General features: G+C 42.1%; 6 protein-coding genes across 12 annotated transcripts; 2 read left to right on the forward strand and 4 right to left on the reverse strand.

Annotated features, from left to right (window-relative positions):
- Positions 1 to 10,070: 10,070 nt before the first annotated feature.
- On the reverse strand, positions 10,071 to 22,859 carry mrps31 (mitochondrial ribosomal protein S31). Of its 2 annotated transcripts, none has more exons than XM_042334599.1 (7): positions 22,707 to 22,859; positions 21,299 to 21,595; positions 19,933 to 20,091; positions 12,449 to 12,595; positions 11,814 to 11,887; positions 10,698 to 10,841; positions 10,071 to 10,552 (listed from the first exon to the last, which is right to left on the reverse strand). In XM_042334599.1, exons 1-7 carry the CDS (start codon positions 22,820 to 22,822, stop codon positions 10,320 to 10,322), a joined length of 1,170 nt encoding a protein of 389 aa, XP_042190533.1. In that variant the 5' UTR covers positions 22,823 to 22,859; the 3' UTR covers positions 10,071 to 10,319. The 2 variants fall into 2 exon arrangements, with proteins under 2 accessions (XP_042190533.1, XP_007889417.2); XM_007891226.2 differs by having other exon boundaries at positions 11,814 to 11,890.
- A 10,686-nt stretch (positions 22,860 to 33,545) lies between these two features.
- Positions 33,546 to 48,723, forward strand: slc25a15a (solute carrier family 25 member 15a). 6 transcript variants are annotated; one of them, XM_007891221.2, is made up of 7 exons: positions 33,546 to 33,780; positions 40,840 to 40,948; positions 41,591 to 41,849; positions 42,565 to 42,705; positions 43,744 to 43,916; positions 46,039 to 46,197; positions 48,274 to 48,723. In XM_007891221.2, the coding sequence occupies exons 2-7, from the start codon at positions 40,882 to 40,884 to the stop codon at positions 48,393 to 48,395; spliced, it is 921 nt and encodes a 306-aa protein (XP_007889412.1). In that variant the 5' UTR covers positions 33,546 to 33,780; positions 40,840 to 40,881; the 3' UTR covers positions 48,396 to 48,723.
- Positions 48,724 to 50,730: 2,007 nt separating this feature from the next.
- On the reverse strand, positions 50,731 to 76,528 carry tpte (transmembrane phosphatase with tensin homology). The gene is made up of 18 exons (XM_007891219.2): positions 76,479 to 76,528; positions 71,174 to 71,251; positions 68,384 to 68,431; positions 67,008 to 67,169; positions 66,013 to 66,132; positions 64,282 to 64,381; positions 61,991 to 62,054; positions 61,274 to 61,338; positions 60,577 to 60,637; positions 59,733 to 59,814; positions 58,644 to 58,732; positions 57,562 to 57,623; positions 57,259 to 57,339; positions 55,877 to 55,982; positions 54,619 to 54,716; positions 53,291 to 53,386; positions 52,886 to 52,956; positions 50,731 to 51,722 (listed from the first exon to the last, which is right to left on the reverse strand). Exons 1-18 carry the CDS (start codon positions 76,523 to 76,525, stop codon positions 51,611 to 51,613), a joined length of 1,542 nt encoding a protein of 513 aa, XP_007889410.2. The 5' UTR covers positions 76,526 to 76,528; the 3' UTR covers positions 50,731 to 51,610.
- Positions 76,529 to 90,622: 14,094 nt separating this feature from the next.
- On the forward strand, positions 90,623 to 102,039 carry fgl1b (fibrinogen like 1B). Its single transcript, XM_007891218.2, has 8 exons — positions 90,623 to 90,681; positions 93,891 to 93,957; positions 95,734 to 95,932; positions 97,328 to 97,487; positions 99,061 to 99,158; positions 99,296 to 99,384; positions 99,966 to 100,156; positions 101,231 to 102,039. Exons 2-8 carry the CDS (start codon positions 93,901 to 93,903, stop codon positions 101,418 to 101,420), a joined length of 984 nt encoding a protein of 327 aa, XP_007889409.1. The 5' UTR covers positions 90,623 to 90,681; positions 93,891 to 93,900; the 3' UTR covers positions 101,421 to 102,039.
- A 7,188-nt stretch (positions 102,040 to 109,227) lies between these two features.
- LOC103177235 (thrombospondin type-1 domain-containing protein 1) lies at positions 109,228 to 119,353 on the reverse strand. The gene is made up of 4 exons (XM_042334429.1): positions 119,281 to 119,353; positions 115,109 to 116,056; positions 111,388 to 111,546; positions 109,228 to 110,687 (listed from the first exon to the last, which is right to left on the reverse strand). The coding sequence occupies exons 1-4, from the start codon at positions 119,351 to 119,353 to the stop codon at positions 109,228 to 109,230; spliced, it is 2,640 nt and encodes an 879-aa protein (XP_042190363.1).
- Positions 119,354 to 123,720: 4,367 nt separating this feature from the next.
- Positions 123,721 to 142,682, reverse strand: vps36 (vacuolar protein sorting 36 homolog; the record flags this gene model as incomplete). Its single annotated transcript, XM_007891216.2, is given in 13 exon segments — positions 123,721 to 124,938; positions 125,627 to 125,703; positions 126,204 to 126,288; positions 127,737 to 127,801; positions 128,472 to 128,537; positions 130,316 to 130,450; positions 132,458 to 132,535; positions 133,765 to 133,797; positions 138,374 to 138,457; positions 139,180 to 139,269; positions 139,929 to 140,043; positions 142,021 to 142,091; positions 142,614 to 142,682. Coding segments are annotated over 13 exon segments (1,074 nt in total), but the record flags the coding sequence as incomplete, so codon positions are not given.
- Positions 142,683 to 144,179: the final 1,497 nt, after the last annotated feature.

Raw genomic sequence — 144,179 nt, forward strand, 5'->3', positions numbered from 1 at the left:
CACATTAAACTTCATCTGCCACATGTCTGCCCATTTTATCAATCTGTCTACGTCCATTTGCAATCTACTTCTATCCTCCTCACTGTTTACTACTTTTCCTAGCTTAGTATCATCTGCAAACTCAGAAATTGTACTCCCTATACCCAAGTCCAAGTCATTTATATTGATCAAAAACAGCAGTGGTCCCAATACTGATCCCTGGGGGACACCACTGCACCACTTCCCTCCAGTCAGAAAAATAAATAGGGGAGTAACATTTGCAGTCCTCTGGCACCACCCTGGTGTCTAAGGAAGATTGAAAGATTGTGGCTACAGTCTCCATTATTTCCACCCTTACTTCCCTCAGTAACCTAGGATGCATCATTTATATTATTATCTTATCCAATTTCTTTACCCTACAGACTCCATTATTTCCACCCTTACTTCCCTCAGTAACCTAGGATGCATCACTTATATTATTATCTTATCCAATTTCTTTACCCTCTCCTCTGATACTGTGGCATTGGCTGCATCCTCTTCTTTTGTGAAGGCAGATGCAACTTATTCATTCAGTACGTCAGTTATGTCCTCTGCCTCCACAAGAAGATTTCCTCTTTGGTCCCTAATTGGCCCCACCCTACCTTTGATTAACCTTTTCTTCTTTATATGCTTATAAAATACCTTAGGGTTCCCTTTTATGTTACCTACTAATCTTTTCTCGTAGAATCTCTTTGCTCATCTTATTTCTTTTTTCAGTTCTCCTCTGTACTTTTTATATTCTATTTGATTAGCTTCTGTATTTTAGACCTGACATTTATCATAAACCTCCTTTGTTTTATTTTAATCCCAATTTCCTTATTCATTCAGGGAAGTTTGGATGCCCTACTTTTCCCCTTTGTGGGAATGTATTAGTTCTGTCCCCGAACTATCTTCTCCTTGAAGGCTTCCCATTGCTCGTTAGCTGTTTTACCTGCCAATCTTTCTTTCTAGTCCACCCTGGTTAAGCCCCTTTTTAAACTCACTATAATTAGCTCTCTTCTGGTTGAGAATCTTCACCCTTGATTGTTCCTTGTCCCTTTCCATAAGTACTGTAAACCTAATGATGTTGTCATGACTTCATCTCCCTTAACTTCTCAATCCCTCTCCCCACCGCCACCCATCCCACCTCATCTTATGCCACCCCTGGAACCACCCTCCCCACCCCACTCCCTCTTGGCTGCCTTGGAATCATCTGAACTCCTTCCCCTCTGGGAATCCTCCTGTAATACCTATCCTCCTCACTCACTCTTCTCCACAGCTCCTTCTCCTCCACTCTTGATTCCCTCGCTCCCCTGTCTTCCCGAACCGTCTCCTACGCACACAAATCACCTTGGTACACCAGCCACCTCCGCTCCCTTGAACCCCAGGAGCTGAGTACATCTGGCTTAAATCAAACCTAACTGTCCACCGGCAGAGTTGGCTGGACCATGTCAAATCATACCGCTCCGCCCTCGCCTCCACTAATTTGTTGTTCTACTCCAAGACAATCTTGGAGGCTAAGGACAACCCCAGGCTCCTCTCCTCCATCACAAACCGACGTCTCCGCCCACCCTCTCACGCCTCACCCATCCTCACCTCAAATGCCAACTGCAAGGCGATGCTGGACTTCCTAGAATCCAAAGTCAAGGGAATACACTCAGCTGCCCCTGCAACTGCTAACCCCTCCCTATTTCCTCCTCCCACCCCATCCCGTATTCACTCCTCCCTCCACACCTTTGAACTGGACCCCCCCCCCCCCCCCCTCATCACTATCATAACCTGTATGAAACCCACCACCTGCTCTCTCAACCCCTTCTCTACCCCCTCCCCTCTTCTTACCTTCCAGCTCCACCTCCTTGTACCTCTACTCACTGATATTGTTAACCTCTCCCTGTCCTCTGGTACTGTTCCCACCTCTTTAAAAACTGCTGTCATCACTCCTATCCTTAAAAAACCCTCCCTGGACCCTTCTCTATGCCCCATCTCCAACCTCTCCTTCCTCTCCAAGGTCCTGGAATGAGATGTTGCTTCTCAGCTTCACTCCTTCCTCTCCCGCCACTCCCTTCTCAAACCCTTCCAATCGGGCTTCCGTGCCGCCCACAGCACAGAAACTGCCCTGGTCAAAGTGACAAATGACATTCTGTCCATCTGCGACCAGGACTCCCTCTGCCTCCTCCTTGACCTCTCTGCTGCTTTCAACACTGTCGACCACTCTATCCTCATCCACCGCCTCTCCTCTCACCTCACCTCAACCTCCACGGCGCTGTCCTTGATTGGTTCAGGTTGTACCTCTCACACTGTCTGCGCTTCATCTCTGCAAACGGCTTTTTCTCTAGCCCCAGGACCGTCTCATGCAGCGTTCCTCAGGGCTCTGTCCTTGGTCCCCTCCTCTTCAACATATAAATGCTCCCTCTTGGTGACATCATCTGCAGACATGGGGTCAACTTCCACATGTATGCGGATGAAACCCAACACTACCTCTCTGCCTCCACCCTGGACTCCAGGACCCACTGCTGTGCTGACAGAATGTCTGTCAGACATCAAGTCCTAGATGAGAGTTAACTTTCTTCAGTTGAACGTCAACAAGACAGAGGCTCTCCTGATTGACTCCCGTCAGCGCCTCCTCACCTCAGGCGCTGATAGCATCACCATCCATGGTTGCACACTCCACCGTGCTAAGCCAGTCCGGAACCTCGGGGTCTTGTTTGACCCTCAACTATCCTTTCTACCCCACATCTACATCATGACCCACTCTGCCATCCCCCACCTCCACAACATCGTCCGGCTCTGCCACTCTCTCAAACCACAGACCACCGGAACCCTCGTACACGCCTTCATTACATCGAGGCTCGACTATACAAACTCACTGCTTGTCGACCTCCCCAACTCCTCCCTCCACAGGCTGCAGATCATCCAGAACTCTGCAGCCCGTTTCCTCTCCCGCATCAGGCTCTGCGACCCTATCACCCCCATCCTTGCCCAATTCCACAAACTTCCCATCAAGGGGATACAGTTCAAGATCCTGGTCCTCATCTTCAAAGCCCTCCACAGTTTTGCTCCCCCCTACCTCTCCGACCTCCTAATCCCCTACCGCCCTGTTCATTTCCTCCGCTCAGCGGGCTCCAGCCTGCTTCACGTCTCCTGCCTTGCTTGCACCACTATTGGCAGGCGGACCTTCTGCCACTCTGCACCCACCCTCCATCCCGCAGTCCCTCCATCTCACCCCCTCCCTCGCTGCCTTCAAGACCCACCTCAAGACCCTCCTCTTCGACCGTGCCTTCGACCTCCCTGCTTGGCCCCCCGCCCTCCCCCACCTTGAACATTCAAGGAGATAAAATTCATCACTCACTTCATGGCTGTTTACGGGATACTGCTGTGCAAATTGCAAACTTTATAACAGGTAAAGCTCTACTGTAGTCAGTTGTATGCTGTCATATACTCAATAAAATGGATCTCTGATCATCCTTGAAAGATTCTAGTAATATCTGACAGCATTTTGCTCAAGAACATTTTCCTAAATTTGCAGCGCTGTTTCTCTCGCCTCAATTTCTGATAGGCATTTATGACAATTGCTCTTTTGATTGAAATATTGTCCACAAAAAGAAGCAACCTAAAGTCTCTGTACCGTGGATGATTATGTTTTTGGGTTACCATACTGCTCTGGAGCTGTGGAATACACCAGCCAGACTTCTTCAATAAGGCTATTATTACTGTATCTGCAGTACATAGCATTCCAACTGACAGCTGCTGATTAGTCTTGGTTCTCTGTAACAAAATGTTCTGTCTGACCGGGAAATGCCTAGAGCAGTGATACATTGTAAGCGGGTACTGAGCTTCTCTGCCCCCATCCTTTGCAACTCAATCCCACAGTCCCTTCGCCTTGCCCCCTCCACGGACTGTCTCAAGACCCTCCTCTTCGACCGCACCTTCAGTCACTTTTCTACCCCTAACCTCTCTGTCCTCCACTCCTACTGATCCCAACCCTCAGCTCGGATCCAAATCCCTGATCGACCAATGTCTTAGGACACCCCCCCCCGATGTGAACGGTGCTATACAAATGTAATTAGTTGTTGTTGTTGAATTTAATTGGGTTGACAAATCTGAAATATTGGTCACACATACTTTCTACCTTATTTGGATTAGGCTACGTTCAAACTGCAGGGCATGTACTCTGACTATGTTTGATTGCCGCGATTTTTTTTATTGAAGAATTTTAAATTAACCTAGCATTTACCTACCTTTACGCCCTTCACTTAAAAGTCTTGGAGTGGTTTGTACAGACAGGGCTGGATCCCAAGACTTTTGACGACAGATAGAGTGTGGGACGGAGGTATTGGGAGAGGGAGGTCCAGGAGATGGATGGAGGCAATAGTGATTGAAGGCTCGGCTGCCAACGATGGGGCAGGGGACTTGCGACAGGCCTGAGTTTGCCAAGCCAGTGGGGTGGGGTGGAAGGGCGGATAAGGGAGGCTGGAGAAATTCAGCCAAGCACTCGTTTTTTGGTGAGCTTAAGTAAATTTGGAAACTGGAGATCGAAGTCTGTAAATGAATGCTGCAAGTGTTTTAAATCAGTCTTACAGAACATTTTGAAATCAACAGAAAGAAATCACATACTCATGTGTGACTGTTACCAGAATCAGCCAACAATGTGACAGGTGCAATAAATCTGACTGAACTTGATCAGAGCAATCTGAGATCCAGTTAGCCGTGATGATCTGCCTACCCCTCCACCACACACTGTCTTTTTCAGAATAGGTAGAGATTGGCTGGAACAATTTAGTACTTTGACAAATGTAATTGAATTCCCATCATAGGAGCAGGCCTACCACACAAATGGTGGCTTGTTACTCTGTTGGGAACAATAAAGCAATTTTTTTCAAATCTCAGTAGGTTCATGCTCAATTTCATAAGAACATAAGAATTAGGAGCAGGAGTAGGCCATTCGGCCCCTCGAGCCTGTCCCGCCATTCAATAAGATCATGGTTGATCTATCCTAACTCCACCTACCCACCTTATCCCCATATCCCTTAATTCCTTTATCCACAAGAAATCTATCAATCTCAGTCTTGAATATGTTCAAGGACTGAGCATCCACAGCCCTTTGGGGTAGAGAATTCCATAAATTCACTACCCTCTGAGTGAAGATGTTTTTCCTCAACTCAGTGCGAAAGGGCTTACCCCTAATTTTAAGATTGTGACCCCTGGTTATAGTTTCTCCAACCAGGGGAAAAAGTCTCCCGCTATCTATTCTGTCGTGCCCCTTTATAATCTTATAGGTTTCTATAAGATCACCACTAATTCTTCTATATTCTAGAGAATATAGGCCTAAATTGCTCAACCTATCCTCATAACTCATCCCCCTTATCCCAGGTACCAACCTAGTGAATCTACCCCCTCCAAGGCGAGTACATCCTTTCTTAAATAAGGAAACCAAAACTGCCACAATACTCTAGATGCGGTCTCACTAGGGCCCTATACAGTTGCAGCAAGACTTCCCTCCTCTTATATTCTGACCCTTTTGTACCAAATGCCAACATACCATTAGCCTTCCTTATTGCTTGCTGTACCTGCAAACTAACTTTTTGTGACTGGTGTACAAGGACACCCAAATCCCTCTGAACGCTAACACTACCTAGTCTCTTTCCTTCTAAAAAAAAATCTGCTCTACTGTTTTTGCCACCTTGGTGGATGACTTCACACTTCCCTACATTATACTTCATCTGCCACCTATTTGCCCACTCACTTTGCCTATCTATATCTCGTTGCATTTTTTTAATGTCATCCTCAATGTTTACTTTCCCTCCTAGTTTAATGTCATCCATGAATTTGGATATATTAAGTTCGATGTCCTTATCTAGATCGTTGATGTAGATTGTAAATAGTTGAGGCCCACGTTGAGGCCCCATGTGGCACTCCACTAGTCACATCCTGCCAATCTGAGAAGGACTCGTTTATCCCTACTCTTTGTTTTCTTCTCGTTAGCCATTCTTCAATCCATGCTAATATATTCCCCTTAATTCCATGGGCCCTAATCTTGTGGATCAACCTTTTATGCTGCATCTTATCGAATACCTTTTGGAAATCTAAATACACTACATCCACTGATTCCCCCCCTATCTAATCTACTTGATATGTGCTCAAAAAAATCTAAAAGATTTGTTAAGCATGACTTCCCTTTTGTAAAGCTATGTTGACTCTGTCTAATCATATTGTGATCCTCTAAGTATCCCACTACGACATCCTTAATTAAGGCTTCCAGAATTTTCCCTACCACCGATGTCAGACTAATTGGTCTATAGTTCCCCATCTTCTCTCTACCACCCTTCTTAGTGATGTGACGTTTGCGATCTTCCAATCAATGGGAACCGTTCCAGAATCCAAAGAATTTTGGAAGATCAGACACAAGGCCTTCACTATCTCATGAGCTGCCTCTTTTAAAACCCTAGGATGCAAACCATCAGGTCCTGGGGACTTGTCACTTTTTAATGCCAACAATTTCCCTCGCACCAATTCTTTGCTAATGTAAATTTCCCTAAGTTGCTCCCTATCATCAGCCCCTTGATTCATTTCTATTTCTGGTAAACTTCTTGTGTCTTCTAACGTGAAGACAGAAGCAAACTATTTATTTAGGGACTCTGCCATATCCTTATCCCCCGTTATGATTCCTCCTGTTTCTGCCTGTAATGGACCCACATTTACTTTTGTTAGCCTTTTCCAATTAATATATTTATAAAAACTCTTACAATCTGTCTTAATGTTCCTAGCTAGCTTGCCCTCATAATCCATTTTCTCACTCTTAATGAGCTTTTTGGTTTTCCTTTGTTGGTCCCTAAAACACTCCCAGTCCTCAGGTTTGCTACTCTTTTTGGCAGTTTTATAGGCCTTTTCTTTTAGTTTTATACTTTCTCTAACTGCTAACTGATAAACTGCTTTCCCTGTGGTACTCTTATTCCTCAAGGGAATATGTGACTGCTGAGGATTATGCACTACATCTTTAAACGTTTGCCATTGCTAATCTGTTGTCATATCCATTAATCTAATTCCACAGTCTATTTTAGCTAATTCTTCCCTCAGACCTGCAAAGTTAGCTTTATTTAAATTTAAGACCCTTGCTTCGGATTTGCTCTCTAACTTAATACTAAATTCTATCATGTTATGATCACTCTGCCCTAGAGGAGCCTTAATATCTATATTACCAACTAGGTCTGTTTCATTAACACAAAACAAGGTCTAGGATGGCTTGTCCCCTCGTTGGTTCCTCAGCTACTGCTCCAGAAAGCTCTCTCTCATATATTCTATAAACTCTTCCTCTACCCTACTTTTGCCGATTTGGTTTTCCCAATCTATGTGAAGATTGAAATCACCCATTATTACTGTATTACCTTTGCTACACGCTCCTCTAATTTCTTGATTAATACCCTGCGTTATGCTGTGATCACTGTTTGGGGGTCTATAAACTACTTCTACTAATGTTTTCTGCCCCTTGTTATTTCGTAATTCTACCCATACCGTCTCTACATCCTGGTTATCTGATTTGAAATCCTTCCTCTCTACTGTTTTTATTCTATCCTTTATTAACAAGGCTACCCCCCACCCCACCTTGTTTTCCACATTGTCTATCCTTCCTATAAGCTGAAAACTCCAGAATATTTAATTCCCACCCTAGATCTCCCTGTAACCATGTCTCAGTAATGACTACTGGATCATACCTGTTTGTATCTATCTGTGCCTTTAATTCATCTATCTTATTCCGAATGCTTTGTGCATTCAGATATAGCAATTTTAATTTCTTACCATTTCCCCTACTCTCTGCTGCCCTATCTTCTTTACTGAGCTTCTTACCCCTCTTTGACCTATTCTGTTTATCTCTCTCGCTATTCTGTTCTACCACCTTGAAATGCTGACTGAAAAATCAACAGTTTTATGAAATTAAGGTGCAAATTTAGCCTCAGTTCCCTTGGTCACATCAGGTCATACTCGTATGCCTGCGTAGCTTTCCTGCTCTTGATCGGCAATGCAAACTTAAGGAGGATTTCTCAAATCTCTTTATGGGATTAAGTGTAACTGCGTATCTTGCAGTGAACACGGCAGCCAATTTACACACAACAATGTCTCATAAACAGCCATGAAGTGAATGACTAATTTTATTTGGGGGATTGTTGGCCAGAACTCCAGCAGAAATTCCTGGCCTTGATGTCTGCCAGACAAGCTGACAGAACATCAGCGAAACTGAAGTTGGTACTGGAGGAGGCAAAGTCGATTTGTGTGTCATCCGCATACATGTAGAAGTTTGCCCCATGTCTGTGGATGACATCGTCCAGAGGGAGTATATAGATAAGGATTTGGCATAAATCAGAAGTATTCAATCAAGAGAATGTATTTTGTTGGCTGGCCATAAAGGTTGGCCACCACTGGTATGGATTAACTCCTCAAGGAAACCCAATGCGACCAGTGTAGTGACAAAAGCAGGAGCACCAATGCTCAGCATCACAAAGTGAATTGACATGAGTCTGTGCTTATGGTTCTCCCACTTGCACGTGGAGTTAGAGCACTTGCCTCACAAGCGAGAGGACCTGGGTTCGATTCCCAAGCAGGGCAAAACATTGGGCAAGTTTCCTTACTCCACACGCTTGTTTACTTCGGATTAAGTAGGAACCCGGTTATTAGTCGCTTGGCAGATCGCTTTTTTGGGGGTAATAATCCCTTCAAAATAAATTAATAATAATAATTTGGCCACTCAATCCACGACTGTTTGTGGGACACTGCTGTGCGTAATTGGCTGCCGTGTTTCGCCCACAAAATATACAGTCAATTCACTTTACAGTATATTCTGTGAAGCGCTTTGAGGCATCTCAAAGACATTATAAGGCTCTATCAAATGTAAGGATTATTATCTTATAATTTCCCTGCTAATTCAATGTTACAGTCTATGTGGAGCAGGTAGGAGAGTGGGACTATAACAGCCGTAGCAAAGTTCGATTGGAATGCCAACCACAAAGGTCTGATTAGAGACCAGTACCTATTCCAAGTAACGCTTCTGGTTGCAATCTTAGCAAATTAGGAAGCCTTCTGTTATATGAATTTAAAGGTTCAAATGGAGGTTAGAATATTTTTTGAAGAACTAAATTCAGGCACCCATTCAGCAATAGATAACTCTCAGGATTCAATTTCCACCAAGGTTTCTAAATATTTACAGAGTTTGACTCAAGGTTATTTGATAGGACATGGATGAAGCATCCAGCCTCTTTATTAACTTATATAAATAAATCCTTACATAGCACTTTTCCTGTCAGGACATCCCAAAGCACTTCACAGGATACACTGCAAAGTGTTGTAACTGTATGTATTTTGCAGGCTAATGTAGCAGCCAATTTGCGTACAACAATATTCCACAAACAAATAGCCATGATGTGAATTATCAGTTTTACTTGGGGGACTGTTGGCCAAATTCCTGATCTTTGAACAGAAATAGAATTGTTGGTTAAACTGTGATGTGAAGAGGCCTATAATTGCTGCACACACCAACAAGAGAACCTTTAAAATATAATTTTAAACTTTCACCAAATTATTTAAAGCAGGTCCATTCCTTCTCCTTAGAGAAGAAGCCTTAGAAATTCACAGTGGTTGGCTGATGACCAAGGAAGCAAGGGGATCAAAGAAAGTTTTACGGTGGGATTTAAAGACAGAGAGGAGTCAAAGGATAGAGAGGTAGGGAGTTCCAGAGGATAGGGGCATAGTGACTGAACTTGTATAAATTAATGTACTATAAATATATTAATAAAAAATATTAATTTATAATAGAAATTGCATAAATTTGCTTAAACCTCTGAAAATACATAATAGTCTCATTTGATGTAGCGCCTTTTCATGTTGGGTGCGAGGGAGAAGAGACATGTCTCTAAGACCTTCACACATACACTGTAAAGTGTACTGACTTTTTTTATATAGGTGATCGTGGCAGCCACTCTGCATATAGCAATGTCCCGCAAACAGCCACAAAGTGAATATGCCACAATAGTGTAGTTTTTAGAAACAATTTGTAGTGAAATTAAAAAAAAGCAAACGCAACAAAACAATGTTAACAATTTAAGATTAATTTCCCGGAAGTACATTATGAACGTTTCATGTACATATCCCCAGATGAGATTTTAAAAACATGGGGAAGAGCAGAGTTCTGAAAATCAGCTTACAGTAGATCAGGTAATTATGACAAGAGCTTAAACCTGTGGCTTTTCTGCATAACTGAAAGTGGAAACACTATTCCTGGTGTGAAGCTCGGTTGTCTCAAACTCTCTGAAGCTTTGAATGTTGAACAAATAACTTCAATTAATAGATGCTTCACTTTCTTTCAAAATCTCTTCTTTGTCTTGGAAGTACTGAGAGAACCATTCTATGTGTTCCACCTTCTGCTGAACTGTTATATATGGATTCTTAGACAGCCCGTTGATGACTAGTTCCATAAAATGTCGGATCGCTCCTCGATCTGGGAATCCCCCTAAATGTTTCTCCAGGAAAACATGCTCATGGAATTCCACGCGTTCCTCTTGCTCTAGACCTGAAAAGTTATTGCAGATTCAAAAAGTTAAACTCACAATGTGGACGAAAACTATTTGCCACTCAAATGAGTTGCCACATTGAACGAATGAGAAATTTGTGAGCTACGCTCTACCACCCCATTTTGCAATGCTTTGAACACGTACCAGCCTCATTGTTAATTGGAAACTGCCAGAGTTTTCCTTCCTTTGTCCACTGGATCATCTCTTCAAACCCATTTCGTGGCAATTGTTCTGTAGCAGCTGCTAACCGGTTAGCTAGCTCAATATCCCACAGTGAGGGAGGAGACACTGTCAATTGTGAAGATAAAAACGTAAGATGCAGTTTCATCAAAATATTAAAATATACACACGCTTCATTCACAAAGTAGCAGAATGAATAACGGGGTGGGGGAACAAATGTAAAAATATTTACATGTCCTACAACAACAACTTGCATTTATATAGTGCCCTTCACACGGGGTAACATGTTGGAGCACTTAACAATGGCATAGTTTGATGCTAAGGCGGGGAGAAAAGGGAGGTGACCGTAGGCACGGTCAAAGAGGAAAGTTTTCAGGTGCGATCTGAAGATGGGTAAAGAGGGGGCAAGGCGGAGGGACTGAGGCAGGGAATTTCAAAGGATTGAGGCGAGTTTTAAACTGAAGCATTGTATTAACTGCGCGTTCACCTCAGCACATTCTCAAACCCAGCAAACAGAAGTCAGCCGGAGCCTAGCAGTTATAGGATCATGTGCAATTGTAACTTTTGCACATCGCCCAGGCTTTATTTGGTCAGGAAATGGGGGCAAGGATCTAGTCCTCTGAAACCAATTCCAAGTGGCCAACCAGGGATGAAATGTAAGATTTCTTTTTTTAGTTAACTTGTGTTTTTTTTCCTCCTCTCCCCCACTTCCATAAAAAATATAACACGTCTTTCTAGAACTACTGGTTTGCTTGCTCATTAGTCCCTACAATAAATTATATTACATTACCGCATTAAAAATTTAATTTCGTACAATTTATAATGCAGATGGTCCTAAAATTATTTTCCTGTGAATTTACAGTTAGCATGAATTGCTTTTACACTAGGAGTCTGTGCCTCTGAACACAGCAGTATCCATGTACGTACATTAGGAGTCTCACTCCTGTCAGTGAATACAAGGCAACCCTGTTTGAAGGCCCCCCCACACCCCCCGTAAGCTTCTGGCACAGATCAGCTGACTTCCTTCACGTTAAAAAATGGGTTTGATCAGCATTGACAAATAAGAGAGTTGCAACAAACCTATTTGTGGTAGAGTTTCTGGTTCACCAGTGGATACAGGAAAAATATTTATCCTCTTTCCTGTAAACAGATTCCTGCTAAATAGAAACAACACATTGCATTTGTATAGCACCTTGAGTAAAGAAAATACAGGAAATTTTAAATACCACGCTTTTCAACAAATATTTAGAACCATTTACAGCACAGGAGGAGGCCATTTGGCCCATTGTATCTTCCCTGGCTCTTTCAAAGAGCAATCCTTTCAGTCCCATTTACCTGTCTTTTCCCCACAGCCCTTTCAATCCAGTACCTTATACAAAATGTATACACATAGACCAAGTTTCTGAAGGCAGAGAGGAAGGGGGCAAGTAGGAAGGACTTTGGGAAAGAGTTCCGACTCTATTGAATATTTTGTTCCGGCCTTACGATGCGATTCCCACAGAATAAAAGATTATTGCCTAACAGTATGTTAAACCCCAACAACAGCAACCTGAAATTTGAACGAAACACTTTGCTCAGAAACATTTGTGGGGAAAAAGAGAGTTCTGCTTGTTGAGGTGAATGGTCTTTTCCTGCAACTTAATACCATGTTATATTAAATAATACAAATATTATAAATAATAATCCTAGCATTTGATAATAACAATAACATTTACCTCTTCCTGACTGCATCAAACTCACTCGCGACGCCTTTGTCAGCAACATATCCTTGTCCATCTTCATCAAAGCAGATTTGATTAGTGGACCTTGATCCCGCCCGTGAAGTGTGGCGTCTCCCAACCTTCATACTCGAAATAATGTCACTGAAATCACAAATCATCAAAGACTTGCAATCTGGATCATGTCATCACCGAATACAGAGTAGGTGGGATTACATTTCTTCATTGTAAATGCAGTTTTGTCAGTTCTGGTTTTATGAAAGCAAGCTCATGCATTCATTGTAAACAAGCAATGTCCCGACTATTGGATAGAGATAAGCTTATGTTTTACACTAACCTCAGGAAATTGACTTACTTTTTACAGTATTCCTTGAGCTCTCAAACTTTAAAAATTGAACAGAAAAATCAAACAAGATATTCTTTTATTTTGTTCAACTGGGTCTCTGACGCGTGTGGAAACCCATCATCATGTTTAACAGAGTTACACATATGGCTGCCGTCTTGACCTGCTCTGAAAGCTGGATTGAATTTCAGTACACATTCTTAAACTGCGTACCACCACACAAAGTGGCTGTAAACCTTGTTTGTACCAATCGACTGAATGTGTTTCAAAAGGAGTGGACTATAGACCATACCAACTGAGCCAGCCTGACACACATAAGAATGATTTGAAACCACAAGATCAATTTGGGGGATCGGGAGAGAGAGAATTGTTGGAACAACCAAAAATGTAATTCCTGATTTAGTCTCTAACAGTTTTAGGTGATTTTTGCTGCTGAGGATGTTGGAAGGTTGGGGTCTCTAACAGCAGCTCGAGTCACTAGATTCTGTTTTATCCGAGATCGATTGTGTTTGTTGTGTTTGTTGAGATCTACAGTGAGATGGACTTTGTGAGCTGAAAGGATTTTTTGCCTTTAACTTAATACTAAATTACATCCTGAGCCATATGTTCTCACTAGAACACATTAAGTGCGGCGTCTCCCAATCTTCACGCTTGAAATGATGTGGCATGACATTGGCAGTCGAGAGGCTTCTAAGATGGATAGTTATCAAAGTAGAAAGACATTTGGTATTGCAATCAAATCGCAACACATTTGCGGAAAACAGTTACAATGCGGTATCTTATAATAATAAATAATCCTTGCATTTGATATAGCGCTTTTCACGTCAGGAGGACGTCCCAAAGCGTTTCACAGAACACACTGTAAAGTGAATTGACTGTATATTTGTGGGCGAACGCGGCAGCCAATTGCGCACAGCAATGTCCCACAAACAGTCGTAGATTGAAAATGACCAATTTATTATAGTTTTGGGTTTTTGGAGGGATTATTATTAGGCTCTGTGTGGAGTAAGGAAACTTGCCCAAGGTTTCGCCCTCTGCCGGGAATTGAACTCAGGTCTCTCGCTTGCAAAGCGAGTGCTCTAACCACTGAGCTAGAGGACTCTTCTTTAGTAGCCAGGCGCATCTAACACATCCAATATATATGGTGATTTCTAGTTTGGTGTTGTTAATGGACCATGATCAATGACCTCAACGTTCTGACCATTAAGGCTTAGCTCTTTTCACTAGCAAGAGTCCCCACGTTATCGCAACCTTCCATCATCCTCAGCAACAAAAATCACCTGAAACAGATACTTCATATCACAGTTCAAATGAAACTCTACAGTTATCTATTACCTCTACAAACCATGCAGGCAGAAAATTGGTAGCAATTTGAAATAACAAAAAAAGGGCAGAAAAATTGTCAAACTGTATTGTGGCTATTCGTTTGTGCTGTCCTCCATTTCTTTCTGCTGCTGGATGTTCACAGATTGTTAACCCAAACTGTGGCAGACAGCAAACCATTCCCAAGCTATGGTTGCTAATCTCGCCTACATCCCCTCCAAACCACCCTATGATAACCCCCTACTTTGCAGGCTGATAACCGCTGTACATAAGAAACGGATAACTCCCTCATACACAACATACTGCTGATACTCACCTCTCCATATGCAAACTCTACAGGTAACCCCATGCACAATCTATAGTCGATAGCACTCCCACTCCCACCCATACACAAGCTAAAGCTGACAACGCAAGCTGATAAACCATCTACACAACTCCCAATAGTCTAGGAATTTGAGGTTACTGCCTAGGCTGATACTGTGAGCAATGCTGTCCTTCGGGGGAGACATTAAACCGAGGTCCTGTCTGCCTGATCAGGTTCACGTTAAAAATCCCAAGACATTAGTCGAAAAGAGAAGGGAGTTTCTCACAGTGTCCTGGACAACTATCCCCCAGATAAAACTGGTCGGGGTCAGACTCCACATTGATGCTACTCCACGTGAAGGGTGTTATATAAATGCAAGTTGTTGTTGCACAAGTGCCCGAACGAGCCTGGACCAATTCCAAACTAACGGTCCATTGGCAGATCTGGCTTCACCACACAAGATCTACCGCTGCACTCTTGCCTCCGCCAAATCCTCCTTCTACTCCTTCTACTATCTTGGAGGCAAAGGACAAACCCCGGCTTCTCTTTTCCACCACAAGCCGTCTCCTCCGTCCACCTTGCCACGCCACACCCATCCTCTCCTCAAACTACAACTGTGAGGAGATGCTGGATTTCCTCGAAACCAAAATCGAGGGGATACGTTCAGCCACCTCTGTCCCGTCCACAGCCACCCCCATATCACCTCTCCCTCATGACCCAACCCCCACCCATCCCCCCCATACTCCTTCGACCCTATCTCTCCCTTCCTCTCCCCGATTGTTCGCAAACTCAAACCCACCACTTGCTCCCTCGATCCCATCCCCACCTCTCTCCTCATCTCCCCCATTCTCGCCCGACTCCAATGGCTCCCTATCCTTCAGAGGATCCAGTTCAAAATCCCGGTCCTCACCTACAAAGCCCTCAATGGTCTCGCCGTGACCTCCTAACCCCCTACCAACTCGCCTGCTCCATCCGCTCAGCCGGCCTGCTCCACGTCCCCTGACCCACCCGCCCACCCCACCACTGACGGGAGAGCCTTCAGCCTCAACCTCTGGAATTCCATCCCACAATCACTCCGCCTCGCCCCCTCCTTAGCCTCCTTCAAATCCCGCCTCAAAACATCTTCGACCATGCCATTGGTCACCCCCCTTCCCTTCCCTTCTCCCCTCTGACCCCAGCTCAGGTCTGAAATGCTGTACAATGTCCAGCGCCTTGCGACGTCCTCCCGACATGAAAGGCACTATACAAATATAATCTTGTTGTTGTGGTATCATGGAGGTTTGTGGGATCTGCTGTGTATAAATTGGCTGCCGTGACTGCCCACAAATACACAGTGAGACAATAATTGTAGAACTTAATTTAAAATAACATTCTGGAGATGTTCAGATATCTTCTTCAGTTACTTAGTTAGTTTCTTAAGGGCCAGCTGGCTAGAGTAGAAGTTTTAATGGATTTGTTTTTAACCAAGGTCTCAGTGAGTTTTCTAAAAATAAACTATCTTGAAAGCTCCGTAACTAAACACGCATCTCGTGATCTGTCCAGTATTAACAGCAATGCTGTGTCAAGGAAGCACAGCAAGAAATGCTGTGTTATAATTACCATCATCTCAATCAATTATTTTACAAACATCAACAAGGTCTATTTTTTTATCCGAATTTTCTCCTCAAATTAACAGTGGTCACATTGAACTTTAGGAACTTTTAGAAATGGCGAGGTAAGAAATTTGTCTATTTATATTTTCTGTAGGGTAAATATAAATAGAAAAATATAAATAACCACCATATAAATATGCCCCATCTTTTTGTAAAAATAAGAGACTGGCCGAATTACTAAAAATATCACCTGAGTAGGATTATAGATAGCTGACTTCGAAGAATAAATTCTACTCTTTAGAAGTTGTTGATGAGCGTTTAAAGCACCCATTCAGGTTTATTAGAACAAATTGAATTGAAAAATAGCCAACAATCCCCCAAATTTCGTTAACTTCATGGCTGCTTGTGTAATGCGTAAATTGTCTGAGCTTTCACCCGCAAGGCACACAGTCACTACACTTTGCAATGCATCCTGTTCAGCGCTTTGAAAGGTGCTACACCAAATGCAAGGATTATTATTATTATAGCACCTATCACCTTGGAAATTCAATGGGACTTGGGCAGATGCACAATTTAGGTGATTGTACGATTTGTACAGATCAGATTTATGTGAGTTTTACTTAGCCTTGACCTCCATCAGTTTTCAGACAAACAAGTTCACTTTTTTCAGCCAAGCTGATTCAAGGGGGTAACAACTTGCTTGAGTTAATGATTGAACCAGATCCAGCTGTGAAATTAAAACATTCAATACCCCTTTTGTGATTGGGGATTTCGCTTTTGAAAAGCAAAACGTTTGCAAAAATTTTGAGGCTGTTATTCAAGGTAACATCAGAACTTTCAGTTCATCACAGTGGCAGCTTCCTATCTGCTGACATCCATAGTTAAAATAAAATCCATGCAGACTGTCACCTGTTCTGCTAACTTCACTACAGAGTACAGAGGTCTAGTTACAGAATGCTTAGCTGATTTCTTGAAACAACTTGAACTTGTATAGTGCCTTTCACATTGGATAATGTCTCACAAAAGACATAAGGAATCATGGAGCAGGGTGAAGCAGAGGATGAGATAAGCAGGGTGGGAAGGAGGTAGGAGTTTGAGATGATGACCACAAGCGGTGTCAAGGTCAGGGAGAAAAGGTCCAAGGATTTTGAGAGAGGTTTCGAGAATGACCATTGGTTTAAAGCCCGATTACTGGTGGTGGGATAGAGGGAGTGTGATGAGAGCAGCAAAACAACTTTTTTATGATGTGTAATTTGAACCACGTTCACCTACTTAAAGATCTCAGTATGAAAGTAAAAATAGGTTTAATGTGGAACAGTGTGGAGGAGGTATAAAAGGTTCTGTACATCAATCCCATATTTTAGCACTGTCATCTGCGCTGCCTAACAACAATTGCATTTATATAACGCCCCTCACACAGGGTAGCATGCCCAACAATTTTCACTCTGCTGTAATTCTGGAGTCCTGTAGCTTAGTGGTTAGAGCACTTGTCTCGCAAACGAGAGGACTTTGTTTTGATTCCCGGCAGGGCAAAACGTTGGGCAAGTTTCCTTAGTCCACACGCCTCTGTTTACCTAGCTGTAAGTAGGATGTTAGTCAATTGGTGGATTGCTTTTCTGAGGGTAATAAACCCTTCAAAAAAAATTGTGTCATTCAATTCACGACTGTTTTGTGGGACACTGCTATGCGCAATTGGTTGGCACGTTTCGCCCACAAAATATACAGTCAATTCACTTTGCAGTATATTCTATGAAGCGCTTTGAGGCATCTCGAAGACATGATAAGGCGCTATATCAAACGCAAGGATTACTATTATTATTAATTCAACCATCCATTATTGCTGTTACTAAAATGTAGCCGTGCCTAATATCAGAGTGGAAACACGTTCAATGGATATCACGAATGCATATAGGTGGATGATAGATTTGAAACTGTAGTCAGACTGTAAACTTTGAGCTGCTAAACAAAATGAAATATTTATACACAGTGGTTCAGGGACAATATATTAACATCGTTAAAAAAATCAATGCAAGATCATCATTTACTTTAATTTTTCTTTTACTTTCATTTTTAATTTTGCATTTCTGAATCGTCCTGTGTATCTCCATGAATCTCAGAAGCATTTCTGACCTGTTAACTCCCCACTCCAACACCCCCTGTTTCTGCTCAGCTGGCTCCGGCCTCCTGAATGCCCCTCATCCGCTCTGCGCTATCATAGGCGGCCATGCCTTCAGCCACTACATCCCGAAACTTTGGAACTGTCTCCCTCAATCCCTCCACCTTGCCTCTTCCTTCCCCTTTTTCATATCAGGCCTAAAGACCTTCCTCTTCGACCATGCTTACAGTCACGTCCTCCCTACCCCCGGCTCAGCGTTGGGCTCCGCCACTGTTAAGCGCTACCATGTGAAACTCTACCCTGCATGAAGGGCGCTATATAAGTGCAACTTGGTGTCGTTGAATCATGGACTGCAAGTTTCTAAACAGTATCTGGTATCAGCTGTGCTATGTACTTTGTCACATAGAAGAGATTTAATTTACAGAAAAGCCCTCCAACAATTCTCACACACCATCTGGTGGCCAGTTCACGTGAGTTCACTGAAATTTAGGAGCAGATCCTCAGTTTCACCCTTGGTATTCGGAGATGGAAAGGAAAATAAATAAAAACCCAGAATTAAAAATAAACTCTACACAGGACATTTACACTTTTTTTGGCCAGCCAGCTGTCTGACACAGAAACCTATCACAGTGCTTAAGAAGATTCAAAAAACAGAATTCCATGCCTCCCACCTAAACATGGAAATTCCAGAGATATTTATAGGAATAGAATGCAAACTCTTCCTGAAGGGATGGATTCTGCTTACCTAATTCTGGAAAGTATTAGGCACAGGTTGGAAAGAGCCAAGGCTTGGAGTCTAACCAGCTAAAACCACATAACTTGCCATCCTTCAAGCTTTCCTGCTGCTTGTCCAACTAGAACTACCCTACCCTTTAGGACTATGGCTTGCAGTGTTACTGGGAACTGAGTGGGAAGAAATTTAAGTCCGAAATTCTCTGCTGGTTTAGCCTGATCCGTCCTTTGGATGATTAGACTATTCAAAAAGAGAAGGGAGTTTCTCCCAGTGTCCTAGCCAACAATCCCCAAATAATAAAATTGTTCACTCACTCCATGGCTATTTGTGGGACATTGTTGTGCACAACTGGCTGTTGCATTTCATCCACAGAATGCAGACAATCCACTTTACAATGTATCCCGTGAAGCGCTTTGAGATGACTCAACGATCCAATAAGTCTTAAAATGTAAGAATGTACAGAATCTTGAAAAAATAATCTTTAATTCACACTAAATTCTGAAACTGACTTTTCACAATTCTTCTTAAAAGCTGCGGTAAATCAGCTTCCAAATTAAGACTGAATTTTAGATTTTTTCAAAATTCTGCACCCTGCGTGTTCTGGATATCATGACCAGTTGCAGGCGCCAGGTGAGGAGTGGTTGTCAGCTGTAGTCAAATACCCTGCTAACACTTACATTTCAGCTCAGATACAAAGAACAGCCACCTATGCAAGGTGGCACACTAGCGTGAGTCAAATCTTTTTAGAAAGGGAAAAAACTGGGGTGAAGGGACACATAAAACATTTATTTAGAACAATATATATTCTATATGATCTATACACAAAATCCTCCAGGACTGGAAGCCATTTGGCTCATCATGTCTGTACTGGCTCTTTGAAAGTGCTATCCAATTAGTCCCACTCCCCTGCTCTTTCCCCATAGCCTTACAAAGTTTTCCTTTTCAAAGTATATACCCAATTCCCTTTTGAAAGTTATTATTGAATATGCCTTTACCACCCTTTCAGACAGTGCATTCCAGATGAAACCAATATCAGTCTGATATTATCTCACCACCTCACCATGACTTACCCAATGTTGCTGGTATCTCCACTTCTCTGGGCTTCAGTCACTGATTCGTGCTTCCTGAGCTGTGTAAGCAGTTCTGACTCAATCTGATTCTTATTAAACGGCATTGAAGATGCAACTGCTGAGGCAGCTGCAACAAGGTCTGGATTTAGTGTCTCCTCGCTATCAAAAAAAAAGGAGACTTTCAGTTAAAAGTTGTTTAGTGAAAATATATTTGTTTTTTTTAAAAAGGTTGGGAGGTGGGGGAGAGAGACTTCCAGCATCAATAATACATGAAAGGATTTAGTTTGGGGCTCTTGTATTGAATATGCACATATTTTAAATTAAACATTTGGATATTTTAGGCGAGCCAAAAATATTTAACATCTTGAATTATCTAATATCTCCTCCATTTCGCCCACAGAATATACAGTCAGTTCACTTTACAGTATATTCTGTGAAGCACTTTGAGACGTCTAGAAGACATGTTGTTCTAAGGAGGAAATTATTCATCTTAATTTAATATGTAATATTAAATTTAAAACTCCAGGCAGGGCGAAACCTTGGGCAAGTTTCCTTACTCCACACGCCTAATAGTAATCCCTCCAAAAAAACAATAATAAATTGGTCATTTTCAATCATGACTGTTTGTAGGACATTGCTGTGCGCAATTGGCTGCCACGTTTTGCCCACAAATATACGGTCAATTCACTTTACAGTATATTCTGTGAAGCGCTTTGAGACGTCTAGAAGACATGAAAAGCGCAAGGATTATTATTACTATTTATCTATCTTTAAATCCCTTCTTAAGACTTATCTTGCACCGCGTATTTGGTCACCTCCTCACCTTTCCCTCACTCGGTACTCTACCCCATCCGCCACAATGCAGACCTCCAAAACACTATCCTGCATATAAATGTAAAAATTAACTTGAGGCTAGAAGATTCAGGCTTTGAATCCCAGTTGGTCCACTCAGCCAATCTTTCTCTTTCAGATGCTGATTAAAGGGAGTTTCTCCGGGTGTCCTGGTCAACAGTCTAAACAATGCGATAAGGCACCGTATTAAGTGCAAGGATTATATGATTATTAAACTGAGGTAGATCTCCATTCTGAATGTGCAGAACTTACCGTTCCCTTTAATTTCTTCAGACATATAAACATGTTTCATTTGCTCCACTGTTATTTATATACAACAAACATTTCTAAAATTTTAACATTGGCCGAAATTGTCCAAAGAGAAGAGCACATGATTCCTGCTGAGAGATAACTGAACACACAAAATCCAGCCCTGACGCAGTCACACCCATTTGCTCATATATTAACGTGCTTGGATTTACGAGGTTTTGCTTGTAGTGAAGTTCTGACTCTCAGGTAAACAAACAACCTGTACCTTTGACTTCTGATTTCCTCAGTTGCTTTCTGAAACATGCTGGTTGCACTCTCCATGCTCCCTGCCCGATTTTTCGTTTGCTCTTTTTCTTTTTGCATTCTGAGGGCCTGGAACCTTTTCTTGGTGCTCATTTCCACTTTCATGCCGCTGATTAGGTTCAACAAATTGGCCTTCCCCGATGCTGACTTTTTCTTCTCCTCTTCCGTCTCTGTCTGCAGTGAGGGGGCAGCGGGAGATTTGGATTCATCACCATCCTTGAGCACAGCAGAGCCAGTGAAGATGCATCTCTGGCAAGTCCTGCAACACAGAATATAACCGTGACAGCATTAGCTAATTAAGAGCATTATTTCCTCCTTTTCTCAAGTGTTCTCCTTTCCCTGGGCATAACTACAATCTTTTTTAAACAAAGTACAAATGGAACTGCTTTAATTAGCTTTCGTTTCAAAGGTACAGGGTTTAGGAGTAAAGAAAGGGGGGGGTGGGGAAGCTCCTAGATTTCATAGGATACTATGAAATACTATATTTTAGCTGGAAAATGGAGGAAAGTGGATGTTCAAAATCTTTCTAAAAATTGACTCCCGCAGCCATCTCCTTCCCATCCCTGTTGTTTTTTAACCTGGTTGGTCCCTGGGAAGTGCTTTCAGATGTGAAAGGAGCTGTATGTGTTACTCTTATTTAATGAAATACAATAATAATCTTTGCAAATAATGGAAGGAAATGTTGGGAAAAAGCTCTAATCACTGAGCCGCAGGACTCCACTGAGCTACAATACACACATATATATATATATATAAAATATGAATCTCTGTATTAGTGTGGACTTAGTGATAGCTCAGCTCGGCTCAGTGATAGCACTCTCACCCCAAAGTCAGAAGGTTGTGGGTTGAAGCCCCACATCAGGGACTGGGAGTCACACTGTCCAGATTTGACACTCTAATGCAGCGCTGGGGGTGACCTTCTGACTCCCTCCCGACCTGTCCGCTCCCTCCGCTCATCGGGGCTCCGGTCTGCTCCAAGTCTCCCGCCCGACCCGCCCGACCGTCGGCGGCGGCCGGGCCTTCAGCCCCTCTGCCCCCACACTCTGCAACTCCACCCCACGGTCCCTTGGCCTCGCTGCCTCCCGCGAGGGCCTCCTTCAAGGCCGGTCTCAAGACCCTCCTCTTCGGTCGTGCCGTTGGGTCTCCCTCCCTCCCACCCTCTCTCCCCTCCCCCCCACCCCTCCCCCACGCTCGGGGCCCTGACCCCCTGACTGTCCAGCGCTTTGGGACGTCCTCCCGACGTGAAGGGCGCTCTATAAAATATAATTTTGTTGTTGTTGTCGCACTGCTCGGTTGGAGGTACCGTGTGTGTATATATATGTGTATATGTGTTGTATATAACGCTGTGTGTGTGTGTGTGTATCTCTCACCTGTTGCCGGGCCCGGGCCCGGGCCGGGGCCTGGCAGTGGTTGGCAGGCGGTGTGCGGCGGCCTGGAGGGCGGCGGCGGCCCCGCGCTGAGCCCGGGACCCCGCGGCCCTGAGCATCTTTCCCGCGCGCACCACCCGGAGCCGCACTCCGGCTGCACACGGGGGGGGGGGGGGGGGAGGAGGGGGGAGAGCGCGTCCGCCCCGGAACACCTTCCCCCCGGGAAGCACCAGCCGCGGGGTGAGGTTCCGCCTGTGACCCCACTGCCCGGGTGTCACCTCCTCACCTTTCACCTCTTGTCAGGCTGTTCCCAACTGCTGCTCACGGGCGAGGCCTTCATTTGTTTGGGGCCCCACTCGACCTCCGGTTGGCCTCCGCTCCCTCACCCCCGGGCCCGCGGGGCCGGTGCCCGCCCCCTCTCGCCCAGAAAACCCGCCGCCCGTTCACTTCGCGGCGCACCTGTTCCCGCGAAAGCGCCTCCACACGTCCGGAAGACGCGCCTGAGGCGCTGCGTCAAGTTCGGCCACTGCCTCGACGACACCGGGATGTGCGGTCACCCAACTTTCCTCAAATACAGGACAAACATTTACGTCTCGTGCCCTCAGTACCTTGAGACCTTCTGCAGGGCTGCGGTAGCGCCCGTGGGTGCCAGTCCGGCTCGGTCGGGAGCACTCCCGAGTCCTCGCCAAGATCGTGGGTTCAACAACAACAACAACAACAAGTTTCCATTTATAGAGCGCCTTTCACGTCAGGAGGACGTCCCGAGGCGCTGTACGGTTGGGTCGGGACCCGAGCATTGGGGGGAAATGGTCAGGGTGAGGGGAGGGAAGGGAGGGAGCGAGGAGGGGGTAGAGAGTCGAGAGGGGAGCTGAAGGCACGGTCAAGGAGAAAGGTCTTGAGACCGGCCTTGAAGGAAGAAAGGGAGGAGGCGGCGAAGGCACTGGGGGATGGAGTTCCAGAGCCAAAGTCCCACATCGGGACTTTGAGCTCACAGTCTCTCGGCTGACGTTCCAGTGCAGTGCTGCGGGGAGATGGAGGCTCTCCGGGACCCTGCCCTGCGCGATGGCAGCTATATAAATGCAAATTGTTGTTGCTATCCTTCGCGTGATGTTAGCCAGTGGTCCCTCGTGCCTTTTCAGTGCAACGGTCATGACAGCATCATTGGATGACATCAGTGGGTACTGGCCCTTGGAATTGGTGTTGGATCAAATCTATAGCTAGTTGCAGGGGAATAGCGTGAGTTGGAGACACGCCGTCGGGGAATTGTAGGTGTAACCATGTGTAGAAACATAGGAACAGCCATTCAGCCCCTCAAGCCTTTCCACCATTCTATTAGATCATGGCTGATCTGTACCTCAATCCAATTACTATTCTATTCGTGGTGCAGCTGAGGCATTCATAATCTTTCAAGATAAAGAAGACATTTGGACAGAAGTTAATGTTTCATGGTGAGAGATAAGAAAGGATAAGAGGAATGAACAGCATTTCATTGGATACCTATGCTTTAAGATTTAAAAATGTAAGTGTCGACATGCGGATATCATGAATTTGCTCTTTCAATTTGCTCTTTGCTCTGTTCTTTCAAAATGTGTTTTGAAAAGGGATGCTTGAAAACGAAGAATATTAAAGTTCAGGAGTGAGCAGGAGAGTGGGAATAGATTGCGCGAATATACTGGGATCGAAGGTATAGCCAGTAGTGGAGTTAACCACTCTGTTGAAGTCTGGTACAAAAGGCGAAGCCACAAAAGACCAGCTTATTCTGTTTAGCCAAAAAAAATTAATTCAGAACCTGTGAACAGAGGATCCAAAGTCACTTGTATTTTATGTCCAACAGTTTGTGTACTTAATAAGGCAGTAAAGACAAATATATTTATTAGTATAAACATTTATTTCACTTTCCTCATGAAAAACTACACCCATGACAGAAAAAGAAAATACGCTAAAACTGCTTTAGAAAGGCAAACATCTCTTGCTTTTCATTTCTCTTGTCTCTGGAACGCTGATAATAGCAGGCGTTGGATCTCTTGCAGTTGTGCGGCAGTTGTATTGTCGTATTTTGTAGTCTGTTCATCCCTTTTTATTTTCTTCCGATGTTACTGGAACCTTGAACAGTCGAGGTCAGTCACATGACGTAAATCAGGAAGAAAACTGAAAAATCATTACCGATGGAACACGGACTTACCCGGACTCACTTGAATGTTTGGGGAGAGGAGGGGGCACTTTCGGCCCACAGGCCACAGGTTGGCCACCACTGGCTTTGCTGCACCTCTTTTATCGTTGTCCTTTTTTTTTAACACTGAAACAGTCCGTGCAAATCTGTATGTTCTCACCCACCTGAGAGCTGTTAAACAGCTGGGCCATCCTTCGGTACCCATGGAATGATTCTGAATAAAATAATACAGGATGGTTTTATCAACAATTAACAAGACAGCGGGAGCTGCAATAAATTCACTTCTTTCTTCTGAACCAATTTAACTCTTCAAGCCCAACATACTGATATTTTCCCATGACATTTCAACTAGACTTATACCAACTACCCCGTAACATACTTTACTGACGCTTAGATATACAGTCTACAGTTCAGCTCAATTTAATTAGGCTTATAGTTCTAAGTCACTTTGATATTGACTACCAAGCATAAGTAACCTTCACCTGATCAAAACAACCAATTAATAATAATAATCAACCTTACATTTGATATAGCGCCTTATCATATTGAGAAGTCTCAAAAGCACTTCACAGAATATGCTGTAAAGTGAATTGACTGTATTTTGTGGGTGAAACATGGCAGTAATTACGCACAGAAGTGTCCCAAAAACAGTTGTGGATTGAGTGACCAAATCATTGTCATTCCGGGTCAGGTAACAAGCATAACCATTCTAACTTAACTAAAACAATATTTTAAACAATAATCTATCTCCGAACACAACTCAACAGGAAAAAAACACCACTTTGATGGGCCTCTCCCCATCAGCTTTCTTCAGTGCCAGTAAATGCCAGTACCGGCATTGTATTTATTTGAATCCCAAGAGCAGAAGATAGAAAATAAAGCTACCTCCTGCTCACAGGTTTCAAACTGAGTCAAAGTTAATATCCCTGGCCACTGAAAGCCAGCCAGGATGGTGAGGCGGGGAGAGTTGGGCCAGCGGGAGTCTATATGCGGAATTTTAAAAAAATCTATTCAGCCCAATCCGCTACAACAACAATTTTTTATGACAAATTGCACTTTTTTTACACCAATGAGAAAGTTGTTATATAAATGCAATTTGTTGTTGTTGAAGGGTTACCCAACTTTGTAAACTCAAAATCACGCAAAACCCTCTGACCCTGACCCAAGAGTTCGGTCAACTAGGCCAAGCTGTTTCAGTGTTGTTGTTATTGTTCTGGCGTCACGTCAGGAGGACGTCCCAAGGTGTTGGATAGTCAACCCGAGCTGGGGGTCAGGATCTGGGAGGGTGGAGGCTGCAGTGGGGAAGCAAGGTGATCGAAATCACGGTCGGAGACAAGGGTCTTGAGATGGGTCTTGAATGAGGCAGGGGAGGGGGCGAGGCAGAGGGACTGCAGGATGGAGTTTCAGAGGGTGGGGGCAGAATGGAAGAAGGCCCACCCGCCAATGGTGGGGCAAGCGAGGCAGGGGATGTGAAGCAGGCCGGAGCCTGCTGAGTGAAGGGAGGGCGCAGGATGGTAGGGGGTTAGGAGGTCGCAGAGCTAGGGGGTAACAAGACCATGGAGGGCTTTGAAGGTGAGGACCAGGATCTTGAACTATATCCTCTGTGTGATGGGAAGCCAGTGGAGTCGGGTGAGGATGGAGGTGATAGGGTCACGGAACCTGGAGTGGGAGAGGACACGAGCTGCAGAGTTCTGGATAATCTGCAGCCTATGGAGGTAGGAGTTGGTGAGGCTGACAAGCATAGTCAAGCCTCAATGTAAAGAAAGCGTGTATGAGAGCATACGTAGTTCTTCCCTGTCAAACATTGTGTCACACCAAGGTTACGTTAACTGGTCAGAAAATATTGACCTCCTATCACAGACCATGAACAGGAGAAATCCTTTACAAACTGTAGCTCTGCTTTGCTGGCGAGTCATAGGGATCCACATAGAAAGCATATCAAAATCAATGTGACTGGATAGAAACAAATAAAGAGGCTCAACACAAACAGCAGCATATTGGAAAAGTTAAGTGAAGAAGCAAAACAACATGAAAACTCTCTAATTTACTTTTCATCCACAAAGTTTACGATACGGAGCCTCGTAACGTAGCGGTTAGCGTACTCACAAGCAAGAGGATCCCAGGTTTGATTCCCAGGCGGGGGTAAAACCTTTAGGCATGTTTCCTTTCTCCACATGCCGCTGTTTACCTCGCTGTAAGTAGGAACCTGGTTGTTCGTCGATTAGTGGATCACTTTCTGAGGGTAATAATCCCTCAAAATAAATAAATAAATTTTAAAATTTGGTCATTCAAACCAGTACAGTGTGTGGGACATCGCTGTGGAAAATTGGCTGCTGATTTCTCTCGCAGTCACTCCACTATGCAATATATCTTGTGAAGGGCTTTGAGATGTCTCGACAAAGTGATAAGGCATTATATCAAATGCAAGGATTATTGTTATATATAATGGAATTAGGAGGTGTAGTCAATAGTGAGGAGAATGTCAAGAAACTGCAGAAGAACTTAAATAGATTAACACAATGGGAAGCTCCTGTTAACCCAGTAAGCTGGAGCCCTAGGATGGGTCTCATTGGACAAACATGCAGGATAGCCTCAGAGCGCTTAAGAGCGCTCAATGGCAAGTTATGTGGCTTTAGCTGATTAAATTGCAGGAGAACCAAGGTGCACACTGAACAGACCCCCATCATCATGCTTAAGGGTATCCAAATCAATGTAAAATAAATATCAATCTTACTTGTCTAAATTCAAAAAATTTATAAACCAAAATAACACCTCCTTTGCCTCCAATCCCCTGCTCTTCTACCACATCTTCGATCACCACTCTGCCACCCCCCAGCCCTCCTGAACCTAACGCCCAGTGGATTGATTCCTGGGGGTAATCATCCTTCAAAATAACTGAACACAAAATGTGGTCACTCAATCCACGACTGTTTGTGGAGCATTACTGTAAGCAATTGCCTGCTCCGTTTCGCCCACAAAGTACAATCAATTCACCTTACAATATATTCTGTGAACATTTTAAGGTGCTATATCAAATGCAAGGATTATTATTCTTATTATTAAAACATGACCTTGAGTACAGCTCACCTCGTGAATGAAATCACATCCATTTAGTTGTAAAATTGATTGAAACCTCCTGGAACTTTCACATTTACGTCAAGCAGGGCATGAAAGCAAACATTGGGAATTCACGTTCTTGCTGTGGAGTCTGCTAAATATTAACCTCAAACTATTTCAAATTTTCGCTCGTTATCTATGCTGCGTACTTGTGAAATACCCTAATTTGTAACATCACACATCCAAGATAACATACTGCAACAACGGCAATTTATATTTATATAGCGCCTTTCGCGTTGAGAGGACATATCAAAGCACTTCACACAGTTGAATGGGCACCAATGCAGGGGGGAGTGGGGAGGGGTGGTGGAGGATACGGGGAAGTTAGTGGGGTGGAAGGGTGACCGAAAGCAAAGTCGGAAAGACAGGTCTTAAGGCAGGCTTTAAAGGTGGGGAAAGATGGGAGGCATGGCAGAGGGTCTTCGGGTGAAGTTCAAGAGATAGCGGTATGGATCAGGAAGGGGACATAAGACCAGTGTTGACTGAGTGGAGCGAGCGGCCGGGGAGATAGATCACAGAGTGAAACCAAGGAGGGAATTGAACTTGATGATACACTCTACTATTCACAAGTGACATATAAAACAGTAAAACATCACCATCCAAAGTGCTTTGATCATGATTAACAATAACCCTGTGGGTAACAAATACATTTATGTTTTCATATCAGACTCTGCGTCTTTTCATCATCAAGCTCCACCATTGTCAAGTTCTCTGAGACGCTACCCAACGTGAAGGACGCAATATAAATGCAAGTTGTTGTTGTTGGTCATCCTTTCACACATCACACACCATCTTTACCTAAGACAATCGAGCTTCTTATTCCTAGAATAACTATATTTATTAAAATGAATCAACAGCCAACAGGCTAACAGAATGGGTAGACAGGTGGCAGATGAAATTTAGTATAGGGAAATGTGAAGTAATTCACTGGGATAGGAATCTGAGGGGTAGAAGAGCAAAGAGATCTAGGGATTCAGATTCACAGGACTCTGAAAGTAATAGCACAGGTGGACAAAGCCATGAAGAAACCAAATAGAGTCCTTGGTTTTATGTCCAGGGGAATAGAGTATAAAAGTAGGGAAGTAATGCTAAATTTATATAAAACCTCTCGCCCATAAAATACGTAATCAATCCACTTTACAGTATATCCTGTGAAGCGTTTTGAGAAGTCTTGAAGACATGATATGGCGCTAAATCAAATGCAAGTATTATTATTATTATACCACAGTTGGAATACTGTGTACAGTTCTGGTCACCACATTACAGGAAACAATAACAACTTGCATTTATATAGCCCATCATGCAGGGTAGCGTCCCAGAGAGCTTGAGGGTGGCTGAGCACCACACTGAGCCGGGGGGAGGTGACTGTAGGGACAGCTGAAGAGGAACGTCTTTAGGCTTGAGCTGAAGATGGGGAAGGAAGGGGCAAGGTGGAAGGATAGAGAAAGAGTTTTCCGGAGTTTCGGGGCGTAGTGACTGGAAGTGCGGCAACCGACTGTAGAACGGAAGACATGAGAGATAAGCAGGAGGCTGGAGCCAGTCGAGCGGAGTCAGTGGGTAGTGGGTTGGGGGGTAAGCAGGTTGGAGAAGTAGCTAAGTGCCAGGTCATGAAGAGATTTGAAGATGACTGAGGATCTTGAAATCGATCCGTTTGGTGAAAGGGAGCCAGTAGAGCCTGGCTAGAACCGGTGTGGTGACGGTATAGGGTCTAGTGTGGGTGAGTATGCAAGTATAGCATCAGTGTATTTAAGAGAAAACACAGCGAATAAAGGAGAACAGAAGAGAGAGGAATAAGGGGGGGCTTGTATGGAGCATAAACATTAGCAGGGACTAGTAGGGCCAAATGGCTTGTTTCCATGCCACATCACTCTACACCACTTTAGGTTTAAGTAGAAAACAACAGAACAGAAATCTGTCACCGTCCTGTGACAATTACTTGCTGTTTAAAATTACAACCCCAAATGATTTGATCTTTCAGGCCAGATTATCTTCTAATTTGTGCAGACTCTTCGATCTTCAAAAAGATATTAACAGCAGTTAACTGTTACAAAGTTAAGATGTTTGCTCTCAGGTTAACAAAGTAATTGTGTTTGACTGATTAAATAACCCCTGTTGTTTGGGACTGGTTGCAAATATTTTATTTGGCTAAAGAAATTAAAGACACTAAGCATCTGAAAATCAGGAAAAGAATAAACATAATTGAACAATCCTATTCAGAACATGTTTTTTTTATTCCCACTTTACATTTGCCCTCAACATACACAGTCACTACACTTTCCAGTAAATTCCGTGAAGTCCTCCGCAATGTGAAATTATAAAATACAAAATTACATTTGTATCGCGCCTTTCACGTTGGGAGGACGTTCCAAGGCGTTTATATTCAAATCTAAGGAATATTATTATTTATTATTATTGAAATTTGTTTGAAACAACAACTTTCTTATTTGTTATACACAGATTAGATAGTTTTTAGGAAATAACATTATGGGATATAGTACATAGGTAGTTCGGGACATATGTGCAAGCGACCACCAGTATGGTGGAAGGTGAACTTGATGGACCTTGGTCTTTTTTTTGTCTAGCATTTCGTAAGTTATTATGTTGTGTTTCAAAGTGCATTAAAATAACCTTCTTGGGACAGCAGCGAATGTGAGACAGGGTACACTAAAACAGCATAGCTCGTCATTGAGAACACTTTCTGGCAAGCTTTCCCATTGCTTGTCCAGCTAAGGCCATCCTACCAATTAAGGCTTTAGTTTCAGGGTTAAGAGGAGCTACGTAGTGGGCAAAGCCTGAATTTAAGGGACAAAGCCCTCCAGTGTCAAAGGGGCTATCTGCATTAGTAATAGCAGTAATAATATGTACTACGAATCCAACAAAATTATGTAATACAGAGAAACTGAGGCAAGCATGAGTTACTAGAGTCACTCCAGATTACAGTAAATCTTATGAAGCATTTTGAGACATGCTCCTGATGTGAAAGAGGCTATATCAAATGCAAGGATTATTATCATTATTATTGTGACCTGTCTCTGTGACCTGCTAATGCCATATCAACTTGTCCACTCCCTCCGCTCAGCAGGCTCCACTCTCCACATGACCTGCCTGGCCCGACCTCACCATCGGTGGACGGACCTTCAGCCTCTCTGCCCCCATCCTTTGGAACTCCATCCCACAATCCCTTCGCCTCACTCCTTCCCTTACCTCCGTCAAGGCACGTCTCAAGACCCTCCTCTTCGACCGCGCCTTCAGCCACCATCCTAACCCTACCCTCCCTGCACTCCACCCCTCCTGATCCAGGTCAGCCTGGCTCAGTTGGTAGTACTCTCACCTCTTGAATCAAAAGGTTGTGAGTTCAAGCCCCATGTCGGGACTCAAAACCCATATAATCTATCATGACACATCAACAACAACAACTTGCATTTACATGGCACCCTTCACACAGTACTTCATGATCGCTTAACTGTGACGCAGAGCCTGAGGGAGGTAAATCGTAGGCACATAAGTCAAAGAGGAAGGTCTTCAAGTATGACATGAAGGCAGAGAAGAAGAAGAGAGTTCTCTAGTTTTGGGGCGTCGTGGCTGAAAGCACGGAGGGGACAAAAGATGTGCAGGAAGCCGGAGCCAGCTGAGAATATTGTGCAGCTTTACTGCTTTGTCAGAGGTGCCATCCTTCAGTGAAATGATAAACCAAGTTCAGGTGGACGTTAAAGATCCCATGACACTATTTGAAAAGAGACAGGAGTTTCTTCCGGTGTCCTGGCTAACAATCCCCCAAATAAAATTGGTCAATCACTTCATGGTGTTTATGGGACATTGCTGTTTGCAAATTGGTTACCACATTCACCCACAGAATACAACAACAACAAGATTATATTTGTATAGTGTCTTCCACGTCGGGAGGACGTCCCAAGGCGCTGGACAGAGAACAGCATTTCAGACCCGAGCTGGGGTTGGGGGGGGTAAGGGAGGGGAGGGGAAGGTGGGTGGCCGATGGCATGGTCGAAGAGGAGGGTCTTGAGGCGGGACTTGAAGGAGGCTAAGGAGGGGGTGAGGCGAAGTGATTGGGGGATGGAATTCCAGAGACTGGGGGCAGAGTGGCTGAAGGCTCTCTGCCAATGGTGGGGCGGGTGGGTCGGGGGACGCGGAGCAGGCCAGAGCCGGCTGAGCGGAGGGAACGGGCGGGTTGGTAGGAGGTTAGGAGGTCGCAGAGGAAGGGTGGGGTGAGGCCATGGAGGGCTTTGTATGTTGAGGACCAGGATCTTGAACTGGATCCTCTGAAGGATGGGGAGTTAGTGAAGTTGGGCAAGAGTGGGGGAGAAGGGGTCATGGAGTTTGGTGCGGGAGAGGACACTGGCTGCAGAGTTCTGGATTATCTGCAGCTGTGGAGGGAGAAGTTGGGAAAGCCGAGAAGCAAAGCGTTTGCATAGTCGAGCCTGGAGATGATGAAGGCATGAACAAGTTTCAGTGGCCTGAAGGGTGAGGGTAGTGGCAGTCGGGTGATGTTACGGAAGTGAGGGAAGGCAGAGCAGGTCACGGCTTGAATGTGGGGGAGAAAAGACAGTTGAGGGTCGAACAAGACACCAAGGTTCTGAAATATACACTGCAACACACATCACTCTACAGTTTTTCTTGTTAAGTGCTTTGAGACATTTCAATGACATGATAAATGCAAGAGCTAGTATTATGATAACAAATTTGCCTCTTGAATTGTAACAGCAAATGTAATTCTTCAGAGTTTCTGGACATTGAAACAAAGATACTTTATGAAAATAAATAGTTTTTTTAAAAAAAACAGTGGTCAGGAAGGCATAACCACTTGGTGAATTGGTAACTAGTAAATATAAATTTACAAACTTTATCACAAAAAACAAGGAGTTTTTTTTAACACACAAAAGGGGTTTAAGGACATTGAATGAAATAGTAATAATAATAATCTTTGCAATTGATACAGAGCTTTATCACGTTGTTGAGACGCCCGAAAACGCTTCACAGTATATACTGTAAAGTGGTTTGACTGTGTATTTTGTAAGCAAAATTCTTGGTATTGATTATAGAATTCCTTATACCAAAAATCAGTGGTTGAAGCAGGAAGCATAACAGATTTCAAAAGGGAATAAGGCAAATATTTAAAGAAAAATATTAAATATGGGTGGGTGGTGGGGTGGGAGCGGGGAAAGGGTATAAGATTAAAGGGACACACAGCTCCTTCAGAGAACAGGCACACGCAATGAATAATAATTATAATTCTTGCATTTGACATAGCGCCATATCATGCTGTTGAGACATTGCAAAGAATATACTGTAAAATTAATTGTATATTTTATGGGCGAAACATGGCAGCCAATTGCGCACAGCAGAGTCCCATAAACAGTCGTGGGGGGATTATTATCCCCGGAAAGCCATCTGCCAATCGACTAATAACCGGGTTCCTACTTACTGCTAGGTAAACAGAGGTTTTTTAAAAGAAAACTATTTTGGTGCTGTAACAATTCTGCCCTTGTATAAGTTCTCTCAGTACTTGTGTGTAAGAGAGGTGATCTCATGGTGGAGTTTAATTTGGGTTGCAACCTGTAAACAAGAGAGTTTCTCAATCTCCAAAAGGGTGAAATAGGCAGTGATGCTGGGTTAGCTGAGTTATGTGATAGGTTTACAAAGCCTGGACCCTCCTTCTCAGCACCCAGGGGAAGCACAAAATGATCTGGGAAGCCATTCCTTCTTTTTCAGCTCTTAACTACAGGAAAAGCAATCTGGAGGCAGAGCTCTGAAGCAGCTGAAAGGAGAATAACTGTAAGTGCATTGCTCCTTTTCCTCTCCTAGACCTCTCTTCTTCTTAATCCATGTGTGTGTGTGAGAGAGATGCTGCATTAACCAGGTCACCTTAAGCCAAACTCCATACAGCATTGGTTTCAATGGAGATTCAGGGCTTTTCTGTTAAAGGTTCCCTGTTCATTTTGAAGTGGGACAGGGAGGGTTTTGCTCTGACAAGATGAACTCCCTGCATTCACTCCTGCTTGCAGACATCAATATGAGGTTCATTGACTATAAATTATCTATAAATAAACCAAACCTTACAGTGTCAGCTGCAGAAACTTGAGCCACAGCACAACCTGAGATGCTTAGCGCTAATGCTTTTCTCTCCATAAATGCTCCTAATTGTCAGCTACTCAAGAAAGTCTTTACATCATAAGGAAAGGAACCTATATGCTTTCGAGAAACACAATGGATTTGTTTGTAGGTTAACTCCCCACCTATTCTGGAGATTCCCTTTGCAATTTATGCTTGAACCTGATAAATAATGAGAATAATATTAATAATAATCCTTGGTGTTTGGTATAATAATAATCCTTGTATTTGATAGAGCAATTTATCACACTATCGAGACCTCTCAAAGCAATTCTTAGGGTATACTGGAAAGTCACTGTGTTTTGAGGCCAAAATATACTGCTTGATTCAGTGCCTTATTGTGTCGGAAGGATGTCCCAAAGTGCTTCGTAGAACTTACTTTGAAATTAAGTGACTGTGTGTTTGGAGGCAGACGGTAAGGAGTGTAACAATCCACAATTGGGACATTCTCTCCCCCAACCCTGTTGGTAACCAATAACAGATAAATGTCATAGTTTGTGTTAAATTTGAAATTAATTGATTTTAAACTACATTTAAAAACAACAAATTGACATTTTTTTTTCTTGTTAGAGCAAAGTGTAGCCTTGCAAACGACACACAAATTACTCACTGCATTGTTCTTGTAATTTGTCTATTGGAATGAGTTAAACCGAGGTCCCACCTGCCTGTTCAGGTGGATGTTAAAGATCTTGTGACACTATTTGAAACGAGAAGTGAGTTTTTCCTGGTGTCCTGACTTCCTGATAAAATTGCTCATTTACTTCATAGCTGTGCCTTGTGCAAATTAACTTCTGCGTTTGCCTAGATTAGTAAATCCTGTAAAGTGTTTTGAGACATGATAAGGTGCTCTATCAAATCAGCTGTTATATAATTTCCTTGCACATAATTGCATAGAGTCAGAGAATAGATTCCCGGCAGGGCAAAACCTTGGGCAAGTTTCCTTACTCCACACGCCTAATAATAATCCCTCAAGAAAAAAACAATAATAAAATTGGTCACTTCAATCCACGATTGTTTGTGGGACACTGCTGTGCGCACTTGGCTGCCGATTTAGCCCACAAAATATATACAGTCAATTCACTTTAACAACAACGACGAAAACTTGAACTTTACAGCATAACGTGTGAAGCCCTTTGAAACGTCTCGGAAGACGTGAAAAGCGCTATAATCAAATGCAAGGATTATCATTAATAGTAGCATGTTTTGCCCACAAATGCACACAGTCAATCCACTTTACAATATATACTTGATAAGGCGCTGTATCAAAGACGAGGATTATTATTATTATTTTGCGGTTGCTGCTGTGGTTGAAATTTAACCTCCAGTAGAGGGCTGGCAGCAGGACCCGGTGAAGGAGGGTGAGCAGAAGCATCAGGGGGGGTGGCTTCCATGACAAGCACCAAATGCTGGGCTGCCTTTACAATCACTGAATGGGTGAGCAAGTAACGGTGATGCAAGAGGCGGAAGTCAGAGGAGGCGGGAGCTTTGACAGGTCTGTATTGTGGCTGGATGCAGACAGCAGAGGCTAACACTGTAGTAGAGCGAAGGAGGAGAGAGTGTCCTGGTCCTGGTGTAAGGTGCTGGAACCCTGGAGTCAGCAGTTGTCTGTCTGTTACTGTATCAGCTGATGATCACAGCTGACTGAGTGAGTGCACGCGTCAGACACAACCTGTGCCGAAATTGCATCAGTCAATTTGCAAAGGGATCCTCATTGCTTTTTCATCGCTTCTCGTCCGGCAAGAAAACACAAGGGTAAACAGCTTTCGTTTACAGCGTTTAAATTGGCTGCACAGATGATAGTGATGATAATAATCCTTGCATTTGATACAGTGCCTCATCACGTCGTTGAGTCCTCCCAAATCGCCTTCACAGGATATACTGTAAAGTGGATTGACTGTATTTTTGTGGGTGAAAATTGGCTGCCGCGTTTCGCCCACAAATATACGGTCAATTTACTTTACAGCGTATTCTGTGAAGCGCTTCGAGATGTCTAGAAGATGCGAAAAGCGCTCTATCAAATGCAAGGATTATTATAAATGATATAAAGGAGCTTTGTGATTTGGAAGTTAGTCATTTTAAGGTGCGTTGTTAGTGAGGGTTAGCAAAGAAAGTTTTTAGATTGGGATTGTTTCATCTGATTGGGAACTTTGAGGTGGGGGGGGGAGAAGAGGAAGGAAGGATGTAATACTTCTAAAGCAGAAATCTCTTACTTTGAAAACCAAGGTTAAAGTCTGCCAGGTTAATCATTGAGGCAAGTTTGCTTTTTATACTGCAAACATTTGCTTCGTAATTCTCCAGGGTCAGACTTGCTCTTTAAGGGGTTTGTTTTGCTCCCTTTTTGCCCCCAACCCATACATATTTGTGGAGTCCTGTAGCTCAGTGGTTAATAGTGATAAGATGCTATATCAAAGGTTATAATGACTGTCCTTTCTACTTCTGGTTCAACATCTTCTTTGTTGTAAACAACAGGTAAGTCCTGTAGCTCAGTGGTTAGAGCACTCGCTTTGCAAGCGAGAGACCTAAGTTCAATTCCAGGCAGAGGGCAAAACCTTGGGCAAGTTTCCTTACTCCACATCCCTAATAATAATCCCTCCAAAACCAAAAACAATATTAAATTGGTCATTTTCAATCTACGACTGTTTGTGGGACATTGCTGTGCGCAATTGGCTGCCGCGTTCTCCCACAAATATACAGTCAATTCACTTTACAGTGTGTTCTGTGAAGCGCTTTGGGACGTCCTCCCGACGTGAAAAGCGCTATATCAAATGCAAGGATTATTATTATATTTAGCGGGAGGGGCTAAACGCCAAAATCTCTGCAATTAAGTCATTTGTTCCTAGTGTTTCCCTCCTGGTGGGAAGATATCGGGGCCTCTATGCCTTCCCACTATTGGTAAGCTTCTTGCTGCTTGTTTAGCTCGGATGATCCGACCTATTAGGCCTTTGACTGCAGGGTTAACAGGAGCTGAGTGGGCAGAATCTGATTCCACAAGTTAGCCATTTTAGCTTTCTAATGCTAAAATTGCCCGATTTTCAAGTCACCGTCAGTGTTGCTTCTGCTTTGCACGTTTGACACTAACAGATGAACGAGAGTTAATTAGATGAGGAAGAAATAGTTAAATGGAAGAAAAGCAATTACAACACAGTTGCACTCTAGACATCATTCACTGTGCTTGTGTGCAGCCAGCCCGCTGACTTCCAGGAGTGGAGTCCTGTAGCTCAGTGGTTAGAGCACTCGCTTTGCAAGCGAGAGACCTGAGTTCAATTCCAGGCAGAGGGCGAAACCTTGGGCAAGTTTCCTTACTCCACACAGAGCCTAATAATAATCCCTCCAAAACCAAAAACAATAATAAATTGGTCATTTTCAATCTACGACTGTTTGTGGGACATTGCTGTGCGCAATTGGCTGCCGCGTTCGCCCACAAATATACAGTCAATTCACTTTACAGTGTGTTCTGTGAAGCGCTTTGGGACGTCCTCCCAACGTGAAAAGCGCTATATCAAATGCAAGGATTATTATTATTATTATTCTAGTTGCGATGGCCAGCCGTAGGCCTGAGATGGCACAGTTCTCGGTCATTAAATTGCCACCAACATCACTTCCTGTGCCCGATTCTCAAGATACCGTCAATATTGCTTCTGCTTTGCATGTGGGTGGAACGCAGAAAGTATGACAGAGATGAGACATTTGCTACGTTAAATCCAAAGACGTTAATTGCTAAATTGTAGACAACCCAAACTCCGTTAGGCCATGTGTGTCCTGCCCATACAGATGTCAGTCCAGCCGGTGAGCAATGAGAAGAAAGGTGTTTGAGGATGCTGGCAAACTACCGTGTTTTCTTCCTTTATCGTAGGAAGGGGAGAAGGACATCCTGCCCATTAAGCCTGTTCGCACACCTGAGGTCTTGTTACCTAGTTTGCTGTCTCTCACTGCCTTCACAGAATTGGACTGTGGTGCACAAATTCAGACAGTGAACCCATCTTCATTAGTAGGCTTTGCACACATACTACGTGGAGGCCTGTAGCTTAGTGGTTAGAGCACTTGCCTCGCATCCGAGAGGACCTGGTTTGATTCCTGGGCAGGGAGAAACGTTGGGCAAGTTTCCTTACTCCACACGCCTCTGTTTACCTACCAGTAAGTAGAAACACAGTTGTTAGTTGATTGGCGGATCACTTTTCTGGGGGTAATAATCCTTTAAAAAAAATTATTTGGTCACTCAATCCGCGACTGCGTGTTGCAGGCAATTGGCCACAAAATATACAGTCAATTAACTTACTGTATATTCTGTGATGCGCTTTGAGTCGTCTCGAATACGTGATATGGCACTAAATCAATTGCAAGGATTATTATTATTATAGTTGGCTTGGGAGGTTTTGAAATTATGGGAATATCCACAAATGACAATCCACAAAATGACATTTCTTTTTCTGTTGGATTTGGGAATGTAGTTACAGGAGTAGACAGTTCGTCTCATTGAGGATGATCTGTCATTTTCTTAGATTATTTTTGATCTGTAACTCAGGACTTTTTCTCCATGCCCACTGATACCCTTACTAGCCCAAGTATTTAACCACTTCTCTTAAACATTGACTATCTTTTGCAGAAGTGAATTCTATAATTCCATGACTCTTTGAGTAAAGAGAGCCAGACAGACATTCTCTGTGGAGATTTTTCTTCTTGGCGTTTCTCTCACTCTTCTCTCTTCTCCCTATTTCCTCTGATCACCTAAGTTCGGCGAAACCATTGGAACACAACTGTGATGAACTTCAGAAATGTACATTGATCCTGGAAAATGTACTCTCAGAAGAACAGGAGGAAAAGGACAACAATTTGTCCTTGTATAGTGTTTGTTTACATAGTTACACATCTCAAAATACTTCAATGGGACTGAGTCAGTATAGAGTTGATAATAATATAATAATCCTTGCATTCGGTATAACCTTTCATGTCAGGAGTACATCTCAACGTGTTTCACACGATGTACTGTGAAGTGGAGTGCCCAATTGCACAGGTTTTATTTTAGGAGATTGTTCACCAGGACAATGGGAGAAATGCCCTTCTCTTTTTGAGTAGTGCCATGGCATTTTTAACATCGACCTCCCAGAGTCTTGACCAACAATCCTCCAAATAAAATTGGCCACTCACTCCGTGGCTGTTTGTGGGGTACAGTTTCAAAGTGCTTCAGAAGATTTCAGGTAAAGTGCAGAGACTGTATTTTGGAGTTAAATGTTGACAACTGCGGCAGCCAAGTTGGGCACTGCAGTGCTCCACACACAGCCATGAGTGAATGACTGATTTTATCTGGCGAATCACTGCAGGAAGTTTGGTGTTAAAATTTCGAAATGCTACAAATCTGGGTGGGTGGGGGTGTTGGTACTAAAGAAGATTGCAGGAAGCCACACATGGTCTTGCGGACATGGGCAGATATTGAAATTTGGAAGAAAGACGGATGACTGTAGAAGTCAAACACTGCTCATTCCATTCTCCCAACCTTTTGCCTGTAGTGGATAAATTGCCCCCACTCAGAGCACAGAAGCTGATTATGTAACATTGATTCCTGGTACGTTATCTGCTTTTGCAAATCATTATCTTATGAACTTAGTTGCACAAAACGGCCAAAGTTCCTTTAGTTTCTATTCTAAATACATTATTTCTTAAAACAAAAGAATGAATTCCATGTGGCTATCTTTTGAGTTTCTTTCCTCCAAAGATCTTTCAGCCTTCTCTTGAAGACGAATGTTTAAGTATATTAAGAATGATCTGCTTATTCTTGGATAATTCAGTGGTAATCTAACCTTTGTATCTTTGTGTTTAAATAACGCTGTTATTCTTTGGGCAGTGTTCACTGTAATGTGACATAGGCCAAGGGCAGTGCGTCTTCTTATTAGCATTGCCGTCAAAGGGAGTGATCTGTTTAGACACCAATCACAGCTATGACTGTATGTTTGCTGTAGTAGAAATTGCAGTTTTTTTGAAAGAAGAATAATAGTAATAATAATCCTTGCATTTGATATAGCACCTTATCACATTGTTCAGACATCTCAAAGCGCTTCACAGAATATAGTGCAAAGTGGATTGACTATGCATTTTGTGGGAGAAACACAACAGATTTTTTTAGGGATTATTACCCCCAGAAAGCTATCCGCCAATTAACTAACAACCACCTTCCTACTCGCTACTAGATAAACAGCCTTGTGGATTAAGGAAACTTGGCTAAGGTTTCACCCTGCTGTGGAATCGAACCTTGGTCTTCACGCTTACAAGATGAGCGCGCTAACCACTACACTATAGGACTCCAATGCTACTGGCTAGAGGAAATATAAATTTGCTGTAAACTCTGTGATAGAAATGTTGGGTAATCCAACTTCCACCAGCATTAGGAACCTGTTGAGAGTTGAGTGTGGGTTTGATTTGAGGCTGTGCTCCAGACCAACTCTCCTAAATTCATATTAGCTTTTCAGGAGCCAACATGTTAAAATATTCATTGGGAACTTGTAGACTGTTAACACCTCTTCCTCCTTGGATGAATTAGGGACGTATATATAATTATACCACCTTATCATGTCGTCGAGACATCTCAAAGGCTGTAAGTGGTTTGCTATAGTGTAGTGACTATTTTGTAGGCGATTTTCTTAGGGATAGTGATCGGGTTTTAAATGAGCAGTGTCTTAAACTGTAATAATATTCATTTTTGTTTTCCATGGTATTGCTCCAAAATTGGAGTTGTGGATTGTGGAAATAATCTGATTATTATAGACCATCAAGATGTCCTTAGAAAACTGCCCGAAACCAGCTGTGCAAGCCGTCATCGATCTCACTGCGGGGGCAGCAGGTAATTGTATATTCTTTCTCTTAAATTTTCATGCAGGGCAGGTTGATGAATGCTTAAAAGTCTCCAAACTAGGCTGAGAGCTCCACTAATGTATAATAATTAATATAATAATAATAATGATCCTTGGTTTTGATATAGCTCTTTTCACGTCTTCTAGACATCTCAAAGCGCTTCACAGTATATACTCTGCAGTGAATTGACTGTACATTTGTACCTACGCATGGAAATTTCCCCTGTGTCTGGAATGGAATGCTTAGAGGGACACATCCTGCTTATCTGGTTCCGAAGAGTATTAGGCTCACATTGGCAAGAGCCAAAGCTTTGGGATCCCAGAGTATGCATTGGGGAAACTGCTGGAGTTCAACCAGCTAAAACTGTATAGCTTGTCATTGAGAGTTCTGCCTATCAAGCTTCCTGCTGCTGCTTGTCTGCCTCGGACCTATTTGTTAGCACTTTAGTTGCAGGGTTAACAAACTGTGTGGGAAGAATCACTGCTCCCAGTGAGACACTATTCTGTGAGAAGGATGCTATTTAAATGCAGTTTCTTCTTGTTTCTATCCCCCTCTCTGACTCTTCTATCTTGGAGTTGGTAGTGTGAGTCTTGTTCTTATCCTTGTGTTCGTCTCTCTCTGTAATTCGCAGGAGGCACGGCTTGTGTTTACACCGGGCAACCCTTTGACACTGTGAAAGTGAAGATGCAGACATTCCCTAATTTATACAAAAATGTAGTGGACTGTGTTCTAAAGACGTACAAGGAATCTGGCGTTGGGGGTTTCTACCGAGGGACTACGCCTGCCCTGATGGCCCACATATCAGAAAATGCTGTGCTGTTCCTGTCTTATGGTTTTTGCCAGAGAATTGTGAGAAAGCTTTCTGGAATGGACAACCAAAGTGAGCTCAGGTGAGTGAAATACTCATGTTTGTTTGTTGACTTTCATAAAATCTTTCTTGCTTCCAATTTTGGGTTCGATCAAATAAGCTAACCCAGATATAAAGATTTCCACGCAGAATATCAAATATCTCTGCCACTGTCAAACGATCCAAAATGCTGCCCCGTGTGACGAGCACGACATAAATGTTGTTTTTGTATCTGACAGTGTCCTATCAGCTTGACTCAGTTAGTAGCACTCTTGCCTCTGGGGCAGAAGTTGTGGGTTCAAGCCCCACGTCAGGACTTGAACTCATTGTCAAAATTGACGCTCCAGTAGAGCGCTGGGAATGTGTTCCTTTGTCAGAGATGCTGTCCTTCAGATGAGATGTTAAACCAAGGTCCTGAATGGCTGAATGGCCTCCTTCTGTTTGTAGGATAATAATCCTTGCGTTTGATATTGTGCATTATGATGTCTTTGAGACGTCTTATACTGTAAAGTATAGTGACTGTATATTTTGTGTCTATGATTCTACGAGTGCATGTGGTTGGCGAGAAGTTCTCATTCCAAAAAAATCTCTCATAAGTATAATAACACTTGCATTTGATATAGCGCCTGATCACGTCTTCGAGATATCTGAAAGAGCTTCACAGAGTATACTGTAAAGTGAATTGACTGTACATTTTGTGGGTGAATTTTTTCCAGTTGCCGAAGCCTTGTAACAAACTATCTGTGTGTCTGTTTCAGTGATATACAGAAAGCAGCTTCAGGGTCGTTTGCATCAGTGTTTGCTTCATTAGCCATTTGCCCAACAGAACTTGTGAAGTGTCGTCTCCAAGCAATGCATGAAATGACCACATCTGGAAAGCTAAAGCCAGGGCATCCTAGGTACGTGTACTTTTTTGTTTTACGCAAAGCATTTGTTGAACGGAGAAGAAAAATGAGGGAAAGTTAGAAGAGATATCTTTTTATGTTGAAGCGGAATTCCTTAGCAATCACAAGTTCCACCTCTGCAACGTTGCCCGGCTCTGCCACTGTCTCTCACCGCAGGCCGCCGAGACTCTCATCACATCCAGGCTCGATTACGCAAACTTCCTGCTTGATGTCCTCTCCAACTCCTGCCTCCATAGGCTGCAGATCATCCAGAACTCTGCAGCTTGTGTCTTCTCCTGCACCAGGCTCTGCGACCCTATCACCCCCATCCTCGCCTGGATCCTGGTCCTCACCTTAAAGCCCTCCATGGCCTTGCTCCTCACTACAGGAGTGACCTTCTATCTACCAACCTGTCCACTCCCTCCACTCAGTGGGCTCCGGCCTGCTTCATGTTCCCGCCTTGCCTGTCCCATCATTGGCGGGCGGGCCTTCAACCTCTCTGCCCGCACCTTCTGGAACTCCATCCCACAGTCCCTCTGTTTCGCCCCCTCCCTTGCTTCCTTCAAGACCTGTTTCAAGACTCTTCTTCGACCGTTCCTTTGGTCACCCTTCTACCCTTATCCTCCCTGCCCTCCATCCTGCCTGATCCCAACCACCAGCTTGGGTGCGTATCCCTGACTGTCCAGCTCCTTGGGATGTCTTCCTGACGTGAAAGGTGGTGGTTGTTGTTCTGTTGAAGCTAAGTCCATCACAGCATTTGAAGAGGAAAAAAGATCAAGGTCCATCCAATTTGTCTTCCACTATTCTGGCAGTCGCATGTACATGTCATGTCCCAAACAATATATTGTATAAATGTAAATTACTTTTAGGAATCGTTTTGGAGTCCAATAGACTTCTTGTCTAGGCTCAGGTTATAATCAAGGGCCGCTTGGGCCATAACACAGCCTGAACAGTTGGTTTCTGAAAAGGAGACAGTTAAGTCAGGCTGCAATTAATGGGGAAAAGGGCAACTCGATTATGTTGGTTTTCAATTGATCTCCTTTGTGTTTACAGTACAGCTTGGGCGGTGATCAAAGACATTTTACGAACAGATGGTCCACTTGGCATGTATAGAGGATTATCCAGCACTTTGTTGAGGGAAATGCCTGGATATTTTTTCTTCTTCGGTGGCTATGAATTTGGTCGCACCCTCTTTACTTCTGGGAACAAGTCCAAAGATGATCTCGGTAAGTCACTATTATAATAATATAATAATGTTGCATTTGATTTAGCTCCTTTTTGTCAGAAGGATGTCTCAAAGCGCTTCACAGGATATACTGTAAAGTGTAGTGATTTTTGTAGGTGAACGCAGCAACCAATTTGCACATTGTCCCACAAAAAGCCAAGAAATGAATGACTGATTTTATTTGGTGATGGTGAGGGGCCATTGTTGACCAGAATGCTGGGAAAATTGATCATTCATTTCATGGCAGTTTGTGGGACATTGCTGTGCGCAAATTGGTTGGCATGTTTGTCTACAAAAACAAGTCACTGCTCTTTGCAATATATCCTGTGAAGTGCTTTAGGGCCTGCTCTCGAAGTGAAAGGCACTAAACTAAACGGAAGTATTTATATAGTCAAAAACTTAAAACCATGGCATGTGGTTCTAACACCTAATGAATGGCTATTGTTTGCATTATTGTACAGACTTCAAGAATTTTGATGCAGCATCAGTAATTCTTATTTCAATGATTTTTTTAGGCTCTCCAAACATCCACTGCCCCTTGAAACCAATGAGATTGATGGAGAATTTGTCCTGAGGCCTTTGGCACTCTGTACCCTGGTGCTAACACGAGCATCCAGGGGTGACTCACCTGAAACCTTGCCTCTCCCTTTAAGGAAATAAATACCTTCTTTAGTTGGTCAGTCGCCTCTGCTAGGTCAGCCAATGATCAGTATATGGGGAATCAGACTATTGTTGCCCTGGCCCTCTGTAATCCACCAGATGCACAAGTTACAGTACAGGGTGTGGAACATCATTATGACGCAGACTCACTTAATTTGCACTTGCACCGTGAATCTCAATCACTGCCCAGGGGTACAGCTAGCCCACTCACTTCCCAACCACCAACTTCTGGAATATTAGGTTACCTCTAATGTCACTTCCTGCTTTGTGCATGTACAGAAAACGAGTAACAGTGGTGATGGCCCCATGAACCGAAAGTCAGACNTTTTTTTCACCATGCGGGAACCATCGGATGATTAGGAAGCGCAGTAAAACCAGCCTCACTAAAATGCAAGTTGGGATCTTATGGATCACAAATATGTGTTAGAACAAGTTTACCTTGGGTGTATGCTATTTTGAAAACTGGAAAGACAAGTAGACACAAGATTCCAGATTTTTTGTTACAGTGAACCTGGCATGTATTGTACATGCTTGAATGTTCATATTTAGCTTCACTAAGAGGATGATGATTTTGCTCCTATTATGGAGAAGTGTCAACCTGGCTCAGTTGGTGGCACTCTTGTCTCTGAGTCAGAAGCTTGTGGGTTCAAGCCCTATATTGGAACTCGAATGCAATGCTGGGAGTATAATGCGTTGTTGTAGGTGCCGTCCTTCAGATGAGACCTTCAACTGAGGTCCCACCAGCTGGACGTTAAACATCCCATGGCACTGTTTGAAAACAATAGGGAGTTTCTCCCAGTGTCCTGGCCAAAGTCCCCCAAATAAAAATTGGTCACTCATCCCATGGCTGTTTGTGGGACATTGCTGTGCGCAGGGCATTTTGGTTGCTGCATTCGCCAACAGAATATTGGCAAATATGCTGTGGAGTCCTGAAACTCAGTGGTTAGAGCACTCGCCTCACAAGCGAGTGGGTTCTATTCCTGGCAAGGCAGAATGTTGGGCAAGTTTCCTTACTCCACACGTCTCTGCTTACCTAGCAATAAGTAGGAACCTGGTTGTTAGTCGATTGGCGGATCACTTTCTGGGGATAATAATCCCTCCACACGATTTGTGGGACACTGCTGAGCGCAATTGGCTGCCATGTTTCGCCCACAAATATACAGTCAATTCACTTTATAGTATATTCTGTGAAGCTCTTTGAGACGTCTAGAAGAAGTGAAAAGTGTATATCAAATAGTTATTATTAAATTATAATAAATAGTCATTACACTGCACAGTAAATCCTGTGAAGTCCTTTGAGACATCCTTGTGACGTGAAAGGCGCTATACCAAATGCAAGGATTATTTATCATTAAAAAGACTCGCTGATTAAAAATGTTAAAATATTTGGAATATGAAGAGACCAAAGATTGACTTGTTTGCTTCTGTATAACAAACTATATTTGCTCACTGTGTTTGTAAAGGCCCTTTACCCCTGATGTTGAGCGGTGGTTTTGGAGGAGCTTGCTTGTGGATTGCTGTATATCCAATCGACTGTGTGAAGTCTCGCATCCAGGTCCTCTCGATGGCAGGCGAAAATGCTGGTTTCTTTAATACTTTCCGACATATACTTAAGAATGAAGGTGAGGACAAACTTTAGAGACAAATAACTTCCCCTAAGCTTGGATTTGATTTGTATACATTGTAATCTATTTCTTTACTCTCCCGCATTGTCTACATACTGATTTTGGAGATATGGGGAATAACAACAACACATTTGATATAGCACCTTATTATGTCATTGAGACATCTCAGCCTTCACAGAATATACTGTAAAGTGAATTGACTGTATATTTTGTGGGCGAAATGATGGAACTGTTTCTTGCACAACTTTCCTTAGCTCACAAACCTGAGATTCCCAATTGCATTCTCCGTTGCATCAGGTTCCAGATTGAAACAAGTGTCTGTAAACACTCCGGGACGTTACCTCGCTTGAAGGGCGCTATATAAATGCAAGTTGTTGTTGTAAAAATCCTTTTGAGTTGCCCAAATGATGCATGTTGCTGTGTTGAAGCTGTCTTGTTAAGATGGGGCAGAATTGTGGAATATTCTTCAATTGTCTTCATTTAAGACTATGTATTCTTGACTTGCTCTGGCCGCCCCCTTTGCTCAGCTAACACAGGCCTGTTGCACATCCCTCTGACCCCTTCTGTACCACCATCAATGGTCGTGCCTTCAGTTACAAAGCCTCTAAAACTCCCAGCCTTAATACCTCCATTTAGCCTCTTCTTTTTGTATCTTTAAATCCCACCTTAAAAACTACTTCTTTGACTGTGCTTATGGTCACTTCCTCCTCCGACCCTGCAACTGTGCAGTGCTCCGAGACACTATCCTGCGAGAAGGCTGCTGTGTAAATGAAAGTTGTTGTTGCTGCCCACTGTCCTTGCCAGCTATGCTCCAGATAAAATTGGCCATGCACTGCATGGCTGTCTGTGGGGATGGTATCTTGCATTAATTGGCTGACACATTCACCTACAAGAACGGTTGCTACACTTTACATTTAATCCAGTGAAGCCCTTCGAGATATTTGGATGACCAGGTGCTATATCAAATACAAAGATTATTATTAATTACAATTTAAAGATGGAATTGGTCTCCAAATTAAGACTCCAATCATTTCCAAACTTAATTCATTTCACAAATTCTGCATATTCGTAAAACTTTAAGACTACGTTCTTTGGATAAAATGTCAGGAATTTAAAGCTTTAAAGTAATTCAATGTTAAAACAGTTTTTGTGATTTTTTTTTTCCCCCTCTTTCTCTCTGTGCCAAACTCATGTCAAAGTAATGTTCAAATTGCTTTGAATCGCTCTGCAACTTGGAGTACAATAATAATTGTCCTGAGCTGGAAGCCAGTGAGTTTATCATGGATTCCTCCCAAGGACGTGCGCTTGAACGGTTGAAAAACCTGTATCCCTGGTGCCAAAACCCAGAGTGCGAAACTAGTAGGCTTGTTCTGAGAGTAAGGAGTTGTAACTTAACTGGTTGGTAGTTGCTCAGAGCAAGTAAGCTCTTGTTTCTTCCCATCTACTCCAACAAAAAGCATCTTTTCCGATTACTGGAATGAATTCCTCCATCCAGCACTTAATTCTCTCCTCCCTCAAGACTGTCCTTCCTTCTGTGGGGGCATGATTCACAGATCAGGCACCTAGTCGGAAAGTGCCTTTGATAATAACCCCCAAAGATCTCTGTCCAAATAATCACAATAATAATCCTTGCATTTGATATAGTGCCTTATATCGCTGAGACCTCTCAGAGGTCTTCACAGAATATACTGTAAATAGACTGTTTATTTTTTATGCAAAACATGGCAGCCAATTGCGCACAGCAGTGTCCCATGAACAGTCATGCGTTGAGTGACCAAATTATTATTTTGGAGGGATTACTACCGCCAGAAAGCGATCCGCCAATTGACCTAACAACTGTGTTCCTACTTACTGCTGGGTAAACCGAGGCTTGTGAGGTAAGAAAACTTGCCTAAGATTTTGCCCAAACCAGGAATCGAACCCAGGTCCTTGAAACTTCACCCCACCCGGGAATTAAACCTGGGTCCTATCACTGGTGAGGCGAGTGCTCCAACCACAAGGTTCTGGGACTCCTAATTATTTGTATGTTATGCAGCAGCTTTATAATTTGACTTTTTGTGCTTTTTTTTTTAGGAATCCGAGCAATATATTCTGGATTAACACCAACAATGTTACGAGCGTTTCCTGCCAATGGTGCTTTATTCTTGGCCTACGAACTTAGTAGAAAAGCCATGATGAAGAAGATGAGTGAGTGAAGCTGGTGGTGTTGCTCTTCTAAAGGTTACAGAGCTGTGTTTACTCCTGGGAGTTCCAGAACATGCTGTAATAGGAAATGTTTCTGAAGGTGGATAATAGGAACACTTGAAGGACTGCGTCTGGCACTTAAAACTGGACACTGAATATTTAATGCTGTACATTCAAACGGCACTGCAAAGGAGTTCTTTGCACTGATTCCCCACCCGCCTGCCTCCCTTTTACTTTAAAGCGGCAGCCACCACGTTAAATGCAATAATAGTTCACCTATTGCGATTGCTGCCAAGACTGATATATTAAAGAAACATTAAAAATCTTTCACGTAATGGATATGAAAAGTTCGGATTTTTTTAAGTAAAATAAAACCTGCCCCAACACATTTCAGGCACCAGTTAATTGGACAGTGAGAAGACTTGATTTTGATTCCCGGGCAGGGAGAAACCTTAGGCAAGTTTCCTTACTCCACACATCTCTGTTTACCTAGCAGGAAGTAGAAACCTGGTTGCTTTCTGGGAGTAATAGTCCCTTAAAAAATATATTAATTTGGTCACTTGATTCACAACTGTTTGGGACACTGCTGTGTGCAATTGACTGCTGTGCTTCAACCACGAAATACAGACACTCCACTTTACAGAATATTCTGTAAAGTGCTTTGAGATGTCTCAACGAGATAAAGGGCTACATCATACGATTAATATTATTAAGTATGGGTGGGGGAGGATTAGAGAAAGTAGTACAGCAGAGGTATTTAATTAAGCTTTCTCTGCAAGCAGCAGTGAAAATTGCCTTCTGCAAAACTGCTGTAATGATAAACATTACAGTGCCCAGAAACAGAAATGTGGAGAGGTCTAGATTGAGAGCATCCATGACCCATTCTGCCTTCCCCCACCTCCGGAAACATAGCTCGGCTCCGCCACTGCCTCACCCTTCAGGTCGCTGAAACCCTCGTTCACGCATGTGTTACATCTAGGCTTGATTATGTCAACTCCCTACTTGTCGGCCTTCCCAACACTTCCGTGCACAAGCTGCAGATCATCCAGAGCTATGTTTCCGGAGGTGGGGGAAGGCAGAATGGGTCATGGCACAGGTATGGGCTAGGAAGAACAGTTGAGGGTCAAACAAGACACCAAGGTTCTAGACTGGCTGAGTGAGATACGCATCCATGGGTGGTGATGCTGCCAGTACTAGTGTGGGGGGAACTGGAGGAAAAGCTGTTTGTGGAGACTGTGAAAAGTAGGATCTGTACAGGACCATGAAGGTTGAGTTTGGAGGAGACTAGAGTGGTCGACAGTGTCCAGCACCATGGCATGTCCTCCTGCCATGAAAGGTGCTATACAAATGTAATTTATCTATTCTGTCACTTCAATGCAGGGCTGAGAGAGAGCTCTAGTGTCAGAGGTGCTGTCCTTCAGTTGAACCAAGGACTATTTGACTGTTCCCCAACTCCTCCCTCCATAGGCTGCAGATCATCTAGAACTCTGCAGCCTGTGTTCTCTCCCACACCAGGCACCGTGACCCTATCACCCCCATCCTTGCCCAACTCCACTGGCTTCCCATCACACAGAGGATATAGATCAAGACCCTGGTTCTCACCTTCAAAGCCCTCCATGGCCTTGCTCTCCCCAACTTCTGCGACTTCCTAACCCCCTACTAACCTGCCTGTGTCATGTCCCCTACCATGCCCACCCCACCATTGGCAGGCAGGCCTTCTGCCACTCTGTCCCCACCCTCTGGAACTCCATCCCACAGTCCCTTGCCTCCTTCAAGACCTGTCTCAAGACCCTCCTCTTTGACCATGCCTTCCATCACCCCCCTTCCCCCACTATCCTCCACCCTTCCTGATCTAACCCCCAGCTTGGGTCTGAAACATTGATTGTCCAGCAACTTGGAACTTTATCCTGATATCAAAGATGCTATACAAATGTAATTTTAATGGTGGTGGTGTATTCAGACAGATATTAATGATCCCATGACACTATTTGAAAAGTGACAGGAGTTTCTCTCAGTTTCTTAACCAGCCAGCAATCCCCTATATCAGGGTGATCCAACCTGAGGGCCAGATGCCCTATTTGAGAAATGTCTGCAGGCCGCATAAATAATATATGTGTGTTTCCCTTCCAGAAACATAACATTTACAGTTGTGGAGGGCGTAGGTGGGCCAGGTGAAAGGGAGAGGGGTGGGTAGTGGATGACACAATGATCATTCACTTCATGGCTGGTTGTAGGTTACTGCTGTGTGCAAAATTGGCAACTGTATTCACAGGCACTAGACTTCACAGTAAAATTTTGAGTGCTTTGAGATTTTGCAGTGACATAAGGCACTATATTAAATCTGAAGATTATTAATTTGAATATATTTGACCACAACTGATAGTCACAGCAACACTGGAATAACATGATGGTCACATGTAGAGGAAAGGGCTTACCTTTCTCAAGCATATTGAGTTAAATCATTCTTTGAGATGGACATACATGCATGAAGAAATTTGCAACAGTTCAATCAATATCATCCTAGAATATTCAGTGACGTTTCTTCCCTCTTCAATCCCACCCCCGCCAATTGCTTGTGACTAGAGTCTCACCCAAAATAGGGCAGAACAAAATAGTCCAAATGCATCAATTGGGGGAACACACAAACTGTTCCTTCCACAAGTCAACTTTTGAACCCATTGCACCACTCTGTTATGAACAAATGGTAATTCCAGAACTTAATGTTCCTCAATATCCACACATTCCAGCAATCAAAAAGGACAAATAGTTTCAGTATAGAATCTTGAGGACCACTGAACCAGTGTGTAGCCCATTAGAGAGATGTTGAGGACCTGATTATGTTGCTTGCTAGGAAAAAATACACTATTGTATTCAGTAGTGAACCAGTAATGAAATGTCATCCCAAATCCAATCAAGTCTGCTGATAAGTGAGAGATACACACACAAGAGAGAGTGAAAGAGCAAAAAAAAAAGTCTCTGGGCTCAGATGTCAGAGAAGAATAAGTAAGCGAAGAATCAAAATGCTGTAAAGAGATTAGAGATGGGGCTAAACTATTCTGGAGTACATGATTAGATTCAATAGCAGACTGTACAAATGTTCCCTTTGGATACTATATATATATATATATATATACACACACACATCTTCACAATGTTTTTCCCTTAGGGAGTCAGGTACTGATCACGTATGATACAATATTGGAAAGGGTCTGTTCTAGTTGATAGATTAACTGGCAGTGGGCTCGTCAAAATTCACCTCCACTGCAAATTTCTCACTGTAGATTTTCCAGGTTTTGGGCTTGTGGGGATTGTCAAGTTCATCCCGAGATAAGTGGAGCCTGGAGAAAATAAATAAAAACAGAAGCTAGAACCAAGGCAGTTACTTAAATTGTATTTCAAGGCTATAAAACTCACTAGTAAGTAAAGTATAGATCTTCATCCAAAACAAGTCTTGTGATCATTCAAAACTGTTGCTCAAGGGAAGAGATGAGGAAAGTGCTGGCTGTGAGACATTGTGATATTCCACTATATTGTAGGTTTGGGTGACTATTAGGGGTGAATGTAAACAACATTTTAGATCATTCACAAAACCAAAGTGACCTTATGTATAAATTTCTGCTCCCTCCACTGGTGGCAGCAATGAGCTGTTGATAGTAGTAAATTACTACAAGCTTACATCCATTCCACAAGAGGTTTGAATGACGAAGGCACTTAGTTCCATTCAGACTGTACTTGATTATTGCTGCCTCATCTACAATTATGTGTATACTTTTTTATAATGGGATTGAGAAAATAAACCCAGAAAATCCTTTGATACAAAGTCAGAACAAGGGGATACAAGTTTAGAGTTGCAAAGAGCAATTTCAGGACAGACACTAGGACATTTTTCTTTACCCTGCGTGAAGGGCATTCTATAAATACAAGTTGCTGTTGCAATTAACAATTGGAACAGATTACCACGAGGAATGGTTGAAACTAGAGCTGTCGACTCATTTTTAAAAAAAAATCAGCTCAATGCGGTGATGGCAAGACGGTAGAGTGGGCATTCTAGAAGGATGAGATCAAATGGGTTGAAGAGCCTTCCTTGCCCTTTGTGAACTTGAGGTGTTGAAGGGTTACAAGGTTTTGAAGGGTTACTCCACAGATGTGATTGCAGGGTGACACTTGTATACCAGTTCTACAGATCATGTTCTGGTGGCTTCGGGGTCCTAACTATAAGATGCAAGGGTCAAAGATTGGGTGGTGCCACACCCTGCAACAATGTGTAGTAAAAATCCTTGTATTTTCTCTGATAAAGTGAGGTGGCTAAGGAAAGTTGGCAAGGGCATAAAGAGGCTGAATTTTAAGCACTCCGAGATGCTACCCTGCATGGAGGGTGCTTTGAGTGTAAGTTGTTGAATAACTGGATCAGCATTTGTGGGTACAAACCAAATGGTGAGTCAATAGTTCTCTCCACACACACACACACACACACACACAAAAAGGTTTTCACATGCCTTACCTGTTGTTTACAACAAAGAAAGTGTTGAACCAGAAGTAGAAAGGACAGTCATCATAACCTTTAGGAAGCCCCTATGTAGACACAAAAGGGAACAACCACGTTAAAATAATAATACTTGCATTTGATACAGCACCTTATCACATCTTTAAGATGTCTCAAAGTGCTTCACAGATTATACTGTAAAGTGAATAGAGAGATCAAATTTCTTTTTAAACATTTAAGAATTGGTTACATAGAATGATAGGACACAAAGGCAAGTCATTCAGCCCAACTAGTCCATGCCAGTTTATACTTCACACAAGCGCACACCCTTACTATTTGCCTTCACCTATATTCTATTTTTTTCCCTCTAATGTATGCAGTTCTCTTATTATGTAGATATGATTAAACTATTCAATAACTTACCCCACTGGACTCAAATCGGACTTTGACATCACCGATCACTTCAGGGCCATTTTCTAAGCTAATCACAGCAGAGTTATTCCCAGCATCGAAGAACAACTAGAGAGGAAAAACAAAATAGACAAAAAGACTCAAGAGTAGTCAAGCTCCATAGAGCGATAGAGCACAGAAATGTAACATTCAATCAGTAATATACAGACAATCACTTTACAGTATATGCTGTGAAGCGCTTTGAGACGTCTCAACGAATTGATAAGATGCTGAATTTTAAGCACTCTGAGATGCTACTCTGCACGGAGGGTGCTTTATGAGTGTACGTTGTTGTGGAATAACTGGATCAGCATTTGTGGGTACAAACCAAATGGTGAGTCAATAGTTCTCTCCACACACAAAGGTTTTCGCATGCCGTAATAATAATAATCCTTGCATTTGATATAGCGCTTTTCACGTCGGGAGGACGTCCCAAAGCGCTTCACAGAACACACTGTAAAGTGAATTGACTGTATATTTGTGGGTGAACGCGGCAGCCAATTGCACACAGCAATGTCCCACAAACAGTCGTAGATTCAAAATGACCAATTTATTGTTTTGTTTTTTGGAGGGATTATTATTAGGGGTGTGGAGTAAGGAAACTTGCCCAAGGTTTCGCCCTCTGCCTGGAATTGAACTCAGGTCTCTCACTTGCAAAGCGAGTGCTCTAACCACTGAGCTACAGGACTTACCTGTTGTTTATAACAAAGAAGATGTTGAACCAGAAGTAGAAAGGTCATTATAACCTTTGATATAGCATCTTATCAACTCATTGAGACGTCTCAAAGTGCTTCACAGCATATACTATAAAGTGATTGTCTGTATATTTTGTCGGCGAAATGCTGCAATTCGTCTGTGCTACAAGTGTTCAAAGGCAAAATGTCGGAATGCCCAAAGTGGCCAACAAACCTCAGATAAAATTGGTCATGGGTGTTTGTGAGACATTGCTGTGCACAAATTGATTGCTTGATTCACCTGCCAATAGTCATTAGACTTTACAGTGAAATGCTGCAAAGTGCTCAGAGACATTTTAACAATGTGATAAAGCGCTGTACCAAATGAAAGGTCATTAATTCCAGTTGCATGAAAAGGACACACGAGCGGTATACTTTTCAATGTGCTCAAGTTAATTCTGTAATCATGCAGAAGAGATCATATTGGTGACTGTGACTCGAGTCAGAACCAAGAGAAGGCTATGATTCAGCTGAAGAAGTGCTCCACCAGAGGGTTGGAAAATTTGGGGAACTGAAAGGATGGTTTGACGTCCTGTTGAGTATAAGCTCCGATGTTGCACCATTTACCTTACAATTTTCTTGTGTCGCACAAACACATTGAAATACGAGCCTCTTCGCCACAATAATTTCAATTTTCAGATCACTGCCATTGTTTCTGCCAACCCCTACATAGAACAAAACAGATGTCTCACATAAGCAGAAACCCATCACCATGTTTTAAGAGTATCCAAACCAGAGAGAGTTCACATATGTATGACACCAGGACATGGAAATTTACCCGCTTCTGGAATCAAATATGCATTTTTCCCTGGAAGAGACCCATCCAGTTTACATAATCTGGAGCATATTTGGCGCAGGTCTGCAAGTGCAAAAGCTTGGGGGCCCCTGAGTATGCGTTGGTTCAACTGCTGGAGTTTTAACTTCATAAAACTACACAACTGCCATTGAGAGCACTGACTGGCAAGTTTGCTGCTACTCGTTGAAGTAGCAGCACCTAAACTGTTGGGGCTCTGTTAGGGTTAACAGGAGCTGAGCAGTAAGAATCCCTGCTCACAATTTGTCATCAGCATTGCCTTTTTTCAATAAAAAAAAGTGTTTTCCATTTGACTATTCCTCCTGATGGGATAGAACATTGGTTGCCATTTCCCTCTCCGTCACCTTTCCTAAAAACATTGACACTTTTCTTCTGCTGATGGTATAGTTCCATGGATGTTGATCACCCTTTGGTTCGTCACCCTGATTGACCAATATTCTTGAGACTCAACAGTGTTCGCTGGCTATTAAAATCAGCCAAATCTAATTCTAAACTTAGATTTAGATCTAAGATCTAAAATCAGCCATGTTTCTTTCACATCAGGAGGACATTTCAAAGTGCTTCACAGGATTTATCGTAAGGTGTAGCAACTGTATTTTCTGGATGAACCCAGCAGCCAATTTGCACACAACGTCCCACAAACTACTATGGGGCGAATGATCAATTTTATTGTGGTGGGTGGGGGTGGGAAAGAGGCAGATGAATTGTTGACCAGGATACCAGAAAAATACACTTCTCTTTTCGAATAGCACCACAGGATCAACAGCCAGATGGGACATTGGTTTAACATCTCATCTAAAGAACAGCAGCTCAGTCAATACAGCATAACCTCTTAACCACATTAGAGTGTCAGTCTAGGCTAAGTTCAAAATTATGACACGGGGCTTGAAGCCACAACCTTAAATTGATGATGTGGATAAGCATTTCAGAAATTCAAAAAAAGGTTTTGCAGTCCAGGCAGACAAGAGGTTGGGGGGGGGGGGGGGGAGGGTGGTAACAAAACAAACTTACCGTGAACAGAATGGATTCGAATATTTTTAATTTTTAATTTCTTCTGTGGTGGGAGTTGCCTTTTGAACTCATTTTTCATTACTTCATAATATCCAACATATCGACTCTGCACAACACAAACCAATCACAACCTTTAGACCAATGTTAAATCTTTCCTTTCCTCTTTGTTCAGCCACAAACCATTGTAACATCAATATATTTAAGAGAGATGCATACATGAGTAAGAAGGGAGTAAAGGGGTATAAGTGAGAGGGATTAGGATGGGTGGAGGCTCATGTTGAATATAAACATCAACACTGACTATTTGGACTAAATGGTCTGTTTCAGTGCCATACCTCTGTGCAACAATTTTACACGTAATTTGAAACTGAGTATTTTTCAGGTTTCTAGACTATAATAATTATCCTTGCATTTGATATTGCACCTTTTTGCATCGTTGAGACATCTCAAAGTGCTTCACAGAATATACTGTAAAGTGAATTGACTGTATATTTTGTGGGCAAAACACGGCAGCTAATTGTGCACCGCAGTGTCCCATAAACAGTTGTTATTATTATTTATTTATGTAAACTATATAAAGAATTTAACATGCATGTTGGTATTACATTTATAAGGCCAAGTGTAAAACCATCACAACAATTTAAGCATTCCAGTTAAATCAATGACTTGAATCCACAGCACATGGAACTTTCCCTACAAACCTGAATTACATGGAGAAAGATGCATTAAAGTGATCAAAAGAGATTTTTATTATGCTGTAATAGTTTTTTTGTGGAAAAACAAACCCTTTCAAATCATAATAACACTTGCATTTGATATAGCACTTTTCACATCATCAAGACATTTCAAAGCGCTTCACATGATATACTGCAAAGTGGATTAACTGTGTATTTTGTGGGCGAAATACGGCAGCCAGTTGCATACAGCAATGTCCCATGGAGTGAGTGACCAATTTTATTTGGGGGATTGTTGGTCAGGACACCCTTCTCTTTTTGAATAGTGCCACGGGATCTGTAACATCCATCTGAACAGGCAGAGGTGACCTTGGTTTAACATCTCATCCGAAGGACAGGTAATAACAGCTTGCATTTATATATGGAAGCGCTTTGAGATGTCTCAATGACGGGATAAGGCACCATAACAAGTGCAAGGGTTACTAATATTTATTATATATATATTTTCCTTCACATGGGATAGTGTCTCAAACACTGAACAATGGGGGAGTTTGACCCCAAGCCAGGGAGAAAGGAGAGGTGAGCTTTAGAATGGTTGAGCATTTTAGTCATTAGGTTAGTCAGCATAAACTCAAACTGTGTATCCCTCATTTCCGTGGCTACCATAAAACACTAATGATGGGAAGACTGGTTTCCATTGACAAATACCTGTGAAGGAGTCTCTACTCCCTGAAACTTTGAGCTGACACTTGTGTCTGTTCTCCTTTCTCCAAAGTAATCCAAACTCTCCTAAAACGCAGCAGATGTGAGACAATTAGAGTTCTTTCACACAATAGGAACTAAAATGACTTGTGTAATTTATAAATTCAATATTTTAAATTGGAAACATTTAAAAACCTTCTTAATTGCCACATCAACATTTTATTTTGAAAATTGCCTTCAAATTAAAATTGCAGACTTCAAGCCAAAGTCCTGCAAGTATTGAATAACCTTCCACTAAAGTAACTTCACCTTTGCATTCTCAAATTGATCGTTGTCAATCAACCAGGTACAAACCATCGTTCCCGTCCTGCCTAAAAAAACAGAACTGTGATATAGTATTGTTTCCCCAAAAAAGTTCTTGAAAAGTTTATACAAAATAGAACAGTTGCATACTGTTCTAATGGCAGCGTCTCAAAAGGGTTTAAAGGCAATCATAACATAGCTCCATAAAAATGAGGAGATATGAAGATTATTCTATGCATTATTAATCCTTGCTTTTGGTACATATCTTTCATGTTGGGAAAAGACTTCACAGGGTTTACTGTAAATTGGTGTGACCTTTTGTAGGCAAACGCAGCAGCCATTTTGCACACAGTAATGTCCCACAAACAGCCATGCAGTGAGCGAGAGAACAACTTTATTTGGTTTTCTTTTTGGCCAGGGCACCCTGAGAAATTTCCTTCTCTTTTCAAGGAACGCCATGGAATCTTTAATGTCTACCTGAACAAGCAGATGGGACTCTGGTTTAACATCTCATCCAAAGGATGGCACCTCCAACATTGCAGCACACCCTCCCAGCACTGCGTTGAACTGTTAGCCTAGACCTAGCTCAAAGTTTTGACATAGGGCTTGAATCCACAACATTCATACTTGGGAGCAAGAGTACTATCAACTGAGCCAGGCTGCTGTTTGCAGATACTCTCAATTAGAGGGAGTCAGTGCCAAAGAGTAAGGAAGGCTACAAGAAGATATTGACACATTTGGAGAGTGGGCAGATGTGATTAGAATAGAAGGTTTCATTGGAGAAACAAGCATCAACAGAAATACATTGGGTCAAATGGCCACCTGCAGAGCTAGTACTAGTTAAAGTTCAACAAAAGTCCTTTTAAACCTTTCTTTAAAGATTGGTTTCAGACCTGGGTGCCCTCCTGACATCAGAGGAATAATCACACATTGCAATTTTTTTTAAAAAGAGGGCTGTTCGACACAATAATTGTGAATTATCATTATTTTATAGAAATGTTAAATTGACCTTAAATTGAGATATCGCTGGTTATGATTAAGTGTAAGCCTTTTATATTTTCCATTACCAGAGGAAAAATCTGCATTACCTTTTCCACCTTTACAATGAATCGCTACAACATTTCTCTCATCAGCTGCCATCCATTCTCGAACATTCGCTGTAAACTTTAACATGTCCCTGTAGAAGGAATGCAGAAATATTGCAACTTGGGAACAAAATAATCAAAGTTTTTTTTAAAAGAAAACACCTTATAAACAAAAGTGCATCATTCCCTCTAGAACCATTGAAATTTACAACACTTATGTGCTAGCTGTATTTTTGTGGGCAAATGCTACAGCCAATTTACTCAACACTGTCCCACAAACAAACAGCCATGAAGTGAATGTCCCATTTTATTCGGCTTTAATCAGTGCGCACAACTCATTTCTCCTATTCGTTCCAGCCTTGGTGCAGTAGAACAACACTGAAAGGCATTTCATTATCATGCAATTTGCTTATAGAGTGATTGGGGTGTGGACCCTGATATTTACTTACTAAAAAAATCCAGAAATCTGACCAGCTTCTTTAAAAAAAAGTGGCCTATATCAAGGTCATCAGTTTGTCACCATCAGTATCTGTGCACCATGCTATTTAAGCACAAGAGCAGCTGGTGTTTTTGAGCGCACTGGCTTTCTGCACGATTGCTCAGTGAATACAGAAGTGCTGAACCAGCGATTACATCCCATTAGAAGGTTGGTTGGGATTTCAAGGTCCCTGAACTACCATGTTATCAGTGGGGCTGCACTGTATTTGCCCCTTGTGCCTTCAATAATATTAATACCTGTACTTGCTTTTGATATAGTGCCTTATCAAATCTTCGAGACGACTCAAAGTGCTTCACAGAATATACTGGAAAGTGAATTGACTGTGTATTTTGCGGGTGAAATGCAGCAGCCAATTGCACACAGAGGTGTCCTACAAACAGTCGTGGATTGATTGAACAATTTATTATTTATTTTGAAGGGATTATGACCCCCATAAAAGTGATCCACTAATCGACTAACAACCAAGTTCCTACTTACTGCTAGGTAAACATAGGCATGTGGAATAAGGAAAATTGCCTAATGTTTCACCCTCTCGGGGAATCAAACCCAGGTCCTCTCGCTTGAACTACATGAAGCAAAAAAGGAAGACTTACTCCAACACAGGCACGTTATGGTCATCAATGAAAATCCTTTCCACTCTGTAATGAAAATATCTGGGATCGTAGCCTTTTTCACCTGGAATTGAAATGTTCGATCAACTCCATTCAGACTGAAAGACAACTGTCAATAAATAAAACTTGTACTTATACAGCACCCTCCAGATAGAGCATCGCTTCACAGCACTTTACAAAGACGGTGCTGAACGCCAAGTAGGGCAAAGGATGGAGGTGACCGCAGGGAAAGTCAAACGGATACATTTTTATTATTATAATACTTGCATTTGATATAGCACTTTATCACATTGAGAAGTCTAAAAAAAACTCTATGCTGTAGTCAATTTGTATGCAACAATATCCAACAAACAGCCATGAAGTGGGTTAAATATCTTAGTCGAGGGGGCGGGCAAGGAAAGAGTTGTTGGCTAGAACACTGGGAGAAACTCCTCTTTTCAAATAGTGCCATGGGATCCTTAACATCCACCTGGATAGCCAGACGGAAGCTCCATTTAAAGTCTCACCCAAATGACGGCAACTCCAACAATGCAGCACTCCCCCCCAAAACTGCACTGTCAGAGGCATCAGCTTTGTATGAGACGTCAGACCAAGGTTCTGTTTGCCCATCCAGGTGGACGTTAAAGATCCCACGGCACAATTCAAGTACAAAAGGAAGTTTCTCGAAAGAGACTCAATAAGATCAAAGCCCAGTTTACCCACTCATATATTAACATTATTTTTCTCTCCTCTCTAATCCATTTAAAACTATTCTTATATAAAAAACACTGTCTGTCAAACACTGCCTGCCAAAAGAATACCCTCAAATAGGAAATAACATACTTACTGCAAAGGTTATAGACTTTGTAATGTTCTTTGTGCTTTGTGTCGAAAAATCTTACAACCTCCTGTGAAAGCATCAAGTTAGTGATTACTCATTTTTAAAAAGAGACACTATAACAATAATAATCCTTGCATTTGCTGCAGCGCCTTATCACATCATCGAGATGTCTGAAAGTGCTTCACAGAATATATTGTAAAGTGAATTGAAGCCAATTGCACATAGCACTGTCCCACAATCAGTTGTGGATTGAGTTACCAAGTTATTATTAGTATTTTTTATAAAAGGGATTATTACCTCCAGAAAGCGGTCAGCCAATCGACTTCTACTTACTGCTGGGTAAACAGAGGTGGGTGGAGTAAGGAAACTTGCCTAAGGTTTCGTCCTGCCTAATCAAACCTTCTTGCGAGGCGAGTGTTTTAGCCAATACGCTACAGGACTCCGCACTAAAATTGTGTGGACAAAGCCAATTCCCACCCAATGAACCGATCCTCATAGCTGGCATATACAGGAGGAGTTGGTGCAATGAGTTTCAAATGGTTTTAATATTAAAGTCATTGAAGATAAATGCAAGTGGACAGAGAGGGGGGAGGGAGAAGAGCCGAAAGCTCAGATGGCAAACATTTATCTTGTCTTAAACATTCAGTTAATTTTAAAAACACACATATCAAGAGGATGATTTATTCCATTACAGAACACATACCTCAATAGGGTTTCTGTAAAGCGATTGCTTCCCAGATGACGGGAAAGACATAGCAATGACCCGATCTGTAGAAAACCAAACAAGATCAGCATCAGAAATGCCGTTGTCAGTTCAGAGAATGAGGCAACGCAAAGAACTACAAGAAACAACAAAAAGGAGGACTTGATTGAACAGAGGTGTTTACTTGAGGGAAGGAAGTAATGAGGCAATGTCTCCAACCAATAGGTGGACAGTGAGTTTCAGCACTGCATTGGTAAAACATAAAGGAATTTTACTCCAGCCTTAGTTGTGGATATCGGAAGCCACAAAAGTTCACACTTAAATAGGCCAGAGGTGGATACTTTCTCAACCTACTGTTCCCAATATTGATCTCGACGGCTTTCAGTCACTACACCCCGAAACTCTGGAACTCTGCCTCAATCCCTCCACCTTGCCCATCGTCAGATCACACTGAAGACCTTCCTCTTCAACCTCTCTCTCCTCCTGGCTCAGCGTCAAGCTTCTCCACTGTTAAGCACTCTGAGTGTGAAGGGCGCGACATAAAATGCAATTGGTTGTCATGAGGTTGAAGAATCTCTCCCCCGCTCTGCCCTCACTCCATTCCCAACAGTGACAGTGAGAAGCAAGGGTTCTGCATTGGATAGCTCATGATCTTTGACATCCAGTTAGTAGGATATCAACAGTTTCCAGCCCATTACACACATAATATCAACAAACCTGTAATATAGGTGAGGTCCAGGTCAAACCCATCTTTCTGATAGCGCCTTTTGTTTTCAGACACCTGTTAAAAATCAACTCATTGTTAGTACAACTCCAAGTTATTACTTCTGCCCAAAACTATTACTAAATGTACAAACGGCCTTCCAAAAGATCGTCATTGCACTTTTTTCACTACAGAATTGGTCAAATAAGCTCTACACCTCCAACATACACCACACACCAGATCCTGCACCACAATTACACAATCACTACACTTACAATTAAAATTTACATGTTTTCCCACAAAACACAGTCGTTCTATTTTACAATAAATCATGTGAAGCGCTTTGGGACATCCTCATGAGAACATAAGAACTTCCCGATGTGAAAGGTGCTATACCAAATTTATTTATATAGCTCCTTTCATGTCCGGAAGATGTCCCAAGACGCTTAGTCCTATCTTGGCACCTGAGCTGCAGGCAGTGACAGAACCAGGTTTTGCAATCTAAAGAGGATTTATTTCCCAGTCGGTGAGTCAGTGACTAGAGGGCATTCATTTAAGTTAGAAAATGAGCAAAATTGGAGGTTAGGAGAATTTTTTTCCTGCACAGATGGTTAGGTTATGGAATGGTCTGCTGGGACCTATGGCTCAGGCAGAATCCATATGAGCTTTCAAAAGGGAACTCAATAGATATCTAAAAGGGAGTAAATGGGAATGAAAGGATTGCTCTTTCAAAGAGCCAGCACAGACATGATAGCCCGAATGGCCTTCTATGCTGTGAATTTCTATGGTTCTAAATCCTGTAAAGTATTTTGAGACATCTCGATCACGAAAGGCACTATATATCAAATACAGGGATTATTATACAAATTTCCTCTTAAATACGTTGATGGTTTCCGCTTCAACCACAGCTGTGAGTGCAACATTTTATATTGATTTATGATCACAGAGGCATTGCAGAAAACCACACAACCTGACAAATCCATAGCAACCAAGTCACACCCCAAAACTGGCTTGTGTTTTTAATATCAACAGCTACAATGAGGCTTTCACAGCTTGAAGGCTTTTTCTAACCCATGAAACTGACCTGAGAAACTCAGTTGGAACTTTTGTTTGTACATTACACAAGAAAGCAAGCAAGTAAGACATTGAAACTTCAGCACGTTATATAGAGACGCTGCCCTGCATGGAGGGCGCTATATAAGTGCAAGTCGTTGTTGTACTTCAAAGTTTGAATACAATCTGCTCAGTCATTTTTATTGCACTGAGACTATTGTTTTCGTAAGCACACGGAACATTATTGGGTTTTCGGAATGACCCTTAATTTTCTTAAAATATGACAAGTTACAAAACAGGTATTTCACATTTATGAAGAGGCACAAATTAGTTGCATGATCTCCTGATTAATAGATTATATAATAATCCTACTATTTTTGCATTTGATATAGTATCTTATCATTTAATTTCTGCTGAGTCACAAGAATACAGCTTCACTGGTGCGCAAAATGGTATTGCAATTCCTAAGCGATAATGTTAAGACATCCCCATACATATATGTTCCTAGTTCCGAAAGTGCCAATACTTTTCACTTGAGTACATAATAATCTTTGCATTTGGTATAGCACCTTTCACATCAGGAGGACATCCCAAAGCACAGAATTTACTGTCAAATGAAGTGACTTTGTTTTTGTATGCGATTGTGCATAGCAATCACAAACAGCCATGAAACGAATGGCCAATTTTATTTGGGGGATTGCTGACCAGGACACCAGGAGAAACTCCCTTCTCTTTTTTGAATAGTGTCATGGGATCTTTAACATCCAATTGAAAAGGTAGACAGCACCTCGGTTTAATGTCTCAACTAAAAGACTGCATCTGTTGGGATGCTGCTCTCCCCACCCCCGGCATTGCATTGAAGCGTCAGCTTAGACTATACAAGTTCCAAGTCCCAACGTGGGGCTTGAACCCATCTTCTGACTTATGTAGGCGAGAGTGCTACCAACTGAGCCAATCTGACACACAGCCATGCCTCTGTACATGGATGCAACAGAACCTCTGGATGCTTTGAAAATGTTATTTTTCCAAAGTCAGGCTTGCCTTTAATGTAGTAGTAATAAAAAAGAGCAGTCGGCTTTTCACCCCACAGCCATCATTTTATCTGGAGACACCAGGTTCCAAAGTTAGACTTAACAACAGAGTTTTTTCCATTATTCATAGATTCATTTTGAAGGCCCAAACACATTAATTTCTAGCAAAGCTGCTACAAGCAGAGTTTAGGCTTATAGTGCGGGAAAGGTTTCCAACTCACCATCCTTCTCGTGGCTTTTTCTAAACGTTTTTTCTGGGAGGCTAGCCTGAAAATCCTGATGAGAATGACCACTCGGAGAATTCGGAAGATAGTGATCACCCTAAGGAATAAAGTCAGGGAGATCAGTGACAGTCTGGTCTTCAAAAACCTAAACTTATCCCAGCCAATAATTTAGACCATTTAAAAGGTCAGGTCTCCAATTTTGCAACATCAATGATGCATTCAAGCAGACTTCTGTACAATTTACTTATTCTGTCCCAGTTGATCTCAAAATAAAACTGAATTATTTTTCAACAATTCAGTTCTCCTCTCATGTTTCCAATGCTCGCTCCATGTCCACCCCACTCCCCAGCCTCAACAGCACAGCAATCATTGTGCCCTATCTTATTTAGACTTGGTTTAATCTGTGTCCCTTCACTGCTTCATGTCCCCTACCATATCCATGGCAGGTGGGCTTTCAGCCATTCAGCCTTCATTCTCTTGCACTCCATCCCCGAGTACTCATTCACTCCGCACCCCGTCCAAGATCTGTTGAAATGCACCACTTTGACTGCGCTTTGGTCATCTTTCCCCTTTCTACCCTTCACGGCTCCCACCCCTAGCTCAGATGTTAAGTCCTCCCAACGTAAATATACATTGTACTATATTGTACCAACAAAATTATATTTCCAACTGATTCACAAGCAGAGGCAGAACCCTTCATTTCTAAGGTCATGATATCAGTATGTTCTCATGTGCAGGGTGTCTGCAGAGTGTCCATCACTAATCCCTTCTCCTGAATCCATTTCTTTCCACCCCTCTAGGTAGCAAGATTCACATTAAAACAATAGGTACCCATCAGTAATTTACTAATAGATTAAGTTCACATTAAGTTCATATCTGGACCTGCTCACCGCCTTCTGTTTAAATTCAAACCCAAAAGGTCTTCTCAGCAATTCAAGAAAAGCTATTTTTAGCCCTAAATCTCATTCACCTTCAAGCCTTTGAAACGGTTAAATACCAAAAATAGAATGGAGAAGATTTAGCTTCAGGATGCAAATAGTTTGAAAACTTACTGAAAGTCAAGGGTTCAGGAAAGTTACTGGTGTAATGAAACAATGAAAGCACTTTGACCTCAACGTCCAACTGTTCACATTTGGTTGGAGACCCATAAAAGACGACAGTAACCCTCATTTAAAAGATTGGATTGTGCTGGGTTTACTTTTCCCGATCAATGTAAATTAAAACCGATGTTTTTAAACCAAACACCACTCTAAATATCATGGAAGTTAGGTACTTTTGTTTAAAAAAAACACTTTTTTCTCCAATTTGTGTGTCAGTTTCTCAGTTGGTAGCATTCTTACTTTTGAGTCAGAAGATTGTGAGTTCAAGTCCAGAGTCATTTAGGGATTGGAACTCATTTAATCTAACTTGACAACTTCAACGCAATGCTTGAGATATGCTTTATGGTCAATCACGTCTTGGTTATTTGAGGAGCATTATTACGTGCAAATTAACTGCCATGTTCGACTACAAAATAAGCAACAACAAATTACATTTGTGTAGCTCGTTTCATGTCGGGAGGACGTCCCAAGGCACTGGTCACTACACTTTACGTACATCCTGTGAAGTGCTTTAAGATGTCCTCCTGACATGAAAGGCCCTGTATCGAATGAAATGATTATTAATTACTCTTATAACTATAGTGTTCCCAGTTTTCCATCTCCTTCATAGAAAAAAAACCCACCATACCTGGGAATGTGAGTGGATCCACTTAAATCTGAGAATGCATACACCATCGTAATAACTTGGGTAACGACAACAATGACGGCATCCAAGATGTGTAGTTTATTTCGAAAGTATACACGGAACCTGTGGTGTACAGATAGTAAATGGTCAGATTAAAGCTTCAGGTTTATAAGCTTCAGGCTTGGAAAGCTTTCCTTTTCAAAGGGAAATTGATCGTAAAAATTAAACCTGGCTATTCACTTCACTCACAAAACACACAGTCAATGCACTTCACAGTATATTCTGTGAAGCGCTTTGAGACGTCTCGACGACATGATAAGGCCCGATGTCAAATGCAAGGATCATTATTTTATTGCTGTATGTTCCTGCAAGCAAAATGGCTGCCACATTTGCCCACAAAATACAATTACACCTCTTAACAGTATATCCTCTTAAACCCTTCAAGACATGCTTCCGACGTGAAAGGCACTATATCAAATGGAAGGATAATTATCATTACTTCGAGTGTCACAGACACAAACAGGCTATTCAGCCCAATTGGAAGTGTGATTAGATCAATGGTGACCAAACTTTATGGTCGGCCCAACAAAATACATTTTCCTGCAGAATATTGGTCAGAGAAATACAGTGGTTCAGCCTTGCAAGCAAGAGGACTTGGGTTTGATTCCCAGGCTAGACAAAACTTTAGGCAAGTTTCTTTACTCCATACATATGTTTACCTAGCAGCAAGTTGGAACACTGTTGTTAGTCAATTGGCGGATTGCTTTCTGGGGGCAATAAATAAATAAAAATATTATAATAATTTTGTCATTTAATCCATGACTGTTTTTGGGATACCACATTGCACAACTGGCTGCTGCGTTTCGTCCACAAAAAAAATAGTCAATTTGCTTTACAATATATTCTATGAAGCTCTTTGAGACGTCTTGAAGATGTGATAAGGCGCGATATCAAATGCAAGGATTATTATTATTATTATTATAAAGGCCCTTACTTACCCCTCAACAAAGACTCTGAGGAGAACATCAACGACAAAGAAGAAGGATATTCCCAAGGAGATGCCTACAATGGCATTCCCGGTGTGCTTGCTTTTGTTTGAAGTGAACAAGTCGACAATTACAAGAATCACGTCAACAATTATAAGCACAATACCAAAAATCCTGCAACAGAAATGATACAAACAAAAAATTAAATCCCGTTGAATGGAATAATGTGAACATGTTTTAAAAAAAACTAAGATATGCGAGGTTTGCAAAGGTTACAATGCACTGGGGTGAATTTTACAGGATTTAACAGATTTAGATGTTAAATAAAAAATACCCCCTCCTTGATTTAACAACAACTTGCATTTATATAGCACCCTTCATGCCAGACAGCGTTTCAGAGCGCTTGAATTTTAATTATTAAATTTTGCATTCATTCCCCTCCTCCTGACAGTACAGTGCAGTATGTGAAACTTAGTCCATCAACTGATGGACAGTTTAGCGTTCTATTACTCCCTGGATGCAGTTGGTACCCTGATGAAAGGCATCACTACACTCCCACAAATGCTATTACTGTGTAATCCCATTATAACACGCTTCTCTACAAAGTGCAAATTCAGTCCCAATTTAGTTCCCTGTGGACCCAATTCACTGCATATGTGCAAAGCAGGAAGTGGACTGCGACCCTATTGACTCAAAGGCAGTCATTTTAACTTCCCGCAATTAAATAAAAGCAAATCATCAAGTTGCTGTCAACGCCACGTCTTGCTTTGGGCCTGAACAGCAGACAGGAAGCGGTGCTGACAGCTACCTGGAAGTCAACCTTTACTTTTAGCCTGGGAACCAGCTGGTGAGCAGCGAGCCGGGCTATCGTGCCTCACAATTACATGGGTTGGAATTTTATGAAACCTTACTTGTGATAGAGCACTTTATCACATCATCAATACGTCTCAAAGCGCTTCACAGGATATATTGTAAAGTGTAGTGACTGTGTACTTTGTGGGCAAAAAGGGGCAGCCAATTGCGCACATTTTAAAGAGGTTCTACAATACGCAGATTCTACCTTTAAGGACCACATCTATAAGTACCATTAATGTTTTTTGGAAAAAAGTTTCACAGATAATTATCCATTTTGTGGAAGTCTATGGATGAAATACTATTTTCTCCAGAATTAATTTATAAAGCCTGAATTCAGCTTTGGGGTGGGGAGGCCTGGGGAGAGGGAGAGACATTTATGGATTGCTAGAAACTACATACTGTACAGCCTGGGCTCTTCAAAACGACAACAAAATTACATTTGGAAAACAAAATACAAACCCTTCTGTACAGTACCAGAGAGAGCACCACTGCATTTTCAAAGAGCCTTAGGAAATCAGGAATGGGTTACTTACTGGAACCAGAAAGACATGACATAAGGTGCAATTGCTTGCTTGATTTCACTGTAACAAAACAAAACACTTGTGAGCACCTCAACATCATACCAATTTTTATTCCTTAAAGTTAGTCTATAAAACACAATCACTGCACATTACAATAAATCCCATGGAGCGCTTTGAGACGTCCTCTTGACGTGAAAGGCACCATAATCAAATGCAAGTACTGCATTATTAAAATTATTTTTAAGTAAGTTCATTTCAAGTTGTTGCAAACAATCAGATAGTCAACACCAGAGAAGCATTATACATAAACAAATGATCAATCTAATAGCATCTGAATTTCTTTTAACATTAAAAATAATTCTTGCATGCAATATAGTCCCCTTTATGCCAGGTGGACGTCTCAAAGTGCTTCACAGAATGTACTGTAAAGTGGAGAGAGGATATTTTGTAGATAAAGTGGCAGCCAGTTTGTGCAACAGAAATGTCCCACAAACAGCATCAAGCGAATAACCAATGCTATCTGGGTGATTGCTGGCCAGAACACTGGGGAAAGAAAACCATGAAATCTTTAACCTGAACAGTTAGAGAGGATAATAATCCTTGCATTTGCTGCAACACTTTATCACCTCATCAAGACGTATCAAAATACTTCACAGAATATATTGTAAAGTTGATTGACTGTATTTTGTGGCCGAAATGTGGCAGCCAATTGCGCATGCGCAACAAACAGTTGTGGATTGAGCGAAAAAAAATTTTGGAAGGATTTTTACCCCTGGAAAGCAATCTGCCAATCGATGAACAACTGCTAGGTAAACGGAGGCATGTGGAATAAGCAAACTTGCCTAATGTTCCACCCCGCTCGGGAATTGAACCCGGGTCCTCTTGTTGCGAGGTGAGAGCGCTAACCACTGTACTATGGGACTTCACGCAAGGATCTTAGTTTAATGTTCCATCTGAAGAATTTCACCTCCCAGTATTGGAGTGTAGGAATGGAAGAAAAAAAAGCCAGCCTAGAATATCATTGCGCAATACGTAACTGTTTAAAAATACGCCATTCTTGTTTACATAATAAAAGTAAAAATACAAACAGAACCTGACTGCTAAAATAAGCTTTACAACAGCCTCCATCCTGACATGAAAGGTGCTGTATAAATGTAAATTGTATTTTAATTCATTCCCTCACTAATCAACATTTGCTGATTATTAAAGTTTCCTATTTATTTCTGTGAATTTGTCAAAAAATTAACCAGTGTTGTACTATTAATAAAATGACTGTAGTTATGTCTATATTTCAGTGGTACTCCTCCCCATTTTCAATTTGATGAGGTGACATTTACATAGAATTGCTTGGAATGATAATCCTTGTTTTTGATAGAGCACCTTATTACATTGTCAAGTCACCTCAAAGCACTTCATAGGATACTACTGCATCCTGATTGTATTTGTAGACAACCCCACAGCCAATTTAAATACAGCATTGAAGCATCTCAACCCAAGAACGCCATCTCTGACAATGCAGCACTCCCCCCAGCATTGCACTGGAGTATCGGACTACAGTGAGTTCAAAGTTCCCACGTGGGGCTTGAATCCACAGCCTACTAACCTCAGAAACCAGCTGATCCAGGCTGACACAAATAAATAATAATATTAACCATATTTCAATAGCCAGCGTTGAATCAGCAGGAAAGCAAGTGCATTTAAAACAATTGCATTTTTTTCCACTCCCCAAAGTATTTTCAACTTATTCTATCAATCAGTGATACCTTCCTGAGCCTGTGGAACTGTATCACTGGTAGATAGAATAAGTCAGCCTAAATGATTATTATTCAGGTCTGAAGCTGGACAATGTTGAGAGGACGTCAATTCTGATTTGGTTCTCACCTGGTTTATAAACACACACATAATAATAATATTACATTTGATATAATGCCTTATCACATCTTCGAGGCATCTCAAAGGGCTCACATGTGGAGTCCTATAGCTCAGTGGTTAGAGCACTCGTCTTGCAAGCGAGAGACTTGGGTTCAATTCCTGGTAGGCCAAAATGTTGGGCAAGTTTCCTTACTCCACACGCCTCTGTTTACCTAGCAGTAAGTAGGAACCTAGTTGTTAATCGATTGGCGGATCGCTTTTCTGGGGGTAATAATTCCTTCAAAAAAAAATAATAAATTGGTCACTTCAATCCACGACTGTTTGTGGAACACTGCTGTGTGCAATTGGCTGCCGCATTTGCCCACAAAATATAGTCAATTCACTTTACAGTATATTCTGTGAAGTGCTTTGAGACGTCTCGAAGACGTGATAAGGCGCTATATCAAATGCAAGATTACTATTTTTTAATATTGCATATACTGTAAAGCGAATTAACTGTATTTTCTGTTGGCAAAACGCGGCAGCCAATTGTGCTAAGCGGTGTCTCACAAACAGTCATGGATTGAGTGACCAAATTATTATGATGATTTTTTTTTAAAACAGCTTTTAATGGTGGGAGAAGGAGGTGGGGATGGGAGTTGTCATTGAATTATCAGTAGAAGTGGGAACTGACTTTCTCACTCTTTCCCCCCACCGCCCCCAACCCCCCACCCACCCACCCACCGTTTCCTGGGATAACCAATAAAGTTGCGGACAATTATGGAACCTCTTGTTGCTTCCCTGCTGAGATCAGCCAACTCATTCAAATTTCGTCACCACCTTAGCTGCTCACCGGACAAACTTGCTGAACTACAGAACGCCCCATTGGCATTATATTTACACCACATCAATGTTTTTGTGTGCAGGAACAAAGAACAATCTCTCACTTACTTATACCATGTGTCCGGTCCAACACTTTCTACTTTTCCATCATCTATCGTCACTTTGGCCTCCATATCATCGCTGAAACTGACAGAAACAAGTGAAACGACACATCAGTTTTCCCACGGGCATGGCAGTGTTTGATGAAATAATAATAATACTTGTATTTGATATAGCACCTTATCACATCGTTGAAACGTCTCAAAGCGCTTCACAGAATATACTGTAAAGTGTAATGCCTGTATTTTGAGGGCAAATTGCGGCAGCCACAGCAGTGTCCCACAAACAGTCATCGATTGAGTGACCAGATTTAAAAATATATATAGCAAACTGCAAAGAGTCTCCTGTATGAATCTCCTGAATTGCCTGATCTGAGCTCAAGACATCAGTGCTGAGAGTTTTAGTTTTTCTTTTAAATCAAGCTCGCTAACACAAGAACATTTTAAGTAGACATGGTGCCAAAATGGGACATTCTTCCCCAGATGTAGATTTTACTAGCAACCCCCCACCCACCCCCCCGCTACAACAAAAGATGAAACTGAGACACAGTTTAAAATGTTTTGATAGCTTATACACATCCATCCATCCACACACACACACACACACATAAAGAGTAGGAGCTCTAGGTCATTTCAGCTCATATTTCATCTTCACAACTTTAAGTAAACTTGTTCTAATGGTTTTTATTTTTAATAGTTTTAGCCACAGGTTCGACGGACTGGAATACACAGTACAAATACTTATATGATGCGACCAGAACTCTCCAAACACAAGTCTTTCCTTTGTTTTAAAAGTAGTGACAAAAACAGTCCAATCTCAATTTCTTATTAAATCTGTAACTCATCTTGGACAGGATTTGAATTGATTTCTCACCTCTAATTTCTTAATCCACAAGTGGATGGATGTGGAGCTGAAATCTAGCTGCAGTTCAGAACAGGTGCACAATAAATAATGAAAAAGGGGTTGGACTTAGTTTGGGGAAACAATACTTAAGAGTGTTTTGTTGTTCATAAAAACTGAGCAGTGGTTTCAGAACAAGAGTCAACGTCTCTAGACAGAATGATTTGAGGATTAAAATTTTACTCAGCACTGACGATCAATAGACCAATCTTAATCCATAAGATTTTAATGGATTAGAATCATTTACTGTGCAAAACAAGTGAAACACAATTTAATAAAAAAAAGGTACACTTTGGTTACACTCCCAGGAGTGAAGTGTAAGAGATTCCAACAGTATGGCAATGTGGAGCAATGTGTATCCCAACCATTCATGTAACCTTGAGCCAGAGATAAACCAAATTCCCCAAATGTTTATTTAGGATTCTAAAAAGTGTTTATTTTCAAAATAACTAGTTACCAAGTCTCTAATAGCATTTGAAATATTCTGTTCATTCATAATAATAATACTTGCATATGTTAGAGTCTTATCACTGCATTGAGTTGTCTCAAAGCTCTTCACAGGATTTTACTGAGGTGACTATTTTATAGGTGAAAAAAGCAGCTGCTTTGCACGCAGCAATATCACACAAACAACCGAATTGAATAACCAATTGTATTTGGGGCATAGTTGGCCAGGATAATGGAAGAAACTCCTTTCCTTTTCCAAATAGTGCTATGGAATCTTTAATGTCCATCTGAACAGACAGATGGGATTGCAGTTCAACATCTCATCTGAAGGACAGCACCTTCAACACACATGATTGAGTGACCAAATTATTTATTTATTTGTTTGTTCAGTTATTAAAACGTCAGCCTAGATCATGAGCTCAAAGTCTAATGTGGGGCTTGAACCGAGAACCTAACTCAGAGGGCAGATTGCCACCAAATGAGCCAAGCTGACACCCAGTTTACTGTAAACAGTAAATAATAACAATAATAATCCTTGCATTTCATATAGCGTCTTATCACATTTTCGAGACGTCTTAAAGCATTTCACACACTATACTGTAAAGTGAACAGACTGTACATTTTGTGAGCAAAACACCTCAGCCAATTGCACACCGCAGTGTCCCACAATAGTCTTTGATTGGATGACCAAATTATTTATTTGTTTGTTTATTTAATATTAAGTCATCAATAATTAAGAATTCTATAAATTCTCAAATCAACAGTGCGGTGGGATTTTGCTCTTTAAAAGAGCCAGCACAAGCACGATGGGTCGAATGGCCTTCTTCTGCGTTGGAAATTTTTATGGTTCCAAAAAAATCTGTTTTTGGGAGAAAGGGCATTTACCCACAACGCACAGTCACTCAGATACAAATCCTGTGAAGCACTTTGTGATGTCTTCATGACATGAAAGATGCTATATCAAATGTAGTATTATTATTATAAATGTGCATTTCAGGTCAGAAACACTTCGGTGGAGGGGAAATCAGTTTGTGAACTTTAAGATTCTTAGAAGTGGAGCCATTAATGTTCTGAAGTACGCACATGAAACTTTAACCCATCCCATTTTCTTTCACTTTCATACGTTGATTGTTATTATCAGTCACGTTACACACAAAGGCCTCTTTGTTTGCAAATTCTTTTCAACAACAAAAGACACTGTACTCACGATTTTTAAAAAAAGAAATTCACGTTTTGTAACAGTTTCTTCGAAGAGTGTTCAGACGCCCAACAGCTTAGTGGATAAAAGGTGCAATCCAATTGCACTGTAAGACTATTCAGAGCATTTGCTAGTTCAAGTCCAATTCCATTTGCTGGCCTCAGCTTGGGCTATAGCTGAGGTGCTAGAATGGACATTAATGCCCTCGAGCTAATAATCATTGAATTTGATATATCGCCTTATCACGTTGTTGAGATGTCTCAAAGTGCTTCACAGAATATATTGTAATGTGGATTGACTGTATTTTGTGGGTGAAACATGGCAGCCAATTGCACACAGCAGTGTCCCACAAACAATCGTGGATTGAGTGACCACATTTTTTTTTGGTAACAAGAAGGTTGCACAGAGTTCTTTCTTTAAGCCTGTCCAGTGGCCTCTTCTGCAGAGTGCTCTGGCTTGGCTGTGACACCTTCCATGGTCAAATACTCTGGTAATTTTAGTTCAGATACCAAGATTTTTTTTTATTATACACAGAGGCAGAGAGGACTGTGGGCGCAGCTGGAACCATGATTTAGCATCAGTGCTTTCGGATCAACAGAGTGGATAAAATCAAGAGAGATATTCTAAATAAAAATGAAGGTATTTCTTGCTCTGTTGCCCCACATTTTCACCCGTGCAAACCAGGTTTGCAGGTACTTGAAAGGCAAGTCAGGTGTAACAAGGCAGGAGAACAAGAGGCATAGGTTTAGAGTTTGTAAAGGGTAATTTTAGTTCAGATACCAGGAATTTTTTTTATTATACACAGAGGATAATCAACGAATGGAACAGGTTACCAGGACGGGTGGTAAAGGCCAGGACACTAGATTCATTTAAAAAGTACTAGTGCTTGGGGAGGGGTCGGAGAGAAACAGTAGGGTTGGTATTCCAGAGGGATGAGAATGGATGGGCCGAACGGCCTTCTTCAACCAGATCAATCTTAAAAACATACAAATTGCTAGACAAAAGATGAGCAAGGTCCATCCAGTTCGCCTTCAACCATCCTGGCAGTCGCACATACATCATGTCCCAAATTATATACTGTATCCCATGATATTATTTCCTAAAAGAAACTTATCTAATTTGATTTTGATCTTGTAACACCATGCCTATGGATTAATTTTGCTGGACACAACAGCCCAACACTCACCCCTCACATTTGAGGCCTTTGCCCAGTTGCAAAAAGGAAAATAAAATCACTGAACTGCAAGAGATTAGTTACCAATTATTTGGGCTGGGCAGAAAATAGCTCATTAATGTATTTTTCAGACCAGGTTCAAAGCTCAACACTGAATAATTGGTATTTCCATTGTGTCTTACCATCCAGGGAAAGCCAACTTAGTTGGGCGATTAGAGAGTGATGTTGGGTTTTAGAGAAAGGAAATAAAACATTCAGCAAAAGGGAGGGGAAAGAAAGGGGAGTGGAAGGAAAATGAAGTACAAATTATACTGGCGTTGCTAAATTCAATTTAAGAGGAAATGCTTGTCCCAACTTATTATTGTAGATTGGGTAGTGAGGGGGAGGGGATGGGGGGGGAAAGGGAATTAAGGTCCTTTTCTGTCCCCCAGAGTCACTATTTGCCTTCAAACCTGTTCTTTCTAGTTCACTTTCAGACAAGGTAGTGGGAAAAGTTCAGAAAAGGGCATTTTTTCACACAAGCGAGTTGGGGATGAATTGCCTAGAAAGGCCATAGAAATAGTGAAATGTTTGAAAAGGAGATAAATATTTTGGAAGTAAGGAATACAAAGCAAATTGAAAAAAGTAATCCTTACATTTGGTATAGAACCTTTCGTGTTGGGAGGATGTCCCATAAATAATAATATTCATCCTTGCATTTGCTGTAGTGCTTTATCACGTCATTGAGACGTCTCAAAGCGCTTTACAGAATATATTGTAAAGTGAATTGACTGTATATTTTGTGGGCAAAATGCGGTAGCCAATTGTGCACAGCAGTATCCCATAAGTAGTCGGGGATTGAGTGTTTATTTTAAAAAAAAGGAATTTTGAAGGGATGTAAAGTGCAGTGATTGTGTGAGTTTTGTGGCCAAAAAGACAAAGAAGTGGAAGGGAAAGATTTGCCACAGTCAAATAAACTCGTGGAATAGGCCATCAAAGGGAACTTGAATGGCCTTTTGTGGTTTCATGATCCTAATACTGCAGCTATCATAAGAACATAGAAATAATAATAATCCTTGCATTTGATAGAGCGCTTTTCATGTCTTCTAAACGTCTTAAGCACTTCACAGAATATGCTGTAAAGTGAATTGACCGTATATTTGTGGGCAAAACGCGGCAGCCAATCGCGCACAGCAGTGTCCCACAAACAGTTGTGGATTGAAAATGACCAATTATTATTGTTTTGGAGGGATTATTATCGTGTGGAGTAAGGAAACTTGCCCAAGGTTTCGCCCTGCCTGGATTTGCTGGGTGAAAGAAGACCAAAGTCCTTCCAGTTCGTCATCCTTGCAGTCGCTTGGCACATTGTGCCCCAAACTATATATTGTAGCCCCAGATATTATTTTCTAACAGAAATCTATCTAATTTGTTTTTGAAAGGATCAACACTTTCTGTTTCTTCCATCTCCCTAGGGAGCCTGTTCCATTCGTTCACTATTGGCTCACTGAAGTAGCCTTTCTGCAGATTTGTTCTGAATTTAACCCCCTTCAATCGCAGGTCATGTCTGCTGGTTCTACTGTTCATTACAATTGATCAGCAGGTTAGAATTTACTTACCCACTAAGGTTAAAGTCTAACGTCGGGTTGTATGTGATAGCTGACATGTTGGAGACTGTGATCCCCACTTTTGTGCTTTTATACTTGAGACCTTGATCGTAGATTTAAAAAAACAGACATATACACAATAACAGTTAACAAACTGGATGAAGCGAAGAATGGGAAATCATACAGAATGCGATAAAAACATCATGCAAGATTTATTTTTCCCACTAAAACAAAATAGCGAAAACAGTGATGAAGGCTTTTTAATATATATTATAAATGTGTGTATATATATATATATACACTTGTAAACATGTTTGGGATTACTGCATTGCTACAATAGAGCAAGTGTTTAGAGTAATTAAATTCATTTCAGTTTTAAAACAAATTTTTAAATTTAAATAAACAAAATACAAAATGCATTAAAACCCTTTATAAAATATAAGTCCACCCAACAACTTGCATTTGTATAGTGCTCTTAGGAATGCTTAACATTGATAAAATACAACACACAGAGAAGCTGGGAGAGAGAAAATTGTAAACCTCTAGACCCCACACTAAACACATCTGGGAGACAACACTATTCTGTCAGATTGGATCATCTTGCACCCATTACTCTTTCCTCCCAGTAGCTCTGAAAATATCCTCCAGTGCCTGATCTCTCTGTTAGACTTCTTTTCAATAAAACAGTTTGAAGTATTTCATGATTCCAAGGGCTCTCTTATAGTTGGTTCCCTAAATCACACCGGACTCACATCAGTCTGGAATTTCAGCCCTGATGTCAGACTAACTGATGGGGAGTTTGGGAGAGAAAGAGGGTAGCAAAGATCTGTTACAATGTGCCAGAGGTCTGAAGGAAACCTCAGCTGCTCAATGAGATAACAGAGCACTTACATGGACACACTCGAGCAAACAGTGACTGAACACTCACCCAAAAAATGTAAGGCAAAAGAACATACACTTGAATTTTATTGAAGAAAACTAAAAGCATTAAGAAAGCGTCTTATTTTATCTGAGCCAAAAGATATTTAACAACAGATCTGCTCATGGAGAAAACTAACCTGTTGAATTGTTGCTACAGAGGCAAAATACCATCTGAATGCTTAAGAGCTCTTTCACATCTTACAATAACCATTCTACATTCAACTAAGGACAGCCTTTCTCTATCTAGTTTGGGTCACTCAAAGCTTATTGAAACTAATTGATGTGAATAAGGACCAGCTGGAATTTAACAGGTATGATGACTCCAGTCTTGCAGATCTTGTACTTATTAGAAACTTTCATATAACATGGTTCTGTTTAAAGGTCTATTTATTTGAGGGAAATGGGTGACTGAGTGTGAGTTTTTAGGGCATATAATACAAAGCCAAATCGGTTACACTTAATCTCTATAAATAGTCAGTTAGAGATAGAAACAATGTCAGGGTTAAAGAGAGGGTGCAGAGGAGAACCCTAAGATGATACTAGAGATGAATGGTTTTACCTATGCAAAGAGACTTGAGGAACTGAGTCTATTTTCATTGGAACAGAGAAGGTTGAGGGGAAGATCTGATAGCAATCTTTAAAATTATGAGGGATTTTGATAGGCAGAGGGACAATTTATTCCCAATGATCAGTGACTAGAGGGCATCAATTTAAGATAATTAGCAAGGTAGCAAACGGGGAGAAAAAGAGAATATTTTTTCACATATGCTGACAGTTGTTAGGATGTGGAATACTATGCCTGGTGTGGTGCTCAAGGCAGGATCCATATTAGGTTTTGAAAGAGAATGAGATAGATATCTAAAGAGGATTAATTTACAGGGATATGGGGGAAAGGCAGGTCCATTACACAATTATACAATATACATTTATAGAGTGTCTTTTCCCTTTGAACTCAATTGCTTTGGCAATTTATCACAGCATCTATTTGCCTTATTTATTACTGGAGTAATACTGAGTACAGGAGTCCTGTAGCTCAGTGGTTGGAGTACTCACCTCGCGAGCGAGAGACCTGGGTTCGATTCCCGGCAGGGCAAAAACTTGGGCGAGTTTTCCTACTCCACACACCTGATAATAATCCTTCAAAAAAAAATTGGTCACTTCAATCCACGACTATTTGTGGGACACTGCTGTGCGCAATTGGTTGCCGCGTTTCGCCCACAGTCAATTCACTTTACCGTCTATTCTGTGAAGCGCTTTGAGATGTCTAGAAGACGTTAAAAAGCATTATATCAAATGCAAGGATTATTATTATTATATTACTGCCTCACCCTGTTTCAACATAGTGATCAATGAATAGCAATAATACCCCAAGATCTCTTTGGCAAGTATTCCATCCAACGGAGTACATTTGTTTCTTCAATGTAGTATCTTGCATTTCTCGGCATTGAACTTCTTTTGGCATTTATCAGCCCATGTTGATAGCCTATCAAGATCTCTTTGGAAGACCCTTGCTGGCCCCCAAGAAACTTGGCATCTCTTTGGCAGAGCAGTGGGCCAAATTGTTGTGTGCTTTTACTATGCTCTTAATATCAGCTTGGCTCTATTGGTAGCACTCTCACTCCTGATCCACCCTGGTTTCTGTATTCAAGTCCCACATTGAGACTTGGAACTCACAAAGTTGAGGCTGATATTTCAATGCAATACTGGAGGAGCAAAGAAAATATTTGCAAGGCTATGAGGAAAGAGCAGGGGAGTGGGACTAATTGGATAGCTCTTTCAAAGAGATGGTAGAAGCACAATGGGCTGAATGGCCTCCTTCTGTGTGTAGGGTCTATGAAGAAGGAGTATTTAACATCTGTGCAATTATATCTCATTATGAGGGGGAGAAAAACAAAGTTTTTCCAGCACAACAAAGAAAAACAAATATAAAACCTTGAGGAGAGGAGGAAAAATAAATTGACAGGTGTACAGGAGGAGCCAAGTTTAAATGAAAGATCAACCATTCTAAATGGATCATAAAGCTAGCAGCTGTAAAACATCAGTAACACAGACTGGCTATTGTCTAAAAGCAAATACATAGAGGACTTAATACGTTCTTACCCCAGTATTTATGGTTTATGGTTTCAAGGATTGCATGTGTTTTCGGCAACGTTTGAATTGCAGGCACTTTTCAGAAAGCATTGGACAATCTTACTGATATCTAGTCCTTGTTATTCCAATTAAGAAGGTCTGTGAATCTGAAGCATTGGAAGCTGACCTTGTGACTGGATCAGAGTTTTGAGAAGAGGACAAAGGTTGGAAGCAAAACGCTTTGTAGCAGTTCCTTTATTAGAAAAAACACAAGCGCATTTCTCTCGGACGAAATGCAGACAAAGCACTTTTCTTAAACAAACCTTCCACATCAACTCTCTAGCATGCTGCTAAGTCATGATTTTAGTACAGTCTGCCTCTTTAAACAGCAAACATTTTCTTTGTTTTTGTAGTCGTGGGGGGGAGTCGGGGTGAATAAGGGAGGGAGAGAGGAACCCAGATTATTTATTCAGGACAGCATCCTTAAAGTATTGCAGAATACACCAGCTACAATGATTCCTGGCTCAATTTTTGAATTTCTATCCTTTTTCCTCCCCATTTTTTTAAAAAAATACTGAAAGTACTACTAATAATATACCTTGCATTTGATAGAGCGCCTTATCACATCATTGAGATGTCTCCAAGTGCTTTACAGGATATACTGTGAAGTGGATTGACTGTGTATTTTGTGGGCGAAACACAGCAGCCAGTTGTGCACAGCAATGTCTCACATAAAACATACACATGATATTTATATAACGCCTTTCACGTCGAGTGAATGACCAATTTTCTTTAATGGGGGAAACAGTCATTCCAGACAGTCGAGAATTTTTTTTTAATACAGTAGTTCAAATCAGCATGAGACTTTGAGGCACTTAAATCTGGAGATCAGATTGCCTAGACTGTAACTGCACTTCTCAAAATAGTTATTTTTGTGACGAGTCCATTGAGCTTTGGTTGAAGGAGGCGAAAGAGAAGGGAAACTGGTTGTTTTTCCTGCTCCTAATTAGTTCAGGATGGTGCTGAAAGAAGGACAGAAAAGAACCTTTGCTGACAAAGGGGGAAAAAGAATTAACCTATTCTTTTAATTTTTGAAATACAGCACTTGTCACTAGAGTTTATAAAGTAATAATAATAATAATAATCCTTGCATTTGATATAGCGCTTTTCACATCGGGAGGACCTCCCAAAGCGCTTCACAGAACACACTGTAAAGTGAATTGACTATATATTTGTGGGCAAACGCTGTAGCCAATTGCGCACAGCAATGTCCCACAAACAGTTGTAGATTGAAAATGACCAATTTATTATTGTTTTTGGTTTTTGGAGGGATTATTATTAGGCTCTGTGTGGAGTAAGGAAACTTGCCCAAGGTTTTGCCCTGCCTGGAAATTTTATTAATTTATTTTGTTAATTGTTTTTGGTTGGACAGGTGTCCGACACATGCGGAAACCCATCACCGTGCTTAATAGTAGTCAAACAATACTGAGAATCCCACTGAGAAATATCTTGGTATCTGGAAAGGAATGTACATTGTCTACCTGGTTATCTAATCCCAGAGAAATAACAATCTTAATAATAATAATCTTTGCATTTGATATATGGGCTCCCTCTGTCTCCTCGTCCTCCTCGACCTATCGGCAGCATTCGATACGGTCGACCACGCTATCCTACTCCACCGCTTGTCCTTCCACCTCAACCTTCAAGGCACTGTCCTTGAGTGGTTTAGGTCGTACCTTTCTCACCATCTTCACTTTGTCTCGACGAATGGCTTCTCCTCCACCCCCCGTACTGTCTCATGTGGTGTCCCTCAGGGCTCTGTCCTCGGTCCCCTCCTCTTCACCCTCTATATGCTCCCCCTTGGTGACATCATCCGCAGACATGGAGTTAACTTCCACATGTATGCGGATGACACCCAACTCTACCTTTCCTCCTCTACTCTCAACTCCACGACCACCGATGTCCTGACAGCTGCCTGTCCGACATCGAGTCCTGGACGAGAGACAACTTTCTTCAGCTCAACGTGCGAAAAACCGAGGCCCTCCTGATTGGCTCACGTCAGCGCCTCCGCACCTCAGGCGCCGACACCATCAGCATCCAAGGCTGCACTCTCCACCTCTCAAAGCCAGTCAGGAACCTCGGCGTTTTGTTCGACCCTGAGCTGTCCTTTCTCCCTCACATCCGCACCACAACTGGCACCGCCTTCCATCACCTCCGGAACATCGCCAGACTACGGCACTACCTCACCCCTCACGCTGCTGAAACCCTGGTTCACGCCTTTGTCACCTCAAGGCTGGACTATGGGAACTCTCTCCTCGCCGGCCTTCCCGCACCTCCCTCCACAAGCTGCAGGTCATTCAGAACTCTGCAGCTCGTGTACTGTCCCGCACCAGGCTCCGCGACCACATCACTCCCACCCTCGCTCGCCTCCACTGGCTCCCCATCCCCCAGAGGATTGATTTCAAGATCCTCATCCTCACCTACAAGGCCATTCACGGCCTTGCTCCCTCCTACCTCTCCAACCTACTATCCCCCTACCTACCTGCCCGTACCCTCCGTTCCTCTGGCTCCGGTCTGCTCCACGTCCCCCGCCCCAACCGCCCTACCATCGGTGGTCGGGCCTTTAGCCTCTCAGCCCCCAGGCTCTGGAACTCCATCCCCCAGTGCCTTCGCCGCTTCCTCCCTTTCCTCCTTCAAGGCCGGTCTCAAAACCTTTCTCTTTGACCGTGCCTTCAGCTCCCCTCTCGACTCTCTTCCCCCTCCTCGCTCCCTCCCTTGCCTCCCCTCACCTTGACCATTTCCCCGCTCCTCGCTCCCTCCCTTCCCTCCCCTCACCCTGACCATTTCCCCCCTCCTCGCTCCCTCCCTTCCCTCCCCTCACCCTAACCATTTCCTCCCTGCTCGGGTCATGACCCAACTGTGCAGCGCCTTGGGACGTCCTCCTGAAAGGCGCTTTATAAATGGAATCTTGTTGTTGTTGTTGCCTTATCACATCTTCGAGATGTCACAAAGGATTTCACAGAATAAACTGTAAGGTGAATTGACCGTATATTTTGTGGGCAAAACGCAGCAGCCAATTGCACACACCTAACAAAAGTCAATCCATCTCAGTCTTGAAAATTGTAATTGATCCAGTACCCACAGCGTTTTGGGGGAGTGTTCCAGATTTCCACTGCCCTTTGTGTGAAAACGTGCTTCCTGGTTTCTCTGTATCTACTCTACCAAATCCCTTTATCGTTTTAAAGACCTCAATTAAATCACTCCTCAACCTTTTTAACACAAGGAAATACAGACCACGTTTATGCAATCTTTCCTCATAGCTTAACCCTTTAAGTCCGGGCATAATTCTGGTGAATTTACACTTACCTTCTCCAGGAACAATATCTTTCCTGAGGTGTGGTGCTCAAAACTGAACTCTGTACTCCAGATGGGTCTGACCAAGGTTCTGTACAACTGGTTTGGATTATGAAAGCCCATCAGATCTCATCCTTCCTGAACACTTATCCTACCATCCCCCCATCACAGCATCAAGCTGATTTTTAAATGAGTTAAGTGTACTGACCTCTACATCTATCCTTCCATGCAAGCGCATCCAATGTTTGATAGAACTTCAGTAAAACCAGTTTGCAAATCAATCAATTCAATAAAAAGTAGCTGAAAGTAAAACTAGAGCATTAAAAGGGTATTAGACTTTATAATTATGGATTCTGGATTGGGGTGTGGGGGAGGCAATAGCCTTTTCAAATAGAATAATAGTAATAGTTAAATCTGAGTTTAATGGTAGATGTGTCATTGGACACATCACTTGTGTTGTCAGATATATAGTCCAAACCAATAATGGAGCTCCAAACGGTGTAGACTCTGTTTATTGTTTTATTCTTAGTAAATCATAAAGCTTAACAACTTTCTAATGAAAACTTAAGCGTGTGTGTGTTTTTCTTTTTTTTAGAAAAAAAAGGTGCTTTAGGGTGATGTGTAATTAGAGTGGTCCAACCTTTTGACTGCTGAGGGCCAGATACCTTATTTGCACAATTTTGTGGGCAAAATGCGGCATCCAATTGCGCACACCTAACAAAAATCTATCCACCTCAGGTCTTGAAAATGGTACCCTGGTTTAGTTCATAAGATTGTTATTGATGAAAACGATCCTTCGACCCTTTTGATTTCATCCTTCTACAATCATAAGGTAATAATAATAGGTTACATGAACAGAGAAACTGGGAGTTCACACACTCACACACACACACATATTTTTTTAAGTGGCAAGACAAGTTGATAAAGCTGTTTTAAAAAAAAGCATATGGAATCCTTGACTTTATAAATAGAGGCAGAAATAGAAATACTCGCCCTACTAACTTCCCAACAAGCTTTTTTTTAAAAAAAACTAGTTCAATGTTCTGGCTTCAACCATTCTTCCTGCTAACCTCTTCCAATCATTAATTACTCTCTGGGTAAAGAAAAACTTCCTGATTGACCCCCTTAGCGAAGGGTCAGTCCTGAACTTCACCTTTGAAATACTAAATCTGTGTCCACTTGTTCTGCTGTCTTGGTGCATCCTAAAGTATTTTCTTGGGGCTTATTTTCTCAATCCCATCTAAAATGCTAGATCCCATCTAACGTCTATAATAATAATAATAATTCTTGCATTTGATATAGCTCTTTTCATGTCTTTGAGATGTCTCAATGTGCTTCACAGAAGATACTGTAAAGTGAATTTACCGTATTTTTGTGACCGAAACGAGTCACGGATTGAGTGACCAAATTATTATTGGTTTTTTTTTCTTGAGGGATTATTATCAGGTGTGTGGAGTAAGGAAACTTGCCCAAGGTATTGCCCTATCGAGAATCAAACGCAGGTCTCTCGCTTGCGAGGCGAGTGCTCTAACCACTGAGCTACAAGACTCTGCACATGCTCGAGTTCCCCTCTGAGACGTCTTTCACAAGACTTGTCTAATTGTTGTTTTATAGTGGTTGTTATCCATTGTCGAGTATTATCTTGTCGAGTGCTGAGGAATGGGGCAGCTGAGGCTGATGGCACCAATGATCTGATGACTCAGCCCATCTTCCGCAGGAACCTTGGCAACGCGTGGAATGGAACTTGCTTATGGGAAAGTTGAATAAGACTCATCGTTTGCCATGTGCAAATAGTTTGAGTCAGCGATAATCAAGTACAGTCTGAATAGAACTAAGTGTCTTCTTCATCCAAACCTCTCTTGTGATCTTGCAGAATGGATGTAAGTGTTCAGCATTGTATTACTTTCAACAGCTCACTGCTGCCACCAATGGAGGGAGCCAGAAATATTTCTTACTTGACGGTCACTTTGGTTTTGTGAATGATCTAAAATGTTGTTTACGTTAACCTCTAATAGTCACACAAACCTACATTATGGTGGAATATCCACTATCTCTCACGGCCAGCACTTTCTGCATCTCTTCTCTTGAGCAACAGTTTTGAATCCCTCTTCACAAGATCACAAGATCTGGTTTGGATGAAGATGACCCTCTGATCCATTTGATCTCATCCTTCCAGAATCCCCACCTAACTATCCACCCATTACAGCATCAAGCTTTTTTTGTTTTAAATGAATCCAGTGTCCTGGCCTCGATCACCCTTCCTGACCACCTGTTCCAGTCATTAATTACCCTTGGGATAAAGAAAAACTACTTGTTGTCTGTCCTGAAATTGCTCTTTACAACTCTGAATCAATGTCCTCTTGTTCTGCTGTCTTGGTGGTTCCTGAAGTATTTTGATCGATTCACTTTATGAATCCCACTTAAAATTAGACATACCTTTTAGAGCGCTTGAATGCTCTGGTACAGGTGCCCAGTGCTGACACCACAAACCACTGAGGAGTGAAAGGGCAGCTTTTAAAGTTGATCCAAAAGTTGAGCTCTGAAGTGCAAACATTGGTAACTGAAAACAACTGAAGATCTCTTTTTTTCCAGTTAAAAAATTGGCGGAGGAAGTCAGACTGTAAAGTTGAGGACCATGCATTATACGTTATCATAGTGTAAACGTTGATATATTAATTAATATAGTGCCACTGCTATAATGTTACTAGGACCCATTGCCTTTGGATGAGGATAGATTATCAAGACAGTAATGCATTAATATATTCCGATTTGATTCTTTCTTCGTGATTTCCTTGCGCCCTCTCTTGCCATGTCTCCTGTATACAATCTCTTGCCATGTCTCCTGTATACAATCTCTTCTGCTCTGCTCTTTCACTTTTCTTCCCCCCTCTTCCTATAATCCCCCAATACCCCTCTCTCCTCAGTTTTTCCCTCTTTCTCTGTGTTTTCCCTTCCCATTGTCTTCCTATTTATTCCATACTGCTCTTTGATCTTTTCCTTTTTCTCTTCATTTTTTATCTTTTCTTCCTCTTATGTTTTTCTCTTCCATTCTTTCTCCACGGGTTTTCTTATTTAGCCTTTTTCTCCTTTTGCTTATTCTTTTTCAATTCCTCTCACTTGGGCTGCCTCACTGTGGCAATTTGTGATCAGTGTTTTTTCATGTTGTCCATCAAAGAGCAATCTATAGAGGCAAGGATGTCCTTGCATTCATTGCCTCTAATAAATTAGTGTGGTTTGAGAACTATCGCCGGTGTTTATTAATCATCACTAGGTGGCAGCGGATGCATCTCAGTGAGTCCATCATTTCAGGAACATAGGAAAACTGGAAGATTAGGAAACTGTTCAGCCCACGAAGCCTGTTCTGCCAGTTTCCTTTTGGGTCTTGGCAAATCTTTTAATCCCATGTGTAGGTGGCATACATATGTGAACTCTCAGTCTGGTTTGGATACTCTTATACGTGGCAATGGGTTTCCTCATGTTTCAGACATCCAGCTGAGAAAGCTCATGTTCTAGTGCACATTTTTTCAGCTCTGCTGTAACGTTATCAGGCCTTTGAATGAGAATAGGTTCCAGCGCCTTGGGACGTCTTTCCGATGCGAAAGCACTATACAAATATAATTTGTTGGTTTTGTTTTTAAGACACGAAAGGGACAGTGGAGATAAATGCACAAAACTTTTTTTTCACATAGGGTTTAGTTTTCTAGTGACCCTTTTACAAATGTTCCCCGATATACCAAACAGAGGGGCAGCAACCCTATATTTGGTTGGTTATATTTGACGTTGGGTGGTGGCACACTATTGGGTGGTATTGGCTGAACTCATTGGGCAGGTAAACTGTTTCCTTTGCACATGGTGGAGACTGTTTACTTTCTCTGTTGTTTTCCATTCGCTGTTGTGGATTAGTTAGTTATGTGTTGCTTTTAGTTATGCAACAATTTATGTTCTGTGCATCATGCCAATATTGTTATGGTTCAATGAGCGAATGGCTCAGAGACACATGCTTTTGTTTTGGAATGGAAAAGAATCATGCTTCACTGATGTGATGCAATCCACAAATAATAATACTTTACGTTTGATCTTGCACCTTTCATGTTGGGAGGAAGTCTCAAAGGGCTTCATAGGATATACAGTAAAGTAGATTGACTGCGCATTTTGTGGTCAAACACAGCAGCCAATTCATAAAACCACAATGCCAAGCCAAGACTGTTAAGAACCTTGGGACGTTCTCCTGGAGTGAAAGACGCTGTATAAATGCAGTTTTCCGTACTGCATGTCAGCTTGGAGCCAACTGAGCTTTAAGGAGACCCGACTTACCTACCCCCGCCCATAACCCCGAGGATAAACAAACAGCCATGGAGTAAGTGACCAATTATTATTTGATGGATTGTTAGCCAGGACACTGGGAAAAACTCCTTTCTCTTTTTGAATAGTGCCATGGGATCTTTACGGTCCACCTGAATAGGCAGATGGGACCTTGGTTTACTGTCTCATCCGAAGGACGGCACCTTCAACCCACAGGACTGGAGTGTCAGCTTAGACTATGTGATTCCAAGTCCCAGTGTGGAGCTTGAACCCACAACCTTCAGTCTCAGAGGTGAGAGAGCTACCACTGAGCCAGGCTGACATACAAATATCCCTCCCAAAACAATTTGTTTTGTATAACAATCCTAATTTGTTTTTTTTTGGTCAACCAGATGTCTGGCACCTGTGGAAACCGATCACCATGCTTTGAGTATCCAAACCAAACAGAGATCTGTACACCTCATCTACACATGGAAATTCCCATGGAGTTGAATGGAATGCACAGTCTCTCGCTCTTTCTCTCTCTCTGGTTTGATTGTAGTTTGTTTCCATGTTTTATATTAGATATTATTTGAAGACAATGGGCTTATTTCTGACCGAAACTGAAAGGTGGTTTCAGAAAGCTTTGGATGAAGGTGCAGGAGTGGAGTTCTGTCAATTTCATCTCTAGTGAGATATGATTTGAGCATTTGCCACATTGCGTCTAATGTCTCCTAATTCTGGAGAGAGCGAGCGAGAGAGAGAGAGTGTGTGTACATTCTAGACACAAGTGTAGGTTGGCCAAGTATATCAAATGCAAGAATTATTATACATGGAAATCAGTCTGGTTCCGATACTCTTAAGAATGATGACTTCCGCATGTGACGGACACCCAGCTAACCAAAAAGATCAATTTTTTTTAAATTAAAGCTTCACATATGAGCCTGTCATCAATAGTGCCCTACATTAGAGTACTACAGACCAGCCTGGCTCAGGAACTGGACAAAGGATTGACTCGATTCTGACATTCTGGTGTTAAGCATGTCATCTTGGAGCCAACTGAGCTTTAAGAAAACCCTACTTACCTCCCCCTCCCCTTCCCCCCCATTCCCCCGAGGATAAAGCTTTCAAAAACAGTTTTGAAGGACCTGACGGAGAGAAGGGGGAAGGGAGGAAGGGAGGAAGGGACCAAGAAACTGATTGCTTTTGGCAATTAGATATTGATGCTATGCAGCTCCTTAACTTACATCATAGGTCAATGGCAGAGCAAGTGAATGCCAGAAAAGTTTTGGGTTACAAACAAGCACAATGTAGTGTCTTATATCGCTGTCTGCATTGTGCTTAAAACCCTCAGTGGAAAAAATGACTTAAAGTATTTTATCTTACAGAACCTGAAGATAAACAATTCATTCATTTTATAAAAGTTAGAAAGTTACTTCAATTTTTTGATAACAAAGTACCAAAGACATTTTCTGTATAGAAAATGACCCATCCTGTATTAGCATTCTTCTATTTTTATAGTCAGTCAGGTGTCTGACACATGCGGAAACTCATCACTATGTTTAAGACTATCCAAACCAAACTGAGAATTCCACTTTGAACTATGAATGAGTCGCAAACCCTAACCACTGACTGAATGAAACAATTCCTTCTAACCTCTCCCCTGATATTTCTGCTGACAAATCTCTGCTAATATAGTTTTGATTGTCGTAACTGGTTTGCTTAAAGGCATTCTTGTGAAATAGAAATGACATAGAATGTTACAGAATGAAAACACTTGGCTCAACAAGGTCAGTGTTTATACTCCAAACAAGCCTCCACCCTTCCTAATCCTATACCACTCTATTCCCTTCTCTCTCATTTATACATTCATGGTACGATACAAAGATATGTATCGGATATGGTGAGGTTTCAAATAATGGCATAACAGGCTATTAAGAGTATCTCACATCCTCAGTTTGGCTGGTTGCTAGGTCATTGCACCAAGGGGATATGAAGTATCTACTCTAGAGGAAGGGAGGGATCCATTATGTACCATGTGGAAGCACGTGGGAAAAATATCAAAGGTTTGTGGGGGAAAAGCAGAGGAGAGGACTGAACAGATGGTTCTTACAGAGAGCCAGAACAGGCAGGAGGGGATTAATAGCGGCTTCAATTATGAGAAAATGATACGATGGATAGAAATTCCGTCTTGTCTGAGCTCGTTTTTGTCCATTTTTGTCTTAACATTTAAGATAATGCAAAAATTGTAGAAAATTAACAATGATAATAATAATCCTTGCATGTTTGATATTGCATTTGATCCTTGCAAGAGCTCTGGGACGCTAGCTACCCTGCATGACAGGTGCTATATAAATGCAAATTTATATAGATCTGTACAATTTGAAGCCTTTATGCGCAGACAAAATTAAAGGCGCCCTTTATTATGTAATTATAATAATAATCCTTCCATTTGGTATAGCACCTTATCACCTCGTAATTAGCAACATTTTATTGGTTTGTTTGCCTGCAGAATACACAGCTGTTACACTTCACTGTAAAATTCTGTGAAGCCCTTTGAGAAGTCTTGATGAAGTGATGTTGCTTTATTGAATATAAGGTTATTGATTATTATTATTTACATTTATGGAGGACGTTTCATGTCAAAAGATTTCACAATGCTGATGGGCACCTGAGCTGGAGATGGAAGCTAAGGTGGGGTGGGGGGGGGAATGGGAAGAGAAAGATGACCTCCTTCAATGAGGTACATTTTGAAACGTGCTGTGAAAGAGGGGAGGGCGGGAGAGATTCAGGGCCACTCTGGGATGGAATTACAGAGAGTGGGGGCCGAATGGCTGAAAGCCTGACTGCTGATAATAGTCCCCGGACCCCATTTATGCACCGCCTTGTGATCAATTACAGAACAGTACTTGAGGGGGCCTGGAATAGGAAAATTCTCCTGTTAGCAATAATCAATCTGTCCTTCAAATGATCTTAAACCATGGTCTCCTTTCTGCCTGTTCAGGTATACGTTAGAGATCCCAAGGCACTGTTCGAAAAGGGAAGGTAGTTTCTTCTGGTGTCCTGGCTATCAACCCCCCAGATAAAATTGGCCATTCAGTTCGTGGCTGTTTGTAAGACAATGCTCTGTGTAAATTTGTTGCCTCGTCCACCTACAAAATTCACAGTCACTACATTCAGGATTAACAACTTGTGAAGCATTTTGACATGTTCTCCCCACATGAAAAGGCATCATATCAAATGCAAGGATTATTATTATTAACATTTATATACGAGAGACATTCTATGGAAGCATTAGAAGTAAAAATCCAGTTCTAAATCCAGCCTATTTAAGCTTCTCCCCCCATTCAGTTAAGATTGCGCAACTGTAGGGAATACTTTGTAAAGTTTATCATCCTGATGCAATCTGTAAGATTTCAATATGTGATGAAATAATCTGCTCCAGGGACATTGATGTAAACCATCTGATTTCTCACACACAGAACAATAACAGGTCACAGAACTACTTTCACCCCTTCAAATCTTTCAGGATAAGCAGCAGTTACGGGAGATTTATCTGCAGTTTTACTAATAGTTTCCCACAGCTCAGGTGAGTTTTGTTATTTATGTTTCTTGTTTTGAATCAAATCCTTTTTATCAGTATTTAAAATGCCCCTATCTGAATGGGATCCAAATAATAAGGAAGTAGGATACTGACTGTATTCTCTACAGTCAAATAATAGAAAGTTACTATACTTTATATTAAAATAGCATTTTGCAACATTCAGAAAACTTGATCTTCCAGTGGGTTACTGCAGAGATTGGAATTTGGGTAATATGATTGCAAATGTGCCTGACCCTATATTCTGTAGACGATCTCTCTCAAAACATGAACGTAAATTTGTTTTTCAAAGGGCATTGCCATATTCATAGAGAATGAGTATTTCTCTTTGCTTGTCTTTTTGGCCACATTTTTCTTACCATACAATTTACATTTATTTCTATGGCACGTTTCATGTTTTTCACAGCCTAATGATTGCTCTCCTTATAGTGCCAAAAATATTTCATTTTCCATCATGAATTAGTTGGGTCGAATGGCTGGTTTCCGTGCTGTAGAGTCTATATAATTGGCCCACCGTTGACATGTTTGGCAACAGAATGTCGGAATCGAGTCAGCCGTCTCTGGCGGTCTCGGAAGTCTGCTTCCTGAGCCTGTCGGGCCTGCAGTACTCCAGGACACTGCTGATGATAGACCACCCAGCCTGGCTCACTGTCAGGGCTTGGAGGGGTGAACCTGTCGCTGGAGACAAGGATTCTTCCCACTCACCTGCTATTAACCTTGCAATCTATGCCCTATTGGGTAGGTGTGCCTAGCTGGACAAGCAGTGGGACGCTTCACAGATATTGTTCTTAATAGCAAGCTGGTTTTAGCTGGTTAGACTCCAGCAGTACCTCAATGTACACTCTGAGGTCCTCAAGACTTAGCTCGCATCAACCTACACCTAATACTCTGAAATTAAGTAAGTATGGTGTGTTCCTCCAGGAAGAGAGAGTACATTCCATTCCAGATACAGATTATACTAATAATCCTCGCATTTGATATAGTGACTTATCACATCTTCAAGATGTCTCAAAGCACTTCACAGAATATATTGTGAAGTGAATTGACTGTAGATTTTGTGGCCAGTTGTGCACAGCAGTGTCCCACAAACATTCGTGAATTGACCAAATTATTATTATTTTTGAGTGATTATTACCCCCGGAAAAGCGATCCTCCAATCGATTAACAACCAGGTTTCTGCTTACTGCAAGGTAATCAGAGATGTGTAGAGTAAGGAAACTTGCCCAACGTTTCGTCTTTGCCGGGAATCGAACCCAGGTCCTCTCACTTGCGAGGTGAGTGCTCCAATCATTAAGCTATAGGACTCCAGGTGTAAGTGTATACATGCGTGGAACTCTGTGTGATTTGTATATTCTTAAGCATGGCGATGGGTTTCTGTATGTATCAGACACTCAGCTGACCAAATGGCCATTTTACACAGTGAGTGCCGGCAAGTACTTCAGTCATAGGACACATCACAGCCCAAACCAATCCTGTGTTAAGAAGCACAGAAGTGCATTTGATATCCTCAAATATGAAAGGCGCTGTATAAATGTAAATTGTTGTTGTTCAATGCCAGTCCTCTGCTCTTTCTCCATAACAAAACTAAATTGGTCATTCACTTCATGGCTGTTTGTGGGACTTTGCTGTATGCAAATTGGCTGCCACATCTGCCTTCAAAATATACAGTCATTGTAAGCTACAGTAAATCCTGTAAAGCACTTTGAGACCTTTTCCCAATCTGAAAGGTGCTAGATCAAGTGCAAAGTTTTTATTGATTTACCCTTTAAGATTATTTTTGTACGCAAATCATATTGAATTCCACAGTCCAGTTAAACTGACTCAACTCAGAATGGAAATCGAATGTGGGACATTTCTGGTCTGTATGGCTCCATTTCACACTGACAGTACGATAATATAGACTGACCCATCGAGGACGCCTATTACCTTCAACTAAAGTTATCTTTATCTGCTTTTTTCAAAGCTTTTGCTCCCAATGCTTGATTCCAACAAAATCGATAACTAGTTTTAAAACTTGGTTGTATCTGTGATTTCAGAACTCGGTTGACTTTGGATGAAAAACATTCAAAGCATCAGAGCATTGGCATAGGGTTCCAATTGCAATTAACAGGAATTGTTTGTACAGATGGAAAGTCTTTCTGACTTTGGCTCGTGTAAAGCTAAAGCAGTGTTTGAATACATGTATTGAAAAGGAAGCTAGATTTACACATGAGGGAGATATGCACAGATATACACAGCTACTTCTCAGTTTGAAAAGGGTGCGGAGGGAGTAAGGAGTAAGGAATGGGTGGAGTATAAACACCGAAATGCACTGGTTGGTCCAAATGCCCTGTGTCCGTGTTGTACAACCTTTGTAAACCTCTATGTCAAGAAATAAGCTTAAAATTGTTAAAGACCCTACGGCAGGTTTGTATTTTTATAGCATCTTATCATGTTGAAATGCTCAAAGCACTTCACAAGCAATTCCTGGCAGCTTACACTATGTGAGTTTAAGTCCCCACCTTCTGCCTCAGGGGCAAGAGTGGTACCAACTGAGCCAGGCTGACACACATTGCCAGTTGTTGTTGATACATAAGAACATCTTCAGAAAGAAATACAGAGAGAGATTTGTTCAGCCAACTGGCTGATGCCTCTAGAAACCTGCCCCAATATTGAAGACTATACAAACCAGAGCAAGAATTTCACATATGTCTGCCACTTACACACGAAAATGTCCCTGTGTCTGGAATGGAATATGCACTCTCTCTCTCTGGAAGGACACATCCTGCTTACCTAATTCCGGAGAGCCAGTCAATCTACAGTATTCCAGGGCACTGCTGATAGCACAGTCAGCCTGGCTCATTGGCAAGACCTGGAAGGGCAGATCAGTCACTGGGGAGCAGGGAGTCATCCACTCAGCTCTTATTAACCCCGCAAGCCAAAGCCCTAACGGGTAGGGTGGTCCGAGCTGCACAAGCAGCGGGAAAGCTTGCTGGACAGTAATTCCGGAGAGTATTAAACGCAGATTGCTGAGAGCCAAGGCGAGGGTGACCCCATAGTCTCTATTGGATATATCTAAAGTTCACCCAACTAAAATTGTATAGGAATATATTACCATAAATAATAGAGAGAAAACGAGAGTGATGAAAAATTAGGTTGAGTACCTCCTGTCATGTATCTTGCTGCTTTGTAAAATTAAAATAATATCTGTTTTACAGATTACCGGCCATGAAGCTTCTGATTTTTCTGCTTTTCTTGGATCAAAGCTTAGCATCCCACCGTTTGGTACGTAAATCACCAGAATTTCCATTTCTTTAAACACGTTTGTTCAAACACGTAAATGCCACTTCTATAAAGGGGCTTTGATTCACTGAAATAAGGCCCCAATGCCGATTTACATTAACACTCCATATCAAGGTTGATGTGAGCATCCTAACCAAGTTATGAAATGGTTAGTTCAGTGACGCCAGCAACTGTATAGTTTGGATTTCCATTTCACAAATCTTGCACTGTTTCTTGAGATTGTTATATTTAGATCACCAAATTATGTGCTGCTCCAGTTATTAACCTATAGAACCTATTCAGTTAGTTACTTCATTCCCAGATCCCTCTGACTTACTCCGACCCTCCCCTCTCTCAAGGTATGTCTCAAAGATTACCTCTTTGATCCTGCTTTCCCCTCCTCACGTCCCGTCAGCTCCCATCCTCAGCTCCAGTGCCCAGTCACAATTGTTCAAGCACTTTGTGATGTCCTTGCCCCTCCCTGCCCACATTCAAATCCCGCCTAAACACCTTCCTTTTTGATCGTAATGAAGGTCACCTCGCCCCCTCCCTCTCCCCTTGGCTCGTCGTCAAACTCCATCACTGTGAAGTGTTCCAGGATGCTACCCCGCGTGAAGGGCGCAATATAAGTGTGAGTTGGTGTTGTCCTCCCGACATGAAAGTTGCTGTATATTGTGTTAAGCTCTCCGAGACGCAGCCTCGTGTGAAGGGAGCTATATAAATGCAAGTTGTTGTTGTATTGTCCATTATCACACACTCACACAAGTAGAGGGTACTAAAGAGAGACCAGGAATTTGGCTGGCTTTTCCCTCTCTAACCCTAGAGAATTGGCTAGCGCCAATTTAATCCCCTGATGCAGCCCTGATGGAGATCAGCAAACTCAGCACAGATTGGGATTTGAACCAGGTTCCTGGACCATAAGTTGCAACTCTATCCACGACACCATTGGGACTGCCCTGACAATGGGATCTTAAGTCAAAAAACATTTCATTAGTTCTGAGATCATTCATCTTGATAATACCATTCTCTCTTCCCCACCTTCAACAACAAAAACAACAACAACAAATTACACTTTCACGTCGGGACGACATCCTAAAGCGCTGGACGGTCCAAGGATTTGCACCCGAGCTACGGGTTGCGATCAGGAGGGGCGGAGGACAGGGTGGGTGGGGATTAGGAAGATGACGATGTATACATTATATTATTAATGCCCTTAAGCATGGGATTCAAACTCCCACCTTTCTGGATTTGCAAGTATCATTTGCTAAGGTCTGAAGTCCGTAACCAGGAGACAAAAGCACAAGATAGTGACTTGAGAATCTAAAAGAGAATTTAGGGAAAACTTCTTCACGTAGAAGATCATGAGAATGCTGTCTGAAACGATGGTTGAAACAAGTAGTATAGATACATTTAAGAGGAAGCTAGATATACACATGAGGGATAGAAAAGAATGGGAGAGAGTAACAACAACAAGTTGTATTTATATAGCACCCTTTATGCAGGGTAGCATTTTGGAGTTCTTAAGGAGACTCATGTGGGATACAAACATGGGCACACATTACATGCTGTATAGTCTATGTAAATATATGTATCTTTGAGGACTGTGACTTCTGACATATGTTTATGAGTTATGGAATGGTAGTACATTTTTTATTAATTGGTTGATTTTTTAAAATGTGGTTCATAAGACACTCACAGTAAGAACTTACCAAATGAACGACAAATGCGCAAATAAAACATGCTCCAGGATTACATTCTTCTGTGGAATTGTTTCCTCAGGACAGTGAAATTTGCATGAATGAGGTCTACAAACTCCAACGCCAGTTGAAACACTTACAGAATCAGTTCCTGCTTGGAGCTTGGCGACTGTATGATATCAAAGAACGTCATATAAACTGGGTAAAGGAAAAGAGTGAAATAGGAAAGAAAGAGGACGGGGCAGGATTACATCCCACTGCTGAAAATCTCCTTGTACGTGGTACGTATCCAAAACAAGGTACTTTAATCAAAGTGAACAATGTTATCGACGGATTTTTATCGCTGAGGCAGGGATTCTTCCCACTTGGCTCCTGTTTACCCTGCAACATAAAGCCTTAGCAGTTGGGGTGGAGGCCATTCAGCCCATCAAGTCCCATAGAATCCCCACTAGCTCACAAAAACAAAGAAGATCAATTCAGCCCCAACAGCCTGCCTTTTCTTTCCCATTTGCCTGTTCAGGTGGATGTTGAAGATCCCGAGACTATTCGAAAAGAGAAGGGAACGTCCTGGCCAACAACCCCCCAAATAAAATTGTTTGTGAGGCATTGCAGACGGGCCTTCTGCCACTCTGCCCCGACCCGCTGGAACTCCATCCCACAATACCACCTCACCCCCTCCCTTGCCTCCTTCAAAATCTATCTCAAGACCCTCCTCTTTGACCGTGCTTTCAATCACCCTCCTTCCCCCCCTGCCCTCCACCAACCCCAATCCCTGAAACACTGACTGTCCAGTGCCTTGGGACGTCTTCCCGATGCTATATAAATGGAATTTTGTTGTTGTTGTTGTATTGCTATGTGCAAATTGGCTGCTGCGTTCACCTACAAAATCCACAGTCACTTAACAGTACATCGTGTGAAGCGCTTTGAGATGATTTCCTGACATGAAAGGCGCTACATCAAATAGAAGGATTATTATTTCTTTATTAGAATTCAGCGCAGGGAAAGTAATAATAATAATAATAATACCCTTGTATTTGATATAGCGCTTTTCACGTCTTCTCGACTTCTCAAAGTGCTTTACAGAACCGACTGTGGGCGAAACACGGCAGCCAATTGCGTAAAGCAGTGTCCCACACACAGTCATGGATTGAAAATGACCAATTTATTATTGTTTTTGTTTTGGAGGGATTATTATTAGGCTCTGTGTGGAGTAAGGAAACTTGCCCAAGGTTTCGCCCTGCCTGGAATTGAACTCAGGTGTCTCGCTTGCAAAGCGAGTGCTCTAACCACTGAGCTACAGGACTCCACACACATGGACTCCTCGAGAAGACGTGAAAAGCGCTATATCAAATGCAAGGATTATTATTATTATTATTACTTTCCCTGCGCTGAATTCTAATAAAGAAATAATAATCCTTCTGTTTGATGTAGCGCCTTTCATGTCAGGAAACCATCTCAAAGCGCTTCACACGATGTACTGTTAAGTGACTGTGGATTTTGTAGCTACAGCTACAGGACTCCACAAGTACATGGATACCAGTGATTGGACAACATTAATACCTCTTCTCCTACACTATCAGCAAAACTAGAATATTAATCTTTCATGTACAGTCTGTTCGAGGAAACACGTGGCGTTATGGTCCAGTTTTACTCACTACACATTTAACTTGTTGCAGATTGTTCTGAGGTTTACAATAGTGGGGAAACCACAAGTGGGTATTACAGAATTCAACCAAAAGCTATCGTTGAACCTTTTCTTACATACTGTGATATGTCAGAGGGTGGTGGATGGACAGTCATTCAACGCCGCAGTAATGGGAAAGTCTATTTTAACAGGTAAGTCAACTAGGTGAGTATTGGACCTGCTGAGTCCTTGTCTTAGTGAATTTTATGGTCACACAACTTATATCTCTATTCTACTGTAGTCCTGTATCTCAGTGGTTAGAGCACTCGCCTTGACAAGCGAGAGACCTGGGTTCGATTCCTGACAGGGCGAAACGTTGGGAAAGTTTCCTTACTCCACACACCTCTGATTACCTAGCAGTAAGTAGGATCCCAGTTGTTTGGCTGCCGCATTTTGCCCACAAAATATACACTTTACAGTATATTCTGTGAAGCGCTTTGAGACGTCTCGAAGATGTGATGAGGTGCTATATCAAATGCAAGGATTATTATTATTACTATTTAGTGTTAGCCTGGCTCAGTTGGTAGCATTCTCGCCTCTGAGTCAGAAAGTTGTGGGTTCAAGCCCCACGTCGGGTCTTTGAACTCAAAGTCTGTGCTGATATTCTGACATAGTGCTGGGAGTGCAATGCATTGTTGGAGGTGCCGTCCTTCAGACGAGATATGAAACCAAGGTCCAGTCTTCCTGTTCAGGTGGATATTAAAGATCCCATGAAACTACTGTATCCAAAAAGAGAAGGGAGTTTCTCCCGGTGTCCTAGCCAACAATCTCCCAGATAATATTAATCATTCACCTCATGACTGTTTGTGGGACACTGCTGTGTGCAAATTGACTGCTTGACAAATTGACAATTGCCAGACACTATACTTTACAGTAAAATTCTGTGCAGTGCTTTGAGATGTTATCGACATTATAGATGCTATAACAAATGCAACGAGTGTTATTGTTTATTAGTTTAATAATCCTACATGATACTGTATTATCAATTGGATTCTTCACCAAATACTGTAGCTATCTAATTCTGTTCTTGACATAATCTGCTTCTAACAGCAACAACAATTTACATTTACATAGTTTCTTTTACATCGGGAGGATGTCTCAAAGTACTTTGTATAGTTATCTGAGAGCCCAAGCAGCTGGTAGGTGGAAAAAAGGTCTGAAAGTGCAGTCTCGCACTGCTATGTACAATGGGCTGCTGCGTTTTGCCCACGAAATAAACAATCAATCCACTTTACAATATATTCTGTGAAGCGCTTTGAGAAGTCTCAATGACATGAGAAAAATAAATTATGCTGGTCTATAATAGAGCAGTTCTGAAATAAGGTTTCGACAGTTCCCATTGTGTTCATGTATAAATGGTGCAATCATAAAAACGTGTCAGACACCAAAGCGATTTGATGCTGCACAATGTTATTTATACTATTAGACCAGCATGATTTATTTTTCTGTATAATAATAATCCTTGCATTTGATATAGTGCCTTATTACCGTTGAGACTTTTCAAAGCACTTCACAGAATGTACTGTAAAGTGGATTGACTGTGTATTTTGTATGTGTGATAAACTTGAATAACACACATGCACACTACTGGCCCACATAGATGGCTATGAACAGTATTGGTCACAAGTCCCCACACCTAAAGAACTAGGTAAAACACCTAATATTTGCACTTAGGATGTTCCCTTTGGCCATATTAAACGTACTGTTTGTTGCCCTTAATTTCAGAGGATGGGATGACTACAAATCTGGATTTGGATTGTTTCAAGGGAAGAAGGATGAATACTGGCTGGGGAATGACAATATCTACCACATTCTAGCTAACGGTAAGGCTATACTCTTTCTTTCAAATGCTGAACTATCATTTAGTGTATTGCGGGTGTTGGATTGCAAACAATTATATATGCTGCTCCCATAACTATTCATAGTTGAAGCATGTAAATGATTAAGTGTTTTGTTACAGGAAAATATTTACTGAAGATAGACCTTGTCGATTGGAATGGAGAAAAGAGATATGCGACATATGAAAATGTCAGGGTTTCCAATGAAAAGGTGAGAAGTATATAGTGTATATACTTATTCATTGCTCCCTTACATTGCCAATGGAGCTATAACAACTTGCCTTTATATAGTTATATAGGGGCTACACACAGGGTAGCATCTTAGAGTGTTGAACAATGGTGGAATTTGACCTCAAGTCAGGGAGAGAGAGAAAGTGACTGTAGGCACTGTCAAAGAGGAAAGTATTTAGGTGTGATTTAAAGGCAGGTAAATAGGGGGCGAGGCGGAGGGATTAAGGCAGGGAGTTCCAGGGATTTCGGGCGTATCATAGAATCATAGTATCTTACAGCACAGAAGGAGGTTATTCGGCCAATCGTGCCTGTGCTGGCTCTTTTAAAGAGCTATCAACTAGCCCCACTTCCCCATTCTTACCCCATAGCCCAGCAAATGTTTCCTTTTCAAGTTACTATCCAATTCCCTTTTGAAATCTACTGTTGAATCAGCTTACACCAGATCTTAACAAGCCCGAGGTTCAGGGCGTAGGGTTTCAAGACATGGCCACGGATGGTGGAGAGCAGGGTTTGGCTGGATCTTATTCTTATATTGCTGAATGTTTTGTTGCTTCAAACCAGGATGGATATAGGCTTGAATTCGGATCCTATAGTGGAACTGCAGGGGACGCCTTGTCTGGTGGCTCAGAGCCACAGTTAGTGTGGTCGGGCGGTCACAATGGGATGCAGTTCACTACATCAGATCAAGACCACGACAGATTCTTTCAAGGCAACTGCGCTAAAGAAAATGATAGCGGCTGGTGGTTTAACAGGTAGAGAATTACAATATATTTTTGAGAACTTTTGTGTGTATAAGATAGACAACGCAGGGGGAAGGATTTCTACCATACATCCATTGGCAAAATGTGATCTTTCGATTAATATCTTTACAATGAATTTTCGCTGTCTATGGGAAGGGTCACCTGGTCCTATTTCAGGTGGAACTGAACCGATCCTTAATGTGAAAACACACAAAGTAGAATGCAGGGATTATTATTATTATTATTATTATTATTATTATTATTATTACAGTTATTATGAGATCCAAGTGAATAGATGAAGCTCCATCTAATTGGGGCTGAGTTGGCAACAGAGTGTCAGAATGGTTAGCTGGTTAAATGTCTTTGCTCTCGACAACCTCTACCTAATAATTTCCGGAATTGGGTAAGCAGGGTGCATCACTCCAGGGAGAGAGAGTTCATTCCATTCCAGACAAGGGGCCATTTCCATATGTAGGTGGCATAAATATGTGGAACTCTTAATAGATACACATGCAATCTCTTACACGTATTTCAATACATACACAAACGCACATGCTTTACACACACACAAACATGCATACACACATCTTAAGGTATACACATCCCCTACTCACATGTTAGTACATACATGCAGCATCTTTTACACACTTTAATACAAAGACACACCCTCTTACACACATTTAGTGCATACACATATACACACACTCTCTTTTACATACACGCAAACACACACACATTCCACGTTACAAAAGAGAGAAATTCCCCTTTTAAAATGCTCTTCCCATTTTAAAAGAGGAATGAAAATTCACTATATTGCACTTTACAATCCTGTGTAGTTAGTGTTGTTTACCACAGTGGGTTTAGAAGCGTTAAGTTAGTTCAGAGGGTAGCGCTCTTATCTCTGGGTCAGAAGGTTGTGAGTTCCAGCCCCACGTCAAGACTTTGAACTCATGGTCTGGGCTGACATTCCAATACAATGCTCCGGGGAGCATCGCGTTACCAGAGGTGCCTTTTTCATCTGAACCCCTCTCAATGAATTTGCTTATTTAATCATCTCTGTTTAATTTTACCCCCAAAATAATGAAGGTGCCACACCGTCAACCTGAATGGAAAATATTATCGCCATGGCAATTACACGGGAAACACGGACAAAGGCATCATATGGCACACGTGGACAGGATGGTGGTATTCCCTGAAATTCACAGCCATGAAGGTGCGGCCTCAGTACTTTTTCCCAGGTGTTGGAAGTGGAGATTATGAAAACAGTGTCTGGTAGGGTTCTCTCGAGCAGGAACAGCACCGGTTCTTGGGAACGGGCAAAATAAAATTATGGTCAGTTTTATTATGTTCCCCTTCAAATCCCTCCATGGCCACGCCCCACACTTAACTCTGCGACCTCCTATAACCTTATTGACCCTTCGCTCAGCGAATGCCAGCCAGCCTGCTTCATCCATCACCCTCCCACCATCAGTGGGCAAGCTTTCAACCAACAACAATAACAACAACGGCTTCCTCCACACAGGGCAGTGTCTCAAAGCGCTTAGCCATTCCACCTCTGCTCTCTGCTCTCAACTCCCTCTGACTCGCACCAACCCCCAACACCTTACTCCCCACTTGAAAAAGTCTGCCTCATAACGTACCTCTTTGTACTTTTGGGCAACTTTTCCCCTCTCCGCCTGCCTCCTTCCTCAGCTTCCCTTCATCCCCAGATCAGGCTCCCAGACAGCTCTGTAAAGCACTTCGAAACGTGCTATGTAAATGTAAATTGTATTCTTTTATTGTATTCAGGTAGGAGAAGAAGATTATTGTTTTATATCTAATCATTAATAATGTTTGTCTAATCATGAATACACAGTCAATCCACTTTCCTATGAAACGCTTTGAAACGTCTCAATGATGGGATAAGGCACTAAATCAAATGCGAGGATTATTATTATTCCGCAACTAACGGCTTTCCCTCTCACAGGCCCAAAGTTCTCCATCATCCATCACCTTCTCCACACTCTTCCCCAAGTTGCCTCCATCCTCACCTCAAATGCCAAGTGCGAAGAGGTCCAATACTTTGTGTCAAAGATTAAAAATATTCACTTGGCTGCATCGCCCTCCCCTTCGTCCCCTTCCACACCCCCAGACCATCTACACCACCTCCTAAAATGACTCCTACTACCACCCCATCCCCCCTATACTCCTTTGCCTCAATTACTCCCACCTCTCTCTCAACCACCATCTCCCAGATGAAACCCACCACCTGATGCCTTGACTAAGTCCCCACCCAGTTGCTGATCACCCAACTCCCCCTCCTCTCCCCTCTGCTGGCTGACATAGTCAACCAGTTGCTCTCCTCAAGTTCTGTTCCTCTTGACCCCTCCAACCTGCCCTTGACTCCTCCAACCTCATAAAGTACTGACCATTTCCAACTTGCCCTTCCTTGCCAAAGCTCTGGAATGTGTTGTCACTAACCAGCTTTGCTCTCATCTCTCCCTCCACTTCCTCCTCGAGCTCCTCCAGTCTGGTTTCCACCCTGCCCATAACACAGAGATGGCGCTTGTCAAGGTCACAATGTACTTTTTAGCTGTGACCAGGACTCACTCTGCCTCCTTGTCTTCCTGGATCTCTCCTCCAGATTCAACACAGTCGACCATGCCATCCTCCTCCACCGCCTCTCCAGTCTTATTCAACACTGAGTGGGACCGCACTAGCCTGGTTTGAGTCCTTAACAAACCGCCTTCACTTTATCTCCTCAAATGGTATCTCCTCCTGCCCCTACCCAGTCACATGTAGTGTACCTCACAGCTCCATTCTTGGCCCCCATCATTGGTGGCTAGGTTTTTAGCCACCATGCCCCAAAACTCTGGAACACTCTTCCTCTCTCTATCCCTCTGCGTTGCACCTTCCTTCCCCATCTTCAGGTCGCACCTGAAGACCTTCCTATTTGATAGTGCCTATCGTCACCTCCCCCTCCCCCCAGCTTGGCGTTGCTCTCTGCCACTGTCAAGCGCTTTGGGACGCTACCCTGCATGAGGGGCGCTATATAAATGTAAGTTGTTGTTGTGGTTGTTGTTATTATATCAGATGTAACAAGGGCACTATACAAATGTAATTTGTTGTTGTTGTTGATGATGTCTGACAGGCAAGCAGACGTACACTCCCACTGCACATCACATTAAAAATCCTGTGAAGTGCTTTAAGACGTTTTGACGATGCGATAAGGTACTATACAATAATAGGATAGGGAAATAACACTTGGAAACGAGAATGACACACAAGATTTCTCCTAAATTTCTTCCATTTGATATAGCACCTTGCACATCAGGAGGACTTCTCAAAGCTCTTCAGAAGATTTACTGCAAAGTGTCGTGACTTGTGTATTTTTGTAGCTGACTTGCAGCCGCTATTTTGCACCCAAGAGTGTGTGTGTATATATATATATATCAAATGCAAGAATTATTACTATGGATATAGATACATATAATCTTAATTTGCAGAAATGTGACTATTAGAATTCTGTACTAAATGTTCAAGCTTTCAAGTGTATTTTGATGTCAAATTCAATAAAAATTTCCAGTTGAATATAACTTTTGTTTTCAAAATGGATTGCATATAATAATCAAATTGCATCACCTGAATCATTGGAAAAGTATTTTTGCAAAACTAACTGTGAGAAAAAGGAGTATAAAATCTCATTGCATGCAAACATAGAAACAGAAATCACAGCACAGAAGGAGGCCATTCGGCCCATCAACTCTGCAGCAGTTCATAGAGTGAGGAGGTCAATTCAATCCCAACGTCCCACCTTATCCTCAAGCCCCTCTCTTCCACACTCCTGTCTACTTCCCCCTTGAAAGCTGCAATGGATTCCATCTCCACCAATCTACTTGGCAGCGAATTCCACATCCCAATAGCTATCTGTGTGAAAAAAGGCTTCCTGTTCCTGTGGTTACCTTGTGCAAAATTGGCTGCTGGGTTTCGCCCACAAACTATACAGTCAATTCACCTTACAGTATATTCTGTGAAGCCCTTTGAGGCATCTCAAAGTCGTGATAAGGCGCTGTATCAAATGCAAGGATTATTATTGTTATATTTTTATCATCATAACTATGTCTCCTATCAATGGTAATAACTTGTTCCTATTTACTCTGACAAAACTCCCTCAAATACAAAGAAAAAAATATTATCAATTTAAGTGTGTCATTTAATTTCACGTGTCTAACGTCACATTATTTATATAAAATTGCAGTGAAGGTGTCGGCCTGGCTCAGTTGGTAGCACACTCACCCGAGTCAGAAGGTTGTGTGTTCTAGCCCCATGTCGGGACTTTCAATTCACAGTTTAAGAAGCGCTGCATTGTCAGATATGCCGTGCTTCGGATGACACATTAAATCCAGGTGCTATCCACCCGTCTAAGCGCTCCGGGATGCTACCCCACGTGAAGGGCATTATATAAATGAAAATTGTTGTTGTTCAGACAGACATTAAGATCCCATTGCACTGCTCGACAAGAGAAATGAGTTTCTCCCAGTGTCCTGGCCAACAATCCCATAATAATATTAGTCATTCACTTCATGACTGTTTGTAGGGCATTGCTGTGAGCAAATTGCTGCTGAATTCATTCATGACATACACAGACATTACAATTTACAGTATATCCAGTGAAGCGCTTTGAGAATCCTCCACATGTAAAAGATGCTATATCAAATATAAAGATTATTATTGTCACAAACACACACCTACGCAAACATGCACACTCACATATGTTCCTATTTGCTCACATACATACTACTCACACACAACACACACAATCAGAATCACGCAACCTTGAACCTTTCGACGTTGGCACATTTTTATTTTCAATTTCTTTTTATTAAACAAGAATACGTAGAAAACAGTATAATCTTAAAAAGAAACTACAGAAATAATAGAACAAACCCACTGTACAAATTCACCGTGTTCAATATTCCAAGGCCAAAGAAAGTATGACTGAGTTAACCAGAATAAATAGGACCTGTGTCATTTTGTTATCATACTAAACACACTGTCTGAAGGACTATTAGTTCCATAACAAAGTTGGTGTATTAAACAGCATTGTCTGATCCCCTTGGGAAAGGAAAGGAAATGTAAAGAGGAACGAAGGTGAGAGCATTGAATTAGGGCCTTCATTTGGGAGATCAGATGAGCCAAAGGGTCCTTGTTATTTATACAGTACCATAGAATGAGATAGGTTTACAGCACAGAAGAAAGCCACTCAGCCCATAGTGTCTGTGGAAGAGCAATCCATTCAGTCCTATTTAGCTCCCTTTGCCTCATAACCCTGCAAAATAATGTTTTTCAGATATCTATCTAGTTCTCTTTTCAAAACCATATGGATCCTGCCTCAAACACAGCACCCAGCAAGTACATTTGTGTGTCAGCCTGGCTCAGTTGGTAGCACTCTTGCCTCTGAGGCAAAAGGTTGTGGGTTTAAGCCCCAAATCAGGCTTTAGAAGTCATACAGCCTAGGGTGACACTCTAATACAATGCTGGGGAAGCATTAAATTGCTGGAGGTGCTGTTTTTCAGAGAAAACCTTAAACTTAGGTCCCATTGGCATTCCAGATGGACTATTCAAAAACAGAAAGGAGTTTCTCCCAGTGCTGTGACCTAATAATGCCACAAAATAAAATTGTGAATCCTGTGAAACACTTTGCATTGTGTTCCACATGCGGTAAGGCGCTATTCACAATTGAAAGCATTATTATTTTTATTTTATTTGTTAGCTCCGAAGGCACAGAGAAATAAGGCAGCCCAGTTTGGCAGTGCATTAACCAGGCAAACAGGTCCTGGCTGATTCTGTGAAGCTCTTTAGACGTCCTCTCAACGTGAAAAGCACTCTATAAAGGTAAATTTGTTTAGTAGCCATGAAATGTTCTTCGGGTGGAGCCGAGGGATCTCAACAAGCTTCCCATACATCAGAGATTATCACAAAATACATTGGTAAGGGTTTGGGCCCCACATGATGCCAGTTATTTATTTGATCCTTTTAAGAATCGCAATACAGTGATTGCAAGGAGCAGGTTCAGAAATATGAATGAGCTTTCTAGCCCTGTCACATCCCTGCGGTGTACTTGGGTTCCAGGAATGGGGTCCAGTATTTCAAGTGCTCTGGGACACTCCCCGTATAAATGCAAGTTGTTGTATGTCATGGCTACATTCGTGGAATATGTAATTGTCCCTCCAGAGGAACCCAAGAATGTAACCATATAAGTATCCTCCCACTCTTCCTCACCTCAGTTAGTCAACATCTGTGCTCCACACTCAAGGCCTGCAATTCCACTTAGTCTTAACTTGTAAATCTGCTTTGGAGAATTCTGAGATTTAGTTTCAATTTAGTTTTAATAGAAGAGAGTTTCTCCCGGTTTCCTGGCCAATAATCACCCCAAAATCAAAAAAAAAAATTGGTCATTCGATTCATGGCTGTTTGTGGGACATTGCTCTGCACAATTGGGCTACCGAATTCACCCACAAATACACAGTCTCCCCACTTCACAGTAAATTCTGTAAAGAGCTTTGTGATGTTCTCTTGGCATGAAAGCCACAATACAAAATACAAGGATTATTATTATAAATAATAAAAGTTGCTGTTAGTGGTCTGGTGGGTATGATTACAGTTCGAAGGTTAGAGGCCATGTCCTTCATCCCAATGTCAGCGGAGGTCACAAATTAAACAAATATTGCATGTATTTGTGAAAACATTACAGCTTAAAATTCATTATTCAGTGAAAGTCACATGGGACTATTTTTTGTTGCTTAAATACATACAGTATTTGAAAGCCATAAATGTATTCCATAAGCACAGGAATTCCCTCATGTTCTTAGGCTTAAAACCGTCATCTTACACTTTGATAATGCCTGGGATTTTGGAAATAGTCTTGAATGCAGCCTTAATTTAGAAGCTAATTTTTTGCAGCACTCTAGTGTCTTGGGACATGAAAGGTACTATACAAATGTACTTTGTTGTTGTTGCCACGTGTAGAATTGGCTTTAAGACTGTGTTTGAAAATTTAGCATCGATCGTAAACTTCAAGACTAAGAAAGAGAGACATTTTGAGCTCTGAGTATGCAAATATGTGCGGATATTCAACATTCACCTTCTGCTTTAATGGGGAACAACAAATATAATAATTGTCGTCTGACCCAGAGTGACCAGTTAAGGCCAATAATGCACGATGGAGTACATTCCTCACTGGACTAACCAGCTTCCAACCACAGTACATTCCCATTATAATGTGATTAAATACATTGTGAATCTGCTTATAATGCAATTATATTTTGGACTTGTGCATGCGTGCAGCCAGGCTGCTCATCTCCAGTATGCCGTCCTATGTTTTGCAGTAAAACAGCGAACTTCTGGCTCATTTTGTTGCTATCAACATTGGTTCCTGCTTTGATCATGCGCAACAAAGCAGGAAGTGATGTTCATTGGGACCCTGTGACCCCAGAAGTCAACAATTTTAGTTTCCTCACAGACAAAGAAGGGCGACTTTTCAAGTCATCAACCCCCAATATCACCTTCTGTTGTGTGCATGAAAAAGGAAGTAATGTTGTGATTACCTTACAATCCAGAAGTTGGCCACTTTTTCTTTTACCATGGAAACTGGCAGTAGTTCCCTATTGCGTCAATTATGCTCAGGGACATTCAATCTCATTATCTCGCTATTGGGATTTTATGGATCCTAAACACAGTGTGTTATAATGAGGCTCTACTTTATTTGTATTCAGCCTTGAATACATCTGGTTTGAATAGTATTTGTACTGTATTTGTATTCACTGTATTTGTGTGTCAGCCTGGCTCAATTGGTAACTTGCCTCTGAGTCAGGAGATTGTGGGTTCAAGCCCATGTCAGCACCTGGACCTCATATGGTCTAACTTGACATTCCAATGAAGTGCTGGGGGCATGCTGCATTGTTGGAGGTGCCGTCTTTCTGTCTATCTGCGCGCAGAAATGCGCCCACAAACAGCCATGAAGTGTGTGACCAATTTTATTTTGGGGATTGTTGGCTAGGACATAGGGAGAAATGCCCTTCTCATTTCAAATAGTCTCATAGGATCTTAAACATTCACTTGAACAGGCAAACGGGACCTCAGATTAACATCTCATCCAATGGATGGTACCTTTGACAATTCAGCGCATCTAAATGTCAACCTCAACTAATCAATGTCCCAACATGGGACCTGAACCCATAGATTCTGACTCAAAGGCAAGAGTGCTACCAACTGAGCCAGGCTGATTTACTGTAGTATTGGACTTCTGGCTTACGGATCATGGCTTTTGGCTGCCGGTTAGCTTGATATAATAATAATAATCTTTGCACGTACATAGTGCCTCATCACGTCTTCTAGACGTCTCAAAACTCTTCACAGAATATACTGTGAAGTGAATTGACTGTATATTTTGTGGGCGAAACGTGGTACCCAATTGCGCACAGCAGTGACCTCTAAACAGTCGTGGATTGAGTGAGCAAATTATATGTATATTTTTAAGCGGATTATTTTCCTCAGTAAAGCTTAGTTTCGCCTGGCTTTTTGACTTCACCATTGAGAATGGTGTTGAGGGTAGAGGGGAAGAAGGTGGAGGTTTGAGTCTAGCCTGTCCCATGTGGTAAATGTTAAATGCACCGTGAAACTCAACAACAACAACAAATTACATTTGTATAATACCTTTCATGTTGGGAGGACGTCCCAAGGCGCTGGACAGTCAGAAATTTGGACCCGAGCTGGGGGTTGGAATCAGGAGGGTGGAGGCCAGGGAGGGTAGGGATAGGAGGGTGACCAAAGGTGTGGTCAAAGAGAAGGGTCTTGAGACGTGCCTTCAATGAGGAAAGAGAGGGTGCGAGGTGAAGGGACTGTGGGATGGAGTTCCAAAGGGTGGGGGCAGAGAGGCTGAAGGCCCAATTGCAGATGGTGGGGTGGGCCGGGCAGGGGACATGGGGCAGGCTGGAGCCCGCTGAATGGAGGGAGCGGTCAGGTTTATATGGAGTTCGCAAGGCTATGGAGGGCTTTGAAGGCTTGGAAAGATGTAGAAAAACTCCAAAAATGTTTTCCTCGAGTTAGACTACCAACTTTTCATTGCTTAGAGTAGTGGTGTCTCCTTCACCCTCCTTCACGTGCAGATCAAAGTAGCCAGCCACATCAGTCACCCGCTGGTCCAAAGCAGAGAGGTCAAAGCCAGAATTGTCATAGGGAAGAAAGCTGGGAGCAGAGGGGAAGCTTTGACAGCGTTCTTGTCTGTAATGATGGCGGGGCAAAGGGTTGCTCCATGGATATTTCCAGTTGTAATATTTCTCAGCGCTGCTGGGATCGCTGAGGGACGTGGGTGAGTGATATCGGTTGGTTGGACCTGATCTCGGTTTGCTTGGGGAGAGCTCCATGTGATTAACTGCACCAGTTATCGTCTCTTCCCTCAGCTGTTCAGCTTTCCCGGACCTGCTTTTCGGGTGGTGCTTGAGGTTGGCTGATCCACTATAGCTCCAGCCGGGAGGCTTTGCTGAGGTTGTGGTGTGGCCTGATCTGGGCGGAGGAAGAGGAGGAGGAGGGAAGGCACTGCCATTGCATCTGTCCATACTGCTCCCAGTCCTGTAAGCTGCTCTGGAGTGATATGAGGACTGCAACTTGGATGTGCCGGCAGATCTGCTCCTCTCCCTGTAGTACTTGCCGCCTTTGTATTCACTGAAGCTGCACGTTCTCCGGCTGTGCCCTCCTCCTATGCCCCCCTCACACTGCCCTTGCCTGCACTGTGCTGCGGCTGCCCGGCACAGGGTCTGAGCCACGGCTCGGTGCAGGTAGCGCTCGCTGCCCCGATCGCCGAACTGAGCCAGTTCAAAATCTGTCCAGTGGTTCGCTCTCTCCACCTGCGCTTTGCAGGGCATCGACTGCTTCTGATCCAAAAAGGGAGCTTGGATTCGGAATCGATTCACACTGTTTTCCATGTTGCTCTCTTTCTCTAGGGCGGGTACTGTGGCAACACCGCGGTCCGTCTCTGCCTCGGCCTCTTCATCACGCTGGGTGACGTGGTAAACGTGCGTGGCCTCGGTTATCCCTTTCTTCTTCATTTCCTTCAGCTGCTGATGTGCCAGGCGGTACCCGAATATAGGAGGTACCACCCTCTGGGCGCTGGGCAACCCTTCCTCCGACAACCCGTCCTGGCTCGAGACCTTCTCTGGGACGTGACCTGCAGTGACGGGTGCTAGGTAAAGGCAAGTTGTTGTCGTCGAAACAAATTGCTGGCTCCTTCTGCAGCTCAAAGGTATGATCGTGCCGTCTTCGACCCGCCGGTTTGAGTTGCCGAGTATCCTGTCATCTCCGGGGTCCTCGCTGAGGTTGTGAGTTTGAAGTGAACCCCGTCTCCCTCCAAGGTTGCACTTCTCCTCCTTGCACGACAGCTTTGTGCGTATCGCAATAGCCACCGTGCCGATGATTATCACCAAACACAGGAAAATGCCTGTGATCGTCACGATATTGCTGGCTTTGTATCCCGACTCAGCTCCCCCCGAATCCCCGGGTTTCTTTCCTGAAACGTGTGAAAGGCATTAAACACCGCATTAGGCACAAAAGAAAATTTAATTTTTTTTATATCATCATAATTTTCGCCCACAAATACTCAGTCACTTCCCTTTACAATATATTCTGTGAAGCGCTTTGAGATGCTTCAGCGACATAATATCAAATGCAAGGATTAGTTTTTTTTATTATTATTATAAACCCTGGATTTGATACAGCATCTTTCACATTGGGAGAAACGTCGCAAAATCCTTCGCAGGATTTCACTGTAATGTGTAGTGACTGTGTATTTTGTAGGTGAACAAGGCAGCCAATTTGCATGCAGCAAAATCCTATAAACAGCCATGAAGTGAATCATAGAATCTTACAGCACATGGAAACATAGAAACATAAAAACAGGAATAGGCTATTCAGCTCCTCGAGCTTGCTCCACTATTTTAGAAGATCATGCCTAATCTGTACTTCAAGTCCAGTTACCTGCCTTTGCCCCATATTCCTTAATACCCTGACCTAACAAATATCTATCTAACTCCGTCTTGAAAATGTAAACGGATCCACCATCCACAGCCTTTTGGGGGAGAGAGTTCCAAATTTCCACTACCCTTTGGGTGAAAAACTGCCTCCTGATTTCACTCCTAAATGGCCAAGCTCTAATTTTAGCAAAGGGCATCGTTAGCTTTAAACGTTGTGCAGTCGGTGCCTTGACCTACCAGTGCAATCCACAAGAGAACAGTGGGAAACCTCCTTGTTCTCCCCGGTGCATTTAACGTTCCCTGAGGAGGGTGAGATGCACTGACGGTATCTTTCACGTGTCCCATCACCACAAGTTACGCTGCATGGGCTCCAAGACAGCCAGACAGTCCATCTTTCTACAAAAAATGCATCAATATCTGGGCAAAGTTCACAAAGAAATATTAACAACAGCAACACCTTGCATTTATATAGTGACCTTCATGTTAGAATAATGTCTCTGAGAACTTCACATTGATGGGGATGGACACATTCGGAATGGTTTTATGGTCCATTATCTAATAGTTTAATAGTTTGCCCTGAACTAAATTCAACCATAGCTTTTTGAATAAATAATTATAGAATCATAAAAATGACAGCATAGGAGGAAAAAAACTACACTACGCCTGACTTCTGTGACCGAAATTCTGAATCCAATTCCCTGTTCTTTCCTGTATCATTTAATATAGCTTCTCTTCAAATGTTTATCCAATTCCCTTTTGAATTTTGGGTTCAAGCCCCAATTAATACTGTTATCCAGGTTGATGCTCCAGTACAGTGCTAGGCATATGCTGCATTGCCGGAGATTCCGTGCTCAACTAAGATCCCGTCTGCCTGTTCCGATGTGTGACAAAAAGCACTACTTGGCACTAAAGAGGAGGAAGTTTCTCCTGGTGTCCTGGCCAACAATCCTCCAGATAAATTGCTCATTTGCTTCATGGCTATTTGTGGGGCTGTTTTGTGCATTACAGAAATCGCCTATAATTGCACATCATAGAAAGTTTGTGAACCAGTTTGAGATGTTCTCAGTATCATAAGTGACATGCAAGGATTATTTTTTAATTATTAATAGTTGTTACGGTCATTATCTCTTTCCGGGGGTAATAATCCTTTAAAAAATCATTATTATAATTTGGTCACTCAATCCCTGACTGTTTGGGGGTCACTGCTGTGCTGCCACGTTTCGCCCACAAATATTCAGTCATTTCACTTTACAGTATATTCTATGAAGAGCTTTGAGATGTCTAGAAGACGTGATGAGGCGCTATATCAAATAGAATGATTATTATTAGCTTTGCAGTTAGACTCCCAAGTGGATATGGAACCAGGAAACAGAACTATCATAGAAAGAAAAATGAGATAAATGCTTTTAGCAGAAGAGCAGAGATGAATAAATATTTTTTTTACTACTTTCTCACGTGACACACCCCATTCCCTGGTTATTCGAGATGGGCTACCATTCAGACTCTGCCAATTCTGTTTTTGAATTGCTTGCCAGAAAAATCAGACCTGGAGTGACTTTTCCCACACATCTCTGAGGAAGTACATGACCTCTCTTTGATATGTCTTCCTGAATTTCCCCTTGACATCAGAGCATGATTATGCTGTGTATAATAATCCTAGCATTTGAAATATCGGCATTCAAGTCAGGAGGACATCTCATAGCGCCTCACAGGATTTTACTATAAATGAGTGTAAAGTGTAGAGATGGTATTTTGGAAGTGAATGCGGCAGCCAATTTTTGCACAGCAACATCCGACAAACAGCCATGAAGTGAATGACCGATTTAATCTATCAGTTTTGGAGCATAAATATCACTCATGCAAACTCACATCTCACCAAAACATATTACAGCACATAGGTGGACTGATCAGAGTGGTAGGATTATACGGTAGTTTGCTGAATGTCATTAGAACATTGTTCTAAAAATAGCCCAGTTATAATAATAATAATACAATCCTTCCATTTGATACAGCGCCTTATCATGTTCTTGAGAGATTTCAAAGTGCTTAACAGAATATACTGAAGTGTAGTGACTGTGTATTTTATCGGTGAAACACGGCAGCCAATTGCGCCAGAAGTATCCCACAAATAGTCGTGGATTGAGTGACCGAATTATTATTTTTTGGAGGGATTATTACCCCCGGAAAGCGATCTGCCAATAGACTAACAACCGGGTTCCTAATTACTTCTAGGTAAACAGAAGTGTGTAGTGTAAGGAAACTTGCCCAACGTCTTGTCCTGCCTCGGAATCGAACCCAGGTCCTCTCGCTTGGGAGGCGAGTGCTCTAACTAAGTTTCAGTTATAGATATAAACACTGATGATAAAATACTGACAGAAGTTGTAGAATATTTCAGGAACTAAAGTGAAAGAGAAAACACAGTTGCCTTATATTATACATAATACATCGAAATACTATATTAACATAAGATGCTGGTTACCTGATAAAACCGAGGATAATTGTGGCATTTAACAATACAGTACTAATATTAACATCACTACTACTAATAATAATCCTTTTGTTTGGTATAGCGCCTTTCATGTTGGGAGGATGTCTCAAAGTGATTCACAGGGTAAAATGTAAAGTGCAGTGACTGTCTTTTGTGGGCAAATGCTTTTTAAACGATATGTATTATGTCAGTGTAACAACAATAACAATAACTTGCATTAATACAATGCCCTTCTTGCATTATAATATCTCGGAGCGCTTATAATTACACTACGTTATACAATTATGAAAGTGTATTGAAGGACCATAGAAATTTACATTACACAAGGAGGTCATTCACATTTGCCAACAGAATACACAGTCACTGCACTTTACAGTACATCCCATGAGGTGCTCTAAGGTTTCCCTAGCGTGAAACACGCTTTATCAAATGTAAGGATTATTATTATTCAGCCCATCGGACCTGTGCTGGCTCGCTGAGACAGTTAGCAATGAACACCAGCCTGCGTCATGTCCACCCCCTTATCTCTATCTGCCTCACCATCAGTGGGAGGGGGTGTTAGCCACTCTACCAACAACAACTTGCATTTATATAGGGCCCTTCAAGTGGGATAGCATCCCGGGGACGCTTCACAGTTGCAGAGTCTAACAACGAGCCAAGAGGAGAGGAAGGGGGGAGGTGTCCTTAAGCACAAACAAAAAGGAAGGTCTTTAGGTGGGATTTGAAAGTGGGGAGGGAGGGGGAAAGGCAGAGGGATGGAGGGAGAGAGTTGCAGAGTTTCGGGGCGTAGTGGCTGAAAGTGGAGTGGAGGGGACGAGGGACAATTAGGAGGCCGGAGCCAGCTGAGCCGAGGCAGCGGGTGATGGAGTGGGGGTTAAGCAGGTCGGAGAGGTAGGGAGGTGCGAGGGAATGAAGTAATTTGAAAATGAATCACTGCTCTCCGAAACTCCATTCCACAGTCCTTTTGTCTTGCTCCCTCCCTCCCTCCCTTTTTCGAGGCACATTTCATATCGTACATCTTCAACCATTCTTTTGGTTATCTTTTCCCTCGGCTCCAACCCCCAGCTCAGGAATCTACCCAGCACCGTGTAGCGCCTTGAGATGTCCTCACGATGTGAAATACACTATGTAGTTGTTTTGTATTCAAGCGCTCCAAGACGCTATCCCGCATGAAGGACATTATATAAATGCAAGTTGCTGTTGTACCATTTAAGTCCCATTCTCCTGCCTTTTCCCCATACACCATATGCAGCTACAGTTGTACCTCACTATAACAAATACTGTTTATAACAACCCACGTTTTGACGATCCCAATGGCAAGACACAATTTTTGCATCACTTTAACAGCCAAACCCGACCATAGTGAACACCCTGATATAACAATCTTTTCTGCTGGTCAGGTTATAGTGAAATGCGACTGTACATACTTCTAAAAGTTCGGATCCCTTTAAAATGTACATAAATACAAACCTGCGTCTATCTGGAGTGTTACGCAACTTTTCGCCTTGGGGGCAGAATGGCTGTGGTTCAAAACACTGACATACTTGAAGCAGTAGTTACTTTTCCCAGCGTCAAACAGAGAGCAGTTAAACTCCGTCTTGTTATTCCCGGGATGGAGCCAGTTCTCAGCTACAAAACTCTCTCTTGTGAATGAATCCTTATACACGGAGATTGTGCCCTGTAGGTTCACACAGGGGGGAGCAACAATATGCACACCTGTGGACAACTCGCACGTGGAGGTTTTTAAGTGATCGACGACTAGCTTGTACCCGAAGATTCGATCGAACACCAACGGCCCTTCCGAAGATATCACCTCACCTGTGTGTGGAGCCCTCAATAAAATCGTAATCAAAGAGTCTTGCCTGAAATGTGAGCAATCGAATTCCACCCACTGAGAATTGGAAAGCTCGATGTCTTTGCTTATTGTTCTCTTCAAGGCTTTGTGTTTATCGTACATTCCAGGCTGATGGAAATCGCTGCTGGTAACATCCAGAGACAACCTCAGTGCACTCGGCCACCACGGGCACAGAAACTCACTGGTGAAGACTCCCACCTGGAAACTGCTCTGCCACACGTCACTCTTCCTCTTGACCTCGGTGTGGAACGCTGGCCATTCCACGTGCAGTATTTCGCTCGTCCACTCAGTGGTGCCGTTGGCCCTCAAATCTCTGCCTCTGAACTCAAATTCTCCCGCCTGCTTGAAATGGAAACATTCGAACCCCACGGAGGCCTGGGATTGATTCCCAGCCGTGGATTTTGTCGTCACAGTTTGATTTCTGCTGACGTCCACCAGCGACACGGTCACATCTTGGACGGTCTGGTTGCTCAGATCTCTGACGTCCACGTAGATGGTCTGATTGCTCAGAGCCACGTGCCGGAGTTGTCTTGAGAGGCGATAGCTGACTTCAGCAAAAACAACTGCGGCAAAAAGAAATAAAAAGGAGATTATACAGTAATAATTGCACGGAGTCCCGTACTGTAATGGTTAGCGTGCTGTAGACAAGCTAGAATCAATCACCGTCTTCAAGATAGTTGAGGAAAAAAGTGAAGAGTGTAGTCCTGTAGCTCAGTGGATAGAGCACTCGTTTTGCAAGCGAGACACCTGGGTTCAATTCCAGGCAGAGGGCGAAACCTTGGGCAAGTTTCCTTACTCCACACAGAGCCTAATAATAATCCCTCCAAAACAAAACAATAATAAATTGGTCATTTTCAATCCATGACTGTTTGTGGGACATTGCTGTGCACAATTGGCTGCCGTATTCGCTCACAAATATACAGTCAATTCACTTTACAGTATATTCTGTGAAGCGCTTTGGGATATCCTCCCGACGTGAAAAGCGCTAAATCAAATGCAAGGATTATTATTATTATTAAGAGAAAAACTGCCATGTTATCAACTCTTCTCACACAAAGCCTTCTTTTAAGCACTGCACATGTCCCAAGCTTGAGCCTGTGCTTATTCGGAAGCAGTTTAAGCCAGAAGGTTATGGGTTCAAGCCCCACATCAGACTTTGAACTCATATAATCTAGGCTGACGCTCAAGTGCATTGTGTTGCATTGTCGGAGGTACCGTTCTTTGGATGAGCCGTTAAACCAAAGTCCTGTCTGCCTTTTCAAGTGGACGTTAAAATACCATTATTGAAAACAGAAGGGAGTTTCTCTCTCCCGGTGTCCTGGCCAACAATCCCTCGAATAAAATTGGTCACTCACTCCATGGCTGTTTTGTGGGACATTGCTGTGAGTAGTTTGGCTGCAGCATTCACCCACAAATGACTCAGTCACTCCACTTTACAGTATAACCTCAAAAATGCTTCCCTCAACCTATCCTACCTAATGTCCCATCTTCGCCATCTTTTCCGCTCCAAGGTACTGGAATGAGTCATTGCTTCCCAGCGTTGATTGCTTCCCCCTCCAATTGGTTTCTGCGTTGTCCACATGTACTGAGATGGTCCTGGTCCTGGTCAAAGTCACATTCTTTCCGACCGTGACCAGCCCTCTCCCTACCCACTTACCCCCCACTCCACCATGCCGTTGCCTCTACTCGGCTGACTCCTGTTCATCCCTCGTCCTCTCTGCTACACCATCGGTAGCCCCGAAACTCTGGAACTCTCTCCCTCCATCCCTCTGCCTTTCCCCCTCCCTCCCCACTTTCAAATCCTGCTGAAATATCTTCCTTTTTTATCGTGCTTACAGTCACCTCCCCCCTCCCTCTCCCCTGGCTCGGCGTCAGAGATGCTACCCTGTGTGAATGGCACTATATAAATGCAAATTATTGTTGTTACAGACAGACAGACAGACAATAATTTGGTCACGACTGTTTGTGGGACACTGCTGTGCGCAATTGGCTGCCGAGTTTCGCCCACAAAATATACAGTCAATTTACTTTACAGTATATTCTGTGAAACTTTGCAATGCCTTGAAGAAGTGACAAAGCACGATATCAAACGCAAGTATTATTATTATCAGCAATCCAGTATTGCGGACCCATCTGGCTCAGGAACAGGAATACTGAGACCACCACAGAGATTGATTTGATTCTGACGTCCTTTTGCAAGCACGTCACCTGAGAACCAGCTCAGCTCCAAGAAGACCCTAATTACTCAACTCCCTCCCCCCCCCCACTCCCTCCACCCCAGGATGGATAACAATTCTATTTAGTCATAATTTTCAATTTCGAAAACAACAACTGGTTAATCTACAATTAACAATTCTCACTTTAACCGTTCGATTTAGTTCTGTCCCTGCAGCCCAGGCTCCTGACAGAAGAGAGAGAAATAAACAACGTTTTGGCCTAAGTTTGTCTAAATAAAATACCCTTTTTAAAAAAAAAATGTTTAAATATCTAAATATATCAAAGCACAATTTGTTAGATGTGGTATTCACATCCCAGAAGGTCCTTTTCCATTCCGAATATGATTTTAATTACTGTGTGCAATTCACTGCCACGGTTCACCCACAAAATACACAGTCAAACCATTTTGAAGTGCTTTGAGACATCTCGAAGATGTGATAAGGCTCCATACCAAATGCAAGGATTATTATTATTATTATTTTACAATATATTCTGTATAGCGCTTGGAGATGTCTCAGCGCCGTGAAAAGGCTGCTATATCAAATGCAAGGATTTGCAACTTATCACATCGTTAAGTCGTCTCCAAGTGCTTCACAGAATATACTGTAAAGTGACTGTATATTTTGTGGGCAAAAAGCGGCAGCGAATTGCACACATCAGTGTCCCACAAACAGCCGTGGATTGATTGACCAAATTTATTGAAGGATTATTACCCCTGAAAAACGATTCACCAGTCAACTAACAACTGGTAGTAATCTATTTTGCTCACAAAATATACAGTCAATCCACTTCACCGTATATCCTGTGAAGCGCTATGAGACGTCTCAACGACGTGACAAGGCGTTATGTCAAATGCAAGGATTATTATTATTATTAGGAAGAAAGAAATCAAAATATCTATAGATTATAGAAACATAAAACAGGAGAAACACAGAAGACTTGGAACTTTTTCCTGCAATTCCCGGGGCTGTAAAGCAAGACGCCTTCCTTAATTGTGAACTTGTGTGGCTGAACAATTGCAATTGTGCACATTGGCTCAGTGATTGTATAGTTAAGAGAGTTCGGAATGATTCATCCCTCAATGGGATTGGGTTGGCCTGGATCAGTGCATTCAGCATTACAGCTACACACACAGAACATCAACAGGAAGCCAGACACCAGGCTGAACTATTATATTGGAGCGTTCAGGGCTTTCGTTGCCTTTTTTTGTATTATTTTATTTAAAAAAATATATTTATATACAGAAGCCGACTTCCAAAGTGATTCGATCCCGTTTTCTTCCTCGGTCGTTGAGGAAGAAAAAGGACAGATCTCTTCACTGTGAAACGTGCAGCTGATGGTCTATTACAGCCAGCAGACAGCAAACAGCAGCTGTGACCGGTTTAAAACCCCGACAGTAAAGCTATGCTGCTACTCGCAGCCACACTCTGACTCTCAAAGCAGGACTTACACAGTGTGCAAGTGGTCCATTGTAAAATGACATTCAAAATAAATACACACACAAGACGCCCCTGTGGCTATTATTCCTCCGCTTATTTTTTTATTGCATTCTCACTCTAGTTGCACTTACCACATCCACAAGCCGCCAGCAGCAAGACGCGTGTAAGATGTGAGACTAGAGCTGGGCTCACAGTGTGTTTCATTCCGAATCACTCACACTGACTGGTGACCTGGCTTAGGATCTCCTCCCTCGTCATGTCCTTCCTCACTCTGACAGCAACTCATACACATTGACACAGTGGTATCCGCTCTTCATACCCCCCCACCCCCCTAACACACACACACTCACTCACACCCACACTGAGGAAATCACAGCAAAGCAGCCAGAGCGTTGAGATGAATGAGTCTCGATGGTTTTTTCCTCCAGTAATTTAAGACACCAACAAAATAGTCGCCAAAGGAGACCCAAACATCTCATCAAAACTCAGCTGGCAGGAATAATAAATGTCAGGGCAAATCGTCCAAAAAAAAAGAAGAAAGAAAGAATGAAGGCTCAGCAAAGGTTTTCTCCAACTCCAAATAAAACAAAAGCAATCGAAATGTCAAATCTTAAATGCATTTTTTTTGTATGACAGCTAACACTGTCTGTCTGAATGCTGTTACTGCTGTACAGTTCTTACATGAGGTCTTATTTAGCTGCCAAAATGAAGTCAAACCAATTCCCTTTAAGTAAAGGCACTGGGATGTGGGTCTCCCCAAACTGGAGCATCTCTCTGTTACTGTCCATCTCTCTGAGCTCATCAATACCTGAGAATCTTTACCCACTGGGGTATGTGTCTCTGGAATAAATTACAGTATTGTGTTCTCTCTGAGCTTCTTTCTCTGAAAATCTCCCTTAGAGACTAACAATCTGGATGTCTCTTGGTGTCTCTCTCTCTCTCTCTCTTTCTGGGTCTCCCCTCTTTGGGTGGTCCAATTGGTGGCCCTTGGGCCGCATGCGGCCCGCGGGCCAATTTCATCTGGCTAACCCCTCCCTCCTCCATTTCAATTGGCCCACCTTTCCCTCCATAACCTGTAAATGTTATACAGTATTATGTTTCTGGAAGGGATATTGTTTTTGTGGCCTGTGGATGTTTCTCTAATAGGGCATCCAGCCCCCGGCTGCCAAAAGGTTAGACCACCCTGCCGGATGGATCTCTTTACCCCTACAATCTTTTGCACCACAATGACGGGTTTGTAATATAAGTAGATTCCACAGTGATGAACTGTCATATTTGCCAAAATGTAAAGCCATTGAATGAGCCAAAATAGTATTCCCATTAACTGACCACCAAAACTAATGCAGATCATGTGTGTTAAGGTGCTGGTTGCACTCTGGTCTCTGAGTTACAAAGTTGTGGGTTCAGGCCCCAGGTCATGATCCATCCAACAGCTGTTAGTAGGACACCAAGAAAGCAATTCCCCCCCCCCCACCCCATCACTACATTTGCCTTTCGTGTAGATCTCTCAGAGTTCTTCACAAGATTCACTGTAAAGTGTAGTAACCGTGTATTTGTAGGCAAAGTCAGAAGCCAATCTGTGCTCAGCAATGTCCCACAAACATCTATGATGTGAATGAACAATTTTATCTGGGGTGTTGTTGACCAGGACAGCAATGGGAAACTCTCCATGGGATCTTTAACATTCACTTGAACAGGTAGATAGGACCTTATTTTAATATTTCATCTGAACGACAGCCTCTCTTGAATGTCAGCCTAAGCTATGAACTCAAGGTCCCAATGCGGGGCTTGAACCCGTACCCTTCTGACTCAGAGGCAGGTGCGCTATCAAATGGTCCATGAGAACATCCAAACCCTCATTCATGCCTTTGTCACCTTCCAGACTTAAATCCCCTCTTTCCTCGCTCCACAATATTCAAACCCTGGCACCATAGCCTTACTTGCACAAAACGTTGCCTATTATCCCTGTCCTTGTCAGGGTCTTCTGGCTCCCAGCAGATCGAGTTTAATATCCTCACCCTTACTTACAAGTCCCTCAGCTCAGAAACCTAGGATCAGAAACCTACCCCTCCATCTCATCCAGTCTTCAAAAGCTACCCACACCCGTCTGGCACCGTCTCTTTAACACGCTCCGAGATGTTACTCTATGTAATGGGTGTTTAACATACAAGTTATTGTGTTTTTGATTTCCCTCACATCTCCTTTAATTTTTTCTACATTTAAATCCCACCTTGATTTACATCTTTGACCAAGACTATAGTCACCTCCTTGCTCAGCACCAATCCTGCCACAGTGCAGTGCTCCGAGAACTATTTTGCATGAAGGATGCTACCCATAACCCTGCAATTTTTTTCCTTTTTAAGTACTTATCCAAATCCCTTTTGAAAGCTATTATCAAATCTTCTTCCACCACCCTTTCAGGCAGTGCATTACAGATCGTAACAACTCTCTGGGTAAAAAAATTTCTCCTTATTGCCCCTCTGGTTCTTTTACAAATTATCTTAAATCTGTGTCTTCTGGTTACCGACCCACACACCAGAGGAAAGTTTGTCCCTATCTGTATCAAAATCCCTCATAATTTTGAACACCTCTATTAAATAATAATAATCCTTGCATTTGATATAGTGCTTTTCATGTCTTTTCGACGTCTCAAAGCGCTTCACAGAATAGACTGTAAAGTAAATTAACCGTATATATTTGTGGGCGAAACGCGGCAGCCAATTGCGCACAGCAGTGTCCCACACACAGTCGTGGATTGAAAATGGCCAATTTATTTTTGTTTTGGAGGGATTATTGTTAGGCGTGTGGAGGAAGGAAATTTGCCCAAGGTTTCGCCCTGCCTGGAATTGAACCCAGGTCACTCGCTTGCAAGGCGAATGCTCTAACCACTGAGCTCCAGGACTCTGCAAATCACCCCTCAACCTGTTCTGCTCTAAGGAGAATAATCCCAGCCTCTCTAGTCTCTCCACAGAACTGAAGTCCCTCATCCCCGGTATCCATGATTTAACAAAATGGCAGAGAAGACTGAATGGCCTCTTCCTGTTGATATTTTACAAATTCAGGGCTCTTAAAATGAGTTGAGTTTTAATTTTTCTTTTGATTCATTTCAAGGTGATTTTAATTTCAAGGTGCAACTTAGAAATAACTTTGTGTTTATATCAGTGTGACTGAGTCAATGATGCTAACCTGGGCAGGAAATCCCACACTTCTTCATGAAGTTCATGCTTAGGTGGAACAGATCCTAAAGGTTAAAGATTCTGGATAACACCGACCAATTACATTTACACAGCACTTTTCACGTCGGGAGGATGTCCCAAAGCCTGGACAGTGAAGGATTTACACCTGAGCTGGTGGTTAGGAATAGGGGTTAGGGGTGGAGGGTAGGGTTGGGGGTAGGAGGGTAACTGAAGACTTGGTTGAAGAGGAGGGTCTTGAGACTTGTCAATAAGAAGGCTTTAATAAGGATAACACATGTCAAGGTGATTTTTCAGAGATGCAAGTAATTATCAGACTGGTGGGGGTGTAGGGTGGTAAGTGCAAATATAGGAACAAAGTAAGAAAAACATTGAGGGAAAATACAAATCTTTATTTTGTGAAATTAAAAATCAGTTTCTCCCTGCAGGTTTTTTTTCAATGCAGGTTTTCAATTTTATACATTTTTCCCACATAGCAGCACATATTCCCAAAACAAGCCTTGCAAAAAATAGTTACATCCTGTGCTATTGTAGGTGAACGTAGCAGCCAATCTGTGCAAAGAAAACCCTACAAATAGCTATGAAGTGAACGATCAATTGTATCATTGTGATGGTCATTGTTGACCATCACACAATGGGAGAATCTCCCTTCACTTTTCAAATAGCCCATAGGAACCTTAACGTCCACCTTAAGAGGTAGACAGGGCTTTAAATCAATGTCTTATTTGAAGGACAGCACCTCTGATAATGAAGCACTTGCCCCAGAACTGCACTGGAGTGTTAGCCTAGACTGAGTTTGCAGTCCCAACATGGGGCTTGAACCCACAACTGCTTGACTCAGAGGCAAGAGTGCTATCAAATGAGACAGGTGACACCATATTATCACCGTATTATATAAACAATAGATATTAAGAAAGCAAAAAAACAATGATCATATAGAGCTATTGACAATAATTCAGGCCATTAATAATGAATTAGATTTGCTGATGACCCTCCCTGCTCTGCAATGTATTTGACACAAATGGACCATGTACTCTGAAAACATAATACAGACCACTAACACTCAGTTAGTCTGACACCTGACTGTAATGCTTATACACTAGCCATTAAATCAGTTTTTAAATACTTAATGTTCAAGGACAAGGAGAGGATCAGGAATTGCATTATCATATATTTTGAACCTCTGAACTTGAGAGAAAAGAGCAAAAGAAGCAGAGGGGAGACCAGGGGAATCTGTTTTACACAGCGAGTTGTTACAACCTGGAATGCATTGCCTGAATTGGGTTCAATAATTCAATAATAACTCAACAGGGAATTGGATATTTACTGCAAAAGAAAAAAAAATTCAAGGCTATGGGGGAAGAGCAGAAGAGTGGGACTAATTGCCGGTCCAGGCACAATGGGCCGAATGGTCTCCTTCTGTGGAGTAGGATTCTATGAAAGGAATAGATTCTGTGTGTGTGTGCAGGATCCAAAATTTATCTCTCATCCTTCCTTCCCATCACCTACTGCCTCAACTTGGCATTGCTAAGTCTTCACCTAATTTCTGTCCAGATCTTTCCCCTTTCCTCCATGTACATCTCAATGTAGCATTTCCCACAAGCTGTTGGATGATCCTGGGATCTCTCAAGGTTTTATCTACTCCTTGCTGACTTTTACTCTTGGTCTAATGTGAGAAAAAGGTTGAAAACACCGGGATAACAGGAAACTCAAGACAAGAGAAACAGAAACGGCCAAGCAAAGCAGCGAATAATGGGAAAGGACAAGCTGAGGATTGGAAACGAGAAAAACGGAAACTGAACAAGTGAAAGAAAAAGAGGAAAAACTGAAAAACAAACAAGGAATAGACAGACATAAAAGACTTAATGCGAAAAAACATGTAGAAATGAAAAATAGAGTGGTTAAATATTAAAGTAATTTAATACACAGGTGTCAATTTCAATGGCTTATTTGAAAAAATAAAGTTACCATATTTACGATGGTAGAGAAAGTGATATTATCAGTTTTAAGATCTCAGAAAGAAAATAATGTTGGATAAGTGCCAGTGATGGCACTTGAAAGGAAGACCTCTGTAGTTCAAAATTATCTACAATGAAGTAAACAAGACCTTTAGAGCGGGGGGAATCCAAACTGGTAGAAAACTGGACAAACTAAAACTAGAAGACTTACTGTTATTTGACATTATGAGTGTCGTTTTACTAGGTTTTACACAAGTAACCAGTCACACGAATGCTGTCTGGGTTTGCAACGCACCTTTTATGCAGCTCTTAAACATCAAAGGTGAAGCTGGGACAGGCACTGATTTATTCACTCCGTAGACTATAAGATACAGAACTCTTCCAGTGTGATATTGTACTTTATCACAGGACTGCATCTCTCCATGACTTTGCTTCTGAAGCATTCAAAATCGATTCTGGAACATTTCGCAACAGAGATCGTCTCAATATGCCTCAGTCACCAGCCTCCTCAGAGAATACAGTAAAGATTTCCTATTGTATGCTTTCAGTCTTTGTCAGAAACAAATTTGGGAAAAATCTCAGGCATTCAACAGAGTCGTCGCGGCAAAGATGTCCAAATTTCTCAGCCAGTAGCAGTCTGTAATTTAATAGAAATCAGAAGATAAAATATAACATAACTTGTTAAAATAATGATATAGAACACTACAGCACGGAAAAAGGTCATTCGGCCCAATTAGTCCATGCCAGTGTTTATATTTCATGTAAGGCTTCTCTCCCATCTACACCCCTCCTAATCCTCTCCTATATCCTTCTATTCTCTTCTCTCTCATATACGCCAGATTCTTTTAATAATAATTCTTGCATTTGATATAGTGCCTTATTATGTTATTGAGACGTCTCAAAGCTCTTCACAGAAAATACGTAAGTGGATTCACTGAGTTTGTGGGCGAAACAAGGCAGCCAATTGCACAGCAGTGTCCCACAAAAATCAGGGAGTGAGTTAATGGATTGAGTGGTCAAGTTATTTTTAATATATATATCTATAATCAATACCCCAATTTGTAAATCAATGCTGTCATATTTATAATATGTTTGTTTTATTAGCCTTACCATTAAGATATAATTCATATTTTTATTTATTTAAGGCGTCATTGTGTTGGGACAATGAACATAATAAATTGACAATGACAATAAACATCCCTTATGATGTCTGAGGATAATCTCATACAAAGCTTTTTCCCTCATTTTTTAAAATGAATTTTAGATCATTCTAAGCGACTATGTTTTCAGATAAACAATACAATGCCATAATAATAATTAGTTACCTTTCTTTGGCCAAGAGCACGGAGATACCCACAAGCTTGGCATACTCTTCAGAACTGAGGCAGCCTTTCTCTGTCACCTATAGGCAATAGAGAGAAAAACAAATGTGTCCCGTTATAGCCATCCCACTGGGTCATCCAAAAAGCTCTTGAATAAGAGTGATATGGTGGTTACGAATAACAACACAACAAATTACATTGATATAGCATCTTTCACATGGGATGTCCCAAAGAACTTCAGGTCCGAAACACTGACTGTCCAGTGCCTTGGGATGTCCTCCCAACATGAAAGGCGCTATACAAATGTAATTTTTGTTGTTGTATTTGTACCGTAATAAATCGCCACCTAACAAGCTGCTGATCTCAACTGATGGAAGGCACTGAATAGGGTCCGTGAGCTTTTCATGCTAGTATTTACCCGTTTGACCTGTTACTTGGAGCGATAATCCATCAATACAGGCAGGTTCGTCCGTTTATTAGAGTTTGATGTGGGTGATGGTTTATCTACTGCCCCATTGTTTCTCCTTTCCATGCATTTAACTCCAACTTAACAATGAGTAAGAGAACAAAACTTCCTTACACTCTCTAGTGCGGATGCAATCATTTCATCCTCGCTGTGTGACTGTAGTTGAACTACCATCACTCCACTGTCAAAAATACGCAACCTGCAAAGAAAATATAATAAACTCCATTGAAACAGATTAAACCAAGTGTTTAACTTGGAAACATTCACAATATTGCTGGTAAAATAAAGTGCATAAGTCAAACCTTCAGGTATATTTTTGTCTTCTAAATAAATCAAAAGTTACACACAAAAGTTTCAAAACAGTGTCCTAATGTTGCCCAGTAATTCTCCGTTAAACATCACTACACGTTTAACTCCAACTTAACAATGAGTAAGTCCAACTACTAGACTGTTGTCATTCACGTGAGGGTAACTATTTGAGCGACAAACTGGCAAAGCACATAACAGAACCATACCATAGTTTGGCAAACTATTTTTGAAAGATCACAACTCTAGTCATATAATTAATTAAAAACTCTATTGAAATAACAACAGCAACAACAAAATTACATTTGTATAACGCCTTTCATGTCGGGAGGACGTCCCAAGGCGCTGGACAGTCGGTGTTTTGGAGCCGAGCTGGGGGTTGGAATTGAGGAGGATGGAGAGCAGCGGGGGAAGGATTAAAACTAAAAAAAACTGATGAAGGTGATCAGAGCTGGCACAGTGTGTGACAGTATTGAAAGGGAACTGGATGAATATTTGAGGACAAATAATGAGGGAAAGATGAAAGAACTTGCATTTTATGGTGTATATAACATTGAAACTGTCTCAAAAGCACTTCATGGTAAATATTGGCACGTTTAGTGCTTATTTTTTGCAGGCAATTTGGATGTAACAATGTCGCACAAACAGCCATGAGGTGAATGACTGATTAATGTGGAGGAATGTTGGCCAGAACATTAGGAGAAATTCCTTTTTTAATACAGCGTCATGAGATCCTAACCTCATTGTTGATCATGCCGATGAAATTTTAGTTTATTCACTCATTCGAAAGATGGCAACCCCAATGTTGCACTGGAGTGTTAGCCCAAAGCCCAGGATACGGTGCTTGAACCCACAACTTTCTGACGCAGAGATGAGAGTGCTACCAGCTGTGCCAAGGTGAATTATAATAGTCCTTGCATTTGATATAGTGCCTTATCACATCTCTGAGATGTCTCAAAGCGCTTCACAGAATATACTGTAAAGTGAATTGACAGTATATTTTGTGGGCAAAATGCAGCAGCCAATTGCGCACAGCAGCGTCCCACAAACAGTGGCAGATTGAATGATCAAATTATTATTGCTTTTTAAAGGGATTATTAGCCCCAGAAAAGCAATCTGCCAATTGACTAACAACTGGGTTCCTATTTACTGCTGGGTAAACAGAGGCGTCTGGAGTAAGGAAACTTACCCAACGTTTCGCACTGCCGGGAATTGAACCCAGGTCCTCTTGTTTGCAAGGCGAGTGCTCTAACCACTGAGCTACAGGTCTTAGTGGGGCAGAGATGAGAGTGCTAGCAGCCGAGCCAAGGTGAATTACGATTCTGAATGACATATACTCACCTCATAGGCAGCTTCAGTGCTTCAAACATTTTGCATGCATTCACTAAATCTTCTGGCGAGAGCAGCTGATACAAACAAAACAGTTTTTTTTAATAAAAAGGAGATGTAAAGATACAAAGGCATGCAATATAATCCTTTTCTTCTGATTTAATAAAATAAGCTTTTTGTGTGTTTTAAGTCAAAACACAATGGGCGTTTTAACAACCGCAGACTTCACGTGTGGTCAAACAGCAGATATTTAGATTAAATATGTTTCTAATTCAGACCCTCAACCTCTGCAGCCCCAATTTTCGGTGATATTTGCATGGGCTTCCTGCAGATGGTGATGTACCGATTGTGTCAGAGGAGAGTTGTTCGGAGAAGGGAGGTAAAACATATCCATCACTGTTAAAATGCATGGTCACTGAGGAAATGCATGGCATTGGCATTTACTCTTATAATAATATTCCTTCCATTTGATGTTGTGGCTTTTACATGGGGAGAACATCCCAAAGAGCTTTACAGGATATACTACAGAAAAACTCACATAAATGGTATCAATCGGGACCATAAGGCAAACTTGCATAAATTGGATAAAATCCAATTTAATCAATAATCTATACTGCACACGCGTAATTCAATACACCCAGTAAGAGTTCATGTAGTACTTCGTAACCTGAACTGATAAGTGTGCCTTTTCTGCAGAGCGACACCTAAGCAGAAATTAGACAGCTAGTCACATACTAGTGACATTACCTCCATTCCTCGAGCTCGATTTGTCAAACAGTAAACCTCTGTCAACGCCATCATCCCACCTTGCTCCTATCAAAGTTTCAGAAGAATGGACAAATCAGCATTGAATTTAAATTATTTTTATACAACAACAAGATTCCATTTATAGAGCGCCTTTCACGTCGGGAGGACGTCCCAAGGCGCTGTACAGTTGGGTCAGGACCCAAGCGGGGGGATATGGTCAGGGTGAGGTGAGGGAAGGGAGGGAGCGAGGAGGGGATAGAGAGTCGAGAGGGGAGCTGAACGCACGGTCAAAGAGAAAGGTCTTGAGACCGGCCTTGAAGGAGGAAAGGGCGAAGGCACTGGGGGATAGAGTTCCAGAGCCTCGGGGCTGAGAGGCTGAAGGCCCGGCCACCGATTGTAGGGCGGTTGGGGCGGGGGACGTGGAGCAGACCGGAGCCAGAGGAACGGAGGGTACGGGCAGGTAGGTAGGGGGATATAGTAGGTCGGAGAGGTAGGAGGGAGCAAGGCCGTGAATGGCCTTGTAGGTGAGGATGAGGATCTTGAATTCGATCCTCTGGGGGATGGGGAGCCAGTGGAGGCGAGCGAGGGTGGGAGTGATGTGGTCGCGGTGTCTGGTGCGGGACAGTACACGAGCTGCAGAGTTCTGAATGACCTGCAGTGTGGAGGGAGGTGCCGGGAAGGCCGTCGAGGAGAGAGTTCCCATAGTCCAGCCTTGAGGTGATAAAGGCGTGGACCAGAGTTTCAGCAGCATGAGCGGTGAGGTAGTGCCGTAGGCTGGCGATATTTTGGAGGTGATGGAAGGCGGTGCCAGTTGTGGTGCGGATGAGGGAGAAAGGACAGCTCAGGGTCGAACAGAACACCGAGGTTCCTGATGGCTTTGAGAGGTGGAGAGTGCAGCCTTGGATGCTGATGCCTTCAGCACCTGAGGTGCGGAGGCGCTGACGTGAGCCAATCAGGAGGGCCTCAGTTTTACGCACGTTGAGCTGAAGAAAGTTGTCTCTTGTCCAGGACTCGATGTCGGACAGGCAGCTGTCAGGACATCGGTGGTCGTGGAGTTGAGGAAAGGTAGAGTTGGGTGTCATCCGCATACATGTGGAAGTTAACCCCATGTCTGCGGATGATGTCACCAAGGGGGAGCATGTAGAGGGTGAAGAGGAGGGGACCGAGGACAGAGCCTTGAGGGACACCGCACGAGACAGTGCGGGGGCCGGAGGAAAAACCATTCGTGGAACAAAAGCGCACTCTCTTAAAAAACCTCAACACTATTTGGAGGAATAGTGGAGACATATATTTCTCTCTGTAATGAGGACGTAAAGAAATTAAGTGTAAATGTGTCTGTTTATCAAACAAAGAAAAGACCTACACAGACCACAGTTCGGAAAATGTAATAATAACATAGCAGCTTTCACGTCGGAAGAGCATCCCAATATGTATAAGATATACTGTAATAAAATGCAGTGACTGTGTGTTTGTGGGCAAACAAGGCAGCCTATTTATGCACAAACAGCCATGAAGTGAGTGACCAATTTTATGTACGGGATTGTTGGCCAGAAGATCAGAACAAACTCCCTTCTTGTTACTGACATGGAGTCATTAACATCCACCTGAACAGGCAGTTAGTTGGTCCTCGGTTTAATGTCTCATCAGAAGAAAGGCATCTCCCCTGTGCCACTACCCCAATACTGCAATAGAGTGTCAACCAAGATTGTGAGTTCAAAGTCCCATCGAGGAGCTTCAACCGCACAACCTGTTAACTCCATGGCTGGAGTGTTACCAACTGAGTCAGGCTGACACCTGAGCATTTCTGTCGGTGAAAAAGTATCCAACCAAAGGTCAATGTTTACCTCTAAAGGTGCTTGTAACATCTCCGCCAGCTGTTTCGCCAACTGCATATGGTAATGTGTTCCAGATCCGTGTGTCTCTCTCGTAACTGGATTAGCTATGCCCATGCTCAGCAAATAGGACTTGAAACGAATTGTCTGTAACAACAACAATATACATTTATGTAGCGCCATTCGCGGCAGAGGGCATCTCGGAGCGCTTGATACAAGAATTTACAATACAATACAGAAAGCAGTACAATTTACAGTGCACAAAATAAATGCTTTTATTTCTAAATGTAAACGCTCCAAAACCCTACTCCGCGTGAAGGGCGCTATGCAAGTAGTCATCTAATATGTTGTATTGCATTTGGCTAAAATATCGCCGTGTTCTTGACCCACTAAAAAGCAGCACCACATCATTGTTGAAAACACATCGAAAAATGCGACTCATCTAACAAAGGAAACAAGTGGAAATTGAACAAGGAGCTAGAGACTTGGCAGGCTGCTGCTGTTGAATAATTATTTTTAGTGCAAAATGAATGAAAGTCTCAATTTCACTTAATAAATAAAATGCTACAAAGAAAACTAGGCAAAGAAAGCATGGAAGCAGAAAATACCACTCCTTCCCAGTCATGCAAAAAATTCACCCTAATAATAGAGAGAGTGGGTGAAATCTATCTCGTCAGCGAAACAACAGCAACTTGCATTTATATAGCACCCCTCACGCAGGCTGGTAACTAGCACAGCTACTCCCTGAACCCAGAAGGTAACCAATTTAAAACTACAGAATATTCAGCCACCAACACATCTCCACCCCTAGCCCCCTCTCTTATTGTATAACTAAATAGGTTATCTTTGCATTTGATATAGAGTCTTTCATGTCGGGAGGATATTGCAAAGTGCTTCACAGGATTTTACTGCATAAATGTCATGATTGCACATTTGTAGCCTTCTCTCTTCTCTTTATCCCACCCCCATCAGTAACGCAGAAATTATTGGGTTTTGTGGAGTATTTGTCCATCTCAGTCAGCACCTATCCCTATTATTCTCGAATAATGTTGCCAAATAATCACTGTCCCATTTCATTTTTAAAGGAGTTAAATTATACCCTCTTGTTAGGATATTCTCCATATATCAACTCCTCTGTAGGGTAACAACAACAACAACTTCCATTTATATAGCGCCCTTCACACCGGGTAGAGTCCTGGAGCAGGTAAACTCTAACATCCACTCATGCTTAAATTATTATTATTATTATTATTATGCTTAAAGCTCTGAAATTTTAAACCCACTGCCTTTGGTTCTGTTCTTACTCAATAGATCAAATTTTTCTGTAAACCTACTTTTATTTCTACCATTTTAAAGATCAACATCATATCGCCCTCAATCTTTTTTCGAATGAGAACAATTTCATCTCTGTGAGCCTCTGGTCAGATCTGTTGCACTGAAGTATCAGCTCATGTCCCGATGTGCTGTGTGAACTCACAACTTTCTGACTCAGAGACAAAAGCGCTAACAACTGAGCCAAGATGTAATGAATGTTGATGACCATTCAATTTGGCAGGAAACCTGCTAAACGTGCAGCTAAGTGCTAACATTCCTCCTCCCTTCTCTGCTCAGCAACCTCCCACGATAACAAATTTACAGATTACAGATATTTGCAAACCCAACTCAAAGCAACATCTTACACCAACCACTCAAAGGCAATTGCACGTGAAGCAGACTCGGTATGTGCCAACCCAGGGAGTATGATTAGCAATTTGGCTAATACAGTATTCACAGGACAGAATTGGCAAATCTACATTTCTCACTAAACTAAACGCTGTCTCTTGTTATTGCACATTTGGGAGGACTGATAAAACCCTTCTTCTTATCCGGGGTTTGTCTTGTTGAGATCCCAACATTAATGAGACCTTAAAAGAGTTTAAAACAGGATTTAAAAAAAAACTGTCTGGAATAACAGGAAGCTTCTGATATCAGCTTAATATAACTAGGTTGGACTGCGGCACAAGTAGGAATATTTTGCGCTTATTTTGGGGCATTTTTGGGTTGACGTTTCAAATACAATATTCTTTCTTTTAAATGTTGCCATTGGTTTCCAACACGTCATGTTTTGATTGCTGCTCTAAGGCCAACTCAAGTTCCGACCAACGTGTCTCTTACCTCATCTTCGGATATTTCACCCTGTTTGTCTTTAATTTTAGTTGCGATTAATCTCGACAGGTCAACCATCTCTTTGGCCTGAAAAAAAATCCAAAGCACATTTAGATAATAATAATCCTTGCATTTTATGTAGTGCCTTATCACATCTTTGAGATGTCTCAAAGCACCACAGAATATACTGTAAAGTGAATTGACTGTACATTTTGTGGGCGAACAAAACACGGCAGCCAATTGCCCCACAAACAGTCGTGGATCCAGTAACCAAATTGAGACTACTTATCAGGATCAGATATTAACCACAAAGTTTTAAACACACATGCACAAAAGATGCCAGTAATACAATGCTGAGCCAAGGGTAGGTACAAACTCAGCAACATTGCTCGCATGTCACATCTGTTGCTTATACCTTCCTATAATAAGAAGAATCCTTACATTTGATACAGCACTTTCACATCGGGAGGATGTCTCCAAGCCCATCAAAGGACATGCTGTAGTGACTGTGTTCTATTTTGTAGGCAACCGCAGCAGAAATTTGTGCACGACAGTGTCCCACAAACAGCTATGAAGTGACCAACCAAATTTATCGGGGAATTGTTGGCCAGGACATCGGGAGAAACTCCCTTCTTTTTTCGAATAGTGCTAATGGGATCTTTAATATTCACCTGAAGAGGCAGCAGGGGCCTTGCTTTAATACACAGCCAGTTTGTTTTTCTAATGTCTTGTGAAGCTTTACCATTTAAGTTTAGCTTCTCCACTTATATTCGCATCCACCCTGTACCAAAAGAGTGGGCAGGTGATCAGCCTGTAGACCTTTGCCAATGACATTGTGAGCAGCTGTGGGAAGACACGAGACAGCACACAATAGCTGAACATCTACTTTTGAACTTCCTTCTGTCTCTCTCTCTCTCCCTCTGTCAGAGTGAAGGTCCCATGCTACAATAGGGCATCTGAAATCACAAATTCACCCAGTGGGGGGGAACTGGACTGACATCCCCTATTACTGTGATGGAAACACTTACTGGTTGTCCCTATTAATCTATTGTAAGCAATGGAGACTTTTTTAGAGATACAATTTCTTCACTCTCCATTTGAAGCACTTTGAGACATTCTCCATATGAAAAGCCCTGTATAAATGTAAACTGTATTGCATCTTTAGTATTGCTTTCTTGAATTAGCAAATGGGTAGTTTACAATAAATAAATGGAGTCATTGTTTAATTAATCGTAAGCGGTTATGTATTAGCGGACACACTAATAGCATTTATAATAGCATTTAACTGTGGTTAGGAAGAGCAGGAGGAAACATACCTTTTGCATCAGTTTACTGAGATCTTCAAAGGCCTGGAGATAGAAGAGGAAAAGTTAGAATCAGAATTCCCTAGAGAAATATTAAATTAAAAAGTTATCAAAACACACTTCTAAACATATTAACACAGCTATGTAGACAAAAGACAGAAGCAAGAAAAATTCTTAACAACACATCATGAAATTTGATTTAATTCCAGAAGTTAATATCAGTGAAACGTGAGAGTTAAAGGTAGTCCCTCCGATCCTCATGACTGCCATCCCTGGGCAGGGAGGTTGATAATAAGCCTTGCATTTAATATAGCACCTTTTTGTGTCTTCAAGATGTCTCAAAGCGCTTCACAAAATATACTGTAAAGTGAATTGACTATATTTTGTGGGCGCAACACAGTAGCCAATTCGCACAGCAGTGTCCCACAAATCCCATCGTGGATTGAAGGGACCAATTTTTTTTGGAAGAAATTATTAATGAAGCTGAGCTGGCTCCAAGGTGACTTGCTTAGCAACAGAGTGTGATCTTGGTAGTCTGGTTCCTGAGCCTGGCAGTTCTGTGGTGCTGCAAAGCACTGGTGATGACAGCTCAGCCACTCGAGCTCATTGGCAGGAATTGGCGGATGGAATTCTTCCCCTCCACTCCTGCTAACCTTGCCTGAAGTTTGTAAAGTCTAACAATTTTGAATAAAGGCAGACTTATGAGCTGACCAAATCAAGTGTGCGGTTCAATTACCAAAAAGTTTAACGCATTTCCCTTTGGAATCTGACCTTGCTGCCCACATTTGCCTCCAAATAAAGCAGCCACTTCCAAACAAGTCCAGTGTTCAGCTAATACATAACCGCTACACTGGGAGGGAGGTGTTATATAAACGCAAGTTGTTGCTGTTGTTATTAATTACAGACTAAAACTCTACTCACGGTATGAGAGCCTTTATTACTGCTGTCGGGAGAGGTAGTCAAAGAGCTGCCCCAGCACTTCAAAAGTAAGATACATCACGGAGAAAGGAGTTTATGCTAAACTTCCCAGTCTGAGTGTCTGACGACAGCATTCTAAGGTTTCAGTGCCTGCACTTTCGGAAGAAGTGGCCGTTATAAATAAGTCCTTATGTTCTTATAATACTACAACAAAGTGTGTTGTAACAGGGTCCTACAGTATTGCAGTATTTTAAGCACTCCCTATGTGAAGGGTGCAATATAAATGTAAGTTATTGTTTTACAGGATGATTATTATTATGATTATTATGCAATTGACCCTATTACCCAATACTCTGGTGTATGTTAGTTTTCAAATTCAATTTTTCACCTAAATAGTGTAGTTCTGCCATCTCAAAGGGGGTTGTAAATTTCTATCAGTTTAGTAAGTGTGAAAAATGCCCTCAAACTCACAATTACAGACTGAAATAAAAAATGAAAACATCAAAATTCTTGTAATCCAGAACAGATTGATCTCTGATTTCAGGTTAGACTCTAAATCATAATTGGCAGGGAGTGCCCCAAATGTTGATCTGTTGTTCCTTCTGACCCTGGTTGACTTGCTGCGAATTTCTAGTATTGTTCCAAACTGTGGACTAGTGCAGCCTTTTCTGTGGAATCATAGAAATCTACAACGCAAAATATGTTCAGAGATGAGGGCAAGGAGCTATGACAGCCTCTCGTCATAGCTACTTGCCCTCATCTCTGACATATTTAGGTGGTTAACCTTTCTATAACTCTGATATCCTTTCGTACTGTGGCGCCTAAATCATACAATCCTAGAATTATTCAGCACAGAAAGAGGCCATTCGGCCCATCGTGTCTGTGCCAGCTTTGAAAAGAGCTTCCAAATCAATCCCACTCTCCCGCTCTATCCCTATAGCCCTGCAAACTTGTCCTCCCCAAATAATTATCTACTTCTATCTTAAAAGTTGTTATTGAATTGGCTTCCACCAGCTTTTCAGGCAATGCATTCCAGATCTGAACAACTCACCGTGTGAAAACATTTCTCCTCCTCTCTCCTCTGTTTCTTTTAACAACTATTTTAAATCGGTATCCTCAGTTACCAACCCAGCCGCCAGTGGAAATAGTTTGCACACAATATTCCAACCATGGTCTAACCATGGTCTTAAAGATTCATCATTTCCTTACTTACAAATGCAATGGCTCCGTATATCAAGCCCACAATTTTTTTATAATAAAATAATAATCCTTACATCTGATGTAGCACCTTATCACGTTGTTAAGACGTCTCAAAAGCGCTTCACAGAATATACCATAAAGTGGATTGACTGTATTTTTCAGGCAGTAAGTGGCAGTCAATTGCGCACAGCAGTGTCCCACAAACAGTCTTGGATTGAGTGGATTTGGAGAATGTGATCCGCCAATCAAATAAGAACAGTGTACTTACTGCCCGGTAAATAGAGGTGTGTGGAGTAAGGAAACTTGCCTAAGATTTTGCTCTGTCCGGAAAACAAACCCAGGTCCTCTCGCCTGCAAGGCGAGTGCCCTAACCAAGGCCCTATGGGACTCCTGATGTCTAAAACCATCGTTTTATGCCATTTATTTATTCACACAAAAAAAGTTAACTAATTAAACTATTCTAATAAATCTGGTAAAAGCACAATATCCTACAGCTTTCCCTATTTTTAGGCTAAAATACATACCATCCCAACCATGGGCTGTATCCTAGATACCAATGTATTTTGATTTACACGTGAACCTACCTTTTTCTCTGAACAATTCTCCGATGTTTACAATAATCTGTGGAGGCTACGGAAAGTTCCAGAACTGCAGTTTTTTTCTTTTCCTTACTAAAACATGCCGTCGGAATAGCTCGATTAACATTGTTTCTCCAATAATGGAATTGTTCAGAGAGACTGTGAACAAAAGGGAGGAGGCAAACACCTAACAGGAACTTCCTGTGATAAACAGAACTGAAATGCAGGATTCTTATCAGTGAGCGCCAGGGGCGGCAGGAAGCCTTCACTGGATGCTGGGGTCACTGCTATGATATAATTCATCTGTGAAATCAAAACAGTGTCATATCCAAAGTGCTCCACACCAAATCGTTTAAAAAATACAATCATAAAGTTTTGCTATTTTTGGGTGGCGCGAGAGAGAAGACCCAATTATCTTGAAGATGGTTTGCTGGATTTGTTAACTGAACTCTACCATTTGAATTAGGTTTAATGGGCGTATAATTGATCTGAATTTATCAAATCAGATCTACAATTCTTACAAAATTTTAATTAAAATATTAAAATTAAAAATATTAAGTTGTTTGGGTCAGCTGGGTGTCCCGACACATGCGAAAACCCATTCCCATGCTTAACAGTATCCAAACCAGAATGACAGTTCCACATGTGTGTGTCACCTACACATGGAAATTTCCCTGCGTGTGGAACGGAATGCACTCTCTCTCCCTGAAGGGATACACACGCTTATGTAATTCCGTAGATTAACAGGTACAGTTTGGCAGGAACCAAGGCCAGGGTGTGCGATGGGTTCCTGTTGGAGTTCAACCAGCTAAAACTGTATGGCTTGCCAATGAGAGGCTGTCTGGCAAGCTTCCCGCTGCTTCCCAGCCCGTTTGATTTGCAGGGTTCACAAGAGATGAGTGTAAAGAATCTCTGCTCCAAGTGACTTATCTGCTCCTCTGAATCCTGTCAATGTGTCAGCCTGGCTGGTCTGTGCCCAGGAGTGCTGTGGACCAGCCTGGCTCAGGAACAGGACGACTGAGACCACCACAAAACGGTTAATCTGATTTTGACATCTAGTTGCCAAACACGTCACCTTGGAGTCAGCAATTCAATATAATCATCCTCCACCAAGCATCGGGAAGCTGTCCACTCCCTTCTTAAAATTAACACGGTTTGCGAACACAGAAAGAAGAGTAGGCAGTTTTGCAACTGACTCTAAATGAGACCCATGTTAGCCTCTAGTAGTGAGTCCTGCATCAATGTTAGTGGAATCTCCTGAGTTCCTTCACTATATCAACTGAAACTGTTAAGACAGAGCAAAATCTTAAGCAAGTTTCCTTACTCCACACAACCTTTACCAGCCTTTGTGTATTCCATCTTGAAAAAGAGTTTTTTGGAGCAGTGTGTACTAGTGACAAATCCTACATTATAAACTATGCTGGTATTTAACAATTAAGAAAATCTATATATAATCCTTATGTTTGGTATAGTCGTGAGGACGTCTCAAAGCGCTTCACAGGATATACTGTAGTGACTGTATATTTTTGTAGGCGAAAGCTATAGCCAACTTGTGCACAGCAATGTTCCACAAACAGCCGTTAAGTGAATGGCCAATTTTAAAAATATTTGGTGGATTGCAGACCACAGCAGTGGGAGAAACTCCCTTCTCTTTTCGAATAGGATCTGAACCTCCATCTGAACACAGACGAGACCTCGCTTTAATAGGTTATCCAAAGGACAGCACCTCCACCAAAGCAGTGCACCATTAGGGCATCAGCCTAGATCAAATGAGCTCAAAGCCCTGTCGTGGAGCTTGAAACTGCAACCTTCTGACTCAGAGGCGAGATCACTACCAACTGAGCCAGGCTGACAAAAATCCCACCAGCGTCTCAGAGGAAATGCTGTCAGCGGATGGTCGACCTTGAACAATTAGAGCGACTTACTTCTGAGATGTTTTTGTCGGTCTCCTTTCGTTTTTCCTCCAGCTTCCTTTCTATACCCACAATCCCGACTGCCCTCACTCTCGTCTGTGACAAAAGGAAATTCTGTTATCGTCCCACCGTAAATAAAATGTGCTGCACGCAGTCAATTTTAAGCTTCATTCTCTTGCAAGACTTCCTACTGCTCAGGTCTGGTAGAAGGTCCCAAAGGAAATGAACAAGGAAGGGAAGTTGGTTACTTTTAATAATAGCTGTTGAGATCTACCAGACATTTACCAAACGGAAATAAAAAGTTTTCTCAGACTTTTCGCCTCTCCCCATGAGAGTGTAACCTCCTCCCAATAAAATAGTCTTGAGCCCAGTGTGCAAGCAATCCTGGAGAAGGGGTGGGGGTGGGGGGTTGCTGAAGGAGCTGTTCACATCGTTACACAGTATGGGACTTGTCCACATACAATACACAGCCTTTTCATTTCCAGATCTCAGGTCAAATCTGAGCCTCTCTCTATTAGCTGCACCTGCATTAAATCAATTGAGTTTGGTCAGGCTAACCTGACCACAAAACATGACCACAATTGGCAGCTTTACTAAAGGAAGGCCACAAGGCTGTCTGGTGTGGAAAAATTTAATTATGTCAGAAGCGGCAAGTGATCTGAGGTTTCAGGTTAAAACATAGTTTGGCCAATGTAGCATGATTTACTCTGGAATCTAGACTTGGTGCACTCATTGTTTGATGTTGTGCAGTGGATTTAGAAGGAATTTCTGCTGCCGCAGGAAACCTTTTAAAACCTCCCCCAAAAAATATTAACAACCTGTGATCCACTCACTGACTGCATTGGCTGAGACACTGTGATCTGCTCCCATCGCTTCTGAGACAATTCTTCTGTCAGCCGTCTGTAGAACTTTAAAGACAGAACAATATTAATGAGTGAATTTCCCTCCTTTTTGGAGACCTCTGTGGAACTCCATCATGAAGTCTCTCTACCTCGCCCCCTGCCTCCCCACTTCCAAAGCCTGCCTTAAGATTTGCCTCTTTAACTGTGTTTTGGTCATCTCTTTCCTCCTGGTTTTAGCTCCCACCACCCCAAGCACGAGTGCCCAGGCAGCGAGGTAAGGCAGTTTCAGATGTCCTCCCAACATGAAAGGCATTGTATAAATGTGCATTGTATATACAGTCTTCTGACAATTGACTACAGTTGTTAGTCAATTAGTGGATCACTTTTCCGGGGGTAATAATTCCTTATAATTATAATAAAATTGGTCACTCAATCCACAACTGTTTGTGGGACACTGCTGTTTGCAATTTGCTGAGGATTATCATTTATTATAAACTGAGAGTTGGCTGTGGGCTGAAGACTCGCATCAAGACTTTGAATAATCTGAGTTGATACTCCAACACAGTGAGGCGGGAAGAGGGAGGAAAGAGCGCGGCATTGTTAAAACTGCCGTCCTTTGGATAAACTCAGAATCTTCCAGTTAAATTGGTGGTGAAACTCTCCTATACTTAAAAGACAAATGCCAATACATCAGTGACGTGTTCAACACAAAACCCTGCAGTTACCTCAATCTGCCCATGCTCCTTGAAGGAAAGTTTGATATGAGAATACTTGCTACTCTGATACGGACCGGGTTCTTTGTTCGACGAGACGGGATGGAGATGAACCACAATTTTGGCACTGCAAACAGAAGAACAGTGGGAAAGGGATTGTATCAGACCTTCGCTCAGCCAAGAATGAAGCATGGTATTACAAATACCTGAACACAGACAGCTGCTCTCACTGATACCCCTTTATAATCCAGTGGAGAGCTGGGGAGCACTGATTCCACCTGCCTGTTCTGACACATGTGAAAAAACCCACAATAATCAAATAGAGAAGCCTGTTTCCTCTGATGTCTTGGCCTGATATAATTGGTTGTTCACTTTGCTGTGCGAAACATCGGGCCCTACAAAATGCACAGTCGCTACACTTTGAGGCATTCCAATGAAGTGAAAAGGCACTGTATGCAAAATGCAAGAATTATTATTATTATAACAGGGTATGATCCCCAGTCAGTGCTCTGCATTCCCTATGCAGGTGCGCAAGAAGCTCGCCAGCCGTCAGGTTGTGTGCAGGAAGTGATGTCAGTGGTGACCTGATGACTCAGAAGTTCGAGCGTAGAGAAAGCCCAAATGGCCGAATTCCAAGTCATCGGGTCACTGCGCAGGTCATTTCCTGTGCAGAGCGGTGACCTTGCGTGCCAGAAGCCGGAAGCGATTTTCAATCAACCCGGCGGACTTTCTGCAGGCGCGTTGCAGTTTGGGTAAGTAAATGTCGGGGTCCACACCCCAATCACATTGTAACAAAGCACGTTAAAATGGGGTTCCACTGTAATGGGGTATTTGCCTACAATTACTGTCACTACACTTCACAGGAAAATCCTGATTCTTGTCAAATCACGGAATGATCAGGGCGTCGTGTTCGCAAGGCTATTATTGCTGACCGTGCTGAGAACGGGAGCAAATTCCAGACATAAATAACAAAAATGACGGGATGCCGTGCTCTCAAGCGCGGGATGGCAAGTTTTACTGTCCTTCCATGATCTCCTCTCCCTTTTCCGGGCCAAAAAGATCGTTAATTCAGGAAAGCCAATAGATGGACTGCCAAAAGACAGGCTATCAGTCCCGGTAGAACAATAAACTCATTCATTAATGACCGTAAAACATTTGCTGGAGCACACTCTTCCTATCAAAACAAACATTTAATCCCATCCACTGCCAAAATACACACAAACACCATCACGCAGTCCTTTCTAGTACAGAACGTTTCTATTATTTAAATTATCTGATGAGTACTGAAATTGCTGTAGTTCGCAGCAATTCACAGAAATGTGTGGAATTTAGAAGAAAAAATAAAAACCGAAATGAGAAACAATAAGTTCAAAAATTCAATGATAATAATTCTTGCATTTGATATTGTGCTTTTCATGTTGAGAGGATGTCTCAAAGTGTTTTACGGATTCACTGTAGATTGTAGTGACCGTATTTTTTTAGGCGTTATGTGGCAGCTGATTAGCATTGAATGTTAAAGATCCCATGGCAGTATTCAAAAAGAAAGGCACATTTCTCCCTGTGTCCTGGCCAACAAACCCGCAAATAAAATTGCTGTTCACTTGGGACATTCCTGGGCACAAATTGGCTACTGCCTTCACCTCCAAGTACACAGTTACTCCACTTTACAGTAATATCCTGTGAATTGCTTTGGGATGTCCTTCTGATGTGAAAGTTGCTATATCAAATGCAAGAAATATTTTCATTATTATTATTAGATCAACTAACTAGGAACACACTGGGATCTTTAGGGTTTAAGGTCTTGCTGCCTATACAGCTCAGGTTCATGTTGGGCAGTAATGTTAGTAATTCAGTTATTAGGAAGGAGGATCCTGTTAATACTGTTATCATCTACCGTACTCCTAAAAACTAGGAAATGAAGAGGTTGACTGGACTTAAGCCTGAGCTTTGAGTCACTGCATGGAAAGGAATTCAGAGAGTGGAGTCCCACAGTATACACACACTGTAGTGTCTGCTACTCCTTTGAGAACTAACATGTACACAATGGGCCGAATGGCCTCCCTCTGGCTGTAAACGCTCAGTGATAATCATGTCAGAGTCTCACCTTTTTCCTATTCCCGCTGCCTGCTCCTCAAAAAAGATGATCTGTGACAAAGGTAGACAGATGCAGCAATCCTGCAGGAGCAACAGAGGGCACTGGTTCAGTGGATAAATCCATCAACAACACAACAACAACTTGCATTTATATAGTGCCCCTCACACAGGGTAGCGTCTCAGAGCGCTTGACAGTGGTAGAGCACGACACCGAGCGGGAGGTGACCTGAAATTGGGGAATGGGGAGTGGGGGGTAAAGGAGGAGGGATTGAGGGAGAGTGGTCCAGAGTTTTGGAGCGTAAAGGCTGAAAGTGTGGTCGCCAAAGATAGAAAGAAGGGCACAAAGGACAAGAGGAGGCGGGAGCCAGTAGAGTGGAGGTAGTGTGTTGGGGAGTAAGCAGATTGGAGAGGTAGGGAGGTGCCAGGGCATACATAGAACTACAACACGTGGAAACGCTTAGGAATAAAATTGAGCCAGAAGATTTTAAAGATACTTGAGGCCTAATGCTTTTGTAAAGGATACCCCCAAATAACAGTGTGAGATCCCCTCATAAACAGCCACGTAAAAGGACCAGAAACCCAAGCTGCCTGGAAGAAACATACGTGATTTTTTTGCTCTCTCCAGATTAGTCTGTGTGTGCTGAGAAGAAGGACTCCCGAATCCAGTTTTGCCTGAAAAAAAACAAGACTAAGTGATTGTTTATCATGTATAAACGACAGCACCTTGCTCCCCAGTGGGTAAGGGCACTGCTGGGTCCAACACAAATCCATGCAGACTGGAAAGTTGCAAGGGTCCAATCTCGGTTGGTGCTGAGTTAACGGATCGAAAACTTCAGCAAACAATGTGGTGCCACACCGTTAGCCTCAGCGGACCAAGAAGGAAGAAATCAGGGGAAAATTATTTGGTCATTTCAATCCACGACGGTTCGTGGGACACTGCTCTGTGTAATTGGCTGCCGTGTTTTGCCAACAAAAATATATACAAGCAATTCACTTTACAGTATATTCTGAGAAGCGCTTTGAGACGTCTCAATGATTTGATAAGGCGCTATATCAAATGCAAGGATTATTATTATTATGGTCAGACACCACCCCAGCTCCCACTGCTACTCAGTGAGCTCTTTCTCAGTTGTATTTGACTGAATGCCGCGCTGTAGCAGCAACTCTCGCAACTTTACAGCAGGTTGTCGTTTAAGTTAAATCAAACCAAGTGAATGAAATGTATGGAGCAATCCAATTAAAAGTGAGAATTCTTACAATTTGGTCAAATTAGACGAACTACACTTTTTGCTGTGGGACAATGTGGGGAGGGGAGGGGGAGGAAGAGAGGGAAGAAATATGTCCGTTTTATATCAATTGAGTCAAGGGGGTTAACAACGAGATTGTGTCGTAAACAATTAAATTGGATGCATTGTACTGTTTTATTTCCCAAACTGGAAGCCTGTCAGGATCACTTTCCCAGTTGTACTTGACTGAATGCTGACCAGTGGTGCTCCTTTCAGCTGTGGGCATCAGTACGCAAGTCGTCTTCAAACACGTGTGAAGTATCAGGAGCCCCTTATTCACAGCTTTAAACCATTGGCCTGTTTTCCACTGCCTTATGAAGGCCCCAACAGAAAGAACTAAATGACCACCAAAGTGGGCCTGTGTAAAAAGTGAATAAAAATGTCCTCAACAAATGTTTCAGGTTCATAAAAAAAGGTTCATTAAATGTGAACAGCATGTTTTTTCCCTCCTGCCTTCAAGGTTATATATAGATTGTTTTAGCGGTCATTATCTTTAAGCAAATTAATCGGACACAATCAGAGATCTGTTTTATTTACCATCTTACAGTACAAGTGACATAGAAGTAAATCCAAAATTGTTCATTTAGCTGATATTAGGCAACTTTCTTTCCTCTCTCACTCCTTTCCCTTCCAAACAACATGCTCAGAAATACACTTAAGGAAATACACTTAACACCTTATCACATCAAATATCTTACCAGCTGTGCCAATTTGACACTGGTTCTTGTATCAGGTGCAGGTTTAATACTTTTGCCTATAAATAATACAGTCTCTATACTTTACAGTAACTCGGTGAAGCGCTTTATGACATCCGCTTGTCGAGAAATATGCTATATCAAACGTAGGGATTATTATTAACTCCTGTAGCGTGAAGTTCTGTAGC

Source organism: Callorhinchus milii, unplaced genomic scaffold, assembly GCF_018977255.1.
Source record: "Callorhinchus milii isolate IMCB2004 unplaced genomic scaffold, IMCB_Cmil_1.0 Scaffold4, whole genome shotgun sequence".
In the NCBI taxonomy this organism is placed as follows: Eukaryota; Metazoa; Chordata; class Chondrichthyes; order Chimaeriformes; family Callorhinchidae; genus Callorhinchus; species Callorhinchus milii.

Bases quoted from the DNA above. Each gene is read 5' to 3' on its own strand.
- fgl1b (XM_007891218.2), top strand. From the start codon at position 93,901: ATGAAGCTTCTGATTTTTCTGCTTTTCTTGGATCAAAGCTTAGCATCC. The intron at 93,958-95,733 runs GTACGTAAATCA...TTGTTTCCTCAG, and splicing joins GCTTAGCATCCCACCGTTTG to GACAGTGAAATTTGCATGAA. The intron at 97,488-99,060 runs GTAAGTCAACTA...CCTTAATTTCAG, and splicing joins GGGAAAGTCTATTTTAACAG to AGGATGGGATGACTACAAAT.
- LOC103177235 (XM_042334429.1), bottom strand. From the start codon at position 119,353: ATGAAACACACTGTGAGCCCAGCTCTAGTCTCACATCTTACACGCGTC. The intron at 111,547-115,108 runs GTTTGTATTTAT...CATTTTTTGTAG, and splicing joins AACACTCCAGATAGACGCAG to AAAGATGGACTGTCTGGCTG. The intron at 110,688-111,387 runs GTAGGTCAAGGC...CACACGTTTCAG, and splicing joins TTCTCTTGTGGATTGCACTG to GAAAGAAACCCGGGGATTCG.
- slc25a15a (XM_007891221.2), top strand. From the start codon at position 40,882: ATGTCCTTAGAAAACTGCCCGAAACCAGCTGTGCAAGCCGTCATCGAT. The intron at 40,949-41,590 runs GTAATTGTATAT...TGTAATTCGCAG, and splicing joins TCTCACTGCGGGGGCAGCAG to GAGGCACGGCTTGTGTTTAC. The intron at 43,917-46,038 runs GTAAGTCACTAT...GTGTTTGTAAAG, and splicing joins CAAGTCCAAAGATGATCTCG to GCCCTTTACCCCTGATGTTG.
- mrps31 (XM_007891226.2), bottom strand. From the start codon at position 22,822: ATGCTCAGGGCCGCGGGGTCCCGGGCTCAGCGCGGGGCCGCCGCCGCC. The intron at 21,596-22,706 runs GTGAGAGATACA...TCTGTGTTGCAG, and splicing joins GGGCCCGGGCCCGGCAACAG to GACTTGCCAGAGATGCATCT. The intron at 10,553-10,697 runs GTACGTGTTCAA...ATAACTTTTCAG, and splicing joins TCCAATTAACAATGAGGCTG to GTCTAGAGCAAGAGGAACGC.
- tpte (XM_007891219.2), bottom strand. From the start codon at position 76,525: ATGTCAGCTATCACATACAACCCGACGTTAGACTTTAACCTTAGTGG. The intron at 71,252-76,478 runs GTAAGTAAATTC...TGTTTCTGTCAG, and splicing joins TTAGACTTTAACCTTAGTGG to TTTCAGCGATGATATGGAGG. The intron at 57,624-58,643 runs GTAATGCAGATT...CTGTTTTTTTAG, and splicing joins TCATTGTAAAGGTGGAAAAG to GCAGGACGGGAACGATGGTT.